The following is a 144,179-nucleotide window of genomic DNA, read 5'->3' as shown; positions in this document are numbered from 1 at the left end:
TTTGGGATTTGCATATTTACCAAGCAGAAATTTTGGTGATGCTCACTGAGCTCAAATCTATTTTCAGACACCTTTACATCTCTTACCCAGACCCTTTAGGAGTTTAGCTATTTTTTAATTAAAAGGATGCAAAATAAGCTTCTCTGTGTACTATTTACATTAAAATGTTTCTGCAGGTTTTAGAGACAAAAGGATAAATTTTACATGCTGTTTCATTAACAGTAATAACTGAATCTTAGCAGTGATTCCCCCTATACCAGGTGCTGCACAAAAAAAAAAAAAAAAAAGAGGACAGGCCCAAATTCAATTTTTCTGCAGTTTAAGCATAAACAACCAGGAACCGCCAGTAATTTTTCTCCTGCTAGGGATTTATGCCCAGGAGGAATTCACATTCACAAAGAAAACATGCACACCCAGTCAATGGCTGAACATCCAATTAGCTGCTTCTCTCTGACATCAGAGAAATCCAAATTCCTTAATTGCTTGTGTTCTGCCTTATTAAATTCCAACAGCATCTCTGCAGAAGTCAGAACTGCACACGCTGGCCCTGGTGGAGTCCCAGCATGAACCCCACATCTTCACACCATCCTCCCCCTTGTTATCACCCCATGGTGCCTGAAATGGCACTCAAGGGGGTTTTTTCAGGTTTCCTGAATTGTTCACAATTTGTGTATTAACACTTACACAAATTAGAGAATCACAGAAATGTTTGGATTGGAAAAGGACCTTGAAGATCATCTCGTTCCAATCCCCCTGCCAGGAGCAGGGACACTTTCTACTAAACCAGGTTGTTCAGAGCCCCATCCAGCTTGACCTTTAACATTTCCAGGGATGGGGCATCCACAGCGTCTCTGGGAAACCTGTGCCGGTGCCTCACCACCCTCACAGTGAAGATTCTTTTTCCGAATGATCTAAACCTACTTTCCTTCAGTTTGAAGCCATTCTCCCTTGTCCTGTCACTCCATGCTCTTGTGAAAGTCCCTCTCCATCTTTCTCTTTTAGCTTCTTTCATCAGAAGCAGATCAGAGCTATTGCAATTGAGATCATCACAGCACAATAGAAGGTTTGGATTAACTCCAAACCATGAATACCATTTATTCTGCAGGTCTCTCCATTGTCTCTTGTTTTTTTTTTTTCATTCATTTAACTATCTGTCCTTTCTACAGTCAAATAAAAGACTAACATTTAAATAAAAAGCTCTTCCAAGAATTGAACAACTTGTTCTTTAGTCAATGTCATTGGAATTTTATAGATAAAACTATTTCTGGATATGTCAGTAAAAGAGACCTCATTGTGCCAACATTTGCAGTCAGTCTGAGTATTGATGAAAATATGAAATGGTATAATTAGAGTTCATTGTTATAATTAGAGTTCATCACTCTTTAGTTCATTAAAAGTTATCATTTTGCTGAAAATGTAAGATCAGCTTTTGTTGAACAATTTTTAAAATTCTTCCTTGGACATCTTATGAAATATTAGTATGTGAAAGCAATTCTGTGCTTAACTTTTCCTGAACTTTCTTATGCTTTGTATAGAAAGTGCAGAAAAAGTTAGGAAACTGCTTTAAGAGGAATGTAATGCAGTCATAGCTGGAGAAAAAAATTTAAAAGGAGGAACAAGAGCCAAAGAAAAAAGGACAAACCAAAAGTGGAAGAGAGGAATTTTTTTAAATGACACCTCAGAGAAAGCACCACAGATTAAAAAATATTAATTTACAACATTTCTAAATAAAATTTCATTCTTTGGTCAAACCCTTGTGTGATTTGGGTTCATCTCATCAAAAGGTCTAAAGGTATGCACCTGACCTAGAAATAAATGTGCTTTTAGAGTCAATGAAAAAAGTAATAGTTCATCTTGAGCTATAACTCAGATGTTAGGAATCAGTCAGATGGAAAATGCCTGTTCCTTTGAGTGCCAGCAAGGTGAGCTGGTGTTCCCAACACTGAGCAAGGCACCACCTAAGGGAGGTGACATTAATGCCACCTCTGGATTTTCAGCCCTGTCAATGTCACAGGAAATCTTGTTTAGAAGGAAAAGAGGCACAGGGTCAAACATCCAAAAATCCACAGGTAGGTGGAAGGTGTGACAGGGTGGATTTGTTGGGTTTATGAAAATCACAGAATCACAGAATGGTTTGGGTTGGAGTGGATCTCAAAACTTATCTTATTCCATGGGCAGGGACACCTTCCACTATCCGAGGTTGCTCCAAGCCCCATCCAACCTGGATTTGGACACTCCCAGGCATGGGGCAGCCACAGCTTCCCTGGGCAATACCTCAGAGGTTTTCATGGCTGCAAAACATCACAACTGGAACCATCCTCAGGTCACTCTTCAGAAACTGGTATTGGCAAGAACTTAACCTGGACTTCACTTGGAGTTTATCAGCACTCCGAGATTTTGCATCAAAAGATCAAATGGTTGAAAATCACTTTTTACGTTGCTCAAGTGGTCTTTGCACTCAGGAGAATGTTGTGCTTTTACTTCATAAAATTGCTCCAGACATCCACAGGTTTAAAGGAAAGCATGTTAAAGAAGGGTGATGTAAATGTCTGACAAACTAATTCCACATCAATGTCAATGCCTGAACTTGACTTTGAACAGGTTATCAGAACTGAGACATTTTCAAAACAGAAAATGTGAGACACACTCATGGATATTTCACAGAAAGCCTCAGCAGCTGCATTCCCTAGGCCACTGTCAGTGCTGCTGCTGGGTTAAATAAAGATACAAGGGCACTGGTAATTGGAATCAGGTAAAACAGAGGTCTAAGAGAACTCCCACACACCTCTAGAGAGATCAGCACTGCTTTTAAAATTATCAACCCACGGCAAGTCCATCACTGAGTTTGTATTTTCTAGACAGAGGATAGGGAGCTGCTAGCTCAGAAAGTTTGCTGAAAAAAATTAAACTGAACTGGTTTCCATTAACCCTGGCCCTGAATCTGTCCTCAGGGACAGCAATCACAGGATGTATTTGTCAGCCACAAAGCCCTGGAGAAACTGTTGGCTTGCAGAAGTCAGATCACAGTTCAGGAGTTGGATGTACAGACCCAAATCTCACAAACAGCTCACTGGCTGAGCAATAAATCCCATTTAAACTTGTCCAGACCGCTGAGCTGGATGTGAATTCCCTCACAAAACAACTCTGTAGGTCCTTTCTTACAAACCCTTCCCACAGCTCTGCCTTGCTAATGCTTTTTTGGCACAGCAAATACCTGTGGATGCCATCCCTGGAAGTGTTCAAAGCCAAGCTGGAAGGGCTTGGAGCAACCTGGTCTAGTGGAAGATGTCCCTGCCCATGGCAGAGGGTTTGAACTGGGTCATCTTTAAGGTCCTTTCCAGCACAAATTGCTCTGTGGTTTTATGATTACTCAGTGTTTTATTCATCTATTCAAGAAGTGTAATCCAAGCAACTGTAATGGTATCATGAGTCATTGCAGATGCTGGGAGAGAAGTTAGGATAAGGTTGAGTCAAAACATTGAGCCAAAAACACCTGAGCAATGCTCTCCTTAAAAACACCTACCGTGGGATATTCACCAAAGTCAGAATTCATACAACCATCCCATGAGGACTTTGTGATGGGGCTCCTGAGCTGTTAAAGGCTGTCCTTTTACTGTGCTCTAGAGACAAATCAAGCATGAAGGAAAGATTATTTGATACTAGAAAGAAATGCCAGTAGTTCTGTTCTTGCTGTGTGATTTAAATTCTGATGGAGTGTCCCAGTACTCTGCTAATCTGTTCCATTTCCAACCAGGTATCTGAGATTTCACTAATAGAGAAGTGCAACGCATCTTCTACCATTCCTTAGCAACACAAGGCTCCCCAGATTTTGGAACAGAAGTTTTACGGACTATTAACTGTCTAGTGCCTAAAAGTCCTCCAGGCGTTATTTTGCAGTATTAACCTAAAGGAATATGACAATCTCTGATTAGAAGATGAATTTTCATGTAATGACCTGATAAAAGTATTAATTAAAAAACTTTTATAAAAGATCTTTTTGACTCTTTCTATTTTTAGATAAACATGCAAGTCTCTTAAAGAAGATCACATAACATAACTGCATCAGGCACTTATAGCCACAGCTGGAATCTGGTCTTTCTGCAGAAGCAACAATACAGACAAAACAGAAAAACTAAAAAACATTTTAAAAAAACCAAAGGAATGGATTGCTTAAGAGAGAGACAGATAATTCTTAAAGAATTTAATTTTACGAAGAAATTAGGAAAAGAAATGGAAAGCCTACAGAAATCCTTTTAAATGGGGAAGCTGCAAAATTTTCATCAGCAGAGATATTTAAGGAAAGGTTAGACTGGCATGGTTTGAACTGAAGTCAGTACCCTCTTGAGGAAATGGCTTGACCAGAAATCTTTTTTAGTCCAGCATTATTGACAGCTTTCTCCCCGTCTTCAGCTCTTCTATGGCAATTACAAAAGCTGAAATTGCACAATGGGAATTTTGCATGCCTGATTTTGAGCAGAGCAAGGGGTTTCTCCATGTCAGACCTGCAGGAACCAGCAGAGTGTGTTTTCTGTGGCTTCATTTTCTGTTTCCATTGCCCACATCCTCAAGCTGTTCTGGGCTGGGTGACTGCTGCTCCCACAGCCTGGACAGGTGGCTGTACCTTAACCCTTGGGTCATCCAAAATTTCTTCTCTGTACCCACAAACTTCTGACTTAGATGCCACAGAGGACACTTCCCTATATGGAAATGAGTTGCATGCAGGCTGTAAAATGAGATTTTTGCTCTGCTCTTCATGTAAGAGTTCAGGGATAAACACCAGGTTTCAAATTTTTTTAAAACAAAGCGGATCATGTTCTTTGTGTTATTTTCTGCACATGGAGGAACTCTTGTGCCAGGGAATGGCCTAAATAACAACCAGACAGAGAGCAACAAACTTTAAAAATGTTAAATATTATAAATTGCTTTAATTTATGTGTCCTGTACTGCTATTCAGCAAGCAGCATCTCTTTCTCCTTTCTCCTTTCTCCTACCCCTGAAGCTACTCTATAATTAGGAAGGGGTCACCTGGCTGTCCATGTTTTCTGGGTTAAATCCTGACCTGAGACATTTAGACTCAAAACCAGGTGTGCAGTAACTTTCAAGTGTTTAATCAGGTCCTAAATTCAAAAATAATACTGTTCAAGCTCCTTGTTCTTATCAGGGGTGGCCTGTAAACATCTCACTTGACCTTTAATATGCTCTACTTAGAAATTAAACCATCTTAAGCAATGGTTCATCAATATTGTTAATATTATCTCTTCCTTTTTATGAAATCATGTTTGTGTATAATTTTCATGCTTATGAAGCCTTGGTAGACCTTCACAAGGATTTGGCTGAGGCTAAGCAGCACAAGTGGCTTTATCTGTCCCTAGTGGGCAGTTTTCCTCCTTTACTTCTCTCTCACTGGTTTCAGATGCTGTTCCATGCTCCTTACTCCCAAGACTGAGAGCTCTGCTATTTTTTATTCCTACAGATCCCCACCAAACAGAGTCCTGACCCTCTCCTGAGAATCCCTGGTGCTGCAGTGATACAAATTCCTTTACACAAGGCTCGAGAGCTCCTCTCCTGCGAGGCAGCTTTGCATTAGCATTCATAATTTCCAGGAGTGCTTCAGTACAGCAAGAAAAGCTTGGGAATGAGAAACAGGCACAGAAAAAGCTCTGAAGTGTGGAGGGCACAAGCTGCTGCCCAGCAGGGTTTGCTGTAGGCATCTCAACTGGGAGCTCTGCTCATCCATCATCAACTCCCAGGTTGCTTTCAGAGCTTGGTGTCCAAACCTTTGCCCATCTGAGGACTGGCCCAGCCTCTGCGGCAGCGGACATTTCTGCTCAGGAAAAAAGAAATTCATCTGGGAAAGAACACCCCCAGAGTGGGAAGTGGTCCTTGGAAATGTTCAAAAGGTGGTGTGGATGAGGCACTTGGGACCATGGCTAAATGGTGGGCCTGGAAGTGTTTGGTTAACAGTTGAACTGGATGGTTTCAGAGGAACTTGATGGTTTTAGGTCTTTAACAGCCTAAATTATTCTCTGGTCCACTTTCTTCACAAAGAAAACATCTGTGAAGTCTCTGTCCCTGGGCCTGTGACATACCTTAGAACCTGGTGGCAATCAGGACTTCAGGAGAGTCTGGAGTTTTCCCAAAATTGCAAAATATTAAATAGAGTCAAATCATGACCCATCTTTCCTGCTGCCACCATGCTGGTGTCACTGTGCTCTCCTGAGACTTGCCTTGCAGAGCTTGGGGATAAAATGGGAAGCTGTTAGAGAGCTGTTTCATAATTATTTATATATCATTCAACTCATAGAGATTAGGGAAAATATAAATTTTTGTTAGTGTCTGCCTCACAAACCAAAACAGCCACAGGAATTTTACTGCTTCCCAAGATGACAGGAAAAATCAGAGACATCTCATTGTGCATTAGTCTGTTCTACTGTACATTTCAATTACTCTTGTCATTGAAAACATCTTGTCATTCATTTACTAAAGAATCAACATCTCTGCTTGCCCAAACCCAAATTTCTCTTTCCTATCCTTAATCAGTACAGCTGGCAGAGACAGTCTTGATTATTTTCCATAAGATCTGATATTGATTTGAACAAAATGCCTGTCTGAGGAGGAGCTAAATTCAGAGAGTGAAAATCAGTACCAGATAGGAATTACATCCCTTTTCTACTGCTAATGGAAATGTGCAGAGAAGGAGGTTGAAACAGTGGAGGAATCAGAAGAATGAAATTTATATTTTTCTACAGTACAGAGACTAAAACCCTGTGCAGTTGCCAGAGACATTCAATCTCATCTTTCAAAACACCTTTGCCAGGAATAAAAGTTCTACTTAAAGTAGAGAGAGGTAATTACACTAAATTGTGCAGAGGTAAATGAGATTCAGTCATGCATGAGGGTCTTAGGAGGAGAAAATGGGGCAGATTTTGCGGTTTCCATGGGATTAGTCGTCCTGTCAATCAATTTGATCTGAAAAGCTGGGCTGAGCAGTCTTTCTGGCTTTTATTATTATAGCATCAGGAAATTGCAGTGACTTGAGAGGCTATCCACAAACCAAAAAACACTTTTACACTTCTCAGACACTTTTGCAGCCTTTCAACAAAATTTAGGGATTTAAAGTGCCTGCCTTTCGGTGTGCTGTACATTTTCTGAATTTTGTTGTAAGTGCCGCCAATTGATTAAATGAGCTGCTTTTATTTATTTTTGTCTTCAAGCCCTGCCTTTTTACCACCATCACTACCTGCAATTTTTTGAGAGTTAAGGTAGGCAAGTGAAGACATCTTCTCTGTGACTAGCAGTTTGTGATCCAGAGGGGGATGAAACACTAATGGATCCTCTGAGAAGCAGAGAATGAGGGATTGTGCTGTACCACAGCAAGTAGAAGAAAACATCATAAAGGATAAAGGAAGCCATAAAATGACCAAATTCATGTACAACAGTAAAGGGCTATTAAAGGCAATGCTGGTGGGACAGTAGAGACAGGAATCAGAGGAGTGGAAGGGTTATTTTTTCTGAGTGCTTGCCTCTTGTCCAGGTTTTCTTTAAATGAATCCATATGTAAACAAATAGATCCCTAAATCATTTATTTGAGTAGGAGGGAGTTCTGATCTCTGCGCCTGTGCAAACACAAGCACATGGATTAACCATTTTATTCGGGACACTGTTGGGGCATCAGAATGAGGTGAACAAGTGAGGAAAGAGTACAGGAGGTCCTGACAGCAGAAGTGCCCATAGTCCTTCTTTGGACAGAGCTGTAACACAGAGAGGTGCGGAAACTCTTTAGGAAAGTCAAGGGCAGGCCTGAGCAAAACCTCTGCCTCTCATATTTCCAGAGAGCTGGAAGTCAATTGAAATAACCTTTCAGGGTCAGTTTACATACCTTCAGAAATACAAAAATTGCTGAATTTGTGAGAGCTGAAACACTTGCAGGAACCTGGAGAGATATGGGATCTTAGCAAACATAAACAGGGGAGAAGCCTCTGAACTTGGCTCTGGAATTTACCTCTGGAGAACACCTTGAGAGAGGTGCAAGACATTATACTCTGATTTCCTCTGCAAGCCAGGTCTGAGTGAAAAAATACTAGCTGGTGTCCTAGAATCATGCCAGTCATCTCCCCATCCAAACCTCATAAAATCTTAGATGGGCATCAGGACAGGTTTTCTCTACATGTTACCACAGCTGGTCCCTTTTCTTGTCTCCTTGTCTGCATGTGGCTGGGCTCAGATGAGTAATTCAGGCTCTCTTCTGTCTATCTGCAAGCTTTCTGCATCACAGCCTTTGCCTGGTCTTTGAAGCTGCTGAATTTAAGCAAGAGCTGCTGTTTTTCAAGCTCTCTTGTGTCTATTACCTCTCTGCAGGCTCACAGCTTTCAGACTCCCCTGAACCTTTATTGCAAAAACAAACATCAGTCCCTGTGACTTTCATCCATGGCACTCTGCAAACGAAGGCAAATGTGTTACATGAAAACAGATTTGGTTTTTTTCCCTGGAAACCTGAAAAGGGGAAAAAAGCTCTAATTAAGAGTAAGGTGAAGTTATTTTCATTCCTTTTTTTTAAGCTTAATGAAGCCCATGGGAAAGAGGAACTGCAGAAATACAAAGCGAGGAACCTACTTCAGTGGAAGCTGTCTCTGACCACAACAGGAGGTTGGAACTAGATGAGCTTTAATGTCCCTTCCATCTCAAACCATTCTATGATTCTACAACAGCTCAGTCATGACTGAATGCAACACTATCAGGAAAAGAGAGAAATGAGAAACAGGTCTGAATTACTGCAGCTCCACAAGCTATAGGTCACTCACTGACAAAAAAATGGAGGAGGTTTACATTGACACAATTCTCCTCACTTGCTATATGTCAAAAGAAGTTCCTGTGAGTGATAACCTATGCAGCCAATGCAGGGTGAGCTCACTTTGCCTTGCTAACTCTACTTCCTCAGGGGGACTCTGGGATGACCAATTTAACAAACTATTTAAAATACTGACACAATGAAATTTGGCTCCAGGGTAATTTCCTGAAAGCCGTATCAAAATGATATCACAAGCCCACTGTCTACTTCTTTATTTCTCTTAAGGACCAGAAGAAACCCAACAGAAAAATATGGTGCAAAAAACCTGTCTGGATGCTGCTGCTGCAGGTTTTTTCCCATAAGCTGTTCTATTTTCCTGACAGACTGCAAATGCTCTCTGCCTTTCTCAGAGCCTTAATGCATCACGTATCTGCAGCAGCAGAGTTTCCCTGGGATAGGTCCCTTTGCTTGGCTGTGCAGCTCAGGTTGGAGATTGTTTTAGATTAATGGAGCCTGTCACTTCTACAGTAACAGCTGTTACTCACAAAATTGGACATTTTCCAGCTAACCACTGCTCTGAACAGAAGAGTAAATAGAGACCACTTAGCAGAGGCAAGAAGCTCAGCACTGCTGGAGGATCAGGACTGTCACAGGTGACAGGTGTCCTCTGAGTGTGGAGTAAGGTCAGGCAGCAGCAGAGTTCCCCCATCTGCTGCTTCTCCAACACTAATTGTCAGCCTTATGCTTTACATTGGTGATTGCCTCGGGTTAAATCAAGCCCTGATGTCTCTTGTCTGGAATAAGCCTGCAGAAAAGAGAACAGAAATTTTTGAAAGATGTTTGCAAGCTGTTTATCCAAGCAGCCAGACACTGCAGGAGCTCACCTAGGGAAAGGTGTAAGCCCTCCCTAAAAGAGCTTTCAAAAATAGGTTCAATGAGCTGCTGTAAGGTGACAGCTCTGTTTGTTAACATTTCCATGGAACAAGGAGACAGCTTCAATATTCCTCTGTTTCTTGTGAAAGACGGAGCTGCTAAAAGTTGCTAAACTGCCCTGCTATAAAAGACAGATATATTGAAATGATTAAAAAATCAGTGGTCCAGCCATATGCTTATCTGAGTAGATTATGTTTAAATAATCACCAAAAGAAGTCATTAAATCATATAATCATGGAATGGATTGGGTTGGAAGGGACCTTGAAGATCATCCAGTTCCAAACCCCTCCCATGGACAGGGGCACCTTCCACTAGACCAGGTTGCCCCAAGCCTCTTCCAATCTGGTCTCAAACACTTCCAGAGGTGGGGCACGTACATAATAATAACAAAAAAATAGTAATAAATAATAACAAAAATATTCTTCCAATATCAACATGAGGGTCTAGAACTGACCTACTGTGAAAGACACTACTCACTTTAGACCATTTTCTGTCAGGCACATCACAGCAAAGCAACTCTGGAAACATTCCCCAGGAGAGCCCAGAGATGAGAGGTGATGGCAGTGCTCTTGGTCCAGCACAAACAATTAATTTGTGGCAGAAATTTCCAACTGAGGAACCATGCCCAGAATCCCAGGGTCATCTCATTCCAACTCCCTGCCATTGGCAGGGACACCTTCCACTAAACCAGATGCTCAGAGCCCCATCCAGCCTGGCCTTGAACACTTCCAGGGATGGGCAGCCGCAGCGTCTCTGGGCAACCTGTGCCATTGCCTCACCACCCTCACTGTAAAGAATTTCTTTCTAATATCCAATTTGAACCTGCCCTCCTTCATCTCAAGGCCATTGTCCCCTGCCCTCTCACTACATGCCCTTGCCAAAAGTTGCTCTCCACCTTCCTTTATGTACTTCCAATATCCCAAAATATCAATGCATACTACAGAGCCCATCCCTGGCCAAGATCTTGTCCCAAACTGAATTTTCACATCAACTATTGTCATGTCCTTTGTGAGAAGAAATTAGAAGAACATGAGAAGAAATATCTATGAGTATCATTTTAAAAGGACACAGTGCCCTCAAGCAATGTTCAGGTCGGGGCTTTGTTTTTAAAAGTATTGAATGAAAGGCAGTACCTGTGGGAAAGGGCATGCTGATGCATTTTTTTATTTATCAGACAATGTAGGGCTTAAAAAAAGCATTATTCTCATATCTACTATGTATCTAACTTCTGGTGAATGAGTTCCAGCAAATGCATAGAATTTCATCATCATAATTTTTGGTATCTTTTCTATTGAGTAGTGAGGCATGACCAAAAAGTCCCTAAAATCAGATACTAATTTCAAAATGTTGATGCTGACAGAATTTTCTCACAGGTTTGCCTGAGATAAACACCCCAGAAGGCTGCTGGCATCTGATCTTCAGGGCACTCCCTGGCAAGCAAACCTCTCTTTCTCTCATGAACGTTTGTTTGAGCGCCTCCCAAGAGAGGTCAGAACTGATGTGTGAAGGGTGCACCCACATCACACACCCAGGGAGTGACGTGCTGTGCTTCCTCAGCTCCCTGCCTGCCAGTGCCAGAGCTCTGTTCCCTCACACAGCACATTCCCTTCTGCTTTATAAGCTGAAACTCAGCCCTGTGTGAAACACAAAGAAATGAACTCCCAGGCCTTTTTTTTCCCCTCTCCTTTTTCAGTGCCTGTACTCTCATGCCAGCTAATTTAGAGAGGAAAATGTGCTGTGAGCAAAGGGAGCAAAATGAATGATTCTCCTTTCACTTCAGATCACTTCCAATTTCTCAATTTAAACTGCATTTGCATTGAACATCTCAGTGCAACCTCATGGGCACAAACAGGAGAGCCCCCCCAACACTCCTGCTCTATCATCACCATCCCCTCAATCAGAGATCAGCTCATCACTTGCTGAAAACATGTTGGTTTTATGACTTTTCTGTGAACAACCACACTCTTTAGAGATCTTTATATCAAGCTATAGGCAGTGTCTTACACATAAATGTGTGGGTGGCAGTAAGATCTCCAGAGCCACAAGGAAAGCAACATAACAGACACTGCAGATGGAAATTCCTTTTATATCCACATCCCAGAAAATCTCTCATACACCATCCACAGAGCTGTTTCCCGAGTCAAAAGACCTTGGCAAGTGCCTCTGCTGCCAGGTAAGGGAAAATGAGGCAATATCAGGCTGGGAAAGGCCATGGCAGCATGATAACTCTGCCACAGAGCAGAGAGAGAGAGAGCAAGGAGCAATCTGCCCTCCTTGCTGTCTCTGTCCTGCTGGTGCTGTGCTGCAATGGTGGGCAGTAACTCCACACTGGTATCCACACGTTTGCTCCTGTTTCACTATGTGATGACAAGCAGCTCTGGGGTAGAGTGGAAGAAGGGAGCAATGTGGGCAGGAAATGAGGGAGGAGGATTTGGAGAGGGGAAGAATGCTAATGTGCAGCTGGAGAGGGATGTGGTCATAGTAAAACAATGACAGAGTGGAAAAAAAATAACAACAGAAGGGAAAAAATCCAAAACTCCAAGAGTTTCATTATTTAACCAGAGTCCTGAGGAGAGTGAAAGCAATGTTCTTGTCAGGTCGGTGTCCAGTAGGACCCCTTTAATAAAGGCCATCAGCAGCTTTGCCATCTGCCCTGTTTCCACTGAATTTGTCATCAGAAATTTAAACCATTTTAAACTTGCAGCCTCTGCAGGGAGCTGCTGTCTGTGGGTCTCACTGATGGCTTGAGCACAGTGGGGACAGGGGTGACACGAGCTTGCTCCATCCATAGATACTTCCATGCCTTCATTTTCTGCCTCTCAATCCCTTCATTCCTCTGTGTCTGTACCCCTTCATCCCTCCCAGGGAGAGCAACAGGGACAAGGCTTGGCTGGGCCTGCCCTTCTCTTGTGCCCTTCCTCCTTGTTGGAGGAACATGTCCCTCCTGGGTCCCCTCAGACACTTCTCCCACTGCTGCACTTTATTCTTTAAGGGGGATAAGACAGAGAAGGAGAATAAGAATGGGCTTCAAATTCTCCCATGGAGAAAGTTCAAAGCAAACCCAAGAGAGTTCATCATGAAGGTGGGGAACTCTTCATCACAAGATGCTGTAGGGGCTGAGAAGTGGTGAGTTTTCGGGGGTATGTGCATGCCAAGAGAGCCCCCAAATTTACAAAATACACAGAAACCACTCCAGGAAAATCTCTGAACACCAAGTGGTTGGATACCAGAAGAATAATTCACTGAAATGTGTTTACCTTGCTCCTACACCTCGTGTCACTCTGGGCACTGCTAGAGACAGGACATGAGGCCACATAGCCAATACAGCCTGTCCATGTCCTGTCATCCCAGGACCTGTTCCATACTTCATGGAAGCAATATCTCCCCTTCAGTAAACAAAGAACCCTTCCCTCCAACAGGCAGCTTTTGATTTTTAAATATGACCAATACCATCCCAACCCCTGACCTTTAACATCTGTGTTATGCCAGGCCCTCAAACTCTGCTTCCCAAATTGACCCTGTACTTCAAATGCCATTTCAATCACTCACAGTCTGAAGGGACTGTGACACCAGCTCTGCATTTATCCCAAGGTTTTACTCCTTCTTCCTTAGGCCCCCCACCAACAACCTCAGATTCCCAAAGTCAGGTTTGGAAGATGGAAGGAAGGTGTAAAAGCAGGGAGAAGTGATTTGGGAAAGGAAGGTTAAGTTAAATAAATCCACAAAACCAGCAAGATGTCTTCTTCTCTGCTACTTTTCTGCACTGTTTTTTTACTCCTAGCTTACACTTTTTTCCCTAGTCACCAGTGCCAACATACCCTCAGAAAAGATGCCTTTAAAGATTTTTTTGCTCGATAAAATGCTATTTTTGTTGTGAGGTTTGATGAGTACCTTAAAAATCTCTTCTACTCCTGTCAAAGACAGAAATCTATCTAAGGAAGAGGTCTTTTCTTAGGGAACAGCAAAAGCTCAGTCCAAAATATGTCTATCACACATAATTGCTTCCAATAACTTGGACTGTCTTAGTCTTGGCAGTTGTTGGACAAAAGCATCTTGTGTAAAGGCAAAAAGCACAATATTTACAGGTTGGCTTAGGGCATCTCATTTAACAGTTCACAAACTATTTGGGTTTTGCTTGCCCACAGATTTACCCCCCACTTACTCAGACAAATATGTCTGCAGGCAATACATGCACTAAGATTGACCAAATGCCATTGACTCAATTCTCATGCCAGAAGGGAGGTGTAATATACACCCAGTACCCATTCAAGCACAGAAATTTCATCAGTCCCACCCTGGGGTTGCAGCATCTTCCTGCAGACTCATAAGAAATTGTTTGCTTTGATGACAAACATCACCACAGCAGAAAATCTGCCTTTTCATGCAGCATTGCTGGGCATGGCTCCTTTTTTCATTTTGTGAAAATGTCTCTTTAGTAGGTTTCTGTGATCCTGAAACTCCACCAGGGTAGTGCGTGTGTGTTTGGGAGAGAACAGGGGACAGGTAGGCCACCCTCATTAATAGGACAATGATGAATAGTGTCCACGACCTGAGTCATTATTTGTGTTATTCTCACCTCGATCTCAGCAGAGCAACCACTGGGTCAGGGAACTGATGTCACAGGGCTCTGTGCTGCATTTTCACATGCAGAAACAGTGGTTCTTTTTTATTTGTGTCACATTTCAGGGCTCTCTGCTGTTTTCCCTACGGCAGGAGAGGGAGGTGAGACCCTGCTGGTGGAGGTCTATGCTCAGAATATTTATTTAACAGGACAAGAGTAAGGAGAGGCAGTACAGGACATGCAGATCAAGTATCATCCACAGAGGTTGCAGAGGTTGTCATCACAAGCTTGACAATGTGTTTAACAGCTTTCCTGGCATGCTCTGAATACAGAGGCTTCCCTGTTCTGCATCCAAGCCTTTGGCCACTGTGATCTGCACTGGAAAAGTAAGAAGCACTCAGACTTGGGCACTGATTTATCACTGACTGGACCACTTCCATCTTGGAGTAAATTTCAAGCCTTTCAAGGAGGTCTTTCCCAGGCAGTGTGTAAATATCATTTTAGGAGCAGCACAAGCCAGGGACTGCTCCCAAAAGGCAGAATGAATTGCCCTTACAAAGTAAGGATGTTTAATTGCACACATGCCAACCTGCTGTGTCCTCTGGACCAAGGAATGGACTTTGCCCCTTATTTGTCCATAACACAGTGTCATAGAAACCAGACTCCAGACACAGCTGAATTTATTTGGGGATGAATATTATAGCCCAGTGGTATTTTGGAAATAAAATTAAGACCAAATAAACCATAAGCAGATCTTCTTCCTCCATACCTCTAAAGACTTTTGTCCACTGTAGCAAACTGCAAAGAGACAGCTGCTCATCTGTGATCACTGAAGGCCACCCCTCCCCAAATATACCTTCCAACTGGAATTAGGACCATGACAGGAATTTGAGATTAGATAAAGAGAATACTATTGTCCAATCATCCCAGGTCTGGGGAGGAGAATGTGTCCACCACTGATACTGGAAGAGACACTGGAATGCTGATGGTTCCAACATTCAGGCGGAAGCTGCTGATGTGCAAAGAACCTGCCCAGGTGCCCACCTCAGGCTACAGTTTGTGTTGAACAAGATACGGAAAGAGGCAAACCAACATCCAGCTGAAACTCCTTGCCTCAAGGGAGGTACCTGGGCATTCCCACCAGAATCTGAGTGGATGTAAATCCAGTAGAGTTGGTGTTCCTGGGATTTCTCCCAACACTTGATGAGTCTGGTCCATGATCATCACTTTGATCAACAACATCGAAATTGCAACAACCAAGATTTATTGTGAGCCCTACAGGTGGTGAGATCTATCTTATATGCCTGTGTAAGTGGTATCTTTATGCTTTTATATTGTCATTTTACTATAGATAACAACAAAAATGGGTGCATACCCATTTTTCTGTGCAGACAAATTGTTCTACAATAAACCCTACATGTGTATATTTGCAAAAACTGATCATTCCATGTTGTTTCACTCTAATCTCTCCCAAGGGATTTATAAAGAACCTGGGTTATCCTGGCCTTCTAGGACAGGTCATAACATGTGTCCAACACTACTACAGATATCCAGTGTTTTCTTTCTGTGCTCCTTCTGTTGCACAAGCAAGCAGAATAAAAAAACTTAGGATAATAACTGTTCACTAATTACATGCCATGGCTTTGGCTAGTTTGGTGAGATATCACTGCTTTCTAGAGAGAAAAAATGTTGGACTTTTTTGGCTTTATGTTTATATCTTCATTGAAATTTTAATTTTCCAAATGAACCCCAGCCAGTGCAAACTCATGGTTTCTACAGGGTTTGAGTCCAGGAGGGAACACAGATTTCAGTACACTGCCTCTGCTTCACTGCAGTGGCTGGAATTAAACTCCTGAGTTCTTCAAATGGAAGGCCCTGGGATATTCAAAGGACAACTGCTTCATCAAGAACAATTGTTTATATTAATTAATTAGAGCTTTAGGACACAGAACTCCAACATGGAAAAGAAAGAAATCCAGCCTGGGAAGAATTAGTGACTCTGACAAGGTCAGTCCTGGGCTCCAGCCCTTGCTGGAGAGTTGCAGTGCTTGAGAGCAGTACAAGAAAGATACCAAGAGAATGGGAATACTGACTTTGTCAAAAAAAAAATCTTGTCTCCTGATTTCTTTATCAAGGCAGAGATTTCTTTTGAACAGGTCAATACTGTCCTGCTCTGACTTTTTTGTACATGTGAAGATGGGCTTTGCACACTGCAGTAAATTTTATGAGATGAGATAAATCATAAGTTACATGGAGCCCTGTGAGTCAGGCAGCTCCCTCCAGTCAAGCAACTTTCCAGCCAAGGAGAAGGAGCAGTTCACAGTGAAATCCATTGGCACTTGTCTCTTCAGTCAGATCTGTGGGGTTTTTTGGGCTTCTTTGCCTGTATTCAGACATTTACACCTGCCTAACACAATGCAGGAGCAATTGTACTGACCACACTTCAGTGGGATAACTCACACACTTGTTCCTGCAAGGCTGGGATTTGCATTAGTAGGAATTTTTGATTTTTCAGTAGCCATATTTATCTAATAAATTAGACATTTCTGAACAGTGTTTAATTGTGGATCAAGCTTCCAAAAATGTGTATTAATAAAATAGTCTGGAGCTCTAAAGGACATAAAGGGAAGTTTTGAAGATGTGAAATCAATTCAACAAACAGGATTTCAGAAAGAGAAGTTAATAATTAATTCCTTTTCCCTCCATGAGTAAGGAAACAGATGGAAAATGATGCAGAGGCTTCAAAGGGAAAAATCATGAAGCTGTGATCCTTAGGAAAAAGCTGCAAGATCCATTCAGATGTGTCTCACTTGTTCATCAAACAAAGGCAACCAAAAGATCTGGTGAAATCCTGCTCTGTTGGATGCAGCTTTGGGAATTCCAGCTTTCCCTTTCGTTTGGGTTTTTTGCAGGAGACAGGGGTGACCTTTCCCCATCTCCTTTCCACATTAATGCTGCAGAGCTGAATGTGAGCTGACATAAACTGGGTTTACCAAGGAGCCTTTCAACTCATTGCTGGGGACACCTCTGAAGTCTGCCAGATGCTGCAAGTGACCATTGTTCTTTATGGCGAAACATACCCACAAGCAGAGCCTTTGCTGGCATAAATTACCAGTTTGCAGCATCTGAGGACTTGCTTCTACTTTGGTCACTCAAAACAGGCACTTCAACCCATTTCTGATGCACTGAGTCATCCTGGGAGGTGTGAGCAGCCATGTCTACTTTCCCTCTGTTCATAATTTAGAGGTGATCTTACAGTGTTCAACAGGTCCATAGGCTGGGATATGGAAACCTCAGAGCAAAAATCTTTTTCCAAACATCTCAGACTCTCTCAGCTGAGGAAATTGAGGTTTTTACAGAGCAAGAAGTATTTCAGGCTAGGAATAGTATTTCAGCCTGAAATGCTGGTGAAAAAGGAATGTATAGCTCCTGAGTGCTCCAAATCTTGCTCATACAACTCAAGTTTCAGTCTTGATCAGGCAGAAGAAAGAAGTTGCCTTCTTTCTTAGTAACTTGATTGGCTCAGAACTTGCTCGGAAAACCATGGATTTGACCTTCCAGGCACATTAACGGCACAGAAATTCTTTCTCGACACTCAAACTCTTCTGAAACCACCCAGTAGAAGCCAATTACTATATCTGGTAGTGTGCGAAGAATTATTATGCACAAAACTTTCATGCATGCTGAGGGTTTAATATTTTCCTTGTTTGTGGTGGGATTTATTGTAGTCTTAATTTCTAATTGTAAAAATGCATTTCTATAAAGGGCACATGTCAGAACAAATTCTCAATAAAAAGCATCTCTTTGGAAACCTGTATTCATTCCATACAGCATTGGGCAGGGATAAGATTATCTCACACCTAAGAATATCTCTGGTACATTTAAGGTACAATAGCTATTGATTCTATTGCACAAATGGAAGAGTAAATATGACTGAGATGATTTCACTGCTTTGAAAATTCCAGGAAGGAAGAAAAATAAATAAATGGAAACAAGCCAGCATGTGTTTTGTCAGATGAAATCAGGAGGGAACAATATGTGCTTTCTGAAAATATAAGAGAGTCTTAAATGCAATGAAAAGATTCATTTGTTTGGTTTTAAACAAGAAGGAAACAATAAAAGCACAGTTGTATCCACTGATAGTCACTCTCTGGGCAGATGGGATTGGTAGCTTTCTCTAGTTATGTACAGCACATTGAAAGGAAACTTAGGAAAAGTAAAACAGGCAGTTTAAGAGGAAAAGAACAAATAACTGAGTAGTCTGCAAGCAGGAGTGTCAGCACCTATTGTCTTTCTGAGTGCCAGAAAGGTATCTGAAGGTCAGTAACACTAGGAGTGCAGCCCCACAAAGTGTAGTGCGGCAGTTGTGGGTGAGCACTGAATGGGTTGGGTTGGAAGGGACCTCAAAGATTCGCTAATTCCAACCCCCCGCCATGGGCAGGGACACCTTCCACTAAGCCAGGTTGCTTAAAGTTCCATCCAACCTGGCCTTGAACACTTCCAGGGATGGGGCAGCTATAGCTTCTCCGGGCAGCCTGTGCCAGGGCCTCACCACCCTCCCAGATAAGGATTTCTTCCCCAAAGCTAATCTAAAATCTCTCCTCTTTCAGTTTAATGCCATTCTATTCTCCCTTGTCCTGTCACTCCATGACCTTGTCAGGAACCTCTTTCCAGATTTCTTATAGCCTCCCCCCAGGTATTGAAAAGCTGCAATCAGGTCACATTTTCAGGACAAATGCAAGTAGCTGCAAGGTCTGGATTCAAAACAAAGGCTTTCCAACCCTGACATTAATTACAGAGCAACTTCTTGAGTTGGACCTCTCTCTGGTGAGCTGGGGCAGCAGTTGCCTTGCAGGAGATACATTTATCTTCCAAGATGCACAAGGAGTGATCACTATCCACTTTACTCCAGGTCTGAGAAGGATCTCACACATCTACAACCACAGGGAGAGTGACAAGCACGGTCCTGATGTACAGTCTCTGGGCCCAGGGTGTCCAGGGAGACCAAGCAATTGAACTGGTTGATAGATTCAGTGTGTGCTCATGCCCAACCATGGCTTCCTCTAGATACTTTCTCCCTAGGGCAACTGTGCCCATACTCCCATCACAGCCCCACCTTGTCCATTTAGGGCTGATAATCATGTTCTTTCCCAAAAATACACTGCATTGTTTGTCCCCTGTCTGGCAGCTTCAGTGAAGCGCTGAGGAAGCAGCCTGATTGAGTGCATTTGCTCACCACATAAATTCCTGAAAGAAAAGGTTATGCAAATATTTCATTTCCACAGCAGCAGGCTTTGACCTCAGGGCAGCCTCTGTGACTGTGTTATCTCTGCTAAAGGCTTCCAACTATGCTCAGATCTGGCATGTGAGATTAATGGCCATGTAAAGGGGTTAGGGTTTGTGCTGAAATATTATTGAAAGGCATCACAGTGATTCCACTGACTCAAGAAAAAGGAGTCTTGCTATACAGCTTCAGTTTGGCCAGTGGGATCTTTTCATTCCAACTCCTTCAGAATTAAAAGTTCAGGCTCTCTCTGCAGTGCTCTGACATACAGCTGCTCCAAGGCAGCAGGTACCCAGTTGTCAGTAAATAGATGTTTAAGGAAAGCAACCATATTCATGTTACCAGACTCCTTGAAAGGCTGAGAGAATTGGGATTGTTGAGTCTAAAAAAGAGAAGGCTCTGGGGAGACCTTGGAGCCTCTTCCAGTACCTGAAGTAGTCTCAAAATGAATCTGGAGGGAGACATTTTACAAGGACATGTAGAGAGAGGACAAGGGGGAATTGCTTTAAGCTGAAAGAGAGTAGATTTAGATTAGATATTAGGAAGAAATTCTTCCTCGTGAGGGTTGTGAGGCTCTGGAACAGATTGCCCAGAGAAGCTGTGGATGCTGCAACCCTGGAAGTGTTCAAGGCCAGGCTGGATGGGGCTTTGAACAACCTGGTTTAGTGGAAGGTGTCCCTGCCAATGGCGGGGGGTTGGAATGAGATGATCCTGGGATGCTGGCCACAGCTCCTCAGTTGGCAATTTCTGCCACAAATTAATTGCTTGTGCTGAAACAAGAGCACTGCCATCACCTCTCATCTCTGGGTTTTCCTGGGAAATGTTTCCAGAGTTGTTCTGCTGTGATGTGGCTGCCAGAAGATGGTCTAAAATTAGTAATGCCTCTTACAGTAGATCAGTTCTAGACCCTTATATTAAACTATGTATTAAACGCTTATGGAAACAAAAGTGTTGAGCAAAACCTAGTACAATCAGAGATCAGTTATTTGGCTCAGGGCCAGCACACAGTAACAATTTTCTAGCATTAGGGACTTCCTCTGACAGAGGTGTGATCCTTACATTTAATGGGTTTTGATACATTTTTTTCCCCCACTTTTAATTTATCCATGGTTGTTTTACTGCCTCCAGACTTTTGGCATTCTCACTTACCCGTGGCAATAAATTAAAAATATTCTTTAAAAAAAAACACATGAAGAAGTGAAAAAAATATTGTTTGATGTGCAAATATTGAGATTTCTCTCTCTCTGTGTCCTCTATTCATCTGATTTTCTGTAGATTCTTCTGTTCTTCTGCTGGACGAAGACACTCTTGTGCGTTCCTCTCTGTGGATACATCCTTGTAGGTGACTGTCCTTGGAGCCAGGCCCTCACAGACATTTGAACACATTTAGCTTTCCTCTCCAGCTTTGGTTTGTCTCCTATTAAGGTGACAGTCCTGCAATCCCTCTTCATTAAAACAGGCAATTGGAGAGGAAAGTGACTCCCTGCATGTCTTATCTCCGGCACTTCACCAGCTAAACAACAACTTGTTTTCTAAGGAAAGGGCAACTCCTTCATCTCCCACAGCTCTGTACATCACCCAGTGTGAAGTGCCTCTCCTGCTGGTCCCAGTGTTTGATAAGTCCTTATATCTGCAGGTGTCTGTACAAGCACACTGGATACAAACCATTACATGGTATATGAGTATTGCCCATTATGGTGTGTCACCTTTGAGCTGAGCAAAGATTTCTGAACAACCTGGGACAAGAATAGGTCATGGCTTACCTAAAAATGCTTTTTCTTATGAAGCTGTAATTTTGTTGTCCCTGCTGTCCTTCCCTGTACCTTCTGTAGCTCGCCCTCTTTTAAGAAGGGTGCACAAAGTTTTCAGAATCAAGTCAGAAAGAGCCTCAAGAAATCCTCCTGTCCAAAGCCCTGGTCAAAAAAGGGCTTTGAGATTAGATCTGATTCCTGGCCCAGAAATCTGATTAATATCTCCAAGGATGGAAACTCTACAGACTTTCTGGGTAACCTCTTTCAGTATCTAGACTAGCACTGATGGCAAGGAAATTTTGGCAATAGAATTTCCTCCCAGTTTTCTCTAACCAACGGGTTTACACATTCTGGAACAATTTTTGGATGGGCACCTGCCAGCCTGAACTTGATTAGCATTGTATCTCTGTGTCTTATTATCAACATCTCCAACTAGTCCTCCTGCAGTTTTGGCTCCAGGGGCTGTGACTACTCTCAGGCTGATTGCCCATGGTCACTCCTTGTTCAAATCCAGTTTCAGAATATTTACTTTGGCTTCATGGGCAGCATTCTGGAATTCGCATCCTTCAGCCTTTCTGCCCATTGATGTAAACTTCTTCTTAACACCATAGAAAAGAACAGCCAATGGATCAAACCAGCTGTCTGAAGACCCTCCCCACATTTTTTTCTAGCTGGAATAACTGGGAAAAAGAGAGACAGTTTTGATACTTTCTTGCCTTATTTTTTCAATCTTTCTTTATCAAGACTTGAAAAACATCCTGTTTTCAGGTTTCCAGATGGCCCCAACTCTATGATCATTTATTGTGTGGACATGAGGAGGCTGGTTAGCAATAAACAAAGGTCCACAAATTTTCAAAGGAATTCAAACCACTTGTTGAAAAACTAATTAAGTATCATACAGATTAGATGCATGCTACAGTGATTGCAAATGCTTTGTGTCTCAAGTGCTATCTTAGCACAGACATCAACTTCATAATTTTAATTTCCTTACACTCACCCTCTCTTCAGTTCCGCCCGAGTGATTTATTTGGGTTTTTCAAGTGGTATAAATTAGCATAAATTGAAATATCAATATCAGGGAAGAGAAAAAAAACAACAATAAAAAAAATCACTGTTGGGAAAACCATGTGTCTTTTTCCAATTCCCTGAAACATCCATACTTTTAACTAGGGAAGCATATCTACTTAAAAATGCTCTGACCTCAAGTAGTTTAGTTTCTCTCATGAAGCAGGAAGGACTGCTTCAAAATCACAAAAGAGCTTTATTAATCTGTTAGTTTTATGCAAAACTCTAAGGACACTAACAGTTGGTTTTTGCACCTCTTCCATATACAGGTTTTAGGAGCAGATGAATCATTGTCACATAAGTCTCACCAAAGCACAATCAAAATGCTGGTATCAAATACACACAGTTTTCACAAATATCATCACAGGTAGGCAGGTTCTGTCAAATATTTCTGTCAATTATTTGGATGAGGCACCCTCAGGCAGTTTGCAGCTGACACCAAGGTGGTGGGAGTGTCGATTTTCTGGAGGGTAGGAAGGCTCTGCAGGCAGATGGGGCCAGGCTAGATGGATGTTGTGAAGCCAGACGAATAAGATTAAGAAGAACAAGGCCTGGGTCCTGCCCTTATGTCCCAAGAAGACCCTGCAGTGCCCCAGGCTGGGGGCAGAGTGGCTGGAAAACTGCTCAGCAGGAAAGGTCCTCAGAGACATCAGAGACAATGGTTGACAGTGGCCAAATGTGAGCCAGAATGTGGACAAGGAGGTCAGTGGACTCCTGGCCTTCTGTGGCCAGCAGGACAGGGCAGTGACTGTCTCTCTGTGCTGGGCACTGGGGAGGCCACACCTTGAATGCTGTGAGCAGATGTGTGGCCCTGTTAAGATGTGAGCAATGATGTCTCTGCCCGAATTAAGGTGCCAACAAGACCATCTATCAAAGTGAACAATGGGGATTTTATTTAACAATAAATGTGGTGTAGAGAGATAGGGATGGGACAGAAGAGGGTGAGAAGGAAAGAGGGAGAAGATCAGTGGTGAGTTGGCTGGGCTGGGCTGGGCTGGGCTGGGGAAGAGTGGGAGTGGGGAGGGGAACAGCAGGACTAGGGTTGAGTGGGGAAGAGTGGGAGTGGGGAAGGGAAGGAGTCAGACAGAGGAAAGTCCAAGATGCTTGTTGCACGTGGTGTGCAGTTGGTCCTTCCCCTCTCTGAGCTTCTGCACTGGGGTCTGGTGTTTCTCGTGGAGTTGAGGAGACCAGGTCATTGATCCAGGATTAACGCCTTTCCCCAGTCTGTGTTGTTGCTGGTATCAAGGGAGGCGTTTTCCTAGTTGCCCTGTGAAAGAATGGGTTTGCCTTCATTTACCTGCAATGCAGAGGCCCAAGGAGCATTCTGAGCTGCAAATGCAGCCCGGGCAGGAAGGGGATGCACCTCCACAATGCAGCCTGGGGCTAAAGTCAGCTTCTGTGGGATTTTACAATGCAGTGCTGTCATCCTTCCTCAGCCAGCTCTCCCTGACCAGGCTGCCTTGCTGGTGCCATTGGCTGAGGGGCTGGGGCCGGCAGCAGGGCCTACCTTTGGCAAGTGCTTGCCTTGGCCACCATCCACCCATCCATCCATGCATCCCGTCTTTTCATCTCCCTGGAGCCGTTCCCTCTGGGACCTGCCACTGCCCCTGGGAGCAGGCATCCCCAGGGTGAGCCGGCATCTTTGGCCATCGTGCTGCTGCTGGCCCCGGGCTCACTCCTCCGGCTGCCCCCTGAGGCAGCTGAAGGAGAAAAGGCAGCGCAGAGCCCGCCGGGCTGTCTTGGCCATGGAGCGCCATGGCCGTGGGGCCGGGGGCTGCGGGACGGCTGCGCTGCCAGCGGGGCAAGCAGGAACGCTGCGGGCCAGGGGCTGGGCAGGCACCGGGCAAGCTCCTGCCGGGGGCTCATCCCCGCAGGGCTTTTCCTGGGGAGGGGCGGCCTGGGCACGGCCAGCCTCCATGCCTGCTGCCTCAGCCTCATCTGCAGCATCGGCAGGCGAGGCACAACCCGCAAACCCCTTTGGCTCTTGGGGCAGTGCCCTGGGGAGAGGCTCGCTGTGCCCCTGGTCGCTGAGGCCGCTGTCCGGAGGAGTAGGCGCTGGCTCCAACTCTTCATCTCGCAGCGGGATGGACAATGGGCTCTCTACCTCTCTGTCCCTCTCTCCCACTGCTGCTTCTTGCTCCCACTTCTCCAGGAGCTCGTTCAGAAGAGTGTCCAGGGACAGTGAATCCTCAGAGTCAGACCCCAAGTCTGCCAACAGCTCAGGAGACACAAGCTCTGAGTGGTTTTGTGTCTCTGCTGTGGCGTCTTCGGTCACGCTGCAAGTGCTGTGTGGCACTGAGGGGTCTGCAGCTGGTTTCAGGCTGGCAATTGATGGATCCCTGAGGTCACAGCTGGACATCACTGGGCTTTCTTCATTATCCACAGAGGAAAAGGTGTCTCCAAAGATCTCTGCGTACATTTTCTCTTCCTCCACTTTCTCCAGCTCCTCTCTCTTTTTGCACATAAGATGAAGCAAATTTTCAGGCCTCACCCACTGCTGCTTGTGAGGCGCAGCATGCTCAGCTAGATGACGACTTGCCCTCTCCTCACAGGGGCCTCCAGACAAAGGAGAAGCTGAGAAACCTGAGGTTTCCTCAAGCTCTGATGTGAGGAAGAGCTTGCTGCTTCTCTCAAATGAGGGATCTCCAGCCAGGGCACAAGATTCCTCCTCTCCCTCGTCCTTCAATGGGGCAAGCAAAGTGCTCTGCAGGTCTTGGTCCCGTTCTCCTACAGGCTGTGTTTCTGGGAGCTCTTCCTCCTCCTGCTTTCTCTCCAGCTCCTTTACAGAAGAGTTCATGGGCTGCAGGTTTTCAGAGACACAGCACCACACGGACTTCCAAGCCGACCGTGTCCCAGTGCAAACTGGCACGCTGCATGCAGGTGTCGTGGGTGGCCGGGGGTGCCCCTGCCTTGCTGCTGACCCAGTCCAGAGCCCTCCAGTTCTTCTTTCCAGGGAAGGTGTTCCCTGGCCTCTGCCCACAGCCAGAATGCCCCATGGAGGAGGTGGCACACGCTCTGGCTGGCCCCTGGCCATGGGGCCCACAGCACGACCTGTGCCTCTGGGAGAGGATCCAGAGGCTGCTGCTGCTGGCAGAGGGGGCAGCTTGACGCAGTCAGTGGATGCTCTTGAGCTTTGACCACTGAGCTGGCGTGGAGGAGCCAGTGTCAACTGAGGGCCGTGGAGAGGCGGCAAGTCCAACACGGACAATCTCTGTGGCCCTGTGACACGGCTGCGGGGCACTGAGTGCCCGCCCCCTGGCTGCCCCTGCGTGTGCAGGACATGGTGGGGCTCCGGGACCGGATGGGGAACAGAGTGGGCCTGTTCCCCAGGGATGGGTGTGATGGTTGTCCAGGTGACCTGAGGTGCCGTCTGTGGCTGCCTGGGGGTCACCTGTGGGAAGCAGGAGGAGGCCCGGGATGGAGGCAGCTGTGTGAGCACAGTGTCCCCCACGTGCCTGCAAGCCCGGGCCTGGCCCCAAGGCAGGTGCTGGCCACAGCAGCCAGGCTGGGCCGGGTTCCCAGCTGGGCTCGCTGCCTCTGGGCCATTGCTGTGCCTGGGCCATCCCAGTGCTGGGCCCTGCACAGAGCATGGCCTGGTGCCAGGCCTGGCTGTCCCTGCCCCAGGGCTTCCCCCAGGTCCCACTGCAGGCTGTCCCTCCATTCCCAGCCCACACCTGTTGCCGCCGCTGGTACAGCAGTGGCTGCCCCTTACAGGGCAGGCCATGGGCATTCGCTTCTTCCTTTCGTGGCATTGTGGGAGTGCTCTGATGAACACTGGCCACAATCTCCCAGGTGAGCTGCTGCATCCAAAAAAGCTGCTGCCTTCTCAGAGAGCTGCTCTCCTGGGAGTGGCCACTGCAGGGTATTTATAGCCCCAAGGCTCATGACATGCACCTGTGTCACAATGGCCTCAGGGCTCGATGTCACCTCAGGTCACAAAGGCCTGGTGGGCATGGCCGCCCTTTCTCCCAGAGGCCTAGCGGTTTCCATGCAGATGCCCCTGAACACAAAGGCGTTTTAATGCCTTTGCCCCTCAACTTTGCCTTCACTTGTTCCTCTCCCAGTGACTTGCAGCTGTCTCTTTTCCCACCTTGTGTTCCTCCCCGAAACACACCCAAGGAAGCCCTGTGCCAAAGTACCAAAGTGCTTTTCCCACCAACATCACCATGTGTCCCAGCCCTTGGCACCAACCTCATGTAGAGAGACCATCAGAAATGTAAAAGCCTTATTTTAAGAACCACATAGGCACCGTCTGGCAGGCACCAGTTTCATGTGGTCAAAACACCAAACCCCAAAGTATTTTCATTGTGCCTCTTAATAACAAAGCGAGTAGATGAATGTGCTTCTTGCCTGGGTGCCATAACTTAACTTTCTTGGTTTGGTGAATAACCCTTGCTCCATTTTCACTGGTGACTTTAACTCTCCACAACCCAGGTCACAGATCCTGCTTCTTGGCATCCTATCATGTTAGTGCTGAAATTTGTGCTCCCAATCCTATTAGAAGTTTCAGCAGATATTTCAAGGACCAACTGGAATTAGATTCAATTTATTTTAGTGATGGGTATAGTCTTATCACAATCATCAGGATCATCCCAAGTATCACCATCCCAATCTTCTGGGGATACTGTTTCCTAATTTGCATGGGGTTAGGTGAATGTGAGGCCCACATGGGCATCATCTAGATATTTTCTTCCAACTTTTGCATTTTCTCCTTTTCTTCCTGCAATTACTTCTGTAACTGTTCAATTTGCATGTACGGTAGTAACTCAGCTGCTCCCCTGCCTTCTATTCCCTCTCTCAGATCTTCTCTGTCTACATCGTCCTTTTTCCTGTCCTCACAGGTGGCTTGTAGGCAGCTGCCTAACATCTTACAAATAATTCCTTTTCCTCTACCATTTTCAATATTTCCTCTTGCTAATTTAATTTGCTTTGTAGTCGCACTCCAGTCATGTCAGTGGTGGTGAGCCCATTCTTCTGACAATCTGGGACTCAGACTTATTCCATGCTGCCATAAGCAATCAGTGATACTACTCCCCATCCTGACAACTGCACTAATATGTTGCGAATGGGTGATTTAGATCACTTAAAGAACCACTGTCAAAGGTATTAGCAAAAGGTGATTTTTTTTTTTAATAAAAGGTTGCAAAAGTATGACAACAAAGTTTGAGGTCAAGAGTCACTCTCTTAATGATTGGGATAATCAGTTGAGCATTGATTCTAAACTGCCAAGGCACAAGTCAAAGTTGCCAAACTACAAGGTTATGCACTATATCAGTCAATTACCAAAGATCTGCCACCAGTAAAAAAGTCTCTCTGACTTCAGAATCATTCCAGCTCAAGGGGACATTGCAGCAGAGCAAGGCAGCTCAGCTCCGAGTGGTGCCAGTCACCCCCTCCTGGCACAAGGTACTCTGCCTGCAAGGGTAATCAGAACACATCATTATCTTAAAGGCAGCAATGAATATATTAGAGATGACGCACAAAGCTGGTAAAACTGCTGAATGTTCTTTTTGACAACTTATGAGCTCTCCAGTTGCTCAACTGTAGAACTGCAGCAGTGTTTAGGGCAAGAGACACTTCATTGCTTATAAGGTTATTTTTCCAGTTCTTTTTAGAAAGAGAAGAATTCCCATTTCCTAAGGCAAACTGTTAAATATCTGTGTCTATGCTTATTTTTATGATATAACAAAATTCTGGAGCCAGCTATGTTAGTTTATGTGCCTGAACAAGTAAAACTTCTCAAAATAGGAAACCGATTCATTTTTCAAACTCACTGCACTAAGGGGAAAGCCACCTCCCTGAACTACTTTTCTGCATGTTGGTGACAATAAACCCAAAGAGCTCATTCTCATCTCAGTTAAATTAGCATCAACCTGCTCATTTTCCATCATTGCCCAGTTAACTTCCAGTTTCCAGGTGCAATACTGGTACCTTTTGCACTTGAGGACTTAGTTTCATTTTTATTTTGGAAAAAGAACTTTTCTCATGACCTGCAACCCTTGGCTCTGCCAGAAGCTTTTATTTTAAGAATTTTCTTATTTGCACAAAGATCTAGATATTAAGTTCTATCTGAAAGTCAACAAAGTTTGAAATGGAAATGAAATACTTATTTTAACAGAGAATAAGTAATTATTGGAGCTGATTATGATGGGATGAAGGGAAATCTCCACTGTTTAACCTCCTTAATCAAAGTCAGATATTCTTCTAAAAAAAGTTGTGATAGATCATTAAGCAGCAATCTGAATAAAATTATAAAACCATGTGGAATCTCTGTTTTTCTCCACACTCCAAGCCTTTGAATCTGTTTGTTCTTTTGGTGGATCTAACATTCAAAGCACTGATCCATCACACCATCCAAGCTTATCAAGGAAATGAACCCTTACAAGTGTTAGCTTAAAACAAAATTTGTTATATAGTATCAGTGGCAATCTAAAGGCTTTTAAAAAGACTTCTACAGACAGGTGTGTGCTTTTCATAAAAAAAAAAAAAATCAGAAATCAGCAGGATATAGCCAAGCTGCAGCACAGAAAGGGATAAATGCTGTCAGTGTAACATTATCCCCTCCATTCTTCTGTCAGTCTTTTCCCATTCTGGATTTTCTCACTGTCAAAAGACCAGATGCTTCATTGCAGCACCTCAGGGAGAAATGGCCTAAGAATCTGTTTGCTGGGCAGACAAGACAAAGGGGGCTGTCCATCTTCAAGCAAAGAAAGCTTTATAGGGATTTTTCTAAAGCATGCCTAGAAGTTGGGGTAGAACTGCTGTTGACATTGAAGGAATTCCTTTCCCTTTCTCCTCCTGTTCAGATACATTAACGCAAGATATGAACATCAGGGAAATGGAATCAATCTTCACCTCCTAGGATCGTACTGGGGTTTACAGCCTAGGCACTCAAGGACCTGAGGCAATGTAAACCTCCTTGCTCTTTCCTGCTTTCTACTGAGAATCTCACCCTTCCCTAGGTTTTTAGTTTTTTTCATTACATATATTAAATTTGTGAGAAGATGGCAGGCAAAGTTTGGAAGTGGAAGGATCTACCCTGAATACTCCTGCCCCATTTCAGACCCAGCTTTCCGTTCTGTGGCTGAACCAGCTGCTGGACACAGTGATGTCATGGATCACTGCTGACCTCTGTTAAGCAAAGGTCTAAGAAGGCTAAATCAATACCATGGGAGACTTAAATTTTCCAAAAAAGTGGACCAGTTGCAGGTCAGAGTGAAACCTCAGTGTTTCTTCCCCAGAGGAGGATAGAAACCTGGTTTTCTGGCTGACATTGCCCAGCCATCAGCACTGGAGACTCCAGAGGCTGGGAGTTCCTGGCAGGCAGAGTCCATCCAGGATGCTGCTGGCACGGTGCTGGCAGGCAAACCCCAAATAGAGCAGGCTTGTGAGCAGTTTGCTGAAGGGAAAGAAAAACCACACTAAAGCCTTCCTCAGGATGTTGCAAATGACACAGATCAGCAAATTTGGTTGCAGGTGTGTTTTTCTCAGCATTTTCCCCACCACTTCTCCTTACAAGTTGGATATTTCCTGCTGTATTTCTTGGTTCCCAGAGACTCATTGCTGCCTGTCAGGCAGAAGGATGTTTCAAGCTATATCCTGCCCTGCTGCGGGAAAAATCCTCATGCTGGTTTTGGCTAACTTGAATTTCCTTTGAGGAGTGTATTCCCAGGCGTTCAGTTTAGTAACTACACAATTTTCTGGATGATCTTATGTTTTACAAATAGCAAAAATTATCTTTTAACAGAGAATGAATAAGGAGAAAGCTACTCTTGACTGCCTGAGGATTGCAGCTTTAGCTAACAGTTAAAATTTAGAGATGCTGCTTTGAAGGAAGGACTTGGAACAGGGCCTATCTTCCCTCTGCAAAGCAAAGACCCGTTGCAGCACAGGAGCAACACTCAATAATGTGCTAATTAATCAACTTTCCTTAGAAAGTTATCAGAGAGAATAGTTCCCAGACAATTCAGCTGGACAAATGCTTCTGAGCCACAAGAATCAGATGTGATTGAGTGGATTAAAGGAGCAAAAGGGCAAAGGCACACATGGTTCCTGCAGATTTACCCTTCCCATTTCAAAACACTGCCCTAAAATACCGCTCTGGGGCAGATTTGCTTGATGGGGAGAGATTTAGGGTAGCACTTTTCCACAGCACATCCCCATTTCACTCTAAAGCAGCTCCAGTTCTGAGCAGCAATAAAAAGTAAATTACAGTTATTAAATCCCTTGATCCCACCTTTAAGGACTGCCAGTAACAGAATTTTCATAAAAGGAAATGTCTCTCTCAGGTTCCAAATCTTTCCATTTCTGCTGTAATTTAAAGTGGGGAATAATTTCTACAGAAAAGATTTCTGCCAATGCCTGGCATCTATGTTAGGCATATTTAATGTTTAATAAAATGTTGGACACACCATGCTGTATTTCAAATTCTTCAAAGCTAGATACTAGATGAATATCATATGAGTGAGATTTCAGCTTCATGGAACAGTTTGGCTTGGAATGGAACTTGAAGATCATCTCATTCCACGATCTTCTGCTCAGGGCCTAATTATCAACCTGGTCTAATTACCAACAGCTCATTGCTACTGCTCCACAGACTCCGAGCTTCCGAATCCCTTTGTGTTTTGGGGAGATTTTTGGATGGATCCCCATCCATTTTGATCCCATGATGTTGGAGCAGGTAAAGTTCCTCTTGGAAGCAGGAGGGGTCAGGAGGCTGGACACACAACACAAATGCTCCATATTGACTTCAGGACCCCTTGGCCATTTGTTTATAACCTTGAAAGGTCTCCAGAACTTGCAGATAACTAATGAGATGAGCCTCTGTAGAGGCCAAGATCAGAGCTCCTGGTGTCCTACCCCAGGGTGTGGCAAGCACAGGGAGTCATAGAGGGGTATAAGGACAGATTACAAGAGAAAAATAGTTCTTCTCTGATACACTCTACCATCATCTGGTTTGGTGACTTTACTGATTTAGGAACCTTCCTACTTGAGGATAGGACCAAGGCATTTTTGACATACCCCATACATTTAATAGCAGAAAATCCAAGAGATGCACGGGCTTGCTGGATGAGTGCAGCTAGCACAGCAATCCTAAGGGAAGCAGTGATAAACGCAGTGGATAAAAGTGGAAGTATGCGACACAGGAAAGCTGCTTTGTTCCTCCCCATTCTCTGCTCTGGGCAAAAGCATCATCAGAACCTCATTTCATCGGTTTATCATTTCATGGCAACCAGATCTACTTTAGAATAGTCAGAAAATAACCCTGAGTCAGACCATGGGTTTGTTTCCCGAGCAGATGAAATCAAGGGGATCCTCCTCGCTTGCAAATGGGAAGGGCACTCTCAGTGACCACCCCACTGCATCTCCTCTTCTCCTCCAGGTGGAGGGAGGACTTTGTGATTGCATTATCACAGTGACACCTCCACCTCCCCATGAAGCAGCTTCCAGGAGCTGTGCTCCATCTCCAGCCCATTTCAGTTGATAACATCCCACCTTCCTGCTGAAAAAATACATCTGTTGAGACCAGCTCCTACCACTACTTTTTGTTCATTCCTGGTATCACCATTGCTCATTCTGGTTTTAGACTCCCACAATCATCTTTAAAGTCCTTAGAAAAATGAAATGGGCCTCTTCAGTGAGCTCATTTCTCTACTGCAGGGCTGCAACAGCTGCGGTCAACAAAGATGTGAGAGGACTTTGAGACCCTGAGACTTTGCTAGGGTGATGGATGGTTATTGGACTCAATAATTCCCTGGAAGTAGTTGTGTGATGCAATTCAAGCCTAGCAAGGGCAGTACATTTCCCAACAGGGATGGCAGGAGACTTAGGCTCCAAATTTATCTGAGAAAAATAAATTCAGGTTATCAAAAAAAAAAAGGAGGAAAACATAACAGTCCTTTGTCCTCCATGTGTTGCCACAACAATGTAATGATCAAGGAAGGTATTATTAACAACACATGCAAAAGCAGAAAACTTGCATCCAGTTCTTAAATCCTACTTATTTTTAAATAAAATCACTTACTAGAACAAGATCCTCCAAACAAAGAGGTGTGTTACTTTTTGGACACTTACAAAGACATTTAAATAAGAATAAAAATTAAACTAAAATATAAATATAAATATAAATATAAATATAAATATAAATATAAATATAAATAAAATATAAATATAAATATAAATATAAATATAAATATAAATATATAAATCCTTGCAGAGAAGGAAGGGTACTATCCAGCTGTGGAGATTTTTGTTTATTTACTGGTGAAAAGACTTCAAAATCTTTTTCAGGTCTCTTCCAAAATAGTCTGGGCTGTAAGGCAGAGCCCATGTTTACTCAGTGTGGCACTGATTTAGCTGTGACTCTGGGAGAAGAGTCCTGCAGGGGCTGAAGGGTTGTGGCTGCCTTGGATTTACAGAAGGAAAAGCCTTTGGATCATTTATCTCTGAAGATGAAGTGCCTTGTATTCACTGTACACAAGGGAATAACAAGGGTATCATTATATAACTATGGTGCCAACCTAATTAATATTTGACTAAGAAAGAAAAAGAGAAAGAATAAAGCTTTTAGAAGTTCAAGAGTATTAGATAAAACCTTGGACTTAACAGTCTTCCTCTTTTCATTTCCCTGCTTTAATCTTCAGGTATAAAGAGGCTAGTTTGAAATAATTTAGGGTGTTTTTATGGGAAGATCACAGAATTGTTGAGTTTAGAACAGAAAACACCTACTCCAACCCTCTTATCAAAACAGGATCAGCCAGAGTAGTTTGCTTGTCTGAGTTTTGAACATCTTCAAGGAGGGAGACACAACATCTCTGGGCAAACTGCTCTGCTGTTTGTCCACCTTCAAAACAAAATAAAAAAGGAAAAGAAAATATTTTCTCATGTCTAAATGAAATCACAGAAGCATAGAATGGGTTGGGTTGGAAGGGATCTTAAAGATCATCCAGTCCCACACCCCAGCTATGGAAAAGGACACCTTCCACTGACACTCCAAGCCCCATCCAACCTGGCCGTGAACACTTGCGGAGATGAGGCAGCCACAGCTTCTCTGGGCAATCTGTGCCAGGGTCTCATCACCCTCACAGAGAAGAATTTCTCTCTAATATTTACTATAAACCTTCCCTCCATCCTAAGACCCTTCCCCCTAGCCCTATCACTGGATACCCATGTGAACATCTCAGCTGAGAAGGGACCTACCAGGATCACCCAATGTCTAACCCAAGCTTGCAGAGGCTGTGGTCAGCATGGAAAAGGTGGAAAAGAGGAGACTGAAGGAGAAATAGGACAGGGACCCTGCAGAGTGTCTCCAGGAAGAGTGAAATAGCTGGCAGGATTCAGGCAAGGACCAGGCACTGAAAGTGCTGGTGAAGCACTGCTGGTGCTCAGTGTGACAGCAAGAAAAATTTAAAATAAAATTTAAAAAAAGGTGTAAAGTAATAAGGTTTGCACATTAAGGAATTCCTCCAGGAGGAATGGCAGCAGACATGAGCTCACTAATGCCTAACAGCTTCACAGCACAAAAACTTCTCTCCCCTGGATGTCTGCTTTTCTCACAGAGCCTGACACACTTTTACCTCTTGACCTGCCTGTCCTGCCTTCAGCCCTGAGAGAAAACAGCCCACACTCAATAAAGGTGTGGCATTCCCTCTGGAAAACACAGAGGTAAATTCTCAAAATGGTGTGGTGGAACATTAAAGTATCTAAATACAAGTACCGTTTTCAGGACTCTCAGATCAAATGACTTCATAGCATTCAGGTGGATGAATGCTGCACTTCCACCCTTTTTTCATTTCTGGTTTGTTTTGGGGATTTTTTAATAAATAGCCATTTTTAATAGATATCCAATATTCTTTTAGATTGCCAGATTATCTCCCAGTAGTTCACATCATCATTCAACATTTGTTTTCTCACTAGCAACTCAACACTCAAACTGATTTTTGGGGTTCCTGTCAAACTTCCCTCTCCTCCTGTAAAAAAAAAATCTCTGCCATTTAGATATGGAGGATTCTTTTATCTTTTGGACATCTCTATGACTTTTCTCTTCCCACCACAAGTTCAAAATTTCCAAAATAATTTTAAATAATCTGAAGTATAATAAATGAAACAAGGTGGGCAAGGCACAAGGTCTATTGGTGAAAATCTAAGTTGAAGTCCTTGTGCCAGAAGGCTTTTTCACAGAATCTGTTGCTGATGAAGATTCCTGGCTCTGGTGACTGCAGATGCCATGGATTTGGGAAAAGCTGTCTGACAGAGTTTTAAGGAAAACAGGTTCTTCAAGGAAAATAAGTCCTCCAGGCGTCCGTACCTGAGTTTTAATATCAAAAAGCATTTTGCAATATTCCTCCATGCAATAACTTTGGAATTCCTTCTTCTGAGAAATAATGAGAGAAAGCCCTGAATTTATTTCCATTTTCTTGAAGACAAATTAAGGGGAAAACAGAGCAAGTTTCTGGTCACCTCTTTTCTGACCACCTTCCTAATTGTACGCCATCATCGGGTCTTTAACTACCACAATTTTTCAGAGGTGACCTGGTAGAAAATCCAACCTAATTCCTATGGTTTTAATTAACAGACAGACCTAAGAGACCCTGAGACTGTTTATTTCTGTTACTTAGATGAGCAAAAACATTGACTGGCACAACAATATTTGTCTTCTTTTGGATCCCTGGTTCAAAATGATAGCAAAATACATCAAAACACAATGTGAGGGTACGAGATATTCGTTATTGCAATTACACATGGCAGCCACATTAATTAGTCATCCCAGCATAGATGGTGGAGAGGGGAGATTATAAATTTAAACAGCTTGGGTCACAACATAACAAAGTCAAAATATAAACCAAAATGACTTGTGGGAAAGAGATAATATTTTAACTATCTCTATTTTGGAAATGTTCATCAATTGTGAAATGCCATAGGAGTTAAGAAAACATTTTATCTACTAAAACTGATTGAGTGTTGTTTCTCTATAGAGAGGAAATTCTTGCCTGTTTCTATTTTTTGTTTCTTCAGAAAAATTTTGTCTCCAGAGACTATACCAGGATTCAAGCCCTCTTGAACCATTGCTACTAGCCATAAGCTTGAATATTTTGTTTTGTTTGTTAAGGAATAAACTTGTAATTTTGTCCCAGTGGTTAAATTAACTTTGCTTTCTGCACAGTTCCCCAAGCCCAGAAGAAAACAAAATATAAGCACTCATTTATTAAAGAAAAAATATCAGAACTGGAAGCTGGATTTTGCTGGGTTTTTAGCAAGAGATTTTCTTCCTTCTGCAAAAATAAAAGGAAGACAAACAATTTACCTACAATCTGCACTTTGGGTTCCAGAAATCTCAGTTATGAACAGTTCAAGAACATTTGCCTTCATCATGGATCAAGGATGAACAACTTAAGGTGCCACAATATGATTCCTTTTTCCTGTAAGAATCCATCACCCTTTCATAGCTCAAAAGTTTTGAGGTTTTTAAACTATGATTTTGGAAGATGTGAACAATTTGATTTCATTTTCTGGGTACACATCAAAAACACGGTGCTGGGGTCCCTGCCCTAAATCCCGGCTAGCAAAATGGGCAGCACGCTTCCAGCAGTCCCAGGGGGTGGCTAGCGGCAGCAGCGGGCGATAGCTCCGGTTTGGAGTCGAGCCTGGCAGGCTAGCCACCTGAGGATGTGACCCCTGCGTCAAGGCAGTAGGCTTCACACCTCGACCCTCGGATGAGGGATAGAGAAGGCCGCCAACGAGAGCCAGTGAGCGAGTAGAAAGGAGGCAGCAAACCACCTCAGCAGAACAGGGTAGGTTTATTAACCAAGGGACAGGGAGGCAAACACGGGAGCGGCTGAGGAAGTTTGCCAATGGAGATACAGTGCACAGAGGTTAAATACAGAGTAGGATGACCCCTACTAGGTGAATGTGATTGGGCACACGAGAAGAGTGGCAGAGCATGAGACAAATGAAACAGGCAGAGAGGAGGTACAAGGGTGTGGCCAGGGATCATGGGCCAACCACGACTCAGTCAGGGAAGAAGCTTCTGGACTCTGGGCCGGGTTGGGAGATGACAGACACACAGGAGGAAGGGCGGGCACTTGAGACAGACAGGTGAACTAAAGTACCAATTGGACAATACGGGAGAGAGAGAGCATGAGTGATAGAGTGCAACTTGCTCAACCATGAGGGGGCGGGTGGGGCTGAACCAACTTTGAAACAGTATTAAAAACAGGGGGGCAGAGAGGGAGGGAAGTGGAACAGACCATTGAACAATACATAAAACTGAACCCGTACAATAATCAAACTAAGAAAAAACGCACGCACCGCAACAACACGGCTTTTGAGAACTTCTCAAATAGGATTTGCAACAATGTTATCCTCCTCTGCCTTCCAAGCCCCTGTTTTTCTCACAGAATCATAAAATCATTAATGTTCAAAAAGCCCTCAGAGATCATGGAATCCAACAGTTAACCCTGTACTGCCAGCTCCACCACGAAACCATGTCCCCAAGTGACACATCCTTTGGTGATCCCAACCCCTCCCTGGGCAGTCTGCTCAACTGACTGACCACCCTTTCCATGAAAAACTTTTCCAGATATCCAATCTAAACCTCTTCTGGTACAACCTGAGGTCATTTCCTCTCATCCTGTCACCTGGGAGAAGAATCTGCCACCACCTGGCTACACCCTCCTGTCAGGGAGTCGTAGAGAGCAATAAGATCCCCCCTGAGCCTCCTTTTCTCCAGGCTGAGCCCCCTCAGCTCCCTCAGCCACTCATCAGATGTGCTCCAGACCCTTCCCCAGCTCTGTTGCCCTTTTCTGCACACACAAATGTGTCCCCTCTCCTTCACCACCCCAAAACAGGGTGCTTGTCCCCACACACCACCTATGACATTCGCACAGCTCTGCTGTGGAGAAAAGGGTGTCTGTTAAAACTGAGAGAAGGCTCAGAGCTCTGGCAGTTTCTCAGGATAAATTCAAACCCTTCACTGCTGTGGTGGTGTAGGAAGTTCATCTCTTCACAGCTTTTCATTCCAAATCTCCTGCAAATTTCCATCCCAAATCTGCTGCACAACACAAGATCTTCTTTCTCCTATAGAAGGAACAGCTCAGCTCCTGACCCTGCTCAGTTCTGCCTCTTGCTAAGAAGCCTTGAGCCATTTTTAATGCCAAAAATGGCATAGCAAGAACTTTGAGACTCTATCAAAACTAATAAACCACTGACCAGAGTCGTGAAGGATTACAGAGGGGATGTGATTGAGTCTTGCCATGTTTTCCAACACTGAAGAAGAAGGGGTTTGGTGGGAAAGGCACCTGGGAGGCCTCAATAATCCCATAAGTGCAGCCAGAGTGAATTCCCTGAGCTGGAGGCAGGTCTGCAGCCTTCAGCAGCAGATGGGGTTTGCCAAAGGGAGGATGGATCTGTGCAACCTCAACATATGCAGGTCCCATTTCCAACAGCCACTCACCTCCATTTATCTCCTGCATCTCTGGGGATCTGCTTGCCTTGAGCTTCAAACCTGAGATTTCTGTAACCTAAAAAGGGCAGAAAAATAGTCAAGAATCATGTATTTCAGTTTGCACTTTTTGCTGTTGGGGGAGCAGGGGGGTACAGGGGAATTGGCTGGTGGGCATGTTCTTATTTTGGTCAAGATAAAAAACGTTGCAAATATGAATGTAGAAAATAATTAATTATGGAGTAACCACTCCTGCTTCTACCTTCTTGCAGATGCTTGAAGACTATTTCTCACTAAATGGAAGGACAGCTGCAGAGAGGTAAATTTTTGCAGGAAATGCATCTCTTATGAACACCAGTTGCTGAATTTCCCCTCTGTCCACCCTGAAACATTTCACCTGTTCGCCTAATGGCTTTTTGGAGCAGCAGGGCTGATTTGCCCTTGCCACAGAGTGAACTGGCTTTTAACATGGATTTAAGCTAACTTCATTTTACAGGAGGCTCAGTTCTCTTTTCCAGATCAAGTCCCTGTGTCACATAAAACCCAGACATTCTGGGACATGGGGAACAGAAGACCATACAGGAAAACTATCAGTGACCCCTGGGACCACAGCAGCTTGGGTTCAGTTAGCTTTCCTAGGAAAAAGAACTCACATTTCCTAGAACAAAAAAACCATAATAATACAACAATCAAGAAGCTGCAAAGTAAGGAGACGCTCTGGTGTGTAAAATTCCCCTATCCCCAAAGGATTTTGTTTTAGGTAGCCTCAATTCCATGTGGGAAGACAGAAAGGGATAAGAGACAGGAATATAATAAAGGATTTGATATGGAAGCTCCCAAGATAAAAATCTTGCCCCAAAATTCATTGTGTAAATTGAACTTCTCAATGTGTGCAGGGTCACCATGTGAGCTGAACAAATGGGGATGTGAGGGTGGGTTTGATTTGGTTTTCTGGATTTTAATTTTTTGTAAGTACTTTGTGCTGCAAACAGAAAACATGCAGAGATTCTGACTGTGCCACAGGCTGGGCTTACAAGAATTTCGCTGAGGGGACAGAAATTTCAAAGAGTTCGGACTGGTTTGGGCTCATTTGGCTACAGCTGGAGGAGAATGCACAAAAGTAGATCTCGATAATTTTGTGCTAGGTTTAAAAAAACCTCCATTGAATGCTTTGCTTGTTGCATTAATGATTTTTTCTATTGTTATTCCATAAAAGTAAACAGATTTCTGCAATTCCAACTTAGAGATGTCCACAAGGGTGATATCCCAGAGAGTGATTCCTGAGGCAGTATCCAACCATTTCAGTGGGAATTTCATATGAATAACATGTCCCAGTTATTTCATATGTCCCAGAATTTCATATGAATAACATGTCCCAGTGAAGAGCTGGATTTCAAGTTGCTTTCTGCGGTAAGGCTGGGACAGACAGGAAATTCTAAGGTAATATCATTGAAACCCTCTACAAAATATCAAACTCACGAGACAGCTGATCACCTTGGCCTCAAAGAGCCAAAATTTAACTGTCTTTTTTGGCCAGTTTTATTCATAATCATAGCTAATCATAATTTTCCCCCTTCTATAAATTCAGAGCCATAAAAAAATCCTCTTGGTCTCCCTTATTTCCTCTTGTTGGTGTAGATAAAGGCTACTTTACAAAACACTCCATGCCTGTTTATTTACATGTAGCTTAACATAATGAGCCACTAATCTTATTTGAGGCCTCTGAGTAGTATTGAAATATAGATTGTCACTAATAACCACAGCACTTCCATGTCACTGGTGCTGAAATGGCAATCCTTCCTTCTCTGCTTCCCCGTGGAGCAGAATGTTTGCTGAATTTCCAATGGGCACGTCAGGAAAACAGCATCAACCACAGAGGAAACTCCCCAATTTACTGAACGTGTTCCTTCTTTGAGTGAGTTCTTGTGATGGTTCCCTAAACTTAAAAAAAAAAAAAACCAAAGTTGTCCAACTCTGTTGGCCACAAAAATCCCATTTTCAGGTGTGCTTCCAACTTTACAATAAGTTGGAAGCATCTGTTACACAACAATTTTCCACCTGTAAACAACATTTCTTGGAAACAGACATTGTGCTGAAATATTTTGATTTTGGTGAAACATCTGACGGGAAATTTGGATTGTTTTGACTTCTTCATTTCACTCTGGTGTTGAAGTGTTTTGTTTCAGTAAAGCAGAGATGGTTTGTTTTGACTTTCTTACTCTGTTTTGTTTCACCCTAATTTTATATTACCATCCTTCCAATACTGTGTTTATGTATTTGCCTGTTATAGTAACAGTTCCTTTGGCCATCTGAAAATATGCTGAGATGAAAGAAAATGAGTATATTTCATCTTTTCTCTGAGTAGTATTGATTACTTCACAACATAATGTTTGTACAATCACTGATGTTTGGGGTGGTTTTTTTCCTTTTCTCATTTCACTGAAGCTCCATTTTGCTGTAAAAGCAATTTTCAAAATGGCACCTTTTCCCACAGACAGGGACATTTATTTACCATCAAAACTAATGTGCTAACTAACAGTGTCAAATCACATTCAGCTGCCACACGACAATTAATTTCCCACTGCCTGGCCATCGCTGCCCTTTTTCCTCCTGATTTACAGGCACTCATTGTACAACCTTCCCCTTGCATTGGAATAAGTTATTTGGCCCCCTTGCTGGGGAAATGAGGTGCTATTTCAGGCACAATGGAATACTGGGAGGTGTCCTTGCCCATGGAAGGGTGTTGGAACTAGGCGACTGTTTAGGTCCCTTCCAACCCAAACCACTCTATGAGTCTGTAATCCTCTACAAAAGTGTCCACAAAAAGGCAGGTTTTGACTTCTGATTCAAGGCAGTGGAAAACTATGGCAGCAATCAGGTTAAGCTGCACATTAATCCTTGTGAGGGTGTGCAGAAAACCTAGGAATATTCCAGAGATTTGGGAACCTTGGTTCTGAACAGCATCCTTGGGATGTCAATGGACAGTGGCAGAGTATCTCCACCACCCTTACCCCGAGAGTGTCACCTCATGTCAGCTTTTGATCCAAACAAATCCCAGGAATTACAGCTAGGGAAGAAGATCTGTGCAGTCAGCGAGATGGGAGTAGGATCTTTGCTGAAGATTTGTCTCCACCTGGAAGTTTAATAACTAAATTACTGAGCTCAAAGTCAGGTCTGTGTATAACACTGTGTTCCATCCTATATCCCCACACAACCCTGGGAACCCCTTGCTAATTCCTACCACTGTCCCAATGCAATAAACTCCTTTCCCATTCTTTGCCCAGCTGGTGCTTCCTAATGCTCTGGGATGTGACTCCAGGGTGTTTCAGTATCCATTTGATCTCTCCTGTGCTTTCAGATTTATAACTATTTCCCCCCACTTAACTCTTAATATTCTCCATATCCACCATGCATGAAAACTCTGATGTTTATTCAGGGGCAGCTGTCTCTGGCCATACTTCTGCCAATTAAATACCAGCACCATAACAATGCTGTTGCATAGCTTCACCTTTAATTCTCTGACAATAATTTTATTGCTCCAGGTTTTGACTCACATATTCATATTTCTCGATGCTTTCCTTGTTCTCACTTCTATTTCCACCTCTGTACTGCTGTTATCTATTATTACCAGGTTGCCACAGTAACTGCATTCCTCAACACTCCTTATTTGTTCCACACCAATTGTTATATGGACTGTGTTTGTTCCCATCATTGCCAAGATCTTGATCCTTTTTTTTTTGTTGTTGAAATTTTGTCCTCTTCCGTGGTTTGGAAGCTTTTGGCTGCACATCATGGGGCAAGAAAGAAAAGAGGTAACTCCTCCTCCAAGGCCCCACATTCACAGTTCTCACTGAAAATATTGCTGTTCTCTGAGGCAGTTGGCTCTGACATGTCATTCTCTGCAGGTCATCAAGTTTTCCACCTCTCTGACCATCCAAGGAGCAGGGATTCTCCCTGTTCAGCCTGGTGTTCTCTGCAGGATTGCTCTGGGTGTGAGCTACAGCAAACTGCCCATCCCATCAGACTTGTCCAGGCTGCAGAAACATCCCCACGGGCAGCACCAGAAAATCCCAAACCCCACTCCACACCAGGGCATCCTTCCTGAAACTATGATATGAAATCCTGCATGCTCAGCGAGGGGATTTCTTTCCCTCTCAACCTCTATGTTTTGCTGCCCTCTCCTGCTCAGCCAGGAAACCTCTCAAACCTCCCAAACCGGAGACTGCAGAGCTCACCTAGAAATTTGAGGCTCCCTCATATGTTTGACAAGTCTTGCCAGAGCAGAGCATCCCTGATGGGAGCAAAGTCGCAGAGGCAGCAAGGAGGTACAGGCTATCAGTGAATACCAAGATTCACCCTTCCCGAGTATCTGTTCTGGAAAGAAAAACAAACAAAACAAAACAAAACAGAGCTGTGAGGAAACTGCTCTACAAAAGAAGCAGTACTCAAATGCTTCTACAGCTTGACCCAAGCACTAAATGGGGCATTATGCCCTTCTTCTTTAACTCTCAGGAGCTCAGGATGTGGTTGTGGGAGGAAGTCAGAGAAGTCATTGCAGCATAGCAGCCTCTGCTGTAGTGGAGCCTCTGAGCTCACAGTTTGGAGATCCCAAATGGCCCCTCCATGTCCTTCACTCCCACAGCAGCAGCAGCAGCAAAGGTTGGTGACTGTCACCACCTAAAACAGCAAAGGGCAGTGCTGCCACCCTCTGCACACAAACTCTGTCCCTGGGAAGCACCTCACTGCCAATGTTCCAGTCTCAGCTATGTTATTGCCTACAAAAATTCTCCATTTCAGGCATCACTGGAGTGATTTCATGGTGCTTTTACTGGTTTGTTGATTAATGACCTTGCTGTGCTGCACAACAAAAACTTTCTTGGGGCTGAAACAGAAGCCCAGCACTAAGGACATGAACTGCTACACTGCCATCCAAGCACCAGGAATGGAGCTGCTTTCTCCCACTAAAAACTATCAGAGGTAAGAGCAGATTTGGGCTGATTTTAGTGGGTTCACTCACTTTATTCCTGAAGGGAAAGCAAATGATTTCCCCTAACTCACTCCTTGGGCTGGGGTGCCAGGCCATCCCATGGTAATGAAGCCAGCCAAGTCATAAATCACTGAATCATGGACTATTTTGGGTTAGAAGGGACCTTTAAAGGTCACCAAGTCCAACCCTCCTGCCATGATCAGGGACACCTTCAACCAGATGAAGTTGCTCAGAGCTCTGTCCAACCTAAACCTGAAAGTTTCAGGGATGGGGCAGCCACCACTTCTCTTCCTTCGCTGCTCTCAAATATTTGACAGTTGTACACATTATTGAACCCTTGGCTTGCTTTAGACATCAAACTGTTTTCCCCACCTGAAAACAGAATGGCAAAAATTTATGTATTGCAACATGTGTTTTACACTCACAACTTCCTTGTATTCTTCATAACTTATTTTCTCTATGAAGCCATGGTAAAAATATTGAGAAAGGCAATAGGGACAGCAAAAGATAGAATTTAATTACAGTAAGAGTTTATTTACAAGAAGGCTGGAAGGGACTTTTTACTACCCCTTCCCATAGTAACAGGACTAGGGGTAATGGTCAAGGAGAGGGGGTTTAGATTAGATATTAGGAATAAATTCTTCCCTGTGAGGGTGGTGAAGCCCTGGCACAGGTTGCTCAGAGAAGCTGTGGCTGCCCCATCCTGGGAGGTGTCCAAGACCAGGTTGGATGGGGCTTGGAGCAACCTGGGACAGTGGAAGGTGTCCCTGTCCATGGCAGGGGGGCTGGAACAAGATAATGTTGAAGGTCCCTTCCAACCCAAGCCATTCCAGGATTCTCTGGATATAATTCCCAGCTGACTAACACAACCACCAGCTGATCCTCATTCCACACAAGCAGGGAGGAGAGACCAGGCCAGGGTGGTGCTACAGATGCTGCACAAACATGGACATGGGCATAAATGTGACAATAAAAAAGTCACAGAGAAGAAAAGCTGAGAGAAGGTGACCTTGACAAGTCAACTAATGCAATATTTATTGGCTTTTGAAAGAAGGGTTTATTGAGCAAGAAAGAATGACATCAGCCAACAGAGGATGAAAACAAGCACTCGATAAGAGTTGGCTTAAAGCTCTATCCAAGCATAGGTGGAAGAATATAAAGCAGGAAGAGGGATATATCCAAGACAGGGCTGGTGGATATGCTGTCCACATTCTCAGCACTCAGGGAAGTGCTGCAAGTGAACTGGAGCAGTCAGTACCATGGAAAGGACATTGCAGAGCCAGCCTGTCACCAAATTACCCCAAATCTTTACCAAGAACACAGTCCCTTGTGACAATGTCCATATACGAAGTTTCTAATCCTAACTACCTGGGGGAGTAACAAAAACAATTAAAATTAAAATCCAAAACCCATAAAACCTGGCATCAGGTAGAAAGTACATACACGCCTGGGAAAACTGGAAAAAAAACACCCACCAGTTTTATTTTAAATTCAGATACTAACATTTACACTAAAATGTCAAGCCATAAGAGAATGGAATCAACTGAGCCTGTAAAAGCAAAATAGGCCACATTATTAGACAGTACTTTTAAAATTAGTCTTGATGTTCACTTAATTATATCCCCTTGGCTGAGTCAGGAAAACAGAACCTTGCCTTATTATTACCATTTCTTATCATTATGAAGGTCTTTGATTGGGTTCTGTAGATGATCTCAATGGGATCTGTCAAACAATGGGATAATCTTCACTTCAGTGAAAAAGCTGTCTCTCCCAAAGGCATGGGGTTTTTTGATAAATGGCTCTTTCATGTAGACACAAACCTAGCAAGACATTGAATCACGTGTTCAAAATATAATGGCTTAGATGATTAACAAAAAGTTAACATGGGAAAGATATAATGTACTTAAGAAAAATCTCTTTATTCCTGAGAAGGAAAAGAAAGATGGGGTAGACAAATAATATTTACTGCCAGCTCCACAGCAAGTACATCCACACACAGTATAATTATTCAAATTCCACTGCCCTCCAGTAAGGGGGGGTTCCAGGGAACTTAGGACAGTAGATCACCTGGAGTTGCCTAAAAATGTTACACTATTGGAAGGAAATTCTTTGATAAGTTTATCAAAATTATGAGCAATTTCTTCCAACACAGTTAGAACTTGAGTGTAAAATGAATCAAATCAGTGTAAGCAGAAAGGTGCATTTGTCAAAGCAGTATTACCAGCAAGGAAGCACATTACAGCAAAAGTGTGGAAAACTGCACTTTCTTTGCTCAGAAAAGCTATAATTTGGCAAAGAACTTCAGTGTGTGCCTAAGTTATGAAGTACATTACATATGATGGAAATCAAGCAGTGAGGTTGTTATTCCCCAGAATGTTGTAACTTAATTTCCTCCATTTGTCAATTAGGAGTACATGGGAAAAATACTTTTTAAATCCAAGAATAAATATATCCAGAGAAGTAGGAGCACAAGTGTGATTGGTACAAGACTTCTGGCTGTGATGTCCAGACCTCACAGAGCTTGTACAACCACATCCATTTCTGATTCACCTGCAATTGAACATGCTGCAGTTCTGCCAATAAACCAGAGTGCCTCAGGCCTTCTGGAAAGCCATTTTATATGAGAAACATGAAAATCCTGACTTCACTTATTTATGATTTAAAGCAGAATCTCCAGAGCTTTGTCAAGGCTGAGAAACATGCACACCTCAGGGCATGTGGCCACCTCCAGCTAATAGAGGTCAGGAGGAACAACACTTCCCCCCTGGCCCCAGGACTACCTGCAGCACCTCAAGGTGTGTGCTATGGGCTACTGTACAAGGCAATTAACTGCCCTTTCTCTAATTCCTCTCTCTCTGCTCACCAGGGACATCTGCACGAGGATCTCAAAGGCAGCCAGCAACAGGATGAGAGGACACAGCCTCAAGCTGTGCCAGGGGAGCTTCAGGTTGCACATCAGGAAGAATTTCCTCACAAAAAGGATCCTTAAACATTGGAATGGGCTGCTCAGTGTGGTTGTGGAGTCACCATCCCTGGAGGTGCTTGAGAAATGACTGCACATGGTGCTCAATGCTGTGGTTTAGCTGACAAGGTGGTGACTGGACAAAGATTGGACTCAATTATCTTGGAGGTCTTTTCCAACCTTAATGATCCTATGATTCTATGTCAGCTTCCAGGTTAAAGCTGAAGGATGGCAGGAAATGCAGCTGTGCACTGGGAACTAGAACTGGAAATGTGGGGAAGAGTGGGGAGGATAATCAAAGAGAAGTGGAAAAAGGAGATTGGTGTGTACAGTGTTGCCCTTTCTCTTTTCCAGTCAGTCCTGAAGCAGCCTTAAAACTGTGAAGATGGCTAAGCAGAGACCTTTGGACTCAGGTCTCACTGGCAATGTCCCTACCATCATATAAACTAACTTCTCTGTCCCCTCCAGGGTCCTAATTCCTGATTATCCTCAGACATGTAAACATCAATTCCGGGCAATTTTGCAATAAAGCAGTCAGTCTTCCCCAAAACAGTTTCTCATGGATAGTTTTTTTGCTGTAAAACTCTCGCTCAGTGAGCAGTACATAAGATTTCACCAGGTTTGGCTCTCCTTGCCTTACAGTGTGTTCCAACAGGGGCACCCCTGGCTTTGCATCTCCAGGGCACAGAGCCCAAAGCAGTGTAAAAGCAAAAGGTCTGTTCTGGAGGAGACAATTCTTGATCACTGTGGAGGAATGGTGGGCGTGACCAATGAGGGGAATATGGAAAGGGATGAAAGAAAGGCAGTAAATGGCTGAGGAGACACAGAAGATAAGGGATGTAAACCCCAGACCTAATTTCTCCATGCACAGCGCCCCACTGTAAAGCACCCAGTTCCCAGTTAAAACTCAGCACTGCAGCTCCTTTCCCCAGGGTGCTGACCTCCCATCTCACCTGCAGAAATCACGGCCAAACACAACAAAGCTGAACTCTGCAGGGCCAAAATTTCTCGTGGAATGGTTGCAGCTATGGTATGCTCCAGTCTGTCCCAGTAGAGCTGTGTGGAGCTTTGATAGAGGAAATCTGGGCCCAGTCCTCAAGAGTTCATGAACCTTTCAGTAAAACTGGCCCCCAATCCAAAAAATCCTGGGCTCACATCCAAGAAAAACTGCAGCTCCAAGAACATCCTGCCTTACCATAGCTCTTCTACATCCATCCACCCAGACCATGCCAGGAAATGCTCGATGCTCTTTTCATCTTGAATTGCACACAGAGAAACAGTGAGGGATCTTGGTAGCAGGAAAGCAAGCAAAAGCAGAGGGGCCAGGTGTCTGTTAAAACCAACTTGGAGGATTCTTCTTCCTCCCTGGTAGCTGGTTTAACAACTGGGTATTACTTCACATGAAATTACATCTGCATTCCTGTGGAATTATACACTCCATCCATCTGTTCTTGCACTGAATATCGAGGAAGAGGCAAGGAAGATTTTAGGCTTTTCCTCCCATTCTGCAAGAAGAAGGGCATTTGGCTTTTCATATTTGTCAGCCTACTCTGGGAAAATTACTTTCAAACACATGGCATGAACCCAGAGAGCTGCAAATAGAAAAAGGGATTTGATGGTGTGCGCCCTGGCAGACAATAGCTTTGCACAGGCATTGTTAGGACAGGCATGGCCAGCTTGCAGCTGCCAGGCTTCAGCTGGTTCCCACACAGCCCAGAAAAGGCTCTCGTGTACATCCCTGGCCTGGCAGCAGTGCAGAGCTGCCAGGACCTCCCAGGCTATCTGGGTCCTCAGACACTGTAGGAGATCAGAGGATGGACAACCCAAACCCTCCAGGTGGCTGCTGGGACTCTCTTTTGCAGCCCAGATAACTGATGGTGGCCCAAGTCCCTGATGTCATCAAATCATAGAATATCTCAAGCTGGAAGAGTCCCACAAGGACCATTGAGTCCAGCTCCTGGCCCTGCATAAAACAGCCCCAAAAATCCTACCATGAGCTTGAAAGCATAGTCCAAACACTCCTTGAACTCTGGCAGGCTTGGGGTGGTGTCCTGTCCTGCCTGTGGACTACCCTTGGAGCAGTTCAAACTCTCCAGATACGTGTGAAAAACCCACATTTTTCATCCCTCAGCAGTACAGAGAGCCTGATATGCTGCAGGGAGGTTTTTACCCTGGAATGACAGTGTGCACCCCAATATCTGGAGTCTCCTTCAGCTCCTTCTTTCAGGAATAGGGAAGGCAAACTCAGGGGACAGAGACACCCACCTGGCCACAGGAAAGGGCAGAGTGCTCTGTGCCAGGGTGTGAACTTCCTTCGACCCCAGGACACACAGCAAATAGCTCAGGGTTTCACAAAGAAACCTCGAGGCGGATTTTTTCAGGTTTAGTCAGACAGGGTTAGACAAGCAGACTGCTGTCATTTGCACTGTATTCCTGGCTACTGCATGCTCAGTGAGCAGTGAAACCCTGCCCAACACAGATGTACTAAATGGGCAGGACAACAGTGGAACAGCTTAGCACAACATCACTCTATAGCCTGTACCACTGACATGGATTTTCCTTTCAATAAAGAAAAAGCAGGGGAAAACTCTTCTGCTACCACTGCCACCTCCAGCAATTTCCAATCGTCCATGCAGAGAAGCCCGTTATCATCACTTTGCAGATTATAAAGGAAGCAAAAATCCTGCTGTTGATTTGACAAGCAGTATCAGCCCTCTGAGAAGCAGGTTCAGGTCTTCCCGACACCTCCCATTCCCTCCACGGCTCTGAGAATGTTGTTTGATCTCTCTGTGTCCTTCAGATCTGCCTCTATAAAACGAAGCTAATGCTGCTGACCCAGAAGGCTCTGTAAGGAGAAAGGTCTTCACTTATCTCTGGCGCCACACAGAAAGAACCAAGAGAGAGCCTAAGAAGACGAGAAGGGCGTTATGTTCTGCTCTGCTGCTTAATTGAATAAGCTGCTATTTGCAAGTAATTAAGGGAAAACTCAAGTGTCTGTGAGTGGGGTGAAAGAGGAGAATTCCTCTAATTTACATCTCATTGCCACTGAGATAAATATGCTTTTCTCGTTCTTATCAAAATGATTAACGAGACCTTCCTTAATAGCGATGCCTTTTAACTACTGTTATCACCTAATGATTAAACTAATTGGTAGCTAAAGCCTGGAAGTTTCACCTGCTTGTTTCATGAAAAAATTTTTCTCCCTCCAACCTCTTATCCAGTCCCAGTTACAAATTCCAGTTCTGCTGCAGATTTACCCAATAATGGAACTGGGAGAGGTTAAATCCTGTTTAAGTGCCTCACTCCGTCTGTGACAACACGATCTGGCCCAGTCTACATTTATGGTTGTCAGACTGTCTGTAGCCCAGACAAAGCAGACACATCATGATTCCAGAAATCCAAGTTCAGGTACCTCCCCACAAGTTGCACTTTCCCCTCACATCCTCCTCAGTCCATGTCATTTGGATTCCAGAATTCCTGCAAGTGATGAGAACGGTGTTTGGGGTTGGACCCACACATGTGCTGGATGAGCCACACGAACAGACCTTTCCTGACTGGTTTCCTTTCCTGGCACATGGTTTTGGATGAGGATCCATCAAATCCAGGCTGGATTTGAGCCTCCCCAGGCTGACATCACAGGCAGCACTCAGGATTTAGGATACCCACATGTAGGCGTTGGCTGTGTGATAGTGTTTGATCTCCCTTTAAAATCAAGGCAGACCATGGGCAGCACTCAGATGCTTAAAACAGAGATCTCCAGTGTCCCTCTGCCACTCCCAGGCAGTTTGGGTATCACAGGCCATATTGTGAAATTGCCCTGGAAGTCCAGAAAATCAAGTCCTTTCTGTGGTGAGCAGAGTCAGCTGGAGAAAGATTCACTCTAGCACAGATGCCTTTGAGCTATTGATCCAGGAAGAGATTGGTCACTCATAAGTTCTGGGCTATTTCTGTCTTGCCCACAGAGATTTTTAGATCCTGCCAGGCATGTCAGATAGCATTGGGCATCTTAATTTGGCAAATGAATCCCACCTCTATGCTGTAATTTGTACTAGCTAAAAAAACAATAGAATGTTCCAAAAAGAAATCATACCCAGTGTCAATGTAAATGATCTCATGAGGCATAATGCTGGTAAAAAAACCCATCCTTTTGGGTCAGTTTTTCTTTTCTCTAAGCAAAATTCCTACCTGACATTTTAAGCTTGCAAGAGTGCATTAAATAGCAGCACAGCACTTAACTAATTTTACATTTAGATTGCTTCCCCTCTGTTTGCTGTATGGGATGCTCACCCCGCTCCTTGCCAATAAGCCACCCAGAGAATCAGAACGACATTAATGATCAGGGAAAAAAAACAAAAGCTCGTCAATAATAACCTCAGTGGTAATTTCCTGATGAGAAATTCACTCATTTCTTTATTTGTGCCTGGGAGCTCTCGTTGTTCTTATTATGAATCCTCAGGCATAAAAAGTGGAAGTGATTTCTAATTTAAATAGAGTTGGTATAACCCTCTGAAAATGAATCTTCATGAAATGATAAAGCAGGGCTCTAATACTGTGTTTTGAATGGTGCCACATGTTCTGAATAATGTTGTAGGTGCATAACTGAGCAGGCAGCACTGGCTTGAACGGGACAGAAATGGGACCCCTTGAGGTTCCTCAGAGACTCCATGTAGCCACATGCTAACATGGAGTGGACAGAGGATCTTTGCTTTGGAGAAGACACATTTCACTAGCCCAGGTTGCTCCATGCCCCATCCAAACTGGACCTGAGCACTGCCAGGGATGCCTGTGTTGGAAGGGACCTACAAGGACCAAGTCCAACTCAGTGCTTTGTGGAATGTGCTGTGGTGTAAATGATGTCTCACCTGAAAAAGAGGGACACCTATAAACCTAGAAACTACTGACAGACATGAGACTCTCCCAGGAGTAAATGGAGTTTTCTCAATTGTTTCAGGTTATCTAAAGACATTTCTTGCTCTGGCTTGACACACCAAGCCCTCACCAAGCCAGTGTTGGCACTCTTCGCACACCACAAAGCGATGTGGCATCTCTCTCACTCAGCAGAGAACCAATAAAGCACCAGAGTCCTGCTCAAAGGATTCCCAGACCCTTAGAGATATGACATAAAAGATGAACTAGCTCCATCACTTGACAAGGTTAAAGCAGGAAATAATATATTTATTTGAAGATAGACTTGCATCACTGTGCTAGAGTTAGAGGAAACTGTGATGTCAAATTTTATTTCAGTTTTGCAGAATAAAGACCTTCCTTAATTGTTGCAGTATGTCAGCTTCTATCTCCTGTCCTGAGGTGAAATCTTTGTCCATGGATTCTCTGGTGTTCACACTGTCTAAAGCAATTTGAGTGTCAAATACAAGCTTTGAAAGTGTCTTTTATGTCCTTCCTTCTACACCCATCCCCTGCCCAGCAGTGAGAAGGAAGAGGGGTGGTACAAAGATTTCAAGATAATTTAAAATATCATTTCCCAGCCTCACTCGCCTCCTCGTGGTCATTTCCTTCCTATTTCCTCCCATCGGTGCTGTGTTTGTACCTGACTTAGCACCTGTCTGGCCCCACCTCCCTGTGTCTGCCTAAAACACATTTGTAAAACTCCTGAATGTTGAAGAAATATTAAACATAATTCTGCTCACTCCTACAAGGAAGACAAGGACACAGGGATCTGGGCCTTTCCTGTAACAGGGAATTCCTGTGCCTGGCAAAGCAGAGCCTCTGTGAAGGCTAAATAAATCCTGAGGTGCATGAAGAAGTAAGCAGGACTAAGAGGTGGTTTTAACTTCTGTACTGTGATCTCATGCACAGTCTGGGATCAACTGGGCTGAAAAAATTTTACAAGCCTAAATTAAACACTAGTCACATTGTTAAAGAACTATTAAAAGATACTTTGGGGAAGGTTTTGAGGAACTGAGCACAGAGGATGAGGCTGATCTGGTTCTTACAGAGCAAACTGAAGATATTATTTCACAAAGCACAGAAAGAAATGGCAATAAGCTGCTTTGTCAGTCAATATACCATTTCCTCTTCAACCCTGTCTCTAGAATTCAAGGAGAATCACTATCCAAGGAACCTGTGTACCTCCATTTAAAAATTAAAACTAATCCTCTACTGTATTTTTAACAGCAAAAAATATGATTAAACCACCATTATTCTGATCCTGGGGAGCATTCAGAGCTCTGATATGACAGAAATAACTGCAGAGCAAGTGATGGAGAGTCAGGACCCTCGAGGGGAAAGGTTTGGAAAGTACCTCTGGGATTCAGAAGGGTGAGCAGGTCTCGAGCATGTGGCTGAAGTAATTGCTCTCACTTCCTTGCTTCACAGAGCAGTTCAGGATAACCCAGCATGGCCTCCCAGCACAGTGGGGGAGAAGTCAGAGCATAAAAACCATATTTCTCTTCTATCTTAGTAAAGAAGAGCACATGATTTGCAAATTCAGCATCAAATGGGCATCAGTGACATGAAAACCAGGTCATTGCCAGGATATGCTAGAGGTTAAGGTAAACTTGAGGAAATGCTGGATGATGGACATGAAAAAAAAAAAACAACTTGAAATCAAAGGTCTGGTATTGTTGAATTTCTCTATCTTGGGAAAAAACAGTTCCTAGCAGGAAGAAGTTTTTCCAATGCACTGGAATGTGAATTAACCCCTCCCTCTGGAAATAATTTTGTCTTGCAAGTGAAAAATTATCAGTTCTATGGCTGTAGTGATGCCAAAATCCACTTTAATGACAGGTAAAAAAATTAGCAGGAAAAAAAAATCTCCATCATATACAGAGGGAAATGGTAGCAAGGAAAGGGACTGCTGGGGGCTCAGAGGGGCAGGAGCTGGAGCTCAGGGGTTTGTGGGTGGCAGCTTTTCTGCCTGCCTGAATCTCTCATGGCCCAGAAACTTATGGTATATTCTACACTTCCAATAAAAAGAAGAAAGGCAGTTAAGAATCTTTTAACAAAAAGCTCAAGGATTGGACAGAGCCCAGAGATCTGAGCCAAAAAGAAACCAAAAAAGCCATCTATAAAAGTTGAATCTTCAGAGATGACCCCGCAACTCCAGCACTCATCCACACGAATCTGCTGAAATGTGGCAATTTTTTTTTTTAGAGAAGAGGTGGGGACCACAGAGAAGAGGGAGAAGGGAAATTCCTGACTGTGAGTGGCTCACTGATGTCAAGCAGGGGGGTGGGGTCACCCACCTGCCCCCCTGAGCTGACTCCCCACTGCTCCACACTGGGAGGACAGCCCAGATCTCCAGGACATGAGGTCCAGCTCCCTTACATGGCAAAAACAACTGACTAAACATTTGTGTGTTTTTAATTGGATCATAGATCAGCTTTTTGGGTGTGGAAATCTTTATCAAAGGTAGTTTGTGATTTCATTGCAAAGGTATATTTGGAAAATAAAGTAATTTTGGCTAATTAAAAGGGGAGAAGGAGAGTACTCACCCTCTTACTGAGCAATAAACAGGGGGTAGAGAGTTAATAAAAAATAACTATCATGGGGGAAAGAGATGGTATTTTTTCAGCTTTCCACAATCATCTCAGAAAAAGGCAAGGGTAACCAGAATTCACCAAAGGATGATAGATGGCTAAACACTTCCCATATTTCTTCTCTTGAACATGTCCAGTAAGCTTCACAAGAGAAACTTTAGCAAGCATCCCCTGTATGCTACTCATCAAATCCATCCTACAGCTGCTGTGCCTTTCTCCATCCCTTCAATACTCTGAGCCATGACCATCAACACCTGGCAAAGGAGCAAAAGGAGCTGTGCCTGCAGTGAAACCTACTGCAAAACAGGTGAAAATGCAAATCAAACCAGCAGGCACCTAATGGATTCTTTACTTCTTTTCTGCCAAGGTCAGGATTAAATCATGAGAAGGTGTTTCTTGTTTGGATTCAGATATTCACCAGTTCCCATCCATGTCTCACAAGCTGTGAGCTCTACAGTACTTTAACAAGGTAAAAAATGGCAATGTATCTCTATCTACAAGGCCTTTTAAGGATAAACTGCCCAATTAAGAAATGACACCTAAATTATTTTTACTTTTAACCCAATAACCAATCACCTGTGGCCCAAAATGTGTACTCTTCTATCCAATTACACAATACCACCCAAATCCATGAAGAAGGTGAAGAAGAAGGTGAAGAAGAAGGCGAAGAAGAAGGACCAGCCTCCTCCCTAAAACCTCCATCTTTCTTCATGCATATTACTATATCCTAAAACCTTAAACGCTAAGTTTTCCACCCTGTGATATTACACACTTCTATTCAAACTCCACACCCATAATCTCAGTTCTGTTGTTCAATTTTGGAAGCCTTCTCCATGGCCTCAGGTTGAATGCAGCATTCTCTTGGGGGTCATTGCCTGACAGCACAGAAAGTCTAAAATTCTCAGAATCCAGGGTTCCAACAGGCACCTACAGAGTGTTGTTAAACTGGAGGGGGAAATATCCTCCTGGGGAAGGCAGAGGCTGTGCAGGACCACCTGAGAGCCCCCGTGCCCCAGAGAGGCGCTCAAGTAAAGCCCTAAAACAGCTCTGCCCGTGCTCTGTGGCGTGACAACCCCCACACCCCAGGCATCAGCAGCTCTCCCTGCCCAGAGCAGGCTCCCAGGGGAGGATGTAAATCTCAGGCAGGGCACGGGTGAGGCTCTGCCCTTGGCTCCAGGTCCTTGGCTTCGGCCGCAGACGGCAGCGAGGGTGGGCAGAGCAGTTTCACACGACCTTCCTCCCTGAACCAAAGCTGCTGACGTCCACCCAGCCCCAGTCCCGGGCACGGGGCCAGGGCCTGCCTGCCAAAGTCTGTCCCCCTTCCAAAACACATCAGCTGGAATTGCTGAATCCCTGAACCTGCTCCGGGAACGGCCCCGGGCTGTGGTTTCATCTACACATGAGCACAGCCTGATGCACAGTGCTGCAGCAATAACCTGCAAACCTCCTCTACACCTCTGAAATAGGGCTTTGGAGACAAAAATCACCTTGCAAATTCACTAGGGCAATCCATAAATGAGACTTAAAATTAAGTACTGACATCCTCATTTTATAGCCCAAACCCTGTCTGTCCTACAGAGTTGGGGTTTTATCTTTTTTCTTTCTTCTGTTACTCTTATTTTTCACCTAAAATAAATAAGGAAATTATTTATTTGAGAGTTGTCCTTATCTCTAACAAGATACCTGGATTTTCATATCAGGGGATTGTTTCTCATTTCTTGGAGATAACAAAAAAAAACATGCTCCAGGGAATTCTGATTTACATTCAGCAGCTTGTGAGAAACGTATTGATAAAAATATTCAAGGAAGAATTGAACAGATTGTGTCTGAGGATTATCTCTACACCCAAATGTATGTGTAAAAAATAAATAAAAGCAATAAAAGCCATTCCATCTGCACAGAGATAGAAGCAGGCCTCTTTTGCAGTAAGAAAAGCCATTAATTTAGTTATTATTTACAGAATAAGAGAAGTTTGTGTTGGAAGGAACCTTAAAGGTCATCTCATTCCAACTCTTCTGTCATGGGCAGGGACACCTTCCACTAGACCAGGTTGCTGTCTCTGGAACAGGGGAGGAGAAAAATAAACAAATACTGAATTGCAGAATAACTTTGCAAAATAACATTGAAAAAATTTAAAAAGTGGTTTAGCCTCTGTCTGCTTATGGGCTGGAAGGAAATGAGTTTAAAGAAACCTGATCAGATGATAACTGCATTATGCCAATTCATTCCTCTCTCCAGCACAGATTCTTTAATAAGACCATTTTTTGTAGCTGCCATCCCTTGGCTGACAGGCCAAACCCTCTTCTCAGTGAGGTGTTTAGTCCCAGATCATCTCCCTTATGGAGCTGCAAGTATCTTCTGCAAGATTAAAGCAATTTCTTGGGGAGATTTTCTGAGATAAATTAATTTTATTGAACTATAATTTGTCCTTGGGAAGATCAGCCTAGTCTGGGGGGCTTTCCAGTGGAGAGGGCAGGGGCAAAGACATCCCAGTGCAGAAGGTCTGAAGAGCAGCACTCAAATGGCTAAACTACTTATTTAAAGTCATAAAATCAAAGAATGGTTTGGGTTGGAAGGGACCTTCAAACATGATCTCATGCCAACCTGCTCCCTTGGACAGGGACAGCTTCCACTATCCCAGGTTGTTCCAAGTCCTGTCCAACGTGGTCTTGAACTCTTCCAGGGATGGGGCAGCCACAGCTTCTCTCGGCAGCCTGTGCCAGGGCCTCATGAGCCTCACAGGAAAGAATTCCTTCCTAACATCCAATCTAAATCTCTCCTCTTTCAGTAAAACCATTCTCCCTTGTTCTATCACTAACTGCCCATGTAAATACACTTGTCTGGATAGACAGCCTTGGAAACCTGCAACCTCTGGTCATGCGCAAGAAAAGAAAACACTTAAGGCAGAAAAGTGATATCTTCCCCCTATCAGCCCTGCAGCTCAGCCCTGGGAGTAGGAAAAGATTCAGAGAACAGAATGTTCCCAGGTGCTCATGCACTGCAGAGCATCCCAGCAGCAGCAGCAGCTCCTTCCAGCCCTCCTGGTCAGCAGATGAGCAGCGGCTGAACCCATCAGGACCGTGCTCCTAAAAAGTGGCATCAGCAAGGAGAATCCATCAGCAAGGAGAAAAGCTCTTGGAAATCTGGGAAGACACAGAGGGAGGCGTGTCCAGGGAGGACTGCTGGCACTCCAGAGGGGTACAGCGGTGGTGTTGAGTGAGGATGAAGGCAGATAGGATTAATCACATCACAGCCATGAGCTGTGACCTCTTCCCAGCCGAGCCCTGAACAGGAAAAGACCAAAGCACTTGGGACAAACTGGGAAAATGATCCCAACTCCAGCAAGAAGCTTGAATGGGAGAGGGAGGAGAAGGAGCAAAAGAGACAGGATGTTTTCAAGGCTGGAGAAGCCCCATCTCTTGAGGAGCCAGGGGTGTGCCAGCTCTCCAGTGGGATAGCTCTGCAGCTTCCTTGTTTTCCCTGGATTTTACCAGCACAAACCTTCCAACCCCATCATGATGTCAACTGAGAGGATTAAGGACTGAAGTTATTATTTGGGGCTGTACCATGAAGATGTTCACGTCTGAAAAGAGACGGGTTTTTTACAAGGAAAATGAAACAACTGTCTCCCTGCTTGGCCTTGGAGTTCCTCAGGGAGGCAGATGTTTGATTCCAGGATTTTGGCAGAAATTTGTGCACTTGAGACATGAAGACCACAGAAGGGAGAGAGCAGAAAGACAGACACATACACTGAATCCCAAGTATATTTGCCTGATGGTGGTGTAGGACATACAAGAATTTCAGCAAAATTCCTGTTAATTAACTAAAAAACTAATTTTATAGAAAATATTTCATACTTTTGGAAATTAGTAGCAGTCCTATTTAAGGCTGCCTGTTCATAAACAAACCTGTATCAGCGGAAAATTTTCAGATTTATATGAACCTTAGGATTTACATGTTTTATTAATGATCAGTAATGTCATATTTATCAACCTATGGGCCAAAAAAGAAATTAACTCATGGAAGCTAAAACCTGTGCTTGGTTGTGCTGACTGCTCCCACCATGGTGACTGCCATTCCAGTCAGCCCCAGACACTGAAAAATCCTGAGTCAGGCCTTAAAATCCACATGCCCCGCTTGAAAACCACAAGAGATTTTGACATTTATGAATAATAATAACAAAAACAGCAGCAGCAGCAACCTTGGTATCTTACCCTTGGCATTCTGCTGTATTTCTAGCTTGTATTTCTCAGCTAGAACTTATTTTTGATCATGAAGCCTGAGAATATAATGGGTTAGAAGGTCCTAGAAGCTGGATGCATCAGAAAAAAACCCTCATCTATTGCAAAACAAACAGTAAAATTACACAACAGCATCGTGCTTGGCATCTTTACAAAGCAGGAATATTCCTATTTTCTACACTTACCTAGACAAATCTACCAGACATCTTTCCTCACCAGCATCTAAGGGACTGTATGGGGCAGTAAAAACTGAATGAATAAACCCAGATAAGAAGCAATAAATTATTGGCTTGGGGAAAAAAAAAAAAGAACATACTTGTCTTTCAAAATATTGGAGCTGTTAAAACAATCAGGGAAGAATTAGGTAACTTTATAGCTGATTTCAGTCTGTGGGCTATGGGAGAACAGGGGTTTGCATCCCAATAACCTTCTGCACATGAAACATTTACAGACCCCTTTTTGTGTTTGTGCATTTGGACATTTTTAGTGGTGTCCTTCTCTCAATTTATTCAGTTTTGCATTGAAAAGATGGAATAAGAGAGCAGCAATGTGAAAGCCAAAAATACCCTTGATTTTCATTTTCCAAAAATGGCCAGTTTGGAGGGAAAAATAAAACCAAAAATAAAAGAAGTTTTATTTGGTGGGTTAAGGCAAATGGCCCATTTTGAAATAAAAAAAATGCTGTTTCCAATGCAAACAAACCCTCTGGCATTAGGAATTATGTGATTGGATTGTGCAAGTCGAACGTGTCTCAGCGGACTGAGGGGCAAAGGGAGCAGCTTTGGGCATGTTCAGGGCTGCAGTCACAGGGCTGGCCTCTGTCCTCTTCTCCTTCCCTCCTTCAACAACCTTCAGACTGCTGCCTCAGTTTCTCTCGGTGTAAAACATGCTAAAAATAGCACTTCTCCTCCTGGAGGAAGCTCTGAGGAATAATTAACTAATGCTAGCAAAGTGTCAGCCAGCACTAATTGCTATCATTATGCAGGAGAGGAGCAGTGGGGTTTGCTTTGGTCCTAGTGGGGCTTGTTTTCCTGGACTCGATGAGCCACAGCATCAGTGAGCCACTGATGGGGCTCTAAGTAACTCCTCAAGGCATTGCAGCAGGTTCTGAAAATATAAACATTCACAAATTAATTTAGCTCTCCAACAGCCTCCGGGAAAGTGAAGCCTCCCTCACAATGTGGAATGCTGAGGAAAAAGGAAAGAAAAGTTATTCCTGCTATTCCAGGCTGATGAAGTGCCTGGCCTGAGCTGTACATCCCCCTTTCACCCTTTGATTTCCTCTGCAAATCCAATGTGGTCACACCTGCACTGTGGTGGCTCTGGTGCAGCACCTGGAGCTGTGCCCTGGCAGCAGGAAATTGGGAATGAAGCCAGGATGGTGCAAGAAAGATGGGGGAAAGTAGCTGGGTTTCAAAGCAGTGGAAGAGAAGGAAGAACTTAGCCTGAGGAGCAAGTGTCAAGGTGTTCCCTGCACCTTCTGGTCAAAAATCTGGCCAAAAATTGGGAATGGTTTGTGGAAGAATCAGAGATAGAGACATTACCAAATTCATCTATGGAACAGGAACTTCTGGGGCAGACAGGCCTTTCATGAACATGGAGGTTTTACAAAATACAGGACCCAAGCTATGGTGTGTCCAAATAAACATTTCTCTGCCTGGGAGGGCAACAGCTTCTCTGTCATCCTCAGTTTTCACATCAGGAGAGGCTGCTGGGTCAATATCAACTAGAAATTGTTGATCTCATGGCGGAGGGAGGGGCTGTAACTAAATTATCTTTAAGGTCCCTTACAGCCCAAACTATTCTATGATTCTATGAAATTACAGCAGGGTCCAGAACAAAGCTGTTGTTTGCAATCTGCAGAGATCAACTCTCTGCAGGGACTTTCCCAAAGGACGCTCCAGGGGTGGTCATCCCCCATGGCCATGGCACCACCAGAGCCTGCAGACTGTGAAAAGGCTTTCTTCAGGTTTGAAAAAGGAATAGCCATATTCAGGCCAAGTGCAGAGCTCAAATTTAATTGCACTCCCCATTTACACAATTGAAGGGAAATAGATTTGCTGACTGCTGTTCATCCATGAAGACCTAACAAAGCAGGGAGATGGGAATAGTCCTAGGTCTGGACATGTTCCAAGATGGTAGCAGTAAAAACAAGGACCTATTCCCACAGGAAGAGACAGTGTGAAGGAATCTTCTTTCACAGTTCTTTCCTCTCTGGCAACAGTTTCGCAAGTTAAATATTTATATATGTATATATGCATTCATGTACATACCCTCACAAAGCAAGGCAAAAAATCAAATCTTACTGAAAAGTGGATCTAGTCAAGTAAACTATCTTCAATCTCGAAATTCCCCTAACAAGACTCCAAAATGTTTTATTTTAAAGTACAACCTCAGCTTTCTAAGTACAGAGTCATTTATAGATTAACATTTTAAGCATAAAGCCTTTGAAATCCCTTTTAAACTTCCCAAAATACTTTGAAGATGGGAAGGTTCAAACTTACAAACCCCTGGGAAAGAAGGTGCTCCTTTAGAGCCAGATGGGCCTGATCATCCTGTTCACTCTAAAACCCCTACAATTAGTAGGATAATTTGGAAAACCCAGCATGTGTTACCCCAATATGACATTAGATGTCACCCATGCACTGCGTTTACTGCCTGTCCCCCTCTCCTGGTCCCCACATGGGAAAGCAGCAGCCCATTCCCCCCTCACCCCAGGGCTGGTGATTCAAGCTGGGGAGATCTCAGGATATCACACCGGGGAGGCCCCTGGAGTGCCAGGAGAAATGCCCACAGCCTGGACCTGATACCTGAGCTTAGAAAAGGTGGGATAGGAGCAGTATCCATGTCCCCATGGCCTTGCAGGACAGGGGTGGGTCTTTGGACTCAGGAGACGGTCCAAGATGCCGATGTTTAACTCTGTACTGTCCCTGACCCGTGCCAGCCAGCACTGCCCATGTCTGGGCAGCCTTGGGAGGGCTGAAGGGTTTGGAGACCAGTCCCCACTGGGATGCACCCCTAATTTAGTAAGAGCTGTGTGGAATTTAGAGGTTCTGTGTCACACACATGTCCATGGCCAGGAAATGGGTCCCCAGAGGAGACTGGAGCCGGAGATGGCACAGAGGTACAGGGAACATGTAAGGCAGCCAGGGTGCTCTGCAGCCCCCATTCCCCTGGCTCAGGGTCTCCTTCACACGCCCTCTCCCCCAAGGACTGCTTCGCCCTCCTGTTCCCTTGCTAAAGGAGGGGAATCAAAACCCTGGGAAGGTGGCCACCACCAGGCTGGAAAGCTGGGAGGGAGCCAGCTGAGCAGCCCCACGCTGGGAACCACCCCCGGTGCCATTTGGGCACTGTCCCAGCCCTACACCAAGTGGGGCAGGATCTCCCTGAGGGCTGACAGGAGCCGACAGGAGGAATCCCATGGACTGGAGAAGGAGGCCAACCTCATTAAAGCCATGGAAATCCCCTTCCACATTCCCGGCTGCGGCTGCGGTGTTTCCTCTCTTGCAAGAGCGTGAGGCGGTGGCAGGAGGGGGGAGGCACTTTGGGGAAAATGTTTACAGAACTCCTGCCAAACCACAGGAAGTCCCAGCTCCTGGAGATGGAGAATGGGCGGAGGAGGAGGCAGATGTGGCCAAGGCTCTGTCAACTCCTCTCCACTGCCACTGGCAAACAAAAGCCAGAGCCCAGCAGCACTGTTGTGCCTAGCCATGTGGGATGCAGGAGGGCCTGGAGTCTTCTCCCTTTGCTGTTTTATCTCAGAGCAGCTTCCAGCAAAGGGAGAGAAAAGCACCTGAGAGATAGGTAATTTTCTGCACACTAGGGTTAAGCACCCCTCGATGTGCTTCTGGCTGTGGCAACTGAGAACAGACTCAGAAATGGGATCCAACAGCTCACCATGCAAAAAGCTGACACTCAGTTGTACTAAAATATTTTTTAATTATTTCTAAACAGCATTCATCTGCTGCACCCTGTTTATCCACCCAAGGAATGCCACCTTGTGGGGTTCTGGTTTCTCTCTGAAGGGCTGGCAGCTGAGCTGTCCATGTAAACCAGGAATCTAGAGCAAGGTGTTCCTTCCCATGGGACAAGAGCCTGAACTACATCATCTTGAGTGGTCTCTTCCAACCCAAACCATTCCATGATTTTATGCATCTGCTGCCTCTGCCACCACTCACAGCCGTGACATGTCACTCGTCCAGTGAGGCTATCAAAGGTTTGGGCATCAGCTTGAAGATGCTCCTCCTTGATCAGATGGTGTTTGTTGCAGTGTGACCGCTCTTCAGTTCATAGTTTAGTTTATTATTTAAGTTATGATTTCCATGTTAAGATTGGCATGCTCTGTTCCCTCCATGTTATGTTAAAATGGTTCTGCCTTGGGCTTCCTCTCCACCTCCCCCTCCGGGATGTGTACAATCCCCCGATTGCCTAGGGAACTCCCGCCATTTTGAATGTCAGTCTTTAGTCCCCTCCTTAGTTGCCATGGCTTCTTTGTAAACCCCTCCCATGTTTCCCCAGTAACCTCCCTGTCCATCACTTTCTGCCCACACCCCGTCCCTAGAACCTTCTACCCTGGGCAGAAGGTGATTGGAGCAGAAGTTGCTGCCCCTCCCCAACAAGCCTCCTATTTGTTACCATGTTAAATCAATCACTCAGTTCTGTTATGTTACTGGCCAGGGGGTGGGTCGCTCCTCCCCTCTGGAAGCTTTTATCCCGCTGTGGAAGTTCCTGCACCCGGGGGTAGATTTTGGCGGCCATGCTCCTTCCCTGAGTAAACCCGGTTCCTGCTGCTGACACCTGCCTGCCTCCTTGCCTCTCTTCGTGCCCGTGCTTTGCTGCCGTGTCTGTCTTGCCTGTTCTACCAAGGTGCTGCAGTCCCCGCCATGATGCGAGGGAGAGCGCCTTAGGCAACCACACGCCCCGCCTGCCTCCTGCCGGGAGCCAGCGCTGAGCGGCCACGTGGCTGTCACACCGAGGCTGTTGAAGTGCCTTTTCTGTGGGCTAGTTTCAGGCTTAGACTTCCACGCACAGCAGTAGCTGTTGGGCACCCCTAAAAAAAACATTCTAGAATGGCAATGAGCTCTTGAGACTGGGCACCACATGGGTCTCCTCTGCTGACACCTGCTGAGCTGGATTTGGGCAGCAGGTCCACAATTCAGCACATGTTCCACGTTTCTCTTCTAAGTCATTAGGGACAACAGCCTTACAGCAGTCAAAGATGTTTCTTTGTCTCACACACTCTCACACTCCTGGTGGCTTTGGTCGCATCCTTGGTGAAGACCTTGCACTTATAATGGCTTTAACTTGAAGGTGGGTAGGTTTAAATTAGATATTAGGAAGAAATTCTTTACTGTGAGGGTGGTGAGACACTGGAACAGGTTTCCCCGGAGAAGCTGTGGCTGCCCTATCCCAGGAAGTGTTCAAGGCCAGAATGAATGGGGCTTGGAGTAACCTGGTGTAGTGGAAGGTGTCCCTGCCCATGGGAGGGGGTTGGAATGAGATGATTTTTAAGGAATCTTCTGACCCAAACTATTCTGGGATTCTATGATAGGTATCTACAGAGAAGCCACCATTCCCCAAAGTACTCAGCACAGCCCTGTCCTCACCATTTCACTTGTTTGATGAGGACAGACACTCCACACCCTGATTTATCTATCAACACCTGCAGGGGTACAGACAGGCAGAAAAACAACCTACCTACCAAAACATTGCCTCATATTGCTCAAGCCAGTCAGAACTGCAAATTAATTCATAACAGACTGAATTTAAGACCTAAAGAAAACTGCAAGTTCGTTTATTGGACATGCTATTTCAAAATGAATAATATAGTTCTTATTTTAAAGCCACTAAAGAGACAGATTTAATAAAAGAAAAGAGCAAAGTTTCCAAGAGGTTTCATCTGACAGTGAATATCATATTGAACAGAGTCAGGAAGAGAAATTATTGTAGTCTATATAATTAGTCCTTCCCTCCACCCCTGTTTGGCAATCACTTTATCAAATTACAGATGTCCAGACTGGATTAAGTGTTGCTGAAATACCTTGCAGTCAAAATCTTTGCGCAGTGTTCATTATCATTAATTAAGTGTATGCGATCCCAGTTCCCAGAAGAATGTCCTTTTCTGTTAGCTGAGCTATATTTAAACTCAGGAGAATTCAGCATACATTTTTAATAGAAATTCAACAGACAGTATTGACATTTCTTTTCTGTTTACAGCAGCCTTTTAACATCACAAAAAACATTACAATGACCCAGGGAGATTGTGCTTCTCCTTTTCAGCTAAAACTCCCAGTTCTTTAAACCAATTTCTGAGATCTTTCCATCACCCTATTCTAGACTTAGATCCAGAAATACCTTGCCCCATTTCTGAGTAATAAACTCTTAGTTTACTACTAGGTGATGTGCTTGTTTACACCTCCCAGTACTACTCTCTCTGCTCTCTCCAGAGGGTGGATTTCCTGACTCACAGTGCCTCTAACCCATTGCCCAAACCGGTTGCTCCCCATCCTGTCTTTGTGCAGCTGAATGTTCCTCCTGCCTTATTCCACCCCACATGCCTCCTGACTGAATCTCACCCTACTTTGGAAAGGCCATTATTCCACAAACTGAGGGTCCCTCTCCATCTCAATCTCATCCTCCAGTGCTTTTCTCAGTCCTTCCTGACTCTGCATGTACAGTGGATTGAATAATCCTCTTCTGCATTCATCCACCCACCGTGCAGACCCATGTTCACCAACACCATCCTTCTCAGAAGTCCTGTTAAAAAGCATCTGAGCTGTGCTTCAGCTGTATTAGAAGATTAGTGATGAAAGCCCTGCTGGAGCCAAGGCAGCTACTGCATCTCTCCAGAACAACTCCTGCAAATGGAATTTGATTGATCCAAAAATTTTCTCTTGACCAGTCCCTAATGGCTGATATTCATTTCCTTCATTACCTGTCATGTGTTTGTAAAATGGTCATTTAATTACCTGTCCTTCACTTGTCTTTTGTAAGAGTGTGTGTTTCCTACCCTTCCTACTCTGTTGACTCTCCCACTTTACAGGTCTGAACACCCTGTCTTGCTCTGCCTCATCATCCCAGATCCTCAGCACGAAACAGCCCTGTTACAGGTCACTAAGGGGAGAAAAGCCCCTCCAAAACACATCTGCTAAACATTCCCAGTGCCTTCAGTGAATCTTTGGGTGCCATTCCTAATATCAGTCCATTAAATAACACTTTAAGTACACAACACATCACCAGCTTCCCCACAGGTCTGCAGAGCTTTGGCTCTGGTTCACAACATTGTGGAGATTAAATGTCTCCATCCGTGGGTTAAAAAAATGCTGGTGATGTTTATCTGTTCCAAGGAACACCTGTGAAATGGATTCACACATTGAAACAACTTGTGTTCACCTCGTTGGAGAAATGAGAACCCAGGATTTCTTCAGTGCTTCCCAGCCAAGCCCATGCCCCTGTCCTCCTGGGAAGGAAAACATTCCCATGAAGGCTGGGCTGAGAAGCAAGGAGAAAATCCACATTCAGTGAAGAATTCTCTCCCCCAGCAGCATCCCAGAGGGTTTTTGTGTAGGAGCTTGTTCATACCTGATGATGCGACTGAGACCTGTGCTAAGGTGGTCCCAGGGGACTTTAAAACACACTTGACTGAAGCACCTCCACTAAAAGCTGCTCACTGGAGTCCTTATACAACCAAAGAAATGGCAGAACATCACTCCTGGGGGTCTTTAGGGATCCTCAAGGTAGCAAGCATGAATCCCTGCTATTGGGGATAGGGATTCTCTACCATTTTGGGGCAAGTTGCTCACAGTTTCAACAGAGAAGAATCAGAGCTTGCCTTTCTCTCACTGCTCAGCTGAGACCATCTTCAGGCTGCTCATCTCTCCTGTGTGAGATAAAATTCATCACAAAGCCAGTCCCTCCTTGCCAGAAGATGGAAGTGGTCCAATGCAAACAGGACAAATACACCAGCTAATGCCAGCTCTCTGTCAGTCAGAGCCTTCCCTCTGAAACAAAAAGCAAAGCAAGTCCCAGAGGTCTCTCCTGCTCTGAGCATGGCTTTACAATTATAAATTATCCCAAGATTATCTCTGTCCCCAGCAGTGCTGAATTCACCTCTGCTGTGTTTGCTGGGGGATTAATTGCTGCTGCATTGGCTGCACTGCAAAACAAAAGCTGGGGATGCAGCAAGCTCCTGATTGCCACCATCATTCAGCAAGGGGTGACAAATTTACAGCCAAATACACAGGAAACACTCTTTGATTTAGCACAGTCTGCAATTAGCCAGCACAGACCACTGCTGGGGAGGAAATCAAGGCAAACAAGACCAGGCATCCAAAGGATGTGAGCAAGGACAGGAATTAGGGTGGCACTGGGTAAAACAGCAATGCCCAGAGCTGATCATCCTGGCTTCAGGAGGCACCATCTAAGGATGAACAGGTGCTTCTTCCTCTTCCCACATCCTAAGATGATGTCTGACAGTGCCTGGATGCAACATCCAACTCATTCCTTGATACCTTCTCCCACACTGTCAGGAGATTGCACTGGTGCCAATTTCTAGGACTCTGCATTCAAAAGAGATGCTCCAGGACAGCCTTTCCATCCCACCCCTTCCCTTGATGGACCACACATCTCACATGGGGAAATGTGGAGATATCTGAGGAGGGAAGATGCCCAGAGGTCTGGTGCTATTGCAGAGCACTGGGCTTGCTTTCCAGATCAAAGTCTCTGGTTCCATCTTGGATATTCTGCCTGAGTGTGAGGAAAGGAGGAGCTTCATTTCCAGCAGAAAAATCTCCCACCTGCAGAAGTCACCCACAGCCTCACCATCCTTGTCATGGTGGGAACAAGCAGCAAACACACCATTCCTCACTGAATCTGGGCTGGATCAGAGGAAAGCTGAGATCCATGGGATTGCAGGAGGGCCCTGGACATCAGCTCTGCTGTCATCCCCCTCTGGTGCTGCGGGACTTCCAGGCACATGGAAATGTGGTGAGAGCTCTGGGCCCAGAGGCTCAGATGAAACACCAGAAGCTCCCCAGCTCTGAGTGGGACTGGGCTGAAAATCTGTCAAGCTTTCTCATGAGATTTCCTCTCTCCCTCCTGGTTCTGTTTGGACTGGAAACACCATGAGAATAACTTTCCTCCTTGCATTTCAGCAGTTTTGCTTCCGGGCCTGGGCTAAACAAGGAAGTGCAGAGGCGTGGGAACAGAGGGGAGACACAAACACATGGGAGCACAGGATGAATGGCTCCAAATCCCTGCATTCAACTCACTGCCTCCATCAGAGCTTCTCCTGCCAGCTGAACTCCTCTGCACGGGCTGGCACTTTCAGGTGGAGGTGGTTATCTGTGGTTCAGATCCTTCTCTCCCTTAGGCAGCAAAGCACTCCCAGGAATAACTCAGCTTTTACTGGTGTGAGACAAGAACGTTTGGACCAGGATCTTGGTGCCTTTCAAAGACACATCACCCAGCCAGCAGCAGAGCACTTGGACACAGAGCCCTGACCTCCAAACCTTTGTCCTTCTGTGGTAATAGGGTTTGACTTCTTGATGCCTTCATCATCTCAGCACACTGAAAACAGAGTCCATTTCAGGTGTGGAGTACCACAAACCACTTCATTGGAGGCTGACCCATTCCTCCAGGATCCAAACTTCTTCACTGCTCCACGCCTTCAGCATCCACTGACAAAACAAGTTGTGCCCACAGGAGCAGGTATGGCATGCAGGGATGAATAATGATCCTATCACCACATACATATTTCAGGATAAAATTCCAGCTACACCACAGCCTAATGCACCACCCAACATGTGTTTACACCAAACAATCAGTAACTCAAAGCTACAAAGAATGAGGAAATGGGAAGGAGTTTTTCCCATACCAAGCAGCTTGCAATTTAAGGCATTGCTCTTTCCCATAAGTCTCCACTCCACTGGCATGGAAATCTCTTTGGGATTATGTGGATCTATTCAGCAGTTCAAAGGTTAATTGGAGCTACCCCAGTATTATGAGCAGAAAGGAAGGGACAATTTCTAGCAGCAAGGTCATGTATCTACTGAGCGCTTCCCTCTGGAGCATTCATCATTATTTAATTATCACTGTACTAATAGCTAGCATGAATTAAAGTATTCAGGGTCTCTAAGGCTTTGTGGAAGAAGAAAAGTTTCTGGGTTTTTTAAGAACCTCACAACAAGAGATAGTGGAACATCCTCCTGGCCCAGCTGGCCCTGTCTCTGAGCACTTGGGGCAAACAACTGAGCTTACTTGACTCTACAACTTTTAGGAAGGACTGGCCCAGATCATGAGCAAAGAAGTTCCAGGTGCATCTCAAGGACCTGCAGACAGCACTGGCACAAGCCAGGACAAGACTCAGTGACTAGAGAGGCCATTTAAGTGGCTTTAATTTGAACCAGAATAGGTTTAGATTAGACACTAGGAAAGAATACTTAACAGTAGGGGTGGTGAGGCCCTGGCAGAGGTTGCCCAGAGAAGTTGTGGATGCCTCATCCCTGGAAGTGTTCCAAGGCTGGATTGGATGGGGCTTGGAGCAACCTGGGAGAGGGGAAAGTGTCCCCTCCATCCTGCCAGAGGCTCCTCACTGAACAGGTCACATCTGAATTTGAGCCCCTTAATACCTGTTGCAAAACCACCTTCCCTTCCTGGGGGCTACCTGGTAGCAGCACCTAGACAGGTTCTGCTGTCCCCTTGTCTGTCATGTTCCTGCTCTGAACACATCCCCAGAGGCACAAGCACAGCTCCTCCGTGGCCTTGGCTCAGACAGAGAAGCACAGCCCAGAGCTGCATCCTCCTCTCCCTGTCAGAAGCAGCAAGAGAGGCAGAAATGCACCCAAGAGACACCCTGTGACTCTGGTCCCTGCCAGCTCTCTCCAATCTGCCCTGCCCAAGGCACTTTTTCCTGTCACAGTCTGGCACATCTATTTCAAATGCTGAGGATTGCCACATATCACAGGGAACAAGAAACAGATTCCCACTGGGGAAGCAGGGCCCTGGAGCAGAGTGGCGTCAATGACATACCCTTGAGGTTCAGAGAAGGAGGACACAACTGCTTGTTAATCCTGCTTCCCAGCTGGTGATTTCTAGGGATAACCTAGCCAGGGAATTCTAGGGAAAACGTTAAAAGAGCTTCTAATAATGCACTGTGAGAATAAAATCCCCGTTGCTGCAGCTCATAGGGAGGCAATGCTGCTGCTTGCACAATAAACCATGTGAACCACTGGACAATGATCCAAGGATCAGGAAACAAGCAGCAAAGTCTCCAGCAAAATCACCTCTTTCATTATTTGGTTTTAGGAACCCAGATGTGACCCTCTGTGTTAGGGTGGGTTACATGGTGGTCCCAAGCCTGCCTTTCAACCCCACTATTCATGAGTCCAATATTTTCTCATGTTATCTTGTGCCTTTAATTATTCATGTTCACATGTTCACCCCTACCACATTTGCCTCCTTGCCCTTATCCCAGGCCTTCTCCCCAGCTTCCCCAGACACCATGAGCCCTCAGCCTGTTCTTGACCTCTCAGAGTGGCAGTCTTGAGCTCTTCAGACCTTGCCTGTGACTTTATGCTTCAGCACTTTTATTAATTCAGAGGTGCCTTTTCTTAAAGGACAGAATATGTAGCAACCTGAAGGCACAAGGTAAGGCCACGTGGTTGCAGCCCCAAAAGACAAGCACATGCTCTGTGCCCAGCTGGATGCTACCTGGCACAGTCCTGCCTCTGAGGGCCAAGAAATGAATCAACAGCACAGTGCTCCACCTTTACACAGGCAGGGCAAAGAGGCAGAGGTGAAGGTAAGTCACGAAATCAGAGCTGCATTACTCAGCACGGTCAGTTTGTCATTGCAGCACGATCTACCACCTGAGTCACAGGAGTAGAATTCATTCCACTTAAATTTAGATCTCTAAAATGTAGAATCTTATGTCTGGCCACACAGATACAGCTTCCTTTACAGTCTGTGATTCATCTGACCTCTCTCAGACACTATTGTAGATTGAATCACACTTTGGTTCTTCCTATTTTTCTGTATTGGCAATGAAGGGAGCCAACGGTGACTAGTTCATCCAAAGCCAGACATCTCAACTCTATATGCCAAAATAAGAGCAAAGGAATCCCACTCTGGGTATTTTCATTTCTCCCTAATTGAAGGGCTTAAAACTTTCAAAGCAGAAGGACAATGACAGCTGAATTTGTGGTGGGCTTTTCATGCCAACATTCAGAGACTGTTTCTTCCCTGCCAGCTCACTCAATTTAATTCATGGGAATGTCCAGAAACAGGAACCCCTGGAGCACAGCAAAAAAATGAGCCAGGCTCTGGCATTTCTGTGAGCAACCAGTTCTTAATTATTTGACTAATACGAGCATTGTGCAGCAACCATATGCATTGAGCAGTTTGTGAAGGTTTCTTTGTCACCCACATACAAATCTCCACAAGGGTCTAGGGTTTCTGCAGAGGTTTGGGTACAAGAGCACAATAGCAAACTGCAACTCTTCTAAGGGTGTTTGAGGAATTTATAATGAAACTGACCTTAAATGTAATTTGGGTCAGGAAGGATCAGAGCACCAGGAGAGGCAGGCTAATGCTGATCAAGTATATGTATCATGGGCATGAGGCAAACCCTCCCAAGTTCTGGAAAGGGCAGGAGCATGCTGGGAAAACCACACGAATGGGGGTTTCTGCACAGAAGGGACACAGCTACCCTGGGAGGAGGCTGCAAAGAAGCTCTCTGAGCCGTGAAAATGGAGACAAAATTACTCACAAGCCCCTGGATGTTGGATACCTGTGGAGATGTGGGCTCTCCCTTCGCAAAGAAATAGGTCAAATGTGGTTAGAAATTAGGATTTTATCATTTCAGCTCCCCAACCCCAGAAGTATTGCTAGTTAAGGGTTCTGAGGCAGAGCAGAGCCAGGAGGGAAGGAAATGTCTTGGGCTGTGCCCAGGGGCTGCACTCAGACCCCAGAGGGCTACAGCAGGGCCAGGAGGAGAGCACGGGGGAAGGAAGTCTTACAGCAAGGTTGGACAGCAGCTGTCCCAAGGAATGAATCCAGGAGCAGCATCCTCCTGGGATGGGCCAGGAGGATCTTGCATTGACTGACTGCCCTTCCTGAGTTCGGGAGGAAATTAATCTCCCACCGTGGGCTCCAGTTTATTTTTACATTGCAAGTTAGCCCAAAGGGAAAAAAAAGAAAATCATAAAAAAAGTTCTATTCCCTAAAAGGAATCACAAATTTCACAGCGACCTAAGGAGATTAGTCAAATCCCTGTGACCGTCAGCAGTTTCACTTAGGTCAAAGCCTGGCATAACTCAATCTCTGAGAAGGGAGGAGTGGCAATGTGGACTGCCCAGCTCTGCAGGCTGGCAAGCCTCTCCAAGAGGGCCCTTCTGCAATATCTGGAGGGAAATATCCCTTTTGCAGTCCCACAGCAAGCAGTCGGGCTGACCCGGAGTGCAGACTGCGAAAGGGAGCGTTATCTCTTGCAGATACCACAGTGAGACCTTCCAAGCTGGGAAGCAGGAGGAGGACAAATTTCCCAGGCTGGGAGACATCAAAGGCTGTGTGAAACCTTCCGAAAATGCTCACCCTGAATTTCTCATGCATGGGTGGGCATATGGGATAACTCTCCATAGGGCCAGGGAAATGTAGAAAGTGGAGGAGTCGGGTTCTGATTCGCCTCTTTCTTTGAGGGAGAAAATGAAGAGAATTTAGCTCAAAACCTAAAAATAAATATGACACCCATAGGTTTGGCTCTGCACAAAAACTGGCCTGAGTTAGGTAACCTAAGGCATTTTTTGGATGAGTTCATTTCCATCCCCTGCCAAACATGTCTATGTTAATGGGCTCACAGAAGCATCAGCCCTTCAAGCTGTGCCTCAGACTTCACCCAGAGGATCAGTAATGTGGCGCTGCTGCTGTGGTGATGCTGCTGCAATGCACTCAGTGAGCAGAGAGGTGCTGGAGAAATACATTGAGAACAAACTTTCCCATTTGGAAATGTTCAGGACCAGGTTGGATGGGGCTTTGAGTAATCTGGTCTAGTGGAAGGTGTCTCTGCCCCTGGCAGAGGGGTTTGAATCTTTAGAGACCCTTCCAACTCAAATCATTCTATGCTTCTATGATTACTCTAAGGAGAAATAGGACTTTCAGCTCATACTCCACAGCTTTAAAAATAATCTCCCTCCTTTTCAGTGAGAGGAAACCCAATGGAAAGATGGGTGATTTTCTGTCGTGCAAATACAGAATTTGCTTTACGTGGTATCATGAAGCCAAAAAGGACAGAAGTTCCAAGTGTCTTTCCTCCACTTTAGAGAGGCAGGAGGCTTTTGCAACTGTTTCTCTCTCTCTGAGGAAGTTGTTGGTGCAGTTCTTAAAAGAAATAACAACTTTTGCAATTCTTAGCTCTCCTCCCTTGCTCTCTCATTGTGGCTTCTCCATTATTTGAACTCTTCCAGTAGTACCAGACCTGAAATTTTCAAAATTACGAGTCAGGAACTAGAAAATCCTTACATTGATTTAGAAACTAAAAGATTAAAAACAAAACAGCAAGAGAGACCTCAACTGCAGGGACTTTTAAGTTGCTTCTGGTCTTAGAGGTTCTGAAACCAAGAGTGGGACAGTCCCATTGCATTTCTTCCAAGTATCATCACACCTGCTCTTCTATGTGCTGTTTCTCTCCTGGTGTTGAGCTCTCTTTAGACCAGAAAGCATCTTTCTGTCCTATGAACGTGCAGCATTTAGCACAAGGTGGTCTTCAGGCAGGATGCATCTTCTGGGCATGGGAAAAATGAAGGTGAATTGTTACAATCAGCTGTTTTACCTACGAAATACATAAACCCAGAGTAAACATTTGAGAAGTGAAGACAGCAGCTGGGATAAGGAAGACAGACAGCATCATTGTCCATCACAGCTGGAAGCACTCTCACTCTTCAGTATTTGCTCCTGACCCAGTGAGAGCTTTCCTATGGGGGAAAAGGAGCAATAAATAACAGGGAATGATAGAGTTATAGAATGGTTTGGGTTGGAAGGGACCATTTCATTCCAACCCCTGCCATGGACAGGAACACCTTCCACTAGACCAGACTGCTCAGGGTCTCATCCAACTTGGCCTTGAACACTTCCAGGGACGGGGCAATCATATCATCATCATCATCATCATCAAAAATATTACTCATCCTCAACACATCAGAATATCCTCTGCTATTCCTCTAACATCAGGGTGACCAAAAGCATGAGTTTGCACTAAGTGGGTTCAGATTAGTCAGAGGTAACATGGCCTTTTGCTCCTGATGATTTCACCAACACGACATTTGTTCTCATGCCCTTCTCCAGCCTCCACCTCCCTCAAAAAACCTGGAAATGCAGTTTCCCTAACTGGAAACACACATTTCATAGTAACATTTTCCAGACCACTTTGCAAGAGGTAAAGTGAGACGAATTTTTTCAGCACAGTTTTGTAGAAGCTCACAGCTCTTACCTGGCCCTTCCTGTCTGTATCCTGACATATTCCTTCAGTAATCCCCAGGTCCACTTGGTCTCGTCTTTTTGTGGTGTTTGTTTCTTTGCCCTTCTTAAATAAACTATTGCCAGTTCCTATGGTAACATGCCTCATTCTTTCTCTCTCCTCCCTAAAAGTTTCTTCCCATTTAACAGGCTTTTAAAAAGGCTCTATTTATACTTTCTTTTGTTATCCTGCCCCTGCTCCCTTGCAGCCAGACAAGGGCAAGCACGGAGCAGTGCATGCACTACCCTGTGTTACTAATAATGGCCATCCATAAACACGAGAGCGAGCCGTGGGGATCAAAGCTGTGACCTTCAACAGGAGATGCTCTGCTTCTTCGAGCAAAAAGAAAGGAAACCTGAGACACGGCTGGCTCGGGAGGGAAGCACTGTTTGCAGGGGCCATCCCCACCCCTCCCACTCTCCAGCAATGCACTGAAGGGCTGCAAGCCCCCCAAACCAGCCAGCATGTGAAAAACAGCCTCGCTGTCTCTGCAGGCAGTTTCCACCTCCCCTCTTTGCTCAGTGTCAGACATTCATCTATATTACCAGTAATTGGATAAAGAGAAAAATATGAACTGTGCTTCTTTTTCCTTCCCATTCTGTGAAAAGCTCCCCTCCTCTCTGTGCTTTTTTTGTTTTAAATCTTGAGACTATTACCAAGCATCAAGGTTTATTTCCTTAAGGTTCATCATATCATTTAAATGCAGATTACAACTGATTTTAACCTTAGCTGAAGCAGTAGGTGGATTTTTATGATGACAACTCATTGTTTCTCCGGCATTTCTCCTAATGGAAAACAAAGAGTCTGAAACAGTCCAAGTACAATTTGGTTCCTTTCTCCATCGAGAGGTTTCACTTGCACAGTCAGGCTGCTGCCAGAAACCACACGTTTTTTGGTCATCTTTAGGGTGTTCCAGGAAACATATTGTCAACAGATCTCGATTTTTCAGTAGGAAAAGCAAGTAGAAGAATGACTCCCCAGCCTTCCCCTTTCTTTCTCCACATAAAGACAGCTTTCAGGGCTTCTTTATTGATGAAGAATGACCCCCAACAGTTGTAAATCCATTTTTTTTTTCTTGCTTGTGATCTCTCCTCCTTGGCCAGCACAAGAAGAATCTGTGATGCCCTCCAAGTGCCACTGCAGAAGGGGTTAAGGTATCTCAAACTACTGCCTCAATAAGCAGCAAAAGTGTCCTGTCCCCAGGGTAGGATCAGTGTATGAGAATTTGCTCAGATCATTTAATGTTTGTAACTTGATTTCCTGCCGGAAAGCTTCAGTGGGCGGAGTTTCTGCTGAACCAGACAGAACTAGAGCTATTTCCTTTTCCAGATTGCTTGTGCATGTCCAGTCAGGCTCAACTGAATTAATGGCAATCGGCTTGTTTCCCCCACACACCCCTTCCCATTCACCTTTTGCAGTGCAAATACGGGAAGTGAGTGATAATCTTGCTGTCAGGGCCTCAGGAGATGGGATGGCTCCACAACCTTGGGCAAGTCCTGTTCATTCTCTGCACCTCTGGCCCACTTCTTGTTAAATTCTGGAGAAAGGATGCTCTAATGACCCGGCTCCTGCGCTACTGATTTCCTACATGACCTTGGGAAAGTCACTTAACATTTGCCTGCCTCCACCTTCCATGAAATGGAGAGGAAATCATCAGAAGGCTTTGCTCACTCTGCTGCCACCACCAGTATTAAACCATGGCCCATGAGGACTGAGAGTAGAATTCTTTCCAATTTAAGCTTAAAGACAAGTTGCTATTTTCTCCTGAACAGTGCAGGTCTGTGTTGGATCACCTGCAGCACTTCTGCAAGGGAAAAACAGCCCCTGTTACCCCCTACCATGCTCCCAAGTGCAAATTGACTCATTCACCCCCTGCCTTGGCCATCCCAGCAACCATGAGTATCTTTCACATTCATCACTGAATGCAACCAAACCTCCTGGGAAAGGCCAGATTCTCCTCCAGGTGCTTGTTTTTTTTATCAAAGTTTTAGGTTTCATTGAAGTAGTCTGAGCTAAGCCCCATCAAAGATACTGAGATCATCTACAGAGGGGTGAGTGCAGGACCAGCCAAGTGGGATCCTATGGATCTCATAGGAGAACAAATGGCTGGGGCCAGAGATCTATCCCATGTACAGCCTCGGGACTCTACTGGTTTTAATGGTGTCAGATCAATTTATTTGAGGTTCAGTTGGTAATCCAGACACTTCATTACTGAGGTGAAGGTGGGCAAGCCCCCTTCCCTCAGTCAATTTTCAGCAGCACCATTCGAAAATCCTCCTCAGAGTAAACAGCAAAGTCACCCCAAACAAAATAAATTAAGCACTATGGGGTTTTTTTTTCTCTAGCAGGACCAAAGAGGAAATTCCTCTGAAGCACAGAGAAATTTCTGAGTGCGGTGTTTCTCACCCTTTTCAAACTGCTGTCTCCACACCAGCCTGTGAGCCCCAGTGCTGGATGCCTGGAGCAGCACTCACTCCCCCCCGTTCAGATAGTATCATGTCCTTAGGATGTGTCTACACTCCCAGGTGGAGCTGGTTACACAGAATAGTCCTTTCCTTAGGCCTGGCTAAGTCTGGAGGCCTGGGCGTGAGACAGAAAGTAGGCACTGTTCCTTATCATACAAGGGAGATTATGCAAGAATGTCCTGTAATGAGGATAAGGAAGGTGCTTTGAATAGGTATGTGGGGTTGGCTGCAGGTCCCTTCTGGCAGCAGCAGGGCTCTTGCAGCACGGACCAGCCCTGGTTTCCAGTGCCAGATGAAGTGGGGCAACCAGCTGCTCCCTAAACCAAATGATCAATTCAGCTTCTTTCACAAAAAAAAAAAAAAAAAGACAAAATTTGAGAACAACATCAATGAAGGAACCATCACCAGGACCTAAAACTCAAAATCTTTATCTGCTACTGTTACTTCATCCTTCTTTCTGACTGCTGGCTTGTGTGCCTGGGAATGCAACGTGCATGGTTTCATTTTCTTAATTGCAATCATCCTGCAGACCACCTTCAGGCATACTGGGGACCACCAGTAGTGCAGGGACTGCATGTGAAGAAGCCCTGCCCTGGGAGACCCATCCCTCCTTCCCTGATGTGGTTAAAATGCCATTCCAGATTGTGGTGCCTGCAAGGATTTAATGATGTTCTCAGCCCAGAGGAGAGCCCTGGACTATGCCCTGTGCCTGAGAAAGCAGGACTGAGCTTCAGCTGAGTAGGAGGGCAGCTGTAAGAAACCAGGATATCTACAGCAGTGGTAGAGTTCCCTTCATAGCCTACCCCATCTCTTTCACATGCAAGTGCAACCTTGGAGCCTCTGGACCGAGCTCTTTCTGTTCTGAAGCCTTCACTGGCTATTAATACCTGGAGAATCTGTGAAGCAGGCAAACAAGGTTTTGATGAGTGTGGGAAAAAGAAAGGCGTTACCACATATGAGTGAACTTCAGTTTCGCTCATGTGCTGAATTAGTCAGTGCCTTCAAGTGAATTCCAAGTGCTGGTCTAGCTATTAAATGACTCTTTTTGAAGAGCTAAGTGCTCCATTTTTAGCCTCTACTGGAGGAAAACTAGATTTTAAAAATAATATTTGAATCAGAACTATTGCAAAGGCTTTGGGGTTGGGTTTTTTGGTGTGTTGTTTTGGGGTCTTTTTTTGCATTTTTCAACTTTTTTATGTCTCCCAGAAAGAAAAAAGTAACCAGTAGTCAACATATAGCAGTTGCTGGCTGGAGAAATCCAGGTTGCTTGTCATGCCCATGAATGTGATGTCTGAGTCAGGAAACTTCACTGAGATGTTGCAGCCCCAGAGGAACACGATGTGATAATTGCCTCACCAAAGGACCAGAAGTACCTCGTGTAGAGGGTCAAGACACAAGCTCCAGTGGCTGAGAAATTCAGTGGAGGACTTGCTCAATTTGAACATTTAGTGGATGGAAAGGAGGTATGAGTGCTGGAACATCAACACTGACATCTCAAGAACTCATGTTTCACTTCCTGCCCTGGAGGAGTGGTTCTCCCTGCAACCTTTCCAACCCAGAATTATCACTTTTCTGCTGCTTCCCCCTCTAACACAGCGGCTGTGAGAAGTGCTGTCTGCATCAGTTCACTGTTAATGGCGTCCTGGCTTGAAGAAACTTGAGTTTGGCTGAAATGTAAATGACAGAAGGGGCAGGAGAAAAAAAGATTACAGAAATTTAGACAAAGCAGGTGTATGGATTGCATGTCTATCCTTTCTGCAAACACGGAGCCTGCGTGGGCTAGATCCAGGAAAGTGTCCCAGCTGTAATACAAGCACTTTGACAAGCACACATTAAAACATAGCCAGGCTTTGCACTAACACTAAGGCAAACACAGCCCGCTGGGATTAGCATCTGTGCAGAGGTTACAACCCTTCCACATTGCTTTTCAGTGCATTAGGCTGAAAAACATGCTCAAGGATGCTCACGTGCACAGGAGATTGTCGATATTTGTGCCGAAAATCCATTCAAATTCAGAAATTACAGCTAACATGAAGCCTACTTGATCCTCTTAAGGCTGTGACCTGATTGTGGAAACATCTCTCTTTGCTTGTTTTTCTAAAATACAAAAAGCAAGGCAGAGGCTTGACTGAAGATGGATTCAGGCTTGCCAGGAGACCTGAAGGTGTTCCCCAGTTGCATTACCCATCAATTTTTAATGCCTCCATTTCCCCTCCAGCTCACAATGGACAAAAGCTCCCCTAGTCAGGATATTCTCTGATTCTGTGGTGCCCAAGAGCATCAGCCAAACTGGTATGAATTTACACCCCTGGCCAAGAAGCAACACTCCCAGGCACAGCAACCCTTCAGCCTCACCCATGCAAGAGGGATCAAGCTGGGTTTGACAGCACTGCTGAGGGAATGTGGTGGAGCCCCATGCTGTTGGCCCTTTTTCTTCTGCCAGAGCTGTCAAGCTGAGGTTGTGCTCAAGTGCTACAATTTGCCATGTGACATTTCAGATGGGAAGCAAAAAGAATGGGTGTGCCAACCACCACTTTCAGGTTCTCTGCTAAATAAAAACCAGATTCCTGACATTTGCTGTGTCTGAGAGAAAGGCGGGTCTGTCATTTTTACAGACAATAAAGGATGCAGAAAAACAAACGTATTCCCTCAGAGCCAAGAGCAGTTCCCCATCGTGCCTGGGAATCCCCGTGGAAGGGAAGTGCTGTTCTAACAAGAAAATATTTGACCAAAACTACCCAACCAAATGCAGCAACTGCAACATTTTTCTTTGTGGTTTTTTTTTTTTGTTTGTTTGTTTGTTTCAGTTCTCGGGTTTTTCTGGGTTTTAAAGAAAGCAGTCACAGGCAGACTTCTCCATGGGTCCCACCATCACCAGTGTTAGCAGAGGGACCTCTGCCCCCCAGAGCTTTCCCCAGGCTTTGCCAGACTGATTTTAGCACCACCAAAAGTCACACTCTTAGTTTTCATTAAAAAAACGTCGATGTGAAAACCAGTTAATTTTCTCACTTTGAAAAAGTAGCAGGGAGTCAGACAGCAGAACCTAAATGTCAATAGCAAGGGAAATCACAGGTTTTTTTCTGTTCTCAGCAGACTTCTTTGCAAGGTGTGAATTTGCTGATGCCTAACCAAGGTTAAACTTATGCTCTGCCTTGAGAGGGGAAGGGGAAGGAGAGAATGAAAATCCCTTTCATCCAGCAGCGTGTTTCAAACTTGCAGACACCAAATGTGTTGAATAGCCTTTGAAACCAATCAACAGATTCCAAAGTTTTTATCCAAAGATGCATTTTACACATTTACACATATAACACTGCGTTGCATAAGATTCACAAGTGTTAAAGAGATTTTGGTAAATTTGGTAAATTTTTGGAAATATTTGATAAATTTTTTATTTCCTTTACTCTTTTGAAGCAGTCATATGCCAAATCAGCCCTTCTCAAGCTCTGCTGGAGGACTCGCTGTAGGTCCTAACAGGTTGGGATGTCAAGGCTGTGTTGTGTAACAGCTTGAAGCTGTGCCAGGGAAGGTTTAGGTTGGATATTAGGGAAATGTTCTTCACTCAGAGCACGGCTGAGCACTGGAACGGGATCCCCAGTGCAGTCGTCACAGCACCAAGCCTGACAGAGCTCAAGAAGCATTTGGACAACATTCTCAGGTGTGATTTTTGGGGCTGTCCTCTTCAGGGCCAGGAGTTGAACTCGATGATCCCTGTGGGTCACTTCCAACTGAGGATATTCTATGATCTCTGCTTCCAGGCCATCCCTTAACCAGAGAGGAGGACTGCATCCTTTGAACAATGTTCTCAGAAACATAAAGCACCCTCAGACTATTCTGGTTTAAAGGACACCAGTTTAGTGCCTTTCAGGGAAGAGGTAAAAATATCCTAAAAATGCAAAAACATCTGAGGATCTCCTGATATTCATCTCTATGTGTTTGTGTCTCCTGAGGAATCACCTCATCCCTCTGTGCCTGTGACCCCAAGCCCCTATTATTCTTTTCATTTTTTGAAGCCCTTGGCTTCTTCTGTGCTGACTTCTGCTAAGAAAGTCCACAGCAAGTTAGAAATAAATGAAAACCTGTGATAGCATCGGGTGCTCTGCTCCTGCTCCTTTGAATTTATGGTGGTTCTTTACACCACGGATCTGGACACGAGTTGTAGACACAAAGGTTGAAACCCTGAGGTGAGGGCCTTGGCTGCAAAGTGACAGCAGCTCCTGAATTGTCCCAGCTTGGTGACACACTGGGTGACCCCTGTGCCTCACACGTACTCAGAACCACTAATGGGAGATGTTAAATATATCCTGTACAGCCTCGGGAATGGGCAGCCTCCACCCTTCATCGGTCAGGGGATAAGGGCATCTCCCCCCAGGGGACAGGGGACACTGCTGCACTGAGCCCAGGCCTGTGCTGTGTCTCCTTGACTCTGTCCCCAGGCTCTTCTTTGTCTTCCTCAGCTTCCTCTTTGTCATCTTTGTTTTCTCTTTCTCTTTCTCCTTCTCCTTCTCCTTCTCCTTCTCCTTCTCCTTCTCCTTCTCCTTCTCCTTTCTTCTCCCTCTTCCTTCTTCTTCTTTCTCCTCTTCGTCTTTCTCATCACTTTCTTTTATATTTACCTTCTTTCTTCCTCCTCTTCCTTCATATTTATTCTTTTCCTCCTCCTTTTTCTCCTTGTCATCACCATTTTCTTTCTTCTTCCTCTTCTTCCTTTTCCTCTTCCTCCCCATCATCCTCATTTTCTTCTTCTTAGAATCACAGAATCATAGAATCAAAGAATATTTTGGGTTGGAAGCGACCTCAGAGGTCATCCGGTTCCAGCACTCTGCCATGGGCAGGGACAACTTCTACTATCCCAGGCTGCTCCAAGCCCCATCCAGCCTGGCCTTGAACACTTCCAGGGATGGGGGTTCCACACCTTCTTTAGGCAACCTGTGCCTCACCACTCTCACAGGGAAGAGTTTTTTCCTAATATCCCATCTAAACCTGCCCTCTGCAGTTTAAACCAATTCTTGCTTCTCCTGTCACTCCAGCCCTTTGTCCAAAGTCCCTCTCCAGCTCTCTTGGAGACCCTTTAGGCGTAAGGCGCTGTAAGTTCTCTCTGGATCTCTCTTCTCCAGCCTGACCAACCCCAGCTCTCTCGGCCTATTTCCACAGCAGAGCTGCTCCGGTGCCTCTTTTTCCATTTCTTTCCCTTTTCCCTTTTCCCTTTTCCCTTTTCCCTTTTCCCTTTTCCCTTTTCCCTTTTCCCTTTTCCCTTTTCCTTCCCTCACGCTCCCCTCACCCCTTGACCCCGCCCACCCCCACAAGCCCCGCCCCTTCTCCAGCCACGCCCACACCACCCAAGGCCACGCCCCCTCCGCAGTCTGTTCCCTCCCCATTGGCGCCTGCGGGCGCCACGTGACGCGGCGGCGGCGCGCGCGGGGGCGGGGCCGGGTGCGCGGGTGCGCTCGGGGCGGCGGCGGCGGCGGCTGCATGTGCGGGCGGGGGGCGGCGAGCGGTGCCGGCCGGGCGGCGAGCGGAGCCGGGCGCGAGGCGAGCGCAGCCCAGAGGAGCCGAGCGGAGCCGGCGGCAGGTCAGTGCGCGGGCACGGAGGCGGGCGGGCGAGGGGAAGCGGGCGGCGGCGGTGGCCGCACGTGGGTCCGCCCGCTCAACAATGCGGGCGGGAGGGGTCCGTGCGCCGCCGGCTGCGGGGCCACCGCGGCGTGCGGAGGAGGCTGCGCCGTGGCATGTCCCCCAGCGGAGCGGGGTAATGGCTCTGCCGCAGCCGTCCTGGGGCTCTGGTGGGGGGGCAGCAGCGTGCGTGTCCCCCCGGCCCCCAGCGAGGCTATGGCACCTTCAGATTGAGCCCAGAATGAAGGGAGGGGAGCCGCAGCCCCGGTGTGCGGGGGTCACGCTCGCTGCTTCCTCCCTGCTGGGAGCCCACGCGCGGTGCCGCAGTCCCCCACCCCGTGTGCGGGCACGGAGCATCCCGGCTGAGCCCATCTCCGTGGGTGGGATGCAGCGTGGGCACCGTCAGGGCTCCGCGGGGCCTCTCCACCCCCGTCCGGGGCCGGACGCAGCGATCGGTGTCACAAGGGGCCCGAGGGGGGAAGCGGCGTGTTCCAGGCTGTCCGGTCTCGCCATCCCTAAGGATGTTTCCGTCAAACGGATGGGGCTGCCCTGCATCGGTAGCTGCGGCGGGGGTGGCCTCTCCTGGCTCGTGTTTAGAGCAGGATGCCGACGGAAGTGGTGGAATCACCATCCCCGGAGGTGTTCAGAAAACGCGTGGCTGTGGCACTCGGTGGTGAGCGTGGTGGTGGTGGTGCATTGGTGGTTGCACTTGGTGATCTTGGAGGTCTGTTCCAGCCTGGATAGTTCAGTGATTCCATATTTGAGCGTGTCTCGTTAGGCTGACAAGCCATTCCTGGCCTTGCTATGGCGTGGGGGCTTGGGAATGCCAGTGGTTCCCATTCCCTGGGCAGGCAGGTCGCATAGCTGGAGAACATCCCATGCCATGCCTTTCTCTGCCGTAGGTAAAGTGGATTTTTGCGTGCCACTGGAATTACTAATCCCAGCAATTAGCTGGAATCTGTCAAGTTTGTGCTGCTGCCAATTTCTCTGGTTCATTTGGTTACAGCTTCATCTTCCTGCTCAAAGGAACTGAAATGTAAGTGGGGCAACTGTGTGTCTGGAGCTGTTGGGTTGGGTTTATGTTCATCCTTCTGCCCAAAGGAGGATCAGCAAGAAAACTGAGTCTTAATTAAGTTGTATATTTATTGGCAGCAGTGGAAAAAGAGTAAAGTGGATAAATGGGGCTAGTGGCTTCTTTGTATACGAAGTCTCATGAATTTCCCTACCAGGTTGTGAGCTGGATTTAAATTCCACTGTTGTAAGGATCACTGTTTTTTTTAATCACATCGTTGCTAATAGCTTAAGTTAAAAATGCTGCAGGTGGATTTAAAGCTAAGGGCCTTGTGGGCTCAGCAGTGTTCTGCACCAATATTTATATGCATCCAGGGGCTTAACAGTGTGTTGTCACTTGGCTTCAGAGTGCCCAGCTGGCAGGGGCTGATGCAGCACAGTCCCTGACGCAGCCACTTTCTGGGGATCTCAGATGCCACCAAATTTGCCAGTTGGGCAAATGAAGAGACTTTTTATCTTTGGTAGTGCTCCAACCTGAAATTTGTTCCTTTCGGGACCATTAAAACTTTAACTTTGGTTAACTTGTGTCAGAGGTGTGTGCCATGAACTATCACCCTGTTGGGTCTGCTTAGGGAGATGGGTGCTTGCAAAAGCAAAAAGCTTTTGTTACAGCTATTTTATTTTTATGTGTGTTTTGATGGCTCAAAAACCACTCAGCTTCCAGTCAAGGCAATCCTGGGTGAGAAGCGTCCACTGGGATTGGCCTGTTAAGCGAGTTTCTTTGATTTGACAGCAGAAGTGCCCAGAGAGACATCAAAAACCCCAACATCAGGGCGTGTTTCCAGCTTCATCATCCCCTGCAAGCCATGGAAATCAGTGGCTTGAAATCCAACAGCACTTGATGTTAAAATAGCAAACAGTAAACATCGTCTCCTATCAATAACTTTAATTATGGTTTGGGTTTTGTCTTGAATAGACACACATTGTCATAGGGAATCAAAGTTTAGCATCCAGACGTGCTCAGTGGGGTGGTAGCGTCTTTGGACAGGGTGTAACATGCTTTTATAGCATAAATTAAAATAAAAAAGGGGTTTAGCAGCATAGCATGCTGTTGTGTAAGAAAACTGCCAACTTTTGGGCTGAGACTGCGTGGTTTCTGGGCATCGTGTGCTGCGGCGAGTTGGCAGGTGGTGTTCCCGGGCGGCTTTGGACGGGGAGAGCGAGTTTTACCACTCTGCAGCTGAACCCTGACAGAGTTTTTCATCCATAAAACCAAGTGCAGAGAGGGCTTTGTGTGTGCCACGGATAGCCAAACCGAAAGCAAAAATAAACACCCACGAAAGCTGGGTTTTTTTGGTCATTGACAGAAAAGGAAAGTGCCGGTCTAGGGGAGGGTGTGAAGTCCCATGTTCGTTACGCTCCTAATCTGGAAAATACAGACTGTGGCACATGGCAGCAGCGTGCGTGGCTAATTTTATATCTTGTCCTTTTCCCTTTATCATTTAACCCAAAATTAAGGAAGGGAAGCAGCACCCACTGGCCTATTAAATGTTCATTTTTGCCAAGTTACGCCACTTTGCGAACACGAGACGCGACCAGATTCCTGTGGCAAGGAGCCCTTAAAATTTCAACAGCTCTACCTATAAATACAGTCGCCGTGAAAGGCAATCCGGCTTTAAAAGAAAAAAAAAACAACCATGCTCTTTTTTTAGTCCCACTGTATCTGCCTGACTTTAGTGCCATGCGATGCATCTCCAGCCAGGCGATGAAGCCGAAGGTGGTGTGGAACATTCAGTCTCCTGATTCCTCTTGCTAATTTGTGTGAAGAATGGATGCAAGCAGAGAAAAAAAAATTCATTTTAGTTGTCCTGAAGATTTTTGGGGATGGGACTGTGGGGCTGGATCTCTGCATCCACATCATGGCCTTTTGCAGAGTGATGGTGGTGGTTTGCAGTGTGGCTTTTGGTGATTGCTTGCACCTGGTGAGTTCCCAGGAGTTGCTGCACTGTGGGGCAGTGCAGGATGGAGCCTGAAGCATCTCTTGGCTCTAAAGCGCTGTCCCAGATGAAAATTAAAGGGAAGAAAAAGAAAGAAAGAAAGAAAGAAGCTGGCTGCCACCTCACCCCAGAGGTGTCTGGGCTCACCCGCTGCTCTCTGATGCAAGCACAGCAGCTCAGGGAGCTCAAGGGCTGGTTTTGGACATGCCCGGGGTTGCCCAGGGACAGGCTGGCCTCGGGAGCAGGTACAGCATGTTCTGGGCACTCCTCCAGGCCAGTGGGACCCCCCACCAGCCCCAGATGATGTAGTGGGGTGATGGCCACTGACACATCCTGGTAGAGAAGACAGCACTGCCTGCAGGGCTGGGATTTAGGTGGAGAAGCTGCAAGGGAGGTGGTTTTGCAGCTTAGTGATGCTTTTCAGCGTGCCCTGCGCTTGCATGGCAGAAATCCACTTTTGTGGCCAGAGCAGCTGGGTCACCTTGCAGTGCCAAAACCTGCTGGGTATGGTTGGGATGGGGCACGGGCTGGGAAGCGTGTGGGAGTGGGGCGGGAGAGCTCGGCACGGGGAATTGCTGCGTGTGCACTTGGGCGAAGTGCTGAGCCTGGGCTGCGCGGGAGCTGCAGACAGAACCCACACGTGACGTCTGAATTTCAGATGATTGCTGGACCACTTTGCCAACAGCCTCTCACAGCTCATCAGCTGCAATATCGCTTCTTCTTTTCCCCGTTTTTTTTTTTTTATTTCCTTTCCCCTTCCCCACCCTGCCTGTTTTCTAAGCCGAAGCAGGAGGGATGAATATGACACCAAGGGTGGCTGCAGCTGCGCAGGGTTTGTATCCAATTGGTTTCCTGGAAGGCAAGATTTTTTTTGTTGTTTTTCAATCTTAAAAATATTTTTACAGCAAGCGTCTTGTATCGGGGCTGTTTGGATGTCAGGTTTAGTTTCCCATGACATGGAGTGATTAGAGGAGGGAGGGGAAGGAGGGGCTGGGTGCTGCTTTATGTGCAGATCTCTCTGCAGCGGTATCATTGCCTATTGATGGTAAATGTGTTCCCTCTCATCTCTGTGATAGTTCTCGGAGATTTCCTCTTTTACGTCACTGCAGTTAATAAGATGTTTAACTTGGGAGCTGGGGGCGATGTGCTGTGCTATCGTGTTGCAAGGAACGGGGGGATGACGAGTTCCTGCGCAGACTTGTGCTGGGAAGATCGTATCAATGCTGGGGAGAGCAGCTGGCTTTGGAGTCAAACTATTGCCTTTCACCCTTAATGAACCTGTCCTGGTTGCATCTCTTTTTTTTTTTTTTTGACAATGATTGTTTTCCTTCTAATGCTGGGAGAGGCAACTCAGTCCTCTCTATCTGCTGCACTGCTGGAGTCAAGGGTGCACCTTGATTTTTTTAAACAGATCGTGTCTGCTGGCTGGACTTAGCTCTTTTTTTCTTTTTTTTGGGGACCACTGAAGCATTTCATGAGAGCACCTGATGGCTTTTTGTGATGAAGCTGCAGGTGCAGTAGCTGCAGAGCCGGAGCCCTCTCCAGGAAAGTCCTTGACTGTGTGTTTTGTGTGTCACTCGTTGATTATAGAGTTAAGAAAGTGTTGCTGCTGTACATGCCTTGACCAGGAATAGCCTCCCTCCTGCCACAGTTTGCAAGGCCAGCTCATCGAGGGCAGGCGAGTTGGTCAATAAACGCTCCAAGTGGCACCCTAGGGAGTTGGGAACCAAAATGGGAGCACTTGTGTCCTTCAGCTCCTCCTTTCTAGCCAAGTTGTTTTCTTCCCCCAGCTCCTTCTCCAGATTGCCACTTAAACCCTCTTCATTCTGCTGTGTTTTTCCACAAATGTTTTTCAAGCGTGACAGCAGGGAGAAGAAAGCCACGAGTGCTGCAGGGGGCTGATGCCTATCAGGCCAACCCTTGCCTGTGGCTTTCGGGGCCCCTTCACTTCAGTGACTCGGTGGCTGCAGGTGGGTTCACATCTGGCTACTGTTGGGCTTGGAGTTGTCTCTGTCTGCCACCAGACCCAACCCAGCCACCTGCACCTACTCCAAGGCTCCCAGCTCATCCCCAGGGCTTGAGTCAGGTAGGGTGGCCATGGTGTCCCTATGTAGGTGTGGAGGGGAGAAGGGCTCTGTAACCCTCTCAGGGAAATGGGGACGTGGAAGGTTTGCAGGAGGAACAGCCACAGCTCTGGTGGTGGCATTTTCCAACCTTCCATCAGGACCTGTCGCTTGCAGTCCTGATGACATTTATCTGCTGACTTGCTGTCACTGATTTTGCTCAGCAACCCTTTTCTCTTTAAGACTAAAATGCTGCTTAAAAAACAACATGCCACCAACACGTTGGGATGTTGATTTAGTTTTTGGGAGGCTTGCAGCCTCCCAGTTCTTCTTTTGCTCTGGGGAGGAAGCAACATGGTTAGGTGGAATTTTCAGCCCTCATGGGAACAGGGGATTGAAAGATAACCCTACTACATCGCAGCTCACACCCTCACTGCTGGAGGTGGGAGTTAATTTTTCTCACTGCTACCATGCACAACAGCCCCACTCTCTCTGTGCTTTTGCTGTGAGCTGGGACAAGGGGAATTTTGGGTGCAACTTCAGGCAGTGCTGGCTCGGCACATGTCCCCAAGCGTCCCAGCTGGGCGGCTGCCCAGGGCCCCCTTGATGCGAACGGGGTCAGCAGCTGGGAAATAGCAGAGCAAAGTGCCTCCCTGGTAATTCCCAGCTGCCGTTAAAGCGGCTTTAAAATAAATTCCCTCAAAGAGCAATTCCAAGTATTTGAGGGTTTGAACTTTTCCGGAGAAGGGTTTGGGAGCTGCCGGCTACCGCACTGCACCCTGGCATGCTGGGGAAAGGCGCCAGGGCAATTGCCCTGATTATCCCAACATCTAAAAAACACTTTTTTGATGTCCATATGATGTTTATTTATTAGCTGCATGTGCAGCACAAGTGTTGGAAATGGGGCACTGCTGGAAGCAGAGTTGTGCTAAACTGGGAAGGTGGGTGGCTGGGCAATGTCCTGGGCTGGAGGCAATGCCCAAGGCTCAGTGACCCTCACTGTGCCATCCTACCTGGCCACCAGCCTTACCCAGGGGTGCAGCACCGCTGGGTGCCCCTGGCCGCACATTCCACAGCCGGCTCTGCTTGGTAACATGGGCACAACAGAAAACAAACTTTGCAACAAACTTTGCTCTCCCAGAGCCCCTGAAGCTTGCTTAAAAAAAAAAAAGCAAAAAAAAAAACCAAAAGACTTTGGAGCAATGTGGTCTTTCTTTTTCTCATGCTCATGAAAATTCTCATACCAGACCAGTAACCTCCACTGCCCCCGGTTCATTATTTTTTAAGGTGGCGTTAGGGGGCATTTAAGGGAAGGCTTGTCTCATCCTCTGTGTACCCTTCTCTCCTACATCCCGTCATGGTAAATTACAGCTTCATCCGTGCTTATGTGACAGACACTAAAAGGGGGAGGTTTGATCAACAAACTGCAAAGTTGGTCTCATCCCTGAAAGGCTCTGGATGTCCCTGTGCTGGTGCTCCCCAGGGTGATGTGTTACTGCATCCAGACTGGTGCAACTTCTTGGTCACGGGAATGTCCCCATGAGGCTGAGTACCCCGAGCTGGGGACAGCCAAGCTTTTCCCTGCAGAGTTCTGGGCTCTTGCCCAAGTCCCCTCTCCAGGGCCCTGGCACCAGTGCAAGTGCAGCCAAGCTGAAGGCTGATGATTAAACCCATGATCCAGGTCACTCCTGCCCCTCTCAGTGCCCCAAAAACATAAGGATGCTGATAGCAAGACTATATCCAGTTGGGGATGTTGCACTTCTCTGCACAGTTCAGCAGGTTTGGGGGTGAACTGAGGTAATTTGGGGTATAACCACCCTAAAAAAACATTGCAGCAGGGGGTTCTTCCCCACACACCCTTCATTGCCATGGCTAAGTTGCTTCCAGCTCAAACTGATTTCATTCATGGGCTGACCTTTACTCTGGCAGCTTCTTACTGAACTTTCTATCATATATGTAGTTTTTAAATATTTTTTTTTTCTGTGTGGGCATGACAGAGTTGTCTCCTGAGGTGACAGAAAACACATCTTGCCTTTTAAGGACAGGTAGGGAAACCTACGCATGGCACAGGGAGATTTGCTGTGGATGGGACAGAACTGGGTACAACCCAGTGCTGTCCCAACCCAAAGTCGCATCCACTGGACCACACACTTAGCTCCTTTTTTTTTTTTTATTTCTCCTCCCAAACTAATCCCTCCAGCCCCTTAGGCTTTTTTGTTGTTGTTGTTGTTGCTCCTCTCTGAATTCCTTCTAATTTGCAGGCTCATTGCCAGCATCCAACGCACTATAAAAAGGGGACTTGTTCTTCAAGCTTCCCTCTGGTACAGAGCGTTTGCACAAATAGCAACATACTTGACAAGTAGGTCTGATTCCCCCTGCTATTACTGAAATGCTCGTAGGGTGCTCGGGGAGTAGAGCTGCTGTCTCAAGACAAGCCAAGCTGAATTTCACACAGGGCCCTGAGCCCAATTCCCAGCCAGTGTTTAAGCTCCTGTCAGCTGGAAAAACGGAGCTGTGCATTTTTATTTTCCTCTCCGAGAGCGAGCGGATGCGCTCGCATCCCTCCGTATCCCACCAGCACAGGTGGGATGTGGGCTGTGGCTGCAGACCTACATCCTGCTGAAGGCAGCCCCAGGGCCACCACCAATTTTTGGCTGGTCCCCCCCTGCTGTTTCAAGCAGCCATGACACAAACCCCCTGCCAGCTTCCTTCTTGAAACTAATGAGCTGTTTGACCCTGGCAAGTCCTCTGGGAAAGCTGTTGCCAGAGCCTTGCTGCTCACACAGATACAAACTGCTCTCATTTCCAGCTTAAATTTATTTGTGGATGACTCGTACCCATTTGGCCTTGTTCTTCTTGTACCCACACTGGCTTTTAGCTTGGATGGCTCCTTTCCCTGCTCTGGTATTTATCCTCTGGCAGGCTTTGCCAAGTGCTTTGGGTCTGCCAACCTAAATAACCCCAGAGCTCCTGGTGGAGTATGGCTGGGAGGGGTGTAAGGGCATCTGGGCTTCCTCATTCCTGCAGTGGAGACAGCCCCAGCAACTTGATTTGCAGCTCACCCATTGAAAAGGAAAATCCACCATGCTGCCTCTTGACATCCTCACTGGGGATGGTCTCAGCCTGCAGAAGGACAAACCCAACCATCTTCTCCTCTGATTTGAAACCATTATCTAATTTTATGAGCAAACTTCTCTTTTGCAATGCAAATGCCATTTTGGCAGAAGATGAGCTTTTTTCTTTCCTTCAGGAGCACCTTTCCCTCTCCTTTCTGGTAGTGCCAGGGCTCATGTTCCTGGCCTTGCTAATCTCAGCCCTGGTGTTGTGAAGCTGACATTTCCCATGCACAGCTGTGCCAGGCGCTTTGCTCAAAGGCTGAAGTGGATTTAAAATGTGAAAGTTCATCAGGTCAAAATACACACATCTCCTTACCACTGGCCCCTTTTGGAGTTGTAGGACTATGCAGGATGATACGAGAAGAGCTGCAAGGTGTTTGCTTTCCCCCCAGGATTATAATTTTTCACCATACTTTTCACTGCTGCATCTTTGCCATGGGTTTTCTTTGCCTTTTATGTGCTTATTTGGGATCTCTGTGCTTATTCTTGGTGATGCTGAGCTGCTGGCTTATCCATCCCAATTTAGACCTTTGCCTTCACCTTGGCAGGCAGAACTTGTGCCTGTGATGGAAGGAAGGATGCTCCAGGTGCCCTCACTTACCAGCTCCTTATTTCCTCCAAGTTTCACTTTAGTTAAGAACCCTTTTTTTTCCTTTTTTCCTTCTCTCCAATCTAAACTGCACCGGCATGTGTCCATTTGAGGCAGGATTTCATGTTCCCCTGCAGTGTCCTTCCATCATTCTGTGCCCTCGTTAAGCCACGCGGAAATTGGCATCATCGAGGAGGAGCTGGCCTCTGCAGCTTATTAGCAGGATTATTCTCATCTCCTGGTTTCCAGTGAAGCTGCTGGGCTGGTGTAACACAATTCCCACTAAAGCTCATCTCTACTGTCAGGGAGAGTGATGCTGATGGGGCACTGAGCATCAGCAGCAGGTACCAGGAGGAAACCAGCAGACCCCATCGCATCTTTCCACATGAAGTGATTTTTGACCCCCAGCTCCTCTCCTCCAGGCCATGGTTGTTTTAGCACATCATGTTGGGCATTAACTTCCCCTCCTGAATCTTTTGTGAGCAGCCTGTGGGCTCCTTCACAGCTGCAGCTCCAGCACAGGAGTGCATCACACCCTGCGCTCATCGCTGGGTTTGCTTTGTGCATCACATTTTCTCGCTGCCTAAATCAGCATCCACAGCCTCCAGCACTCAGAGTGGGTACAGCTGGGCATTTTCTGTCTGCAGTGGATCTTCCTTGTTCCTCTCTCCCTATTTATTTGATTTCTCACTGTATTTAAAGGAGAGGTCAGCGTGTGTTTTGCAACCTTCTCCTCCTGTTATTAATTTCTTAGAAACAAAGGGGAAGGAACCACAAGCAATAAAGAGCCTGAGGTTTGAGGACTGGCTGTTTATTTGTCAAAACTAGAAATGCAGTGACTGAAGAGGACAAGAGAAAATCCTCAATGCAGATGTACCTCATTTAAGTTCAGGCTTGTGTAGGTCAGATTTGGGGGGTGTGGATTACCTCCTGCTGTAGTTTTAGATGGAGCTGTTATCACTGCCATTACTGCAAATAGCATCTTAGTTTTGCCTTCTGCACCTCATTTTTTCACTCCCCCAGCCTGAATTTCCTGCACCGTGCCCATCTGATAGTGGTACCCATCTCAGTGGCATCATGGCACCCCATGCAGTGGGATTGGATTGCACGTGGCTGATGGCAAGTGGGCGGCAATAACCAGTCCTAAGGGTGCAAATGCTGCCAAGGAGGCTGGGACTGGCCATCAGCTGCCAGGAAGAGGGGATGAGAAGAAGCAGGGTGCCTCAGATGCCGAAGCCAAAGATGCTCAGAAGCCCAAAAGGGACAAAAATAGGTGTCTGGGTCACTCAAGAGGGTTTGAGGACCACTTAAGATCTTTTCCCTCGGAAGCAGCAATTACCAGATGAAAGGGAATGTCTTCAAGCAGGCGTTTTCGAGCATCTGGTTTGTGTTTGGCACGTTCACTGGGGGAAGCAGGGAAGGCTGGAAGGCTGCTGGGTGGGTTGGTGGCTGGGCAAGGCAGAGGATGTCCTTCAGAGGATGAATCTGGTTGCTTACAAAATGCATTTTGACACCAGGAGCATTCCCACATCTCTCCTCCTTTTTGGACTGTGCTGTCAATAACTTTTCAAAGCTGTAATGCGGAGTATGAGCTGGATTTCTGCTCGTGGGAGGTTAAAGGGTGTCCCCACATGAAGTGGCAAATAGGGGGATGACAATTTTTCTTTTTAGGTTTCGCCCTTCCTTACTACAGAGGAGGCATTGGCATGTAATTACCACCAGCTTTAATCCAGCCAGACCAACTGCCTTTCTGGCAGACCCAAATACAATAGGAGCCAAAGGTTATTGCATGCCCTAAATAAAACCATTACAGCCCTGGGGCCTCACCCAAGCCCAGACCGCAAAGTATCCAGGACTGGCTCCATTCAGTTTTTCTGAGTCTGGAAGATTTGGTTTGATGGCAATGACCCATAACTTTTTTTTTTTCTTTTTTTTTTTTTTTTTTTTTACTTTCCCCCTGCAAAGCCACCTGCACACTTACAACCACTGTGGCACCTGCCAGGAGCAGCACATCTGGCCAGTGTTAGCGAGCCTGCCAGGGATGCACTTGGTTCAGTCTTTTCTTGCTAAAATCATTAGTGGCTTTAATTGAAAGCAGAGGTGGGTGAAGGCACGTCACACAGACGCACCACAGCATGCACAGCTCAGCCCAGCATGTGGCTGTGACCACTGTCCTCTCAAACTGCTGCCAGATACAGTCCAGTGTTCTGGCCATCCATGGGATGGACTGAGATTTCAGGCACCACATAAGGACCCATGTGGCCTGGAGTAGCCACCCAGGAGCCAGTGCATCCCGCACTGTGCTCTTCTCCCAGTTACTGCTCCAAACTGGGATTTACTCTGAAACCTGAAGGGTTTTATTCTCTATCCATAAGCAAATACAGCCCAAAGTGATACAAATGCATGACCTCACCCAGATCTCAAGAGGTAAATATTGCATCACAATGAGCATGCCCTGTATCCTTTCACCCAGTCTGAGACACTCTTGAGTCCATCCTGATGCAGGGGCAAGCCAGGCCAGGGAAGAGCTGTATGATGGGAAAGGCTTTCTCCTCACCTCCCAGTTTAATTATCAGTGTCTCATGTTTGCAGCATGATGGACACTGGTGCTGCCTCTGTGCAAGGCTGCTCTGGCTCCTGGCATCCCCACAGAGCTGCCAGCAGGGAGAAATTGCATTTCACAACCCATCTTTCCAGGCTCCCACAAGATTACTGGAGGGAGAGGAATGTGCTGAAGAAAATATCCCAACTGCTGTTAAAAGGCACAGCTTTCCCTACCCCTTTCTGGGATGGCCATTCCTTCACTGAACCAGACACCCTCCTCCAGCTGGCAGCACCCACTGGAGCCAGCACTGTGTCACCTCCCCATATCACCCTGGGGTGCCTTTGCCGTCATGGCCTCACCTTCATGTACAAATAATTGAAATTATGATAAGCAGGCTCTTTTATGAAGAAATTCTGCTTTTCTCTCAGAGTGCTCCTGGGACAGAGCTCAGTCACTTTATATCTGGGCAATAAATCTCCAGGCTCTCTAGGGCACACCCGCCACACAAGGCAGTAATGGGCCTGCCAGATGCTGTTCTGTCTGGGTGAAGAGCTCTCCAGCCAGTGCAGCATCTGTTAATCATTTGCCAGGAGAGCCCAGGCAGTGAGGGAGTCTCAAGCTGAATCTCTTTTGGCCAATCCTTTTGAATCACAGTGAAGGTTTCTGGGCTACCTGGAGCTGAAACACACTGTGAGCTAAAGCAGCCTGTGATCCTGGGCTGAGAGATGCAGCCCACACATCTCAGGAGGAAGGTGAGAAATCTTTCCCCTTGGTCCTTCTTCCAAGAGGCATAAAATCCTCACCAGGCCAAGGCTATGACAGCCTTTTTCCTTGATCCCTCTCTTCTGCTTTTGCTTCAAAATGCATCAGATGATGAGATGTGGTCCTGGGCAGTGAAAAGCAGTGGGGAATCTTGAACTGGTTTGATGTTGAGTCATCTCTTCCTGGGTGATGGCATATGGACGAGGCTGAAAGCAGGGATGGCTTTCTCTGATGTTTCTTCTCTGTTGAGTCTTCTTTCAATATTCCACAATCCCAGACCACGCATTTTGCCTCCAGCAAGTGAAACACCTCCAGATTCTCCACAGAAGATACTGTTGCATCTGGGGGCGATGGTCGGGCTGTTGTACTCATTCTGATTTCTCTCCTAGGCTAACTCTCTCAGGTGGCTTTGGCAAGTGCTCTGCTTTTCTAGTGCCAGTGCCAGGGAGCCCTGGCCACATCCATCAAATCTTTCCCCAACTATTAGAAAGCAGTTACGTTCCTTGTGTGTCTTTTCATTGCCGGAAGCTGGTAAGTGGATGGATCCTACACAAATAAACTTCTCGAGGGCAGAGAGTCAAAATATCCCTGGGCTTGTTTGGTGGGAAAAGGTTAACCAGCGTGAAGTCTATGAATTGCTGCTGACCTGACTTTGTTGACAAAATACAGTTATTAATTGGACTTGCAGGCAAACTGCCTGGGGATGTTTGGAAGGAACTTGTCCGGCGCAAGGGCTGAGATCTCCCTGGGAGAAGATCTGTCTGGGCTCTTTGGAGATGCACCTAGGCCTTGGCCATGGCTCTGGTTTGGGGTTTTGTTGTTGAGGATAAGATGTGTCAGGGTCTCAATCTTCCACACTGGCTGTGGGGCCACACAGATTCACCAACAGCAGAGCTGTAGCAGAGAAGAACAGGCGGAGCCTGTCAAGAAGCCTGGGACCAGGTGACTGAAATGGTCTCTTGATCTACGGGAAGGTCTCCTTGCTCATTGCAGGAGTAAATACTGTTGGGCTAGACAACATTTGGAGTTCCTTTTCAACCCAAACCATTCTGTGATTTTTGTGATGATTCTAATGAGGCTCCTGCGTCCCTAAATTCAGATTTCTGCTCTCAAGCTGAATCCTATACAAAGCATCATTACCTGGACAGGAGCAGAAGCTTCATGATGAAGGTGAAGTTCCAGAGTGTGCCCTGTGCTGTTCCCAGTGTGCTCCTAAATCCCAGCAGCAGTTCACTGCTGTGTTGACACTGATGACACTCACTGTCACCCTACCCTCAGCCCGGTGGCTCGTTTTTGACTGTGGCAGGGCAGTGGTCAGTGCATGTCCCTGGGTGCCACCACAGCCTTTCAGCCACCATCTTGGCAGCGCCAGAGCTGATGCTCCTCTCATGGCTGGTGGGTTCCTTCTCATCTCATGGCCCTCTGTGAGGAACAGCTTGCTTCCTTCGGCCTGAGAGCGAGCACAACACCCACACTGGCACTGGCCCAAGACAGAAGCTTTGGGAATCCTCCTCGACAGCATGACAGCAAAGGCTCCTGTCCAGCAGGGCCAGTGCTGGGAGGCTCCCAGCAGCAAAGCCCATCCCGGTGCAGGAAGAGCTCGCCTTGGGCTGAGAGGTTTCCTGCACCTGCGTGACTGAACGTGCTGGAAAGCACCTTTCATGCATGCCAGAGTGGTGGAAATCCAGCTGCCAGCAGATAAACATGCCTGTGCCTGTCCTGCCGTGCTTTGAGGAGGGGGGTGGCACCTAGTGGAGGTGGGCAAAGGGCCCCACCTCCTCAGTTTCCCTAAAAAGCTGACAGTTCCCTCCTAGGTGAGGTCAGCTACATCCAGGTGGAGCCTCATACAGGTTAACTGTGCTCCTCAAAGGTGGCCATATGCCTGTAGCCCACAGATGAAGCCACCTCTCTGGGATGCTCAGCCTTGTCTAATTCAAGTTGGGCCATGCCCACATGACCTGGAAGAGCCAACAGGAGCAAGATCCATTTGCCTGTTCCCTCTGGTGCAGCCTCTGGATGTGGTCTTGCCCAGGCTGAAGTGGCCCCACGGATGAAATGGTCCATCCAGGCTGGAGTTCAGAGCAGCTTGACCGTTCCCTGAGAGCAGCCGTGGCAAGCAGCCCACGTTTCACAAGTGGGGTTTTCCCATCAGGCTCTCCAGCTGCTATAAATAACAGGAAACGTTTTGTCGTTTTCTGCTCTGGGGAAGGTCAGGAGCTGGATTCTGTGGTCTTTGGAGCTTTAATAAGGTTGGAGATTTATGCAGTGTACCCAGAACTCCCCTGAGACAGCTTGCCTGAGGCTCTTTGGCTCCTTGGATGGAGAAGTCCTGAATGCCAGCCTTTGACAAAGTTACCATAGCTGCTCTTTATGAGCTGTCAGGTCCTGCTAAATCCTTAATGTGCTCTTCATCTCCAGGCCAGATGCTAACTCTTGGGTTGCTGCCGAACCAGCTCACGAGAGGTTTGAACCATCCTCTGTCAGTGGTAGGAAAAGCTTCCGCCATGGATCCCAGGATGGATGGATCTAGGGACACCTAGATCTCATGAGCTTGCTGGGAGCTCATCTTCACAGAATCACAGAATGTGCCCTTGTGAGACCCACATGGAGAACTGTGCCCAGATCTGGGGTCCTCAGCACAAGAAAGACATGGACCTGTCAGAGAGGGTCCAGAGGAGACCACAAAAATGATCAGAGGGCTGGAGCATCTCCTCATGTTTGTGTTTGCAGCAGGATGGAAACCCAGCAAATCAAGTGGGAAGATCCATCCTCAGGGGGTTGCTCAGACCTCTAGACTGCTTTTCTGGGTCCTGGAGAGCCCCAGGCTCAGGTCTGTGCTGCCTGTAGCCCCAGCAGCCGAGCAGGGAGGAGGCAGGGCTCTGTCTGCTGCCTCTCCCATTTCCCCAGCAGATGCAGGAATGCTTTGATGTCCACTTCCCCAGCCCCAGTGCCCAGCACCAGGATTAACCACCCGTCAGATGTCTCCATCGACTCCAAATAAATCTTCTAAACTCAGACAAGCACCACTCAGAGGGGTCCCAGTGTTCCCCTTTTGCAGAATGAGGGTTAAAAGTAGTTTTTCCCCTTGCACCTGCCCCTCTGAAGCCAAGCCTGTGTTTTATTTTTAAAACCCAAGTTTCTTGGTGGTTGGCTCCTCTCCTGGGGTGTACAGGCCAGGGACAAATAGAAAAATTGCCCATCTCAGTGGTACAAAAAAGGTGAGCCGTGTGGAACATGCTCACATGGGTTGGGAAGAACTCTCCCCCCCAATCTCTTCTTCCTATAACCAAGACAGAAATTCAGCTCTAGGGACGATCCTTCAGAAAAACACTGAATGTTGCTCCTTTTTGCATGTTTATGAAAGTGTTCTATTTGTCTCTAAGGGGTTTTTGGGTCAAAGTTAGCATGCCCTGTGCAGATCTCTGAAGTCTGGCTCAGTCCCACTTAAATGGTTTCAGTGAGGCTGAATTATTTTTTGTTAAAGCCCATGTGTTTACATTTCATAAGCTTATTTTAAAACACATGTGTATACAAGAGCAGGCTTATTTATATGGCAGATTGGCCTGCTGTGTCCTTACCTGACTTAAGTGTCAAGGAAGCAGCTTTTTTTAACTTTTTACAAGCAGAGTTTAAAATAAAATACTGGTTTGCTGTGCGCCAGTGAATCTGCCCAAGAGAGGAGGTCAGGACAAGGTCTTGTTTTCCAACTGTAAAATGTTATTTTGCTTATTTACAGAGCTTCCTCTCACCAGCCATCATTTTAGGTTAGTATGTTAACAACAGCTATAGGTAAAAAAAAAATAATAAATTGTGTTCCCTGGAGTCTTGGCAAGCCAAAATTCCCAAGTAGCCAGGCTTCCCAGTGAAACAGCTTTTGGGAACTTTCCATCAGTAAAGCAGGATTTGCTGGGTGACCCATTCTACCCAGGTTCTTGGCAAGATTTCTGATTTCAAGTACCCCAGGGAAATACTTGAGAAAAGCCTTTGTAGAGAGATCTTGGCATTTTCTACTTGCCCTGGAGGAAGGATTTTATTCTTGATTTTAATCATATGAACTGGTAACACACTAGTCCAGCTGCAGGAAGGTGAGGAGCGCTTATGGTGGTGCAGTTCAGTGTTGTAGTGTGAGGAGATGTGTGTGGACCTTAAAGCAGGATGGGGAGGGTGAGGAGAGCCCCAGGGAGCTATGAATTTACACAAAAGCAAAGGGAAGCTTTGACTGTAGGACATAAAATTCCTCTTTCACAAAGAATGAGAACCCACATGTGTTTTTATGCCTGTGTGGAGAACTTTTCCTTCTTCTGTCAAGCTTCCACATGGGGCTGGTGGATATGGACATGAGGACCTAGGAGGTAATGAGAGAAGTGTTGACATTTACACCCAGGAGAGAGCTGGAGCAGACACAGAGTGAGGGATGGTTTTCCATCCAGAGCAGCTGTAAACCAAAGCCCTGACCACTGGTGGTTATTTAAAGACTCCAGCAGCATTTCCTGCCATGGGAAGGTGCTTGGCCCACGTTCAGCCTGGGCGACTGCTCTCTGCAAAGCCAAATAAACAACAATCACTTGAACTTTCCACCTTGCAGGCTCAGCCAGATGCCTCATGCTGGGCCATGACCAGGCACCACACCTCAGATGAGCCTCTTTGGAGGATCCAGAGTGATTGCCACATTTTGGGGTTGAGGGTGCATTTCCTGTCTCTGAAGGACCCTAGTGAAAGAGTTTTGTGCTGTTTGGAGCTGAGACAGGGCATTTGGGAAGGGAGATCTGTGTCTCCATACAGGTCCACGTCCTTCAGTGACCTTGGGCAGGGCAAAGGGAGGAAATGATATCCTTCAGCTCTAGAAGTGTACTTTAGATGCTCCATCTCCTCAGAGGAGCACAGTTCAAGTAGCCAGGACCAGGAATCTCATCCATCAATCCAGGCATGGTGGTAATGTGTGACTGCAGTGACCATCTGATCTGCAGGATGTCCATGAGGGTGCCAAGGCATCAGGGGTGAGATGCCCATAGCAATGCTTCACCCCTTGGAGAGGTTGGAGGTGGTCCCTTCCAACCTCAGCCCTCCTGTGACAGTCAATATGAGATGTCACAGTCCTCTGTAGGTATTTTGTTGCTTTTATTGAGTTGTAGTCAACACGATGCACGTCCTTCCCCACTTCTGACCCTTCCCCGTGAGCTGAGATGTTTCAGCAGCTCACATGAACCCTGCAGTGGCTGCTCCTCAAGCCCAGCTCCTCAGCCTGGGAACTTTTGCAAGACTTGGCAGCAGGGCTATTGCAGGAGTATTCCACACAGGACCCAAAAATCTTGCTGTCGGTGCAGCGTCGGCCAGCCTGGGCGCGGGGTCAGGTCCCTCAGAAATCAGACTGTTGACGAACAAGCTCGAGCACATTGAAATGTTTCGTCTGATTTTCTTGGACTGCAGAGTTTCCAAGGGAGCCAAAAAGCTGGCTGCTCTTCTTGTTGACACTGCAGACCAGAAATACAGCTGGGTTCAGTGAAATAGGGAAGCTCACAATTCTTGTACTGGTGTAGAAGAGAGGGGAAAAGCTCAATTTGGAAAAGCTCAAATGTCTTTCTAGAGATAAAAACAAGTCCAAGGTGGTGCTCTCTGCCTGTGCTCAGCATCAGGGATGATTGCTCAGACAGCCCCAGGATCAAAATCCTTGCCTGACGTCCCTCTGAATTTCTGGCAAAGAAGCAAATCCAGGGGCATTTCACTTGATCAGGTTTGAAAAGTTTGACCACGCGCGTTTGAGGAGTGCAGAGAGAAGCTGTGCCAGTACTGAGCTGGGATGAGAGCACAGGAGACTTCAGGCAGGAAAAGAGCATCACTTTAAACTGCAAATGAACCCTGAAATGACAAAAAACTTGAAGCAAGCCCACATTTCGGGTCAGGCTGGCCATGAATCAGCTCTAGAAAATGAAAGACAAAACTTTCTGACTTCAGTTCAAGTTATGAACTTACAAACTCTCACTTATCTGTTTTAATGGATGCGAGCCAGAGACATTTTTTGAGGTTAGTGGATGGGACAGCTTCCTGAAAATGAACTCATTGAGAAAGGCGTGATTTGAGACAAAGTTTGTCTCAAATTCTCATATTGTACAAGTCTGGGTTAATGTGACATGGAAATACCTTCTGTATATCCCAGAGTTGCTCTTGAGCATCCTCCATCCATTTAGTGCTCTCTGCTAAAATGCAGAGGCATGATAAATCACTTCCAAAAATGAAAGTTTAAAAAAAAACCAATCAGATTTTAAACATATCTGAATGACAACAAATGTGCAACAAGCTTTTGCACAGGACAGCCATGTAACCTCACTCCATTCCCCCAAGATAACAAGCACAGAGTGGCAGTGAACTGTAGACAAGTGGGGCAGCCTATGGTCCAGCTTTGTGATTTCATGGCTCAGAGATGGGGATCAGAATAGGAGTGTCTCACATGTTGGTGGGTTTTGTCAGCAAATCTTCGTAAGTTTTTTTTTCAGAACAAGGCTATTTCCCCCCTCTGTTTCCCTTTAAAACACTGATTTATTTTTGCCATTGCTTTAAAAATGGCTGTGTATTCCCCACAACTGTCTTCAGGCATTACAAAAATCAGAATATTGCCTGAAGCTAGGCATAAAAATGCAGCAGAGGCGTCATGCAGGCAGCTGGGCTAAAATTGGTATCCACTAAAGTCAGGGGAGATTTCATGGAGCTGTTGTTTTATTGAAGGGGACAGGTTGAAGACCAGGCTTTTATCAATGCCATGGCATCAGAGGGATGCACTACTGGTCCTGCATGCTGTGAATGTTCCTCATCCTGGGTGCTGTGGCTGCAAGCTGGAAGGGTGGCTGGGATGTGCTCGTGGTGAGGAGTTGGTGGTGTTGTCACCAGCTTTGGAGGCAAAATGCCACAATGATGCTCCTGCCTGAGTTTTGCTGGAGAATTGGGTGAGCTCAGAGTTGATCCTTAGTGTTAACTAAAGGCTTCTATTCCTACACTATGCCAGTCTCCTGGGAGCAGATTTGGGGCAGGAGTTCCTCTGTGCCTGAGTTAGGTGATGGCTGCATGGGTGCACCCAGCCAGATGCAGATCACAGTCCTGCCAACTGGTGAGACTCAGACAGGGAGGCTGTGGGTCCAGCCACATGGGACAGGTTGGTTGGAATTTCCAAACCTTGCAGGGAGGTCTCTTGCTGAGGTCCCCACAATCTTTAGGGTGGCACTGTCTGGTGGAGCTTGAGGGAAGTCCCTCTGTTTCTAGTAAATGCCAGCCCAGGACGTGCTAATGACAGCAGAGAGGATGTGCTCCATCTGCGTGACGAATGACACTTACAGGAGATCTGGAAACAGGATGGGGATGTTTTATTGACCAGCTGATAAAAGAAAATGCCAGAGAAATTCCCCAGTGGGAACACACGGCAGAGTTTCACCCCATGGCTCAGCATTGAATTACAGTGCTCATTTAGCAACCCTTGGCTGCCTGTCCCAGTGCTGCCCACAGTGCCCTGCCAGTACAGCTGCCTGTTTGTAGAGACATGGGCTGGGAACAGATCAAGCTGAAAATAAACTTTTTTATTTATTTCTTAACTCCCCCAAGGCATGATCGACTCCATGGTGCCTTTGCCAAGACAGCCTCGTGCTGGTAGAACTGAGCCAAACCAGTACCTGCTGACTTTACACTGAAGCAGATGAGCCCCATGTCCTGTGGCTGGAAGGGACATCTACAGTCCCTCTCTACTCCCTCTGTCCCACTGTGGTCCAGGCCACACCAGGCTGATTTTGCTCTTGGTTGTCATGTGCAATGCCAAATTTAAATTATTTGTGAAGTAGCAAAATATCCTTTGTGCTGGCTGCTGAAGTACTGTGTACACATCTGTGTTTGTAGGGTTTTTCTTCTAGGGTAGTGAAATAGTATGGATTTCATCATGGAGCCAGGTATATTAATAGGAATGCCCTAATTTTGCTTTTTCTCTGTACCAAAGGAGCTTACAATGGGGGAATTAATTGAGCCTTAAGTCAGCACTGAGTGTTCTGCAAAGTCTCCATAGATATTCCTCAATGTTTTGTTTTCTGTTTGCAACAGCCTGGCTCTTTAGGAAGCAGCATGAAAAAGAGGTGGAGAAAAACCCTCCCAGGATACACTCATGGCCAACAGAACAGGGAATGTCTGTCTGCCTCCTCCCCAGGCTGAAACCCTCTTGTGTGCCCCTGGGAGCAGAGGGACAGGGACCATTCTGGACAGATTTCAAAGCCAGTATTTAACCCAGACAGCTCGTTACTGGTGTTGCTTTTTCATTCACCTCCTTTCCCTTTTTCCCTGCTGAGAGGCAGAGCATGTGCATGTGCATCCCCAGAAACATTTGCTATCATCAGTCAGCTTCATCATAAATGATGAATTTGAGCTTGAAGCTTCTTTACCCAGGGAAGCTCATTTGCTTTCAGCTTGATTAGAGCCTGCTCCAGCACAGCAAGGGTGGCTTGGAAATGCCACCCACGCCAGGGTGTCAAAATGCCTCAGAAACCATCCGGGAGCCAGGGAGCCAAGCGGAGCCGGGAAACCAAGCGGAGACGGAGCAGCTTGCGTGTCTCCAGGCCATTAAAGCTCACCCCTGGGGCTGGGGAGGATGTGCAGAGCAGGGATGAAACGCTGCATCCTGCCTGTCCCATCCCTGCTGGATCTGGCCCTAGGAGCTGAGGAAGTTTTCCTGCTTAGCAGGGTGGGGAGGCTTCACATCTCAGGCTTTATTTAATTTTCAGGTGATAAAAGCGTCGCTTCCTTGCCTGGCACGTCAGAGCAGCCAGCACCTTCAAACGCTCCCCTTTCTCCAGGGAATTTGCATTTCCCTATAGGCAGCACCAGATTTATTCAAGAATCTAGATGAAAGAAGAGTCAAAGGCAAAGCATGCTCGTGAGTAAGCTTTCCTGGCTACTTCCTGAACAGTCAGACCCTCTCCTTCCAACCTTTTGGGATTTTGGGGAGAAGTGATGCTGACTGCAGGTTTCTCCAGCCCCAAAACCACTTGGTGATGACCACTTCACCTCCATGTTGTCCCAAGAGTGGTATCAGTCTGGAAAGGAGCTTTGAGGTTGCAACATCCCACTGTTGGATTTGCTTTTCCTGGGTGCACCGTTCCCTCTTGTTATGGTGTTCAGGTGGTGGTTCTTCTCTAGACAGGATGGATTTCTTCCTCATCCTGCCATTCCCCTGAGGATGTGGTCCTTCTCCTTCGATGATCTCCAAAATCACCTGGGTGCGGTCCATCAAAGCCAGCTGGCTGTGCTGCATGACCTTCTCCTTGCTTTCCCTGACAGGATGGGAAGAGCACCAAGTATCATCATCCCGCAGTGGCTCTGACATGAGCTTTTTGCTCATGCAAATCATTGCAATTTCCCTTCCTGAAATACCAGGGCGTTTGCTGGCTTTTACAAAGCCACTGCTGGAAATCCTTCCTGTGAATGACAGGAACAGGATTGGATGACTCTTCATCTTCTGTATCAAAAGACAGTTCATTTAAGTTCAAGAAGTGCCAGGATCTGTATAGTTTGCCATCTTTTTTTAGCTGGTTTCGCCTCCAACAGTGGCTGGGAGCAGCCTTGGCATGCCAGAGCATCTCTGTGTGACAAGTGAGGATGTGATTTAAAATCTGCTCATCTGGGCCTGCAGCAGCTGCTCCCTGCTTCTGGTGTGCAGCCCAGAAAGGAACAGCCTTGATGGTAATTGGGGAGCCCATTTTTGCAGTCCAAAACCATCAAGTCCCAAGCTGCAGCATTGTAGGGCTCCAGCCCAAGGGATTTTTCATCCCATTTTCCTAATTCTGAGTGTCGTGTTCCAGCAAGGTTTTTTTAATACTTTGGTTAAACTTGAATCCAGTTTGAACCCCACTTGAGGAAGTTGCAAGTGGGAAGCTGGGTGGGAGCTGATGTGGAGAACCCAGAGGAAGGGTCATGGTGACACCCAACCACTCTGGCCTTCAGACACTCAGAGAATCATGCAATGGTTTGGGATGGAAAGGACCTTTAAAGATCATCTAGCTTCAACCACGCTGCCATGGACAGGGACACATTCTATTGCAATCAGGTTGCTCAAGGCCTCATCCCACCTGGCACTGAACATTTCCAGGGGTGGTGCAGCCACAGCTTCTGGGGGCAACCTGTTTCAGAGTGTCACCACTCCCATCATAACAAATTTCCTCCTTATGTTCAATATGAACCTGCCCTCTCTCAATTTAAAGCTGTTGCTTTTTGTGCTATCACTACAGGCCCATGTAAAAGTCTTTTTCATTCTTTTTTTTTTTCAACCTGTCTTTAATACATTGAAAGCCTGCAGCGAGGTCTCCCTGACCACCAATTCCTGAGCTGGAGAAAGTGCCACAGCCACATCCTCACCTTTTTATGCCCATCTGAGCCCAACTGCAAGGTCCATTTCCAAGGGGCTTTGGGTTTCAGAAGTTCTGTAGCTGGGGAAAGGCCTCAAGTTGCACCAAGGGAGGTTCAGGTTGGGTATCAGGAGGAGTTTCTTCACTGAAGGAGCACTCAGCATTGGCATGGTGGAACTGGTGGAAATCATCCCTAAAGTGTTCAAAAACGGGTAGACATGGTAGTCAGGAATGTGGTTTGGTGGGGCAGGATGGTACTTGGTTGAAGGATGGACTTGATGAGCTTGGAGATCCTTTCCAACCTGAATAATTTTACAATTCTGTCTACAATTCTATTATTCTGGTTTGTAGACCCTGAGCAATCTGAGTTCTCCACTGCCTTAATTTCCTTCCTCCAGAGTGATGCTTGATCTTTCTTCCTCCTCCTTCCAGTTTAGTCCCCCATCGCCCATGTGGACAAGGTGCAATTCGGGCTGAGGACTTGAGGCATGCTTTACACACCAGGCAGGCTTGGCAGAGGGAGTGGAGACATTGCTGTCCCTCCAGCAAGAACAGCTGTGACTTTCAGCATTTCATGCCCTTTGATCTTCTATTTGAAAGAAAACCACCTTCATTTGCTCTGCAAGCTCCCACGGGTGGGGGACAACTCTTGGCACAGCTTTGGGGTTTTGCACAAGGGCAGCAGGACCATAGGATTTTGTCCCTGTCAGTGAGGATGGCTGAGTCCAGGAAGGTAGGAGAGGCTGCAAGGGAACAGGAGAGGGTACAGGATCAGGCCATGCTGTAGCCATGCTTCCAAAAAAAACTGGCAACTTGGAAGTACCCACCTTTGTCCCTAGAGCTTTGTCAACATGTTGCTTTTGCAGAGCACTTGACCTGTGGCAGCCACAGAGCTCTGCTGTGGCTTTGTGCTGGAGCTAAGGAGTTTTCTGGAAGAGAGTTTTAGGGAAAAACATCTCTGCAAGACCTGGGCTTAGTGGGAGGAGCCAGGAGCATGATGTGCTGGGGGGTCTTGATAACACTGCCAGACCTTGACACATTCTACCCAGGGGCAGCCTGTTTTCCCATCTTCCTTCACTTGCTCCATGGCTTTTAAATGTCCTGGCTGACACTCAATTGTGTTTTCCCCAGGACCTCTCTGTGTTGTTCATACTCCTGAGGGGACACTTCTCACCTACATGGAGCATCTCTGTCCCATCCTGCTGGAAGATGGACATCACTGGAGGGGCTGTTTCAAAGGGCAGTTTCTGCTGATAAAGTGACAATAGCCATGGCTGGAGAGGATGAGGAGGAGACAAATCCTGCAGCACTGTCCCCATGGGCTTGGTGGCTGCCTTCAGAAGTGCTTTGGTGTCCCCCACACAGGAGAGGGCTGGTGGTGCTGCCACTTCCCAGCAGCCTGTTACAATTTGTGTGACCCTGTCTTGGGGTGAAATGTGTGAAATAGTGCAGAGCAACAGCAAGGTGGCTTGGGAGGACAACCCCAAGCAGCACAGGGTCTGGATGGTGGAGGAAGCTCAGAGACCCTCTAAACCTGGTGCCATTGACTTGGAAGAGGTGCCTTTCTCCAGAGCTTGACTTCTCTGGACAATCCTGACCATAGCATGATGCTACCAGAGATCTTTCCATGGGACACATCACAGGCAGAGCATGTTCTGTCCTGTGCTGCATCTCCAGCATGTCACAGAACACTATTTCAACATTGTCTGCAGGTCAAAATCCACCCTTTGGGTAGATTTGAGTCCCTTGGAGCCCCCTTCATCAGCAAACTTCCATCAAAGCCACCGCAGCCTGTCTGGGTTGGGGAATTGTGCAAGAGGCGCCAGTGACGCAGACAGGGCTCTGGTGGCCTTGGGTCAGGGCTCCTGGTGGCCTGACCAGGTAATGTAGGAACAACTTCCCATCAGAATCCCCCACTGAGGAGGGACATTGCAAATAGCAAAGTTCAGGTCTCATGGGACAGAGGTTTAGGCTCAAACTGTACCTCGAAGGGGAGGTCATGGCAGCTCCTCCCTGCCCTTCCCAGGAGTGTGCTGCTGTTTCTCGTGTTACCCAAAAAAAACACATCGTTCTGCACCCCCACCCCCAAGCTTTGCCACCTGCCACAAGTATTAAATTGCTCAAAATACTGTGAGAAACCACAAGAAAAAGCTGAACAGATGTTCAGCTGCACCAGAGTTTCAGGGTGGGAGAGACATGTGGCAGTGGCACTTGTTGGGGGGAACCACTGGGGTCACTTTGCCCCCAGTGTGTGTTTTGGGGCAAGGATGCTGCTTTGGGATTCTTTTCTTTCCAAAGATACTGTTGGACAAGGCTTGAAGCCTGCAAATGCCCAATCACACACAGAATTGCCTTTTTCCCCCTGATTCTTTTGGCCAAAAGAAATCCCTGAAGGATGGGGGGAGCTGGCCCCCAGTATTTGGGGTGCCTGACTTCCCTGTGTGTCGGCCACCAGAGCATGGGGACCATCCATCCCCAAAGGACCAAACTTTCCACCCCTCCCCAAAAAATCCCTCTAGGGCACACCCTCTGCAGATCTGTGAGGCAGCCAGCCTCAAGCCTGTTATTACTTTTCCCCGTGGAGTTGGCCTCTCTTCCTCCCCCCTCTTTTTTCTTTTTTTTCCTCCTTTCCCTTCAAATCCAAGCCAGGAAAAACCTCTGACGTCAGCACACGGCTGTGAGCTCCTCGTGGCTGCTGGGGGAAGGCAGTGGAGGGGATATCCCAGATCATAAAACCAGAATCTCACTGTGAGCAGGGCCACTGGTGGCTGCCTGTGAGTTGTCCACTGCTGGGGACAGGGTGGGAGGGATGGATGGGGGACTGTGTTCAGTTGGGAGGGTTCCTTTTCCCCACAGTGCAGAAGGTTTAGTGCCTTTTTGTGGTTTTTGTGATTCTCTGATGGCTGAATCTCTTCTGGTACAAGAAGGAATTAGGTTAAAAAGCTGTCCATGGAGACTTCAAATTCTAGTTGCTTGGGGGCTGCATGAGAAGGGAAAAGCTGAAATTCCAGTGAAAGGGCTGTTGAAGGGTGCTTGAAGCATCATGTTTCCTCCAGGGCATTGCCCTGTGAGCTCTGGACAGGAGAGGCAGCCCTGACACTGGTGGCATCACAGGAATTCCAGTGTGAGCACAGGGTCCGTGTCCAGGGGTTGTGAATCTGGGTGAGAGGGAAAAACAACTCCCTAAGGACCTTTGTAGACACTTTCCACTCTGTGCTTCAGCCTCTCTTCAAAGACAAAAGGTGCAAATACAAGATAAGAAAGGGTTGATCATGTTACCAGTGCCTCCGGTGCATTCCCAGCTTGCACAGTGCTGGGAAGACTTTGCTCTCCTTTTTATCTGGCTGGCTGGCTCGCTGCCTCAGTTTCCCCATTCCTCCCTCTTTCCTGGTGTCCTGAGTGCCTCCTGCTTGCAAATGCTGGCATCTTTCCCTGCTCTCTAAATGCTACCAAACTCCTTAAGTGCAGCTGGAGCTGTAAAATCAAGGGCTGCACAGCTCTCTTCAGCAAAATTTCATGTTAGCCAGTATTTACTGCACACCAAAAAGGATGTGGGGAAAGATGCATGACTTGGTTTATCTTGCAGGTGTGTTTTCATGGGTGCCAAGAGCTCCCCATTGCTCTCCCTCTACGCCTGTGCATTTTTAATCCTCCTTGTTGTGTTTTGCTAAGAAAACATCACGTACAGCAAGAGAAACAACCTAAAAAAATAACCCCTTGGAGGAGAAATCTCATGATGCTTCCCTGGCAGATGGTGCTGGGCACTGCTTTGCCCCTGGCAGCAGGTACCCCACAGCCACCGCGGTACCCAGCATGGCTTTTCCAGGACATCCCATCTGCTCTGTGCATCTCTGCCCCTGGAGCAGGATGTGCTGGTGGCTGCTTGCACCTCTCCCCACAGATGCCGGCTCCTGCTGGGTGTTTTGTTTCCGTCGCTCTCCTCCCGGACCTTTCCTGTTTCCTTCCGTGCGGATGCAACTGGAGGAAATCTCAGCACATTGGCTGTGTCCCAGCTGCAGTCACAGGCTGGGGACAACACTGTGGCTCTCTGTGTCCTGGGACCTGTTCTCCCTGGCAGTGATGGTGATGGTGGCAGTGGTGATGCTGCTCGTGCTGGTGGAAGTGGCAGTGGTGGCAGTGGTAGTGTTGCTCATAGTGGTGGCACTGGTGGAACTGGTGGCAATGCTTGGAATGGTGGCAGTGGTGGTGCTGGTGCTGCTGATGCTGGTGGCAGTGGTGGTGTTGATGGCAGTGGTGCTGGTAATGCTGGTGGCAGTGGTAGTGGTGGCAGTGGTGATGCTCATGGTCATTGTGGTGGTTGTGGTGGCAGTAGTGACAGTGGTGGTACTGCTGATTCTGGTTGCAGTGATGGTGGTGGCAGTGGTGACACTGGTGGCAATGGCAGCAATGGTGATGCTGCTGGTGCTGCTCATGCTGGTGGCAATGGTGACAGTGGTGGTACTGCTGGTACAAATCTTACGTGTTCAGCTGAGCCTCAGAGACCTGCTCCCCATGGTCACTCATGTCAGTGGCAACGGATGTGTGCAGAAACTTCTGCATGGTGATAACTGGATATACTCAGAAACTTGGATTCAGTTTTCAGGGTGATGGAAATGCTTGTTGGGAGCAGGGAGAGCAGGACTTCATCAGCCTTAAGGGGAAAGGGCTGGTCGGTGTCTTGCTACGTGAGCTGAAAGCAGGAGAGAGGTCAAGAAAGTGTGACACAGCTGGGTGTTTTGTTGGATTTCTCTGAAGATGAACTTTGAACAGGAGATGTGCTCACTCTGAGATCGCTATATTTATGTACGGGTGAGATACACATTGTTTGGGTGAGTGAGAGCCTTTGTTCCGAGTCCCGCTGCTGAAGCTCATGTGGAGCGACACTTTGGCTCTGCACAGCTTCCTTTTCCTTCTCTTGGGGATGTGCTGTGTTTAGGAAAACCTGACTCCACCATCTGTGTCCTGCTAGCCGGGTACCAGCAGCACAGCCATCAGGTCAGGCAGCTGCTCACTGCTCCAACCAAGCTCTTCCAGTCACTGGGTGAAGAAGATCTGACCTTTATTTTCCATCAAGTTGCCCTGAGGAAGATCAGCCTCATTCCTTTGTTGCAGGCTCAGTCCCCGGACATCTGTGATGAGGCCAAGACGTTTGTAGTGGCGTTGCCATACTGCAAAGGAATATTTCAGAGAGCCCTGTGATCCCCTCAACTGTGGGGGTGTAAGACAAGGAGATGATGGCTCAGTGGCCCCCATCTCCAAGAGCAGCAACCTTCACTGCTGTCTTGCCACACTGGTGTGTGTTCATACTGGATCTTCAAACGGCTCTTGGCTGTAAAATTCTTGTGTAAGCATAAATTTCCACACTCATGGTGAAAAGAAAATTATAGAATCATTAAAGTTGGTAAAGATCTCTGAGATCAGTTGTTAACGCTGCCAGGTCCACCACTAAACCATATACCATATCCATGCCTCTTGAACACTTCCAGTGATACTGATTCCACCACTTCCCTGGGCAGCCTGCTCCAATGTCTGAGCACCCTTTTAGTGAAGAAATTTTTCCTTATACCCAATCTAAATCTCCCCTGGCACAACTTGGGGCTGTTTCATCTTGTCCTGTCCTTTGTTATGTGGAAGAAGAGACCAACCCCACCTGGCTACAGCCTCCTTTCATTGAGGTTCCCCAAAATGGGTTTGAGCCTGACAGGCCAGCACTGCATTGCTGAGCATCCTCATCCAGGGCTTGTTCACTGTGTCCTCACATGCTTCCTCTACATCCCCCGGAGCGCTCAAATGAGAAGGATTTCTATTCCACTTGGCAGGTTATTAATATTAGCTGAAATTCCCTTTTCCACATTGTTCTGCCATGCTTAATATGGAGATCAGCATTGCAGCCTGAACCGCCGGGGATGATTTGTGATTGAATACCCATTAGGGATTTATGGGCTTTGGGACTGAATTGCTGGGATGTGTGATTGCCAAAATACTTGAAACACTTCCACTGGAGAGAGGAGACCTTGTGGGAAAGGAGCACTCGCTGTTCTCGTAGGCAGGCGGTTCCCACTGAGCCTCCCTTACTGGCAGCAAGCACACCCAAGCCAATAAAAAATTGTCCAGGATCCAGAGCACCGATGGAGCATGAACTGTGTGCTGGATGATGACAGGGGGCAGCTCTGGCATTGGTGCTGGCAGCAGCTCCCAGCCCCACGAGGCTGCTCAGCAGGTGGGATTTAATCCAGGACATGGGTAAACATGGGCTGATGTCTCTGGCTGCCGGTTAAAATGAGGTATGAGGTTGTTTGGAGGGAGAAAAGTCTTTTTTTTTTATGCTTTCCCTTGTGCACCTCTGGTGCTGGTGTGTCAAATCAGATCAATCATCAGGATCAGATCATATCGTTAGGACAGATGGCATTAAACATGCTGGAAGCCTGAAGAGCAAAGGCATGAAAAGTAAAAGCAAAGTATCCTCAAGTCCTTTGTTTCAGAGAAACTGGGCTTTCAAGCTGATGGTTTGGGGCAATTCCTACTTTGCATCAGCTCTTCCCTTTGAGCAGGCAACTGTGGTTGCCCAACTCTCCCACCTCCCGTCCCTTTTTGTGGTTGTGCTGGCCAGCAGATTGGCAGCTGGACATGCAGGAGCCACACAGCCAAAACCAGCCCAGAACTACCCTCCAGAAATAACAAATTGGTTCTTACCCAGCCATTGTGAGATTGTCTTGGGAAGAAGCAGACCCCACAGACAAAGTGATAGGTGGCATCATCGCTGAAAAAGCATGGTGAACACTGTGGTGGAAGCAGATTTCCCAGCCCATCTTGCAGGATCATTGCAAGCTTTGAGCAAAAATTCCAGCTGCTGTGGTCCAGGTGGGGAGGATCAGCTACCCTGGGGGGTTCAGCATCATCTGTGGGCTGAGCTGCTCTGAATCACACCTAAAATGCTTCAGAGAGGCAGCTCTCACCTCACTCCCATGCCTCAGCCAAGCTCCCCGCCTCCATCAGCTGCTAAAATCTGATTTCTCAGTGGGGAGTGGAAAGTTGAATGTCCCACTCATCCCCTGCAGCCCAGGCAGGGTTTGAACTTTCCAGAACATCCTTGCAGGACTCTGGGATAGCATTATCCCCTTCTTTATAGTAAAAAAAAAAAAATTAGTCAGGTGTGATGGAACATGGTTTTTGGGAAGAGTCTGTGATTTTAGCAGCCAAACTGGGCACATTCAACAGAGCAGCTCTGCTTCCCCTGACACCTCACCTGGCATTTTCCTGTTGCTATTTAACTTTTTCATTCCTGGGTACCACTGGAGAACCAGGAGGCGTTAAACACGTTGTAAATGATGCTCAGGCCTGAGCAAACCCATTGTCAGCACCCAGGTGCTGTCATGAGCTGGTCAGGGCTCAGCTCATCTCCCTGCTCCCACCTTGTCTCGTTGCATAAGGGTGAAACACTCCAGAGGGGAAAGTTTCTGGCTGCTGTGAGGAGAGCCAAGGGGGTGCCTGCTGCCCTGGCTCATGTTACTTATGTGCTTATGGTCTATTTTGAGGCTCTGGCCACCCAGCACTAAGCAGCCGCTGACCTGGGGGAAGGACCAGCTTCAAAACAAGAGTCCAGTGGGGAACAACCTGGGGAGGCTCTGGCTGGGTTTCCCTCTGCTCTGAGTGGGGCTGGCAGAGCCCTTGCCTCCCTGCTGGGCCCATCATCTCATGGACTTGAGTATTTACACAGTGGGAGTTGATTTTCTTTCTTAATTCTTCCCACTGCCATCCTTGAAAGCAAAGATGCCACGGGCGGAGGGGCCAGGCTCCGTTGCTGAGAGCGATGTGCCAGTGGTGTGGGAATGTGGATGAGCAGGCAGGGAGACACATCCATCACCAACCCTGGCAAAACCACACACACACAACCCCCTCCTCGGCCCCCCCTCCCCAAGATAGCTCATTTGCAGGCAGCTTAATTCTCCTAAGAGCATTAGAGGTGCGTTTAGTGGACATGAGCCCAGCGCCAGGAGCATGTGGCCGATTAGCGGCAGCGGCAGCTGGTTTCGGGCACAGCGTGCATTTGGGGTGGAGATACTCAACGTGCTTTTTGGGGACACAAAGGTGAGGTCTAGGGGGGTCTGGATGGGTGTCAGGGGGGATCAGCTGGCATGAACTGGGTGCTTAATTCCACCAGCAGGTGCAGATGTTGGGTGGTATATGGGAGCAAGGCCTTCCCTGCCATGTGCTTTCCGTTCTACAGGTGAAATGTGAGTTACCCTCTCTGGCTTTCCAGTGCCATTCCAGCTCTGCAGATAATATTTCAGCTTTAGCTTTAAATGCCACCTCACTTTCTAATTTGTGGTCTCCTGTTAAGATGAGAATGATCAGGGATGCTCACAGGGGATGTAGAAAGTGATGGTGCCTTTAGGGGCGCCCACACCAGCCAGGGGCTTCCTTGTGGAGGAGCACACTCTCACCACCGCCTTTCCCTTTCTCTCCTCTGCAGCCTTGCTCTGCACTGGGATTTATGGAGGTGCTGAGGAGCAGCTGTGAACCCCACAACCCCCAGCAGCCCGCCCTGTGAAGCAGCAGCCGCCAGCCGCCTCTCCTCGTCCTGCCCAGCACCCCGACCTTCGGACTCAACCATTCAAGGCTCCCGTGCATGGATCGCCCCAGCGAGGCACCGCTGCCCGACGCCGCCCCGTAGGCTCCCGGCCCCCCGTGCCACCCCCAAGTACTCCACATACCCCGATGGGGTAACGTGACGGGGGCCACCCTCCCGCCACCACCAAGCACCCCCCATATGCAGAGGCCTTTCTAGAGCGCCCGGGAGCGCGCGGCACCAGAGGCAGTGGCCGCTCACCGTCGCACACACGCAGAAGACGCCAACACTACAGCAAAGGGATTTTTTTTTTTATTATTATTATTATTATTTCATTAATATTATTTTTCCCCCCCATCTGGCTTTTTTTTTTCCCCCTGGGAGGCTTGTGGTGTCAAGGAAGCCAGTGCGCTCTCAGGAGTTGGGATTATTTGCACAACGTCTGTATATTGAGTTCTCGATCCTGTTTAATTTTTATTTTTGAAGCGCAGAGGGGTCGTTGGGTTTTTCTTTGTTCTTTTTTTTTTTTTTTTTCCCCTCCACACCACTCTTTTCTTGGGTTTTTCCCCTGCCACTGTCAGCACCACCTCACCTTCCCACTGTCCCCACCATGGCCCGGATGAACCGCCCTGCACCCGTGGAGGTCTGCTACAAAAACATGAGGTTCCTCATCACCCACAACCCCACCAATGCCACACTCAGCACCTTTTTGGAGGTAAGGAGGAGAGATTGGAAGGTGGGGACCAGGGTCCAGTTGCATCTTTTGGGGCTAAAAGCTGATGTTGATGAGAGGGCAGCACATCCCCTTTGGTACCACAGCCCCTGGAGGGCAGTGGGTCCGATCATTGCCAGCTTTTTGGGACGGGATGATTTTCAGGACCCCAAGTGTGATGTTTGGGCATAGTAGAGATAGAGCAGAGTTTCCCCATCCCCGCTGCATCCCCTGCCAGATCCACTAGCACATCATGTCACAGGGTTTTGAAGCCATGCATGTGGGTGCAGACAACCTGCCCTGTCCCTCCCAGCACCTCAATAATGGCGTTTGATCCCAAATATCCCAGCATATTTCCAGTGCCTAGAGTGTGTTGGGTAGTGCTGGAGAGTTTGGTGTTGAAGAGCCAGCAGTGGTAGCAGCTGTGTGACTGCCAGTGCCTCAGGGTGACAGGAAGGTGGCTGTGATTTGGGGACAGCCACCCCATACTCACTGCAGAGGGCGATGGGGACCACACCAGTGGGAAGGGAGAAAAATTCCCCTTTCCTCCAGTCTCTTAGACTTTTGGCTGGGCTGCTGAGCATGTGGGGCTCACCACGGTCTGGTGAGCAGCCATGGGGAACAAAGGAGGTGGATCAGTGGGGATGATCTCATGGTTCCCGGCGAGGCCGGCGCACCGGGCGCATAATCCGGGGGCAATCCTCGCACCGGGCACTGAGCCACGCTGGAAGCATCCCAAGACCCACGCCTGAGCCTGCAGAGGGTTGGAGTGATGATGGGATACAGCAGCGAGGTGGAGAAGGAGCCCCTGAGCCATCTGTGAGATGCTGAGCTTGGCTGGCAGGGCATGCTACGACTCCCCCACTGCTGCCTCCATGCATTTCTGCACTAGGAGTGTGACCTCAGCAGGCACAAACAATTTCTCCTTCAGAGGACTGGCACCCATGTCAGGGATGTTTCTTTGCCTGAGGTATAAAATCCCTGCTGATGAGGCTGACAGGGCTTAAAAATAAATGGGCCCATTGGTACTCGTGACTCTGAGGAGTCATGAAGATGCTGGTTAAAAATCCTACAAGGCCACGTGGCTTCGGTGTCCTGGGATTTTGTGTTTCCTTGTGCCTGCCAGGGATGGACCATGAGTCAAGGGTTCAGAGAAGGGGCACAGCACTGTTTAAGGGTCTGTACTGCTCCACATGGTCACAGCAGAGCTTGGATGTGTCAGTGTTAAGTGGGGTGCATCTGGCAGGGTCTGTTCAGACCCCTCCTTCTCCTTCCCTCCCCAGGACCTGAAGAAGTACGGTGCCACCACGGTCGTGCGAGTGTGTGAGGTGACCTATGACAAGACCCCCCTGGAGAAGGACGGCATCACTGTCATGGTAGGTGGGCAGTAGGATGGGCAGCAAGGGGCTGCCCCAACACCACCCTTAAAAATCTCATCCCTTGGGGCTGTTAAACACCCTGGCAGCCCAGCACAGCGTCACACAGAGGCAGGAGGAGAGCTGGAAGCCCAGCTGAGCTGAGCTGAGGCTGGTGCTTTAAAAAGAGACGTGCTGCCCACGCAGCCGAAACTGTGACTCACTGGCTGAGTCGGCAGCTGCCTCCCTGCCTGTTGCTCAGGCTCTGAAGCATCCAGGGATGAGAGCTCCTGATCCCACGAGGAAGATGCACATGGTTCCCGTTCCCCCCAGCGTTATCTTATCCTGGGGCATGCTGTGAGGGTTTTTCTGCTCTTCCAGCAGCTGGTTGGTGCAGCTGGGGGGGATGAAAGGGAGCAGGCAGCAAGCTGGGAAAGGCAGAGCATGCAGCTGCCTGGGCTGTATCTTGGCTGATAGGTAATTGGAGATGATGTCAGATGTGATAGCCCTGCCAGGGAGTTCAGCTCCAGCTGGGAAGTGAGGCTCTGCTTATTATTTAGGGAAGGGTTTGGAAATGCCTTGTGTCTCCTGGGGTGGTCCTCTGTGTGCAGGACCTCTTAATATAGCTCTGTCTGTATAATGTGTATCCTAGAGAGAGGGGAGGCTCTTAGATCCTCAGGGATATGGGTGGATAATCCCATGGCTCTCTAGATACAGATCCTCCAGATGCAGATGTCTCTAGATATGGAGGCAGTCTGTGTCTCTAGTAGATATATCTTGGAAAGATCACTGTATTCCGCATATACAGAATCTGTATGTCTGAGATCATATCTGCTCCCCTACACACCAAATTCTGCATTTTATCCCATTTCTAACTGGAGCCTCCAGTCTGATTTTCTATGTCTAGGATATACATACCTCTTTACATCTCTTATATCTCTCTTATGTGGAGAGATACATATCTAGGATGTGTTTTATATAAAGAGTTAGAGAAACTATACGAGACACTGTATAGAAACTAAATAGCTTCTATATCAACATTTCTATAACCATACAGAAACTATATAAGGCAAATAAAGAGATATCTGTAACCTGGTTTTCTATAGATAGATGTATCTCTGCAGATACAGAAATATCTCTACAATTATATCAAATCTCTGTATATTTTTGAGATATCATGGTATATCTTTTTATTTGATATACACAGTTTGGTATATTTTTATCTGTATCCTCATTTATTTATCTGTATCCTCATAGATATATCTGGCATATAAATATATCTTGGTGCACAAGTCTGATGAGGAGCAGCTGAAGGTATTTAGTGTGAAGAAAAGAAGGCTTGGGGAAGATCTTTCCTCTCCAAAACTCCCTTAAAGGAGGTTGTAGCCAGGTGGGGGTTGGTCTCTTCTCACAGGTAGCAAGCAACAAGACAGGAGGAAATGATCTTCAGTTACTCCAGGGGAGGTTTAGATTGGATATTAGGAAAAATTTCTTCACTCAAAGGGTTGTCAAGCATTGAACCAGCCTGCCCAGGGAAGTGGTGGAGTCACCATCCCTGGAGGGGTTTAAGAGAGCTGTAGATGTGGCACTTGGAGACATGGTTTAGTGGTGGCCTTGTCAGTGCTGGGTAACAGTTGGACTTGATGATCTTAGAGGGCTTTTCCAACCTAAATAATTCTATGCTTCTATATATAGACCATATATAGGCCTATATATGGAGAAGTGAAAGCTCTGGGGAGACCTTAAAGCCCCTTCCAGTCCCTAACAGGGCTGCAGGAGAGCTGGACTATTTACACAGCCATCTTTTGATAGACCAAGGGGGAATGTCTTTAAACTGACAGAGAGCAGATTTAGATGAGACATAAGGAAAAAAGGTTTTTATCATGAGAGTGGTGAGACACTGGCACAGGTTGCCCAGAGAAGTTGAGGCTGCCCCATCTCTGGAAGTGTTCATGGCCAGGTTGCAGCAGCCTGGGATGGTGGAAGGTGTCCCTGCCATGACAGAGGGTTGGACTGGATGATATTTGAAGGTGACTTCCATCCCAAACCATTCCCTCAGGGGATGATTCTGTAGGGTGCTGTGTCATCCCTGGTGTGAGCCCCTGACCTGCACTCATGGCTGCAGGGAGGACATGGCCCTGCAGGAGGAGATGGCCTTGCAGGACAGGCACAGGCCAGCCAGGAGGGCTGGCTCAAACACTGCAAATACCCTGAAGCCCAGAGTACTCCTTTGCTATCAGATCCCAACAGAAATCTCACTGCCTGTTCAAACACTGAAGTGAAGCAGCTTATTTTGCCATCTCACACCAAGGGTGACTCCAGCACAGCAGCTTAGTAACTCACTCCTCAAAATCTAGGATTAGGGCCCAGTACCCCCCACTCTTTGGTGCTCACCAAGCCACATCCTCTCCAAGGGATGCTGCCCTTTCTGTTTCTCTGTTCCAGTGCTGCATGGCCAGTGGCCATGCTCCTCCTGACAAATCTGTTTTGGGAAAGAAATCCCCATTTTGGGACACTTAACCCTCATAACTGAGCCCAGGGCTGAGGGGTATCAAATGCAGAATCCATTTGACCAACTTCCTCACCATGCTCCAATTTTGAACCCCTACAATTTGAGGATGAAGCTCAGAAGAAAATGGGATATTTTTCTTTGTCCTTTAATAGCCTTTCCTGAAGGATGGTATTTAAATGGTGCCATTTGGAGTGATCTCCCTCCCTTTGACTCTCTCTCTAGGGCTGTGTTAGTGGGTCCCCAGACCATTCTTTTGGTCTTCCTCTCCATGTGTTGCAGGAAGCTGAATTCCAGCACCTCGTCTGTGGGAGCTCAGCACATCACTTCAGATGTGCGGAGTCTCCTGAGACCCCATCGGGGGGCTCGGAGATCTTGGCATGATGCCTGGAACACTTGGTGGCTTGACTTTGATCCTGCAAATGAATTGCCAGCTTTGTATGAGAGTTGGAAAGTCACACGAGTTTAATGGGTGTATTTACAAAGTGCACACAGGGTGAAAATACAAGTTTTAGGATTTTTGGTATAAGGGTTATGGGGACAAGATGGAGGGAACAGGGCGTGTCTCATCCTTCTTCTTTCTTCTTCTTGTTCTCCATTTTCTGCTGTGATGTTGGCACTTGGGGATTGGTTTAGAATAGAAATACACTGTCTAACATTGGTGATAGGTATTGGAAATTAAAGGTAAATATGATATACGTAGTTTGTAGTATAAAAAGATGATACCGCCTCGGGGGCGGTCAGAGAGTCCTGTGGCTGCCTTGCTGAACAGACCTCTGCTCGGCAGGGAAAATATTTTATAGATAAGAAATAATAAACAATACGAAGTTCGGACTCCAGAGAGTCCAGTCTCGTTCTTCAGAGCCTGGGGCCACTCCAGGACCACCTAACTTATCTCGGGACAGAGAACAGACAGCCGACCCGAGACTCATCAAGCTCTGATATGTCAACCATCTTCATTTGAGCCACCTTTTGCTCAAATCCCCTACAGTGTGCTCCCAAGTGCTGGAATTAGGAGCTGGCAGGGGGGAGGATGGGAACTGCATCACCCCAAAGTTCAGTGAGCTCATCTGGATGGGGGTGGAGCATGGGGTGGCCATCCTGGTCTGCAGAAGCAGGAGGTCATGGGGACCATGTTGCAGATCCTACAGGTGCTTCTGTAGACTGAACCTGTCCATAGGAGGCCAGAGGACTCCAGACCTAGATTTGTGTGGCTTCAAACCCTGAGCCAAAGCAGCCAGGGAATTCTGTATGCCAGATGATGCCACCTGTATCAAAACCACCTGTATCCCCACAGAGCTATGCTGTGAGCCCAGTTCTGGCACTCTTCTACCTCCCTGCAGCTGAGGCCCTAAACACCATTACCCTGAGTAAAAAACAGCCCCTGAAAGTTTTTCCCCAGAGACCTAACAACATTTCTCTCTTCCCAACCTTGCAGGATTGGCCATTTGATGATGGAGCACCTCCTCCCAGCAAGATTGTGGAAGATTGGCTCAACTTGTTGAAGACCAAGTTCTGTGAGGATCCCGGGTGCTGCGTGGCCGTGCACTGCGTGGCCGGCCTGGGGCGGTGAGTCTGAGCCCAGCACCTCAGCTGCCACCCCTCATGAATGCAGGAGAGGGAAAACCATGCCAGCTCTCCTCTTTCCCTTCCCCAGCCCCCATCTGAGCAGGGTTTTGACCCAGCTGCCACCTCCCCACGAAGGCAAGAGAGGGGCAACCATGCCAGTACTCCTCCTTCCTTTTCCCAGTCCTTCTTCAAGCAGGGTTTTGTGAAGCCTTAGTGGGAATAGGTGTTGATGGGGAGGATCTGCTACCTGAGCTTCTCCTTGAACTTTAAATGGTGGATATCAGCCTCTGGGCTCTGTGACTGGGGAGTGACAGCCGCTGCTTCTGCCTTTCAGCGCTCCCGTCCTTGTCGCGCTGGCCTTGATCGAGAGTGGGATGAAGTATGAAGATGCCATCCAGTTCATCCGACAGTAAGTGGAGCAGTGTTGTGGTGTTAGGGCAGAAAGTCCCTCTCTGAGGGAATGGAGACACCTGGCATGTCCCAGGGTTTGGTTTTTTAGGTGACACCAGGGTTGCTTTTCTCTCCTTTGGGAGTGGGAAAACAATGCATTGGCATGGAGCATCCCTGAGGGGCTTTTGGCAGTCACCCCACCTCTGCCCCACGTTTCCTCCCCAGCTCTCCATGTCCTGGGACTCAAAGGGTGGATGAGCGAGGAAAGCTGCTGGGGTCAGTGCCTGTCTCCATCCCTGGAGGGTGCACCTGGCTTCAGCCTCCAAAATCCCTTTCTACTCCAGGAAGGGGGGCTCAGCACCCTGACAGGGGTGGTTTGAGCTGGGGGGAGATCTCATGCCACACCTCTGACTGTTCTGGCATTTCTCTGTCCCTGCAGGAAGCGCAGAGGAGCCATCAACAGCAAGCAGCTGACGTACTTGGAAAAATACCGACCAAAGCAGAGACTCCGATTTAAGGACCCTCATAACCACAAGAACAAATGCTGCATCATGTAACCTCAATGACCTCTTGCCAAAATCCGTGCACAGACCCCCAGGCACTCGCACACATCCCACCCCTCACCTCCTGGCCCAGCCTTGCACTCCCCACGTGCTGCCCCTCTGCCAGGGCTGGGCTGGGGACATGGAGCATCTCCAGTGTGTTCCAGCATTCACAGCACACTCGTCTTGCTGGATCCCCAAAAAAGGCTACTCTCTTCAGCTGCAGCCCCAAGGAGGGAAGGCAGCACTGCCCTTTTAGACTCTTGGTGTTAGCAGGCAATGAGCTCATGTGACTGTTCATCATCACCATCCTCCTCCCTCCTTTCTCTTCCCATTGCACTGAGAGGGGTGGGCAAAGGGTGCTTGGTTTGGGGTGATGCAGGCAGGGCTCTGCCAGCTGAGGAGGGATGGGGTGCAGAAGGGCCAGAGCACCCCCAGAAAAGCCTTTCCCCACTTCTTCCCCATAAATAAGGGCTGCAGCAGCAGGGATGGAGGTGGGGATGGCACAGTGGCCTCGGGGGGGAAGGTGGTGATAGCAGGGAGAGGTGACAGGGGCTCTTAGCTCAGTGACCCCTGTGACTAGGGAAAGGGCTGAGCTAAGACCCCCAGCACCATTCCCTTTCTCCTGGCCCCTCTGTCAGCTCACCACCTCCTTGTTGCCTCAGTGCCAGCCAGGATGCTGCAGATGGGGCTCACTGGGAACTTGCTCCAGTGAAGGCAGAGCTGCTGGGAACCTCGGGGACCACAGCAGGGCTTTGAGGCGCTCAGCTTTGCTGGGGTGTTGGATCAGTACTGGGTCCCCCAAAGTGTGGGGTGCTCTTATTCACAGCTTCCAAATTCAGTGCCCAGGGTGGTGGGTTCTCTGCTGTCCTGTCCCCACCCCTGAGCTGTGGCACCAACCCCAATTCTGGCTGCAGTGCCCTGGGGACAGTGTGCCTCTCAAGGCACATCCATGTCCTCCACCAGCACTGCATTTTCTGGCCAAGGGGCTGGGCTGCAGCTCTCCTAGGGGATTTGGGGTGTTCCTGGCAAGAGCACATCACCTAATTTTGCACCTGCCTTTTCCATATCTGTACCAAGGCGCCTGGCACACACCCAGCTGGGGTGGGCTCAGAGCTGCCCCTGAGCTGGGACATGAAACATCTCTCAACTTTCTGCCTTTGAACGCTTGCAGCAGCTGGAGCAGTTGGCACCTAGGGGGTGTGGGGGTGGGTTTTTTTCTTTTAATGAGGATAACAAGAAATTTGCTAATTAAAGGAAAAAAAAACCTTGAAAAAATACCCTGTTTGTCTTCCGCACATCCTCTGGCCATTCTTTCTCCTGTCACTGCCCAGTAGAGCCCAGGAGGTGACCCATGGTCCCCCAGACTGATCCCCAGCACTGTGTCACAGCTGGCTGCCATCCATTACCACCAGGGCATCCATGTGGCCCAGGGGATGCTCCAGGTGTCCTTTGGGCTGCTCACACCTCGGCTGCAGAGGATCACAGTTGTTGGGACAAGGAGGGCTGATCTTCCTTCCATTTCTTGGGGTTTTAGGCTGAGCAGCTCGAGATGCCCTCAGTGTCCTGTTGACCCTGAGCTGGGTCTCTCCAAAGGTTTGTGTGCCTTCCAAAATGTAGATACCCAGAGACATTTGCTTCAGGGCGTTCATCTCTCGGGACAGGTGGTGAGGAAGGCTGGTTAGACACCTTCAGTACCTGCAGGAGGCTGGGGCCTGCTTCGTACCGCCACATGGGTGAGCAGCTGAGGTGTTTGGAGCTGTTTCCAGCACCACTTCACCTGTCCTGATAGGGGCCAACCCCACTGCAGGGCAGGGAAGGTCATCCTTTGGGATAAGCTGTGGTGCGGAGTGAGCTGGGGACCCTCCACATGTGGCCCTGGAGTTGTCACACCACACACATGGGGCCTGTCCAGCATTGTGGGTCAGCCCTCAATCCCTTGAGTTTCTCCTGCTCTATCCCAGGCTGTTGGTTCCCATGACTCGTGGAGAAGGCTAAAGGGTCTGTGCTGATTGGGAATAGTGTGGATTGGGCTGATAAAAAGCCCTGACCCTGTATTAGAACAGCCTGCTGGGTGGGTCACCATCCCTTTCCTGCTTGGGTCTGTCCTGCTGCTGCTAAAATAGGTGCTGCTCCTTCCCCAGGGACATGGGAGGTGGCTTGGCATTGTGGTGGTGACAGCCCCAGTCCCTGCTAGCCAGGAAACCTCCCAGTCCCATGCCCTTCCTTGTGGGAGCTGTTGCTTTATGGGCCTGGAGATGTTTCTGTCCTGGCAAGATGAGTTTTCCTCACCCATGCTCATGGCAGCATCACCTGGAATGCTGCCCAGGGCAAGAGGTCCTGGGATTCAGCCATGATGCCTTTGAGTTGGACTCAAGCTGGGACAGAGGGATTTGAATTCAGCCTCCTTTCAGTCCTTGAGCAAGACTTCACTTAGGCCTCAGCCTGGGTGGAACATGAGGGGGACAGGCTTTGCTTTATGTAGCATCAACCCAATCACCTTAAAATTAGGGAGCTTCTGGTATAAGAGCAGTCCTTGATCTGGCCATGTGGCCAAATCCTGAGGGCACCTGGCTGGCAGAGTGGCATCTTGATCCTCCTCAGTTCATGATTCACTGAAAAAACCAACAACAAAAACAACACACCAAATCATGCTGATTTAATTGTCCTAGATGTTTTTTCTTTTTTTTTTTTTTCATGGATATCTCCCCCTTTACCCTAAAATGTGCTGCTTCCATGGAAAGGATACCTTGGCAGCCCAAGAGCTGCTGTTTTGCATGAAGGGCTGACTTCAAAAGTTTCTCTGGGCTGGACTGCCAAATATTTGGGATTTTTTTTTTTTAATATGGACTTGGGCTCCTTCCTCTGAGTTACCAGCTCCTCGATGTTTCAGCCTAGAGAAGGTTACAGAAGCAACAGGCTGGGGAAATTAAGAGGTCTTCCAAGGGGGATTTGGGTTAGAAATCTCAAAGACCTCAAAAGTCTTGAGACAGTTTGGCAAGGGGGAAGGTTGAAACTCAGTAGACAACACCAGACAAGGGCTCATGGTTTGGGCTGGTCTTGGGTTCTCTCCTTGTGCACTAATCCTCATTTCACCTCAAATGCCAAGATGCTGAAAGGAGACCTTTAAAAATCTGATGTATTTGCCAGCACTGTCACTGCTCCGGTTGTTTCCGTCGAGTCCTGGCAGATGTCACAGGGAGCAGACACCCCCATGGCTTTGGCTACAAACCAGCCACCTCATCCTGCCCTTTTCTCCAGAAGCAAAGGCTCAAACTGGGTTTTAATCATTTCTCACCCCTATCCACCCCCTCACCTTCCATGGAAAGCCACCACAATTTGCAGGGATAAGGTTCCAAATTGGTGCAAGAACTTCGGAGACCCAAGGGATGGCAAAGCAGAGGTGCTCCAACCATCAAACCGAGAGCCTGCAGCCTTTACCCAGGAGTCAGTCATGTCTGAGCCTCGTGTGAGGGAATAAATCTGAGCAGGAATTGTAGCTGTGTCCTCTCACCAGTGGCACACAGCACACATATGGCCTCAAATATCCCTTCTGTTATTTGTTTTCCAGTCAGATGGAGCACGTGGAGGGGGTGGGATGGTGGGAAGGCAGGAAATGTGGCCATCACAAATGTCCAGCTCTTAATTTCAGAAGGTTCTGGTGACACACATGTAAAGACTTCGCATTTGAAAATTGATATTATGAGTCTTGCAGTAAGGCTGACACTGTGGTGCTTGGGCTGGGAGCTTCAGAGGTTTGTGTGGAACAGATTTCCCGAGAAAGCAGAGTCTGGCTCTACCCACAATAGAACGAGTCGTTTCCTTTTTTATTTTTTTTCATTGGGTTTGTTTGGTTTTTATTAGTCCCAGTGGGAAAGCTCACAGGGAGATTCGTGACTTCCATGCAGTTTCCAAGGTCTTGGATCTATTTTGCTGCCAGCACGCTGGGTAGGTGCAGCTTGGCGGGTGGCTTTGGATGGGATTCTGTCTGGTGGGAGACAAATGTGGCTGGTTCTTGGCACAGAGGGGAGTCCTGGGCCAGGCTCTTGCAGACATTCCCAGGGAGGGGGCGTTCCGCTGCTTCCCTTCAGACTATGATCTCCCAATGAACTCTCCACTTCCCTGCTGTTCCTTTCTGTGCAACAAAGCACTGCATATTTTCCTTTTTAACCCCCTGGGCAACCATAGGAGTGTGTAGATTAAGCCCAGATTACTTTTTTTTTTTTTTTTTTTTTTTTGGTTTTGTTTTTTTGGTGGGGTTTGTTTTTGTTTGTTTTTTTTTGTTTTGTTTTGTTTTTTTTTTTTTGGTCTGAGCCATAGCTAAATTATTGTACCCAATGCTTTTTGTATCAGATGGCATCACTTTGAATATGCAGGTGAGGTATAGGATCTTGACACTTTATAACCTTTTTAAAAAGAAACTTGTCTGTTTACTTAACGTCTTGTGTAAAAAGGAAAAAAAAAATGTATGCCTTCGGTAATCACTTTTTTTGTGGTTTTTGAGTTTTATGAAATTACAGTGGTTACACTCCAGCAGCGAAATAAAAAAGCGTTCACTGTTTTGTACATCCCTGTGTGCCTGGTGCTGCTACTGGGAATTATCAGGATGTGGGAGGCAAAGGCAGAGCTGAACTCTGGCTAAGGGTGGAAGCATATGGGGGAGTTTGTTCTGGCTGCAGAAGAGAGGGCTTCAGGATGGCCCTAGAGCACCTTCAGTGCTACAAGAGAACTGGAGAGAGAATTTGCGAGGGCTTGGGGTGACAGGACAACAGGGAATGGCTTCAGACTGACAGAGGGTGGGTTTAGAAGAAGAAAGTCTTGCCTGCGAGGGTGGTGAGGCCCTGGCACAGGGTGCCCAGAGAAGCTGTGGCTGCCCCATCCCTGGAAGTGTTTAAGGCCAGCTTGGATGGGGTTTGGAGCAGCCTGATCTAGGGGAAGGTTTCCCTGGTCGTGGTGGGGCAGATGGAACTCTATGGTCTGGAAGGCCCCTTCCAACCCAAACCATTCCATGATTTTATATCCAGTAGAGGCTAACCTTGACTGGACACCCTGGAATACACCCAGAAGACACACTACACACACCTCACCTGATCACATGAAATCAGTTGGGTTTTTAACTCTGCTCCCTGTGACCAAGGAAGGCAAAGACCAGAGTCTCCACAGAGGCTGAGGGGTTGGAGCTTGCACAAACAGGCTGGTAAGCAGGGAAAGCTGACACAAAGTTGTGTGAGCTCCCAATTAATTACATGGGGGTTGCATGGAAGAGTAGGGAGAAAACTCCTTTTGTGCTGCTCTAGGCTCAGGAAGGATTTTAAGCCAGATGCCAGCTGGGAAGAAGATAGAGGTGAAGCAGGGTGGCGTGGCCAGAGCTGTCCTTGGATTCCCCCAGCACTTCCCAAGTGCTTGGCACGGCAGATCCTTATCTCCGGCAGGCTTTGAACCGCAGCTGCAAGGGGCACTGCCTCCTCCTTGTGCAAGAAGCAACTGGGCCTTCAATCAGCCTAATTGCTGCCTCTCTTCTCAAGCAGGAGGGCCAGGGGGACTGCTGAACACAACCTGTATGCTGGAGAAACACCCACCCGTGCTCCTGCCTGTACATGCTGGCTCCTACCTGCTGCATTCCTCCCTGTTCTCCCTCACCCAGAAACGTGCACCGCTTTGCAGGCCAGATCCCAACTCTCCCTGTCAGGCTGCTGCCACTCCATGCACAAGTCTCTGCCCTCCCTAAGAGGAGTACTATGAAATTTAATTAAATTGGGAGGTTCTGGGAAATGCTAAGTTGACCTCTCACAGGGATCAGCCCAGAGAAGCTGTGGCTGTCCCATCCCTGGAAGCGTCCAAGGCCAGGTTGGATGGGGCTTGGAGCAGCCTGGTCTGGTGGAAGGTGTCCCTGCCCATGGTGGAGGCAGGGGTAGAACTGGATGATCTCTAAGATCCCTTCTAACTCAAACCATTCTGTGATTCTCTGATCTCTTCCCAACTGGTGCCATGGTCCACAGTGCCTTAAACCATTCTCAGCAGAGGATGTTGGTACCTGCAAGGCCCATCACAGCCACATATTGCAGTGCTTTCAGTCCTGCCAACAATAAAATCAGTGAACCCCCACACACTTCAAGGTGGACATCCACATCTTGGGTTCATCCCTGACTCCTTTTCCAGTCATCAGAGGTCGAGGGACAGCGCCATAGATTCAGGAAGGATTCATCTGAGTCTGTCATGGACACTCCTTTCAGAGCTCCACCACACAGAGGGACCGCCAGAACTCTCAGCTCACTCAGACACATCCATGCTGGAGACCCCAAAGCCTTGGGAGATGAGCCATGGCTCACAGCTCTCCCTGTCCTTGTCCTACCCCACCTCAGCAAGCCAGGTTTCCACACAGCAAGGAGGCAAAGGTTGCAGGGTCTTCAGTAAAGTCCAGACCAGCCACAGACCTGCCCCATAAAACTGGATTTAAAAATGTTTTCTGAGGGCTGCCTTGGTACATTCTGAACCATGATGAAACCTTCCTTTGATTATTTTGGACTGCTGCTGGCTACCATGGCCAACACTGTCTCTTCCCAGGCACAGCACAGCTCTCAGCACAGATCCCATCTACCTGCTTGGGATCAGCCCTTTCACAACACCTCCACCTGAGGACCTCCTGCTGCCTGAAAGGGTCTCCCCACTTCCCTCTGTGCCCAGGGAGTCTTGAACCATCAGCTGTGCAGGGGCAGAGGTCTCACCTACCCCCAGGACCTGGCAGACCCCAGGTCTGGGCACACGGTGCTGGAAGGCGGGAGGGGCTGCCCTGCTTCAACTGCAGTATCTGGAAACTCCCATGCTGGTAGGGATGAAAATGTAGGGCAACTCTTGGGTTGGAAAGAAAATTCAAATGTTTGCAACAAATATAGCTGAAAAGTCAAGTGGGGAATTAGGCACTGCTTGGCAAAGGTACAGGAACACGGATCACCAGGGGTGGGTTCTGCCCTGGGAGATTTCCCTGGGAAACAGAACAAGGAGGGGAAGGAGAAACTCATTGCCCAGGCTCACAGAACAACCCCCACGGTTCAGAAAGGGAATCCTGCAAATCCCTGCTCCATGCCGCGACCACAGCAAGGAGCCGTGCTGCCCTGTCTGAGCCACTTGCCGGGCAGCACCTCGGGGCAGAATTTGTTTTAACCATGGGAGAGAAAGAACATTTGAGTGGCAGGAGAAGAGGCTTGCGGGGAGCTCGGAAAGGGCTGAGTCACTCGCTGTCGGCGTCAGCAGCTGAGGAGAAAAGCGTGACTGCCAAAGAGCCACCTGGAGCTTTGTCAGCTCATCCTTAAAAAAAAAAAAAAAAAAAAGAAAAATCTCAGCTGCCAGCCTCTCCCGCATCCCAGCGGAGAGCTGAATGTGCCGCACGCAGCCGGGGAGCTCCGTGCAGAAGCAGCAGCTGTGAAAATGAAAATATGAAAATATGAAAATGCCCTTCCCTGGCTGCAGGTGCTGGCTCCTGTTGCGACACCTCCCGTGGGGCTCGCAGCAGAGCAGGGGAGGCAGCACCCACTGTGCTCTCCCACAGCACCCGGGCAGCCTCCAGGGACGTGTCACGGCCAAGCCGGGCTCGGTCCAAGCACCGGGGGCGGAGGGGATTAGAGAGCCCCGGAGCTGGCACAGGGAGGATGCAAAAGCCGCCTCCGCCTCGCAGAGATAACTGCGGCTGACTGACTCACCTGAGCCAGGGCATCTTGTCTGGATATCAGGTGGAGACAGGGAGAAGCAATGCATTTAAATGAGCTTTGATCTTTAAAGCAAACAAGGCCGCCTTGTTTTGCAGCGCTCAGGCAGCCGGGCAAGGACAGCCGGGCTGGGTTTGGGGGCCCAGTTCAGGGCACTCGGTTTTCATGGATGGGTGAAAGCACTCAAAACAAGGGCTGTGATAAAGGGCTTGTCATGAAAACTCACCTGGAGCTACCAAATGCTGTCTTGTGGTTCTGTCTGCATTGTAAATCTGCCAGGTTGAGCGAGACAACACAGCTGGGTAAGGCAGAGAGGCACGGCTGTGACTGCCCCAGCTGCAGCCAAGGCTCACACCTGGCAAGAGGAGTCTGCTCCTTCTGTTTGCAGCTCCTCAATTTGTTCTATCCAGTCTCCATTCTGGGAATATTTCAGGGTAAAGCTGTAAGGAACTGGGCTGACCCCCATAACTGCCCTGCTTTGAGCAGGAGACCTCCTTCCAGCCTGAATCATTCTGTAGTCCTATGAAGATGTCACAGAAGAAGAGGATATCTTACAGCTCATAGGGTGCAAAGTAGGTCATTGAAGGAGATTTTGGACAGATATTGCCCTTGGGGCATGTGCCTTCTCCTGACACTGCACCTGTCCCCTCCAGCTCCGTCTGTTCTGGTTAAAATGTCCCTGGCTGCAGAGGGAACTATTTCCAGACTGCCTCCTCCCCCCACAGACAGCTCAGGATCCTCTCCAAAGTGTGATTGTACTCAGTTTCATAGAATCCTGGGATCTCAGAATGATTTGAGTTGGAAGGGGTCTCAAAGATCATCCGATTCCATCTCCCTGCCATGGGCAGGGACACCTTCCACTATCCCAGGTTGCTCCAAGCCCTGTCCAACCTGGCCTTGAGAACCTCCAGGGATGGGGCAGCCACAGCTTGTCAGAGGATTTCCATATCCACAGCTCCTCAGATGCGGATTCCAGACTCATCTAAAGCAGTTAAATCCCTTCCCTACATGCACCCATAACTCAACCTGTCTTCTGTTTTCTCTTGAGAGTGTTTCTATCATGAGATGCAGATTTACCACACTCAAAGCCCTGCAATGAGATGTCTCTGTCTCCATCAGCTGTGATCCATCACGTCCTGAAGAGGCTGAGCTGGGGCCCCTCACACTTTGATCCCTCAATCCACCACTGGGTCCTTTCCAGCTGGATGGACAGAAATCTGCATGGAAATGCAGGTGCCAAAGCATGTCCTGTCCAGAAAAGGATGGTGGAGCTGAGGGAGGGTCTAGAGAACAAATCTGATGAGGAATGGCTGAGGGAGCTAAGGCCTGGAGGAAAGGAGGAGGTTGGAGCCAGGTGGGAGCTGGTCTCTTCTCCCAGGTTATAAATGACAAGAGGAAATGGCCTCAAGTTGTACCTGGGGAGGTTTTGATTGGATATCAGGAAAAATTTCTTTCTCAGAAAGGGTGATCAAGCACTGGAACAGGCCAGCCAGGGAAGCTGAGGAGTCACCATCCCTGAGGGTATTTAAAAGGCACGTAGATGTGGCACTTGGGAACACAGTTTAGTGGTGAACATGGTGGTTCTGGGTTAATGGTTGGACTTGATGCACTTAGAAGTCTTTTCCAACCTTGATGATTCGATGATTCTGTGAAATGATTTCATACTAAGAGCGATTGGCCAGTCTCTGTGGGTGTTTGTCCATTTTCTACCCCGTTTTTCTCCCCTCACAGCTTCTTCAGGAGCAATTTCACATTTATTTCCAGCTCACTGGAGGAAAAGGCTGCATAGCTTTGGGCCAAGGATTTTCCACTGAAGAAACAGATCCAGGCCTTGGTGATAGCCCACTGATCATCATTTTTGATATCTGTCAGCCAGCCAACTCTTAGCTCATTTAACACGTGCTCTACTGATGTGTGGTGCTTTTCCCCCCACACTGGAACACCACACTGTACAAATCTAATATTTTACAAGCACGTTGAATACACAGTTATGTTTATGGGCCAACCTTATGATCTAAAATAATGGCATCAAGCTGGTACAACAAGACCCCTGCTCCAAAAAACCACGTTGACTGGCATTTTTTATATTTCTGCTATTTCACAGAATCACAGAATCACAGAATTTCTAGGTTGGAAGAGACCTTTAAGATCATCGAGTCCAACCCATCTTCTAACACCTCAACTAGATCATGGCACCAAGTGCCAGATCCAGTCTTTTTTTAAACACATCGAGGGATGGTGACTCCACCACCTCCTTCATGCTTTCATGAATCAGATTCTAGATCAGACTGTTTTTATTAACAATCAGCCTGTTGTTATTACCAGCCTGACATCACCCCTAGACATGTCTGGCCCACAAAGGCAGTTTTGCTGCTCAGCAGGCTCAGCACCACCTTAGCACTGGTACCAGAGACCAGGGGAAGGTGTTGGCCCATGCATCAAGGCCTTTGCATCTTCCAAGGATCTGAGCTCCAGGCTTGCTTGGGTTGAGCCTGAGGCAGCTGTTCTACACCCAAAAACCAGTTTCCTTACTTTGTCCTGAAGTTGGTATGAAACTCAGATGGAAGACAGATATTATGACAGCCTTTAAACTCATGAGGGTTCATTGTGTCTCTTTGCACAGCGGCCAAAGAGAGGAGATGGTTGTGGGGAGCCTGGCAGGATACAGCAGATGAGGCCTGAGCTCAGCTCCCTGAGCTGGAGGAGAGGCACAGCCACAGTGACCCTGCAAAATCCTTGTGTGTGGCAGCAGAGTGCTGTGGTCCTTGACCCTCGGGCTGTGGGACAGCAGGGATCAGGCTGGGTGTGATTATAGGATCATAGAATTATTCAGGTTGGAAAAAACCTCTAAGATCACTGAGTCCAACCATTTACCCAGCACCATTGTGTTCACCATTAAACCATGTCCCAAGGGCCACATCTCAGCGTCTTTTGAACACTTCCAAGAACGGTGATTCAGTGGAGGGTGCACAGCTTTAGGATGCAGAGCTTTAGGAAACTGTCCCTGCCCCAAAAAGATTAGGAAGCAGCAGCATCATCCCAAAAACATCAAATCCTACCCAAAATCAAAAGGTGAAGCAGCTGATCTGCTGAAACCACTGAAGCATGCTCTCAAACCCTGTGTGACCATTTCCATACAGATCCTCCTGTTGCCTCATCTCAGGCTCTGCTCGGGGCTGTTTGCCCTCATTTTATTCCACATATGCAGCTTCCTCCATAGCATGTGCTTCAATTCCTGATCTTCTGGGTCCCCTGAAAACCTCTAAAACTTCAGTGTGAAAAAGAAGATACTTCAGATATCGAACCAAACCAAATCCTGGTGCAGAGTTTCACCTCCTCTCCCTGAGCTCACACCCAGCCCAGCCTCCTCCTCCTCCTCCTCTCGCAGCTGGCGCTCCAGCAAAATCATTTGCACACTAAAAACCCCGCCAGACAAAGACCCAGCCGCCCACCCGTGCTCTCAGCCTGCCACCGGCGTAGAGAATCCCCGTCCTTAAGGACACAGCCTTGAACAAAAGCCAGGGAAATTGAAAAAAAAACTCAACAAAACAATCTTCTCTGCAGCCTGACCTTTTATTGTCTGAACGGGGCTGCCAAACCAAACCCGCGCTGCGGGTCCTTCCCGCTCCCTGCATCCTGCCCGAGATTCCTCCCCTCCCCGCAGCCCTGGCGGTGTCACTGGGGCTTCCCAGCAGTGAGGAAGACAATGGGGGGATTCTCGGGGTGGTGTGGGCGGCTTCCTCTTCCTCCATCCAAGGAGGGCCCGGGGGTTGGCTCAGTGGAGGGTGGGATCCGCAGCTCCTGGCAGATGGAGCCGTGAGCGAAGGTGGAAAAGCATCCGCAGCCTTGCGGGCTTGGCAACATCAGAAGGACCAGAGGGGACAAGTCAGGTTTAAATAATCTCCTCCCCCCCAGGGCCACTACAAGACACTTCAGGAAGGGAGGGAAAAAAAAAAAGGGGGGGGGGAGAAGAAATAAAAGATAATCCCCCTGTGAATGCCTGGAGCCGGCTGCCAGAAGAAAAGCTTGGCTCAGGGCTGTGCTTGCCCCAGCAGAGCCTGTCTCGCTTTTGCTGCCCTTCACATTTCCCCACCACCCCCCGGCTCAGCCCGAGAGCTCCTGAGGACACGAGCTGAGCTGGAGCATCTTTGCCAGCCCTGCCCTCCCCGCCTGCGAGCGGAGCCGGGGCTTGTCCGCATCACACAGCGCCGGCTGCCTCTCATTAGCGCTGGGTGATAAATCCAGGGGGGAGATGACAGCCCAGCGGGACGAATCCAAGCGTCCTTCCCTTCCCATTCTCCTCCTCCCATCACACATGGCCGGGCTTGCCTGGTCCCATCATCCACCATCGCCCCCGGATGGGGAATGAGCCCTGAGGGATGGAGCATTTGCTTTGTGCCCTCCTGTTGGGAGGCAGAGCTTGTCCCGGCCTCCCTGTCCTGCTGAAGGTGAAAGGAGACGCCATGAGAGATGCCATGGTCTCTCTCTCCCCTGTGAGGCCATGGAGAGGTTCAGCCACGTTGTCCAGCACAGCATTGCAGTGCCAGCTGGCCTGGAAAACCACTTTGCTTCGAGAGGCAGCTTGGGTGAAAAACCACCTGGTCTCACGGTTTACTCCAATGTCACTGTCCCCTCCTGAAAAACAAGCTGCAAAGAGATTTATGGAAGTCAGTCCTGCTGCGAACAGCCAAGAGAGGTGAGGCCCAGCATCCATCCCTCCACAAGTCTTGATCCAGCCTGACACAGGAGACAAGGGAGGGCTTTAAAAGCCAGAGTGCCATGGGTGAGGATGGGTAGAGGCAGGGGTGCCATGGAGGCTGGGCAGAGGCAGGTGGTAGAGGGGCTTCCATGGATCATTGAATCATAAAATGGTTTGGGTAGGAAGGGACCTTAGAAGGTCATCTAGTCCAGACTCCACTAAACCAGGTTGATCAGAGCCCCATCCAACCTGGCCTTGAATGTTTCCAAGAATGAAGCATCCACAACTGTCTGAACAACCTGTGCTGGTGCTTTACCACCCTCACTGTAACAAAACTTCTTTCTAATACCAAATCTAAATTGACATCTTTCAGTTTAAAGCCATTGCCCCGTGAACCATCACTACAGACCGTGCTAAAAAGTCTGTTCTCACTTTTCTTATATGCCCCTTTTAGGTACTGAAAAGGTCTTGCTGGAGCCTTCTCATCTCCAGCCTGAACAGCCCCAGCTGTCCTGGGCTGTCTCCAGAGCAGAGGTGCTCCAGCCCTCTGATCTTTTTCATGGCCCTCCTCTAGACCCACTTCAAGCATTCCATGTCTGTCTTGTACCTGGATTGATGGCAGGCATTGCCCTGAGCCAGGTGCAGCACCAGCACTTGGCTTTGTTGAACCTCATGAGATTCCATGGCCCACTTCCCAAGCTTGTCCAGGTCCCTCTGGATGGCACCACATCCCTCAGGCACATCCTTCTGGGTGGAGAGCCCAGCTCAGCCCATTTTTGCACCATGGATTCTCTGTCCTCCATCCTTCCAAGCACAGGGAGAGGCCCCTCAGTGCCACAGTCCCAAGGGCAGGGACTGCTTTTCCCCCACAAATCTGGAGGGAACAAAATCTCCTTGAGGGCTCTTCTACTCAGCATCATTTGGGTTGAAACTGCCTGGATTACTTACATAAATCTTGCTTCTTTAGCAAAACAAGGGGAAAAAAGCTGGGCTGTGGTGTCAAAGCACTTTGCTGTGCCAAGAGCATCCCTGCTGGGTTTGCAAAGCCTTCCCTGGGGTCTTGCAAGCCCTCTCTGTCACTGGCACTTTGGGGAGACCATAAACCATCACTGGCCTGTCATGTTTTTGGGGACTGCCAGCCCCAGGGGTGATGAAGAACAATGTCCTCTCTGCAGACCTACACAAACTGCTCTGAGCCCAGCCCTGCTGCTGTGCAGGGCGGACAAGCTGTGGATTCTTCCCCTTCTGAGGGAAAAAAAAGAGCTCACGACCATTTCTCAGCTCTGACCCCTGAAAAGAAAGGGGGCATCTCACTGTGGAGTCTCTGCACAGCCTAGTACAGTTCTGCTTTGGTTTATGGAGCATTTTCCACCAGACCAGACTTATCTGTGATAAAAAGTGAGAGAGGATGTAGGAAGATGGAAGCCTCAGGTTTGAGGTTAAGTCAGGGTGGGATACATGCTGGATTGGGAAGGAAGAGCTGCAGGATGTGACTTCATGATGATGCTGATTTGGGAGCACCTATTTCCTTCTGGAGGCATCTCAGACCTGCCACCAGCCTGGGGAGGAAAACACCACTGCGGGTTGGAGGATGAGGCAGCAGATGAGGGCATGGATGCAGAGGTGCAGCCTCAAACAGCCACTGATCTGCTGGCAGATCAATTCTCCTCCTTTGGAGCAGCCTGACCCATTTTTGGAGCACAGTTTCACTTGTCTGTGGTGGGCAGTGAACAGTGGGGTTGGCTGGCACATGTGGCTGGGGTGGGAGAGCTGCAGGCCCAGCTGCTCTCAGCCCAGCCCAGTGCTGGCCCTGCCATGTGTGGGGTATCAATGGCCTCTTCAGGAGCCCTGCAGCACCAGGGAAGGGTCCTAAGGCAAACTCTGTGGTCTTAGAGGAGAGAAGGGGACAGAAGGGATGTAATTCATGACAAGGCAAGCTCACTTCTCCCTCTTTCCTCCCCACTAAGTTCCCTAAGGAGAAAACAGCAGGGGAAAATAAAAGGCTAAATAGAATAAAACAGACTAAATAGAATAAAACAGACTAAATAGAACAAAAGAGAACACCTGGGAGCAGGTCTTTGTAACCCCAGCTGGAGTGGACTGTTCCTGAGCCAAGCCTAAAACACTTGAACAAGGCCAACCTTGCCATCCCCCAGGCAGGCCACGTGAATGACAAATGCATCAGCCATGCTGGCAGCTCTCTTTCATGAGTTTCTTTAAAAAGAAATATTATATAATTAACTGCAGGCCAATTAAACACATGAAACAATCATTGTTGATAACCTCCATCCCCCTGTGCTGTCAGGAAATGTGAGAGTGGTTAAACAGGTCTGGGAATAACAACTCTGGTGGCTTGAGGGTGTCAGGGATGGGCCATGGCTGACCACCTGGACACTGGAATGTCACAAGGCTCCTCCACATCTCCTGCCTTCCTGGCTCAGGTGGATGCCCTCAGGGTGGCTAACCAAACCTCCTGGCACCACAGCTCTGGGACACAAGAGAAGGAGGACACATCTAAAAATGAAACCAAGAGCCCTCCACAGGCTCCCATTGGGATGGCCAAGGCCTTTTCCAGCCCCTGACGCTCCAGAGCTCTCAGCTTTCTGCTGTAATACCCACAGCAGGTTTGCAATGAGTTTTCTTCAGTGTTTCTGCCCTGCTGCTCCAGGCTCTGGGAGAATTGCAACCACTCACAGCAAACTGATGATGGAAAAGCAACTGGTGTCAGAAAAACAGCCCCAGGATTGTTCCAGCTGGTGCCATGCACGAGGGTAGAAAGCTTCTGTGGGCATAGGTGTGCTGCTCCCTGGGCTCTGCTCTGCAGAAGGGTCTCCTGCAGCCTGAGGGGAGCAGAAGATTCCCTGGGGCTGGTGGGCAGAGCCTGTGCATAGCAAGGGATGTTTCTGTCACAATCCTTACAGGAGATTGTTCATGAAATAACTTCACTGCTTGGAGCAGCTGGACCCAACCCTTCTTGAATGAACTCTCTCAGGGCCAGCCCAAGAAATTGTTCTTGGATCTTGGCTTTTAAGGAGCCCAAGAGTCTCCAGAGCAGTGGTCCTAGGAGGGTGCACCTGGGAGAGTGCTCTTCCACAGGTTTTCCAAGAGGAGAACCACCGCATCCTGAGAATACCTTTACTAAAGCCACACACCTCACCTTGGGCATTCAGTGTTCCCAGTCAAAGCATCCCTCAGGAGTGCAGGAGTAGGAGCTGTCTCCTGGTGGGCATTTCTCAGTAGTAATGTACAGAAAGAGGCTTCCCCAGCCTGGGACCAGACAGCATAGGCTGGGTGCACCCCAAATTCAGCAAAATATCTGAGCACCCTTTCAGCTGATCTGTTCAGTCTAGATCTTCATGATGCCCACATCAAACTGGGTAAGGGGAGCTGAAACCCCTGAGATACCTGGTGAGTGTTGGCTCAGGTTTTTTCCTCCTTTAGGTCATTTGTACTCATTACTATTGTGTCATTATTTGGGGAGCTGACATTGAAAAAATGGTCCCATCACACAGTGAGGCAGATAGATGTGAGAGAAGGCCTTTGATTTTTTGGGCTTTATCTTAATTACACAGTTTAAATGCTTTGGGGAGAATTTTTTTTGGTTTTTTCCAGCACAAATGGAATGGGCAATAATGCCTTGTGCTTACAGGTAGCTATATAATGTGCTTGCTTATTTGGCTAATAATTACTGGGAAAAGATTAATGAAGGGCAGATATTTGAATAGTTAAGTACTATTTTTTTCTGATTTTGTTAAAGGAGAGAAAGGGTCGAGTGCCTTGACTGCTATACCAGCCACTCATTGGAGCTGTAAGATTTGTGTTCCCTGTGCTCTTGGGCTAAGTTAACAAATATTTACAGGCTGGGGCTGTGGTTCAGCAGAGCACTCTCAGCTGTGTGCTCAAATCTCCTTGGCCTCAGTGGCACTTCAATGCAACCTTGTGCAACGTGCTAGATGTGAGGACCTTGGATTTTTTGGATAACAAAGACAACATTTGTCATTGCCAAACCAAGGGTCACCGAGTCACGACTAGCACAAAGCCCTTCATCCCCTTTGTTCTCTCTGAAATGGTGAAATAGTAGCTGACTAGGTGATTTTGAAAAGGTACTACTTTTTTTCTCTGTGTGTTTGTGTGTGAATGTTGTTGATTTCTAAATTACCTGGATGAAAATCTTTTAACCTGGATCCTAAGTTCACACTTACTTGATTTGCTTTTTTTTTTGCTGCTGCTGTAATGTAATCAGGAGATTTTCTCATGTCCACAAGGAGAATAAAGATTACTGAGAACATCTGATGTCCCTTTTTGTGTGAAAATGCAGAAGGACTCACTCACATGGCCAGAATGGTTTCCTCTCCAGAGGGCTCATTCATCCCTGGCCAGGCTCATGGAGCACTCAGATCACACATTCAGTGTGTGCATTTCTCTTTTCCTTGCTCTTGCACTCCCTCTGCTGATCCTAGGGATCTGTTGGAAGAAAAATGCTGGTGCCAGAGATAGGCAAAGTACAGGGGGAAAACAGCTCTATAGCAAAAAAATGAACCAACTCATCCCAGATGGAGAATACCTGAAGTTCAGAGGGCAGAAGAGAAAAGCCAGAGTGATAAATGAAAATGTAGCAAATATAGTTCCTTCTATCAGCTGATTCCTTCCTTCTGGTGACCAGTGACATGACCTGAGGGAGTGGCTGGAGCTGTGTCAGGGAGGTTTAGGTTGGATATTGGGAAAAGGAACAGATGGGATTTACCCTCCTATCCCCTTTCCAAACCGTGACCACGGTCACCTGCCTGCCCCTCACCCACTCTCCTCTCTAGATTCCTCTTGATCCTTTGGGCTGAACTTGAGCTCTACTCACATGTTGAGCACCTACCCCTCAGAAAAACCAAATCCAAAAGTAGAAGACAGAAAAGCTAGGGATGTCCCATCCCTGGAAGTGTTCAAGGCCAGGCTGGATGTGGCTTGGAGCAACCTGGGATAGTAGAAGGTGTCCCTGCCCATGGAAGGGAACTAGATAGTCTTGAAGGTCCCTTCCAGCCCAAACCTTTCTGTGATTCTGTGATTTTTACAATTCTGCTTAGAGGGCCCGAAGAAACACAACCCACAGGGGCTCAGTTAACTTTTCCCCAGGCCTTGCCTTTCATAAGCCAAAGAGATAAAAACTGGTGGGACTGCTGGGAAGCAGGGAAGAAGCACAGAATTGCTCTATGTGTCCTTTGGAAGGTCCCAAAAGGAAAAGGTCCTTGACAAGGAGTTTATTTTCATTAAAAATTACAGGCCCAGCTCAACCAGTCAAATAAACAAAGCAAGTCTGTAAAACAGCAAGTGCAAAAGGTCCTGGGTTATTTATAAAGGGCTTTTAAGTATATTAGGCCTAACACCAAGATAAATCAACCCTGCTAGGATTCCAGAGGCATATCACATGTGGCCCTAGCTGTTGTCAGCTTTGTGCTGGAATATATTTAGTGGCCTATTTCACTACAAACCTTCACGGCTTTTTACCTAGTTATTCCCCCTTGAAAATTAAGACTTTGGGACCAGACACAGGTTTCTGTCTTCAGTCACATATTGATTTGATCAAATCCTTCATGGAATCATAGAATATTTTGGGTTGGGAAATGTGAAAGATCACCTCCTTGCAACCCCAGCCATGGGCAGGGGCACCTCCCACTAGACCAGGTTGCTCCAAGCCTCATCCAACCTGGCCTTGAACACTTCCTGGGATAAGGTATCCACAGTTTCTCTGGACAACCAACTCCAGGGCCTCACCACCCTCACATGGGAGAATTTCTCCATCATACCTAGTCTAAATCTACTCTCCTTCAGCCTAAAGCCACTCCCCTTGTACTCTCTCTGTATGCTCTTGTCAAAAATCCCTCTTCACAACCATTCCAATCCATGCCACTGCATTCAACAGACATTTTGTACCCAGTGTGTCACAGAATGGTGAAGGACCCTGTTCAAGACCAGCTTATTGGATCCAACAGGACTGGGTTTTTTTCCTTGAAACAGGACATTCAGTACAGAGTCACCAGCATCTGCCACTGTGAACTTCAGCGCAAATAAATCTCAGTGATTGCTTCTTAGCTGATCAGGAGGAAGATGAGGATGTTTGGGATCTTGTAGGATTTGTTCGCATGGTCCTTTGAAGACTCTGGGCAAAGTCAATGTTGGGAAGTAGCCATGTGCTTCTCTGCTGCTCCAGCTCAACCTCCTTGCATCTCAGATCACTCCTTACAGTGATCTGGCACAAACCCAGAACTTCTTTTTGGGTGTTTTCTTCTCCAGTCCCACCAGAACAACTCTGCACCTTCCCAGGGTCCAGACCAAGTCCAGGAGTGCACAGAGCTGAAGAGGGTTTGGCTGGAGATTCACGGTGTGAATGTTGGGACTGTCCTGGGAAGAGCCAGGAGTGGGACTCCAGGATCCTTGTGGGTCCCTTCCAACTCAGGATATCCTAGGACTGGCTATGGAATTGTCTACATGAGCTTTACTTCATGCTAAGGGTGCAATTTAGTGTCCTAACACAGCTTTTTCACACCAGATGGGGTGTTCCCATCAACATCCAGCTGCCACAAGAGGATATGGGTGTCTGAAGGGTTTAGTGGCCTTCCATAAATATCTGTAGGGTATTTTGAACAGTACCAGATGTTTAGGCAGCTTCTTAATTCTTTGTAAACCCCCAGAAACTTGGAAAAAACTTATGCCATTTAGTGCCTTGCACTGTAAAGTTGGGGATAGCCCCATTTCCAAGCCTCATTTCTGCTTTTTATTGCTCCAGCTCCTGTTTGGAAAGAAGGCCACATGAGGGAAGGAAATGTTTTGAAGGAAAATATTCTTACAGCAACAACCAGATGGGTGCCCATCACTGGGATCCCAGTCTGCTCCCCAAATAATCTGGCTGGTTTTGCACCCTGCTGGGGCAATCTGGACAACTGATCCACCCTTCCAGAGAGGATTCAGGATAGGCTTTTCTGCCTTATTCTGTGATGAATTCAGACACCTCTGTGATCCCCTGCCTGGGAAGGTGATGATTTTCTTTCACTGCCACAAGGCCAAGGGCAACATCACAGGTAAGTTTCCTGAAAAGGGATGCAGAAATGGAAGTACCTGGTTTGGGAAATCCTTTGGATTTGCTTTTTTGGATGCCAAATTCCTCAGCTGTTTCCAATTTGTTGAAATGAACTCCAGTTTAGTAACACCCAATAATTGCCTAATTGGTTTGAACTAATTGACTACATACAGCCCAGAAGATGCCAGCTGGTGCTCCCCTGCCTTTCTGAAAGGGCTGTAGGAATTGTCTGCAGGAACAATTGCTCAGCAGGAAAGGCAAGTTATGCAGAATCAAGTTTTGCTGTGAGAAAAAGCTGTGGTTTTGCTCAAATAATTCAAATTTTTTTGTTTGTTTTTCTTCCCGGAAAACTCAAATTAAAAAATCTTCATTTGAATAATGTTAGTGCCAAACATTTGCTTTTAACTTTGTGCCATGACACACACAGAGCCCCAGATCCTTATTTCAGCTGAGCTGTGTTGGTGGTGCCTGTGAACATAGTTTTGCTTTCTCCTTAGAAAAGAAGCAGATGAAAACACTGAGACTGAGGAAAATAAAAATTTGGCTATTTGGCTGATGAGTTATATTATATAGCAACTTCTGTAGTTATCCCATGACTAGAAAATAAAACTGGGTTGGTTTTTTTTCTGGTGTGATCTCAGCTCTCCATCTTAAATAGAAAAGATAATTTATCTTAAAAATAAGTTAGAAAACTTTTAGCAACCCCAGAGACTCAGATGCTCCCTATGAAAAACAGGAGTCCAGCCTCCACTGCCCATTACTTTTCTTTCTTTCCTCTATCCCAGCACTCATCAACTTGCTCCCCAAATATTTCTGAGGGGAGAATCAGGCTGGAAATGCTGAGGATGAAGGTCATCTCTCCTTGAGCCCTTCAGTGCAGCAGAGCTGGTGTGGGACCAGCCACACCACCCTTGTTCTGGTCAGGTTTTCAATCCCAGGCAGGTATTTCCCTGCTGGAGCTGCTCGGTTAATTCTGGGAACTTGCACCAGATGGCGATGCCAGCCCATTTCCAGCTTCATCCCTGAAAAGGCAAACTCTGGATTGCATCCCTGGATTGTTTGGTTTGGGGTTTTTTTGTGTGTGTGTTAGTGGCTGATGCCGGCTGAAATCCCTGAGCCAGGTAGGTGTCCCACTGCAGTGTTTCCTGCTAAGCTGTGCTCCCATAGGAATTCACTGCTGTGTCTTGCCATTATCCTGTGGGAACAGACAGGCAGGAGAGAAAACAGCTTTCACTGGGTCCAGGACAAGGAAACATTCACAGGGACCACAGCATGGCTGGAAATAAGGGCTCAGAGCAGAGGGGGGTGGAAGCTGCCAAGAGCAAGGTCAGGGCTGAACAGCCAAAGAAACTGCCCTGTCCACTGGCCCAGTAGAATCAGAATCATGGAATAACCTGAGCTGGAAGGGACACACAAGGATCATCAAGTCCAGCTCCTGGCCCTGCATGGGACAGTCCCAAGAATCCCACCATGAGCCTGAGAGCACTGAAATGCTCCTTGGGTTCTTGTCAGGCCATGACCACCCTGACCTCAAATAAAAATGTAGTTATTCCCAACTCAGTGGGTTAAAAGCAGCCTGCACAGAGCCCTGATAAATGCACATCTCTGATCACTGATCCCCCACATGCTGCAGCACTGACTTTGCAGTGATGTTAAGCAGATTTTGCAGTCTCTGAGTTTTTTGGGGCTCCCCTCCAGCAGCTCCCAAGGGCCCACTGTCAGAGGCAGATTGCAGCCATCCCAGTCTGCCTGGCCACCAGCATTTTCACCACCCTGATGTGTGCTCCCAGTGCTCCCAGAATCTGTCAGGGAGCTGCTCAGTAAAGAGAAATTTGGTTTACAAAGCTTGTTCTTGGATGGGAAGTGCTGGCAGGGTGACAGACAGACCTGCAGGTGCCATCTGATCTCTGTCCAGGTGGGATCACAGCCCCACAGCCCAGAGGGTGGAGGCACAGCTCATGCCACGAGCTCTTTGCCTCATCTCCTGCCAATCCTTTGCCTTGGTTTGGGATGCAGCACGAGCAGGGCTGTGGGCTGAACACAGAAACACCTGCATGGATGAAAAGCAACATGATGAGCAGAGCTGGACACAAAACAGACCTGTCCAGACATTCTCTGGGAAAACTGAGCTGTTTCTGCACAGATCTCTGACATGCTGGTCTGAAAAGCAGCAGCCAGTGAGAAGGGACTGGCCCCATAATCACACTGGGGGTGCAGAGGCTGAAAGTTGTTTGAAAGATGCAACTTCCCAGCCTGGCCCATCTCTGTCCAGCATTTTTTAGGAATTATTTCTACCTGAACAAGAGTGTGAATGTGATTTACCTGTTCAGATGGGAGCCTGGTCACCCTCCTGTGCAGGGGAGGAGGAAGGCTCTGGGGGGAAGCAGGGAGAAGGTGACAGGGCTGAGGAAAGCAGCCTGGCCTCACTGGGACATGACATCTGCCATTGCTACTGCAATAACAACTACCTGCTGTACCTCCCATGATTTAAAAGGCCCAGGTCACAGCCAGTGAAAATTTCCATCCCCCACTTGCCCCTGCAAGCACAGCCTGATCCCAGGGGAATTCTGCATCAGAACCAAAATATGTCCTAACATTAACATGTGCAAAGGTCTAGAGCACAGCTGTCAAACAAACCCTGATCAGTCATTGTTTAGCAGTTATGGATCCAAGCTACATAAACTGGTGACAGAGCTCACTGGCAATTCATCCACCTTTCGCTTCTGGAAGTTCTCAAGGAATTCAGCCATGACCCAGCTGATCTCTCCAGTCAGGGAGATGCATTTGCAGGTGGTGTCAGTCCCCTGCATGACAGGATAAGCAACATCTGAACACAGGAATAGCTCAGGGAAGAGAGATGAAGGGAACAGAGAGCAGGATGAAGGCAGCTGGGAGGTAAATACTGCACAGAGCTGTCTCTCCCCTCTATTCCATGGATGGGTAATACCATGATTTCTATGTTCTCAGAACTTCTGACTGAGAAAAAAAGTTAAATCATCATTTTTATCCCCAGAAAATCAGAGGGAATGGGACAGATGTGGTTACTTTGTCTCACTCAGCCCACAGACTGGTCACTTACCAGAGTTCACATCTCACCCTCATCCAACCCAGCTACCCAACTTCCAAACACTGCCACAAGTGAAACCATATTTACTCCTGTTGTTCCAGAATCCCACAGTCTGGAAAGCTACCAACCTTTCCCAAAGCTGGACACAGAGTCAAGATAACAGAGCCCAGTACATGGTTAATCATCACTGCAAAGCATCTCTACTGTCATCCACTTTCTAACAGCTGATATTCACAGCAGCAGGGATTTCAATCACTGTGGTCCCTGTGCTGTGGGATTTCCAAATCCTCCAGGCTCAGATAAAATGGCACAAAAACTCCCTGCCCCTCTGGTTTTGGCCCCAAATTCACATCAGGACCTGAGAAATTTTTCTCAACCGATGTTTCATTGAAATGGGCATGTTCCCATGGAAAGTTTCAGTTTCAATTATATCAGCACTTTTATGGGGAAAAAAAAATTAATCAGAAAACATTCCAGTCAGATCTAGACAAATTTGCTAATATTTACCCAAAAAAGACAATCATGGCAGGCTTGTGTCTCATTATCAAGATATTTGGGCTTTCAGGTTATACCCAGAAATCTTTCTGATGTAGAAACAAGGCCTGAAAGGCTTTGGATTGATGACTTTAATATGTCTGTCTTTCCTTGATTAGGAGTGTTAGTGTTGGCCTGCCTTTGTTCTGCTGAAAAGCCTTTTCTGGATTCAAAGGCATATTTATTGCAATCTCTAAATTCTTCATCTGAACAGGGAAAGAAGGCTGAATCCTCAATAAAGACTTCCTTCCTCCCAGTGTTATTTATTCATTGGATAAAGATAGGCTAAAATAAACACAAATTACTCGTAGACTTAAAAACTTCAGTGATTAAAACATCATTCTCCTGTGAATGCTCCACATAAATTTCTTGATTTCTGGGACACCATTTCTCAGTTTCTCCCATTCAGGCTAAATTATCTCAGATGGCAGGCAAAGCCAGTCTTTATCATGAATGAAGGTTACAGATTTTTGGAAATAAAGCCTTTTGTGCTTTCTGAGGTGGAATTCCTTAAACTGGGAACCAGTTAGGGCCAAATATGGCCAAAAATTGAATGTTTTCTGTCTGCTGATCATGCTAGAACCCAACCAGTATCCAGAGTCAGGCAGGCAAAGGGTTTGATAGCAGCAAATGGAAAGGGCTTTCCTTCTACACAATGCATGTAATTAATTTGTGGGACTCATTACCAAAGGAGGTCATGAAAGCCAACATTATGCATGAGATTACAAAGGATTTATAAAAAATTGTGGAGGATTTCATTGGGATAACTTAGCACAGTGGTCTGGCTGTGACTTCTACATCAGGAAATCCCTAAAATACTGAGAAACAAAGGCAGGGTCTACCTTGGTTTGGGCATCTGTGTTTCAGATCCACTGAAGGGGCAGCAGACAGAGGTGCACTGGCAGAGTTTAGCAGTTATTTATTGACCAGGGTGACAAGGAAAGATTGGGGATTAAGGACATAATTCTATATTTAATAGGACATGGAGAACAGGTTTTCAACTGCTGTAAATCAGTTTGTGTTCCTGGTTTTCCATGAGCCTCTGGAGATTTTCCTTTCCCAGGGATGAAGTTCTTTTTGTCTTTTCCTGCCTGTGAGGACATCCATTTCCAGCATGCCCAGAGCTTTGCAAAGGGTCCTGGCAAAGCTCTTGAGGCTTGCTGGAGTTTTCCTTGTATCCCTTCCACCTCTGGATGTTCACAGGACCCTGACCAAGTGCTGTGCCCATGCAGGTGTCTGATGGAGCTCAGGCACTTCAGCACCATCCAAATGCAGGGGAGGAGCCTTTCTCCAGTGCCAAGCCCTGCATCTTCCTCTCTTCTCCCTTGATCTTAAGCCTTTTCCTCTCCCTTCAGAACTGCCTTCAGCAGGGAGGGGAGAATTTCTTTGAAGTGCCCCAAGAGCAGCAAAGAGCTGGTTTGGGAGGGTTTTGATAGTGTGGACTTCATTTAGCAATGAGCAATCTGCACCTCTTGGGATCCACCAGCCACTTGGATTTGAGAGGCTGGAGAAAGGTATAAATCAATCCTCCAAACTAACCATGATAAGAAAAGCCAGGACTCAGAAATGAAGGCAGAAACCCTCTCTTGCCAGCAGAAGGATACTGTGTGTACTAAGCACAGAGTGGACACCTGCTTGGCAGCCCCCAACCCTTCCCAGAGGACAGATTTATCTCTTCCTACAGGATTTGCCACCATCTCAAAACATCTTGAGGTTTCTTTCCCTGTCATTCCCTAAATAAACTTTTCCAATATCCATAATATGAACTGGTTCCAGGTTCTCCAAGGACAGATGGCTCCATCACAGATCCGATCAGATGCTGATGTAACACTCCAGAACTTTGCCTTCCTCACTTCCCACCCCTTGTGATACCCCATTTCACCAAAGCAATTCCCAGCCAGCAGCCCAGCAGCTGAAAATGCTGCAT

The 144,179-nt window shown here is 47.1% G+C and overlaps 1 protein-coding gene across 1 annotated transcript; it reads left to right on the top strand.

Moving 5' to 3' along the window:
• The first annotated feature begins 80,985 nt into the window (after positions 1–80,985).
• On the top strand, positions 80,986–123,751 carry PTP4A3 (protein tyrosine phosphatase 4A3). The gene is made up of 6 exons (XM_030971836.1): positions 80,986–81,049; positions 112,011–112,821; positions 114,102–114,194; positions 118,121–118,251; positions 118,586–118,660; positions 119,081–123,751. The coding sequence occupies exons 2-6, from the start codon at positions 112,717–112,719 to the stop codon at positions 119,196–119,198; spliced, it is 522 nt and encodes a 173-aa protein (XP_030827696.1). The 5' UTR covers positions 80,986–81,049; positions 112,011–112,716; the 3' UTR covers positions 119,199–123,751.
• The last annotated feature ends 20,428 nt before the right edge of the window (positions 123,752–144,179 follow it).

The sequence above is a fragment of the Camarhynchus parvulus genome, chromosome 2 (assembly GCF_901933205.1).
Source record: "Camarhynchus parvulus chromosome 2, STF_HiC, whole genome shotgun sequence".
NCBI lineage: Eukaryota > Metazoa > Chordata > Aves > Passeriformes > Thraupidae > Camarhynchus > Camarhynchus parvulus.
This window is presented reverse-complemented; position numbering and strand designations above follow the sequence as displayed.

Coding starts and splice junctions, on each gene's coding strand:
- PTP4A3 (XM_030971836.1), top strand. CDS start 112,717: ATGGCCCGGATGAACCGCCCTGCACCCGTGGAGGTCTGCTACAAAAAC. Junction 112,822..114,101: donor CACTCAGCACCTTTTTGGAG/GTAAGGAGGAGA, acceptor TTCCCTCCCCAG/GACCTGAAGAAGTACGGTGC. Junction 118,252..118,585: donor TGCGTGGCCGGCCTGGGGCG/GTGAGTCTGAGC, acceptor TCTGCCTTTCAG/CGCTCCCGTCCTTGTCGCGC.